Source organism: Schistocerca americana, chromosome 3, assembly GCF_021461395.2.
Source record: "Schistocerca americana isolate TAMUIC-IGC-003095 chromosome 3, iqSchAmer2.1, whole genome shotgun sequence".
Lineage (NCBI taxonomy): Eukaryota > Metazoa > Arthropoda > Insecta > Orthoptera > Acrididae > Schistocerca > Schistocerca americana.
This window is the reverse complement of record NC_060121.1, coordinates 831,805,129-831,949,307: the sequence shown is the minus strand read 5'-3', so window position 1 is coordinate 831,949,307 and position 144,179 is coordinate 831,805,129.

Below are 144,179 nucleotides of genomic sequence, written 5' to 3'. Positions count from 1 at the left end.
CATGGAGACGGTTGCGAATGGTCCTCGCCGATACCTCAGGAGCAACAGTGTCCCTAATTTGCTGGGAAGTGGCGGTGCGGTCCCCTACGGCACTGCGTAGGATCCTACGGTCTTGGCGTGCATCCGTGCGTCGCTGTGGTCCGGTCCCAGGTCGACGGGCACGTGCACCTTCCGCCGACCACTGGCGACAACATCGATGTACTGTGGAGACCTCACGCCCCACGTGTTGAGCAATTCGGCGGTACGTCCACCCGGCCTCCTGCATGCCCACTATACGCCCTCGCTCAAAGTCCGTCAACTGCACATACGGTTCACGTCCATGCTGTCGCGGCATGCTACCAGTGTTAAAGACTGCGATGGAGCTCCGTATGCCACAGCAAACTGGCTGACACTGACGGCGGGGGTGCACAAATGCTGCGCAGCTAGCGCCATTCGACGGCCATCACCGCGGTTCCTGGTGTGTCCGCTGTGCCGTGCGTGTGATCATTGCTTGTACAGCCCTCTCGCAGTGTCCGGAGCAAGTATGGTGGGTCTGACACACCGGTGTCAATGTGTTCTTTTTTCCATTTCCAGGAGTGTACATTGTTTGTTCTCTATCAAAATCTTTCTTTTGCTAACTATGCCTATCAGTAGTTAGTGCTTTCAGTTGTTAGAATCCTTTATTTAGCTGGTAGTATTGGCGCTCGCTGTATTGCAGTAGTTCGAGTAACGAAGATTTTTGTGAGGTAAGTGATTCATGAAAGGTATAGGTTATTGTTAGTCAGGGCCATTCTTTTGTAGGGATTATTGAAAGTCAGATTGCGTTGCGCTAAAAAAATATTGTGTGTCAGTTTAGTGATGATCAGAATAAGTCAAGAGAGAAATTGCTCTGTACGTTCAGTTTTGCTCAGCTGCTTGAAAACCAAATAACGTAAGAGGTTCCTCAGCACAGTAATTCATTAATTTTTCTAAGGGGATGTTTCAGTCTTTGCACTGTAATCACGGAATTGCACTTAACAAACTAGAGAACACAAAATGATTTCTGCTGCGGAGTAGCCATTCTAAACAAAGGACGGTTACCAAGCACCACAGGAGACAACTGACCTATTAATACAAACTAGACTCTATATTCATTTCGCCAATAGCCGAGCCGAGGCGCAGCGATCGTTAGTTTGGACAAATGATAAAATGTGTGTGAATTCCTAAGGGACCAAACTGCTTAGGTCATCGGTCCCTAGACTTACACACTACTTAAACCAACTTATGCTAAGAACAACACAAACATCCATGCCCGAGAGAGGACTCGAACCTCCGGCGGGAGTGGCCGCGCAGTCCGTGACATGACGCCTCAAACCGCATGGCTACTCCGCGTGGCCGTAGTTTGGACACAATAATACTTTGTAAAACGTATATTCCTTTTGAAACACCATGTATTTCCTTGAGATTAGAGACTTAAGATTTGTGTGATTAATCATGTAACTGAAATTTAGTGGATTCCTTTTAGTGCTCATGTGGATGGCTTCACACCTTTCGTGATTTATATGCAGTTGTTACTTTTTGCACCATATAAATATCTTGTCTCAATCATTTTGCAATTCCTTTTGATATCAGATTACATTACATGACGGTAAATGGCAGCATGCAAACAACCTGAGAGTGCTGCTCAGATTGTCTCCTAAATCGTTCACGTAGACCAGGAACAACAGAGGGCCTGTGACACTTGCTTGGCGAACGCCATATATAACTTCTGTTTTACTCAATGACTTCCCGTCGGTTATTACGAACTATGACGTTTCTGACAAAAATTAAGAGTTCAGTCCCTCAGCTGAGACGATACTCCATAGGCGCGCTGTTTAGTTAGAAGTCGTTTTTGGGGAACATGTCAAAAGCCTTCAGGAAATGTAGGAACACGGAATCAATTTGAGATCCCTTATCTATAGCACTTATGACTTCGTGCAAATAAAGAGCTAGTTGTGTTTTGCAAGAACCGTATTTTCTGAATGTATTTTGAGTATGTGTCAAGAGACCGTTACCTTGGAGGTAGTTCATACTGTTCGATAATGTAGTTTTTGTTCCAGAAATATACAAATCAACATTAATGAAATGGGTCTGTAATTCAGCGGACTACTCATATTTCCTTTCTTAGGTATTTGCATGAGTTCTGCAAGTTTCCAGTCTTTTGGTACGGATCTTTCGTCGAGCGTGCTGTTGTATACGGTTGCTAAGTGTGGGGCTACTGCATCAGCAAACTGGTATAGAGTCTGAACCGGAACACTTGCCTTCACTAAGTGATTTAAGTTCTTCACTACACCGAGGATATCTACTTCCAAGTTACTACCGTTGGTAGTAGTTTTCGAATCGAATTCCGGAATATTTACTTCGTCTTCTTTGGTGAAGGAATTTCTGACAGCCATTGGTATTGCGCTGTGAGAGTGCTGATTTTGTCTTTCCGCAGATGCACTTTACATATGACCAGAATTTCTTGGATTTCCTGTCAGATTTCGAAACAGAATTTCATTCTGGAAGCTATGAAAACCGTCTCGCATTGAAGTCCGCGCTAAGTTTCGACATTCAGTGAAATATTACCAATTTTCGAAATTTTGTGTTTTTTTTAAGTTTAACATATACGTAATCTCCCTATATACTGACGATCAGTCCTGAGATATCCAGCATGGTAATGACACTGTAGATGAGAAGCATCACGTGGAAATTTTCAGCTGTTTTTTTCGTGTGAAGTCAGTTCTGGGCTTACGCCTGTATACGTCGACACATCTAAGTTAGCTAGTTGTGGCAGAACAAATGTCGAACATTATCATCTCTTTATTGTTCCATTACATTTTTCTTGTTATTGCATCCCAAACATCATAACAGATAAAGATTTTCGTGGTGAATACCACAGCCACAAGTTTACTAAAAGACAGATCTGTTTTCTAATGGTTCAAATGGCTCTGAGCACTATGGGACTTAACATCTGAGGTCATCAGTCCCCTAGAAGTTAGAACTACTTAAACCTAACTAACCTCAGGACATGGCACACATCCATGCCCGAGGCAGGATTCGAACCTAGCAGTCGCGTGGTTCCGGACTGAAGCGCCTAGAGACGCTCGGCCACCGCGGCCGGCTCTGTTTTCTACGTTGGCTATAATATAATCAGTTATGTACGTTGACGCTGCCTCGCCCTCCTGGTGTTGATTTGACACTGTCCACATTACAATAAAGAAAGAAACACGTCATCCACATCCCCCTAATGCAATTTCAAAGTAGAGCGTAGAGGATCTTGTTACACATGGTGATTCCGTGATGATGTTACAAACTTTCAAGGATGATGGAGAAGGATAAATGTATCAATGTGAGGTGAGGGTCCCTAGTCAGGAAACGACCGAGTCGAACATTATAAGCGAAAATCGTTCTGATACCTGTTAACGGTGGAGCACATGCACTGGCAATGTTTTGGATGAGCCTGAAGGGTAAGCTACTTTCAGAGGTAGCAGTAGGGACCAAGACAGGGAGGAAAAAATGGCCAGTAAATAAGGCCTCTAAAGCGCAAACCTTAAGGCCTATGATCACTTGTTCAACTTCGATACCGTAAGACACATCTCTTCTACAGAACAAGTGGCCGTACCTCTTAAGGTATACATTTTAAATGTAATGTTTACACGACTTTCTTGTTTTGGTTCATAATACTACCTCTGGTAGTTGCCTGCGCTGCAGCACCGGTAAATGTATTCCACAGTCAGAGTTATCAGAACGATTTTCGCTTATAATTTTCGACACGGACGTTTCTCTGAAAATTATTTCGAGCAGTTAGTTCATGAGTCCACGCGAATAATAATCTGTTGTAAAACACACTTGACCTACTAGCAACAAATAATCCTGAGTTAATAATGAGCATCAAAAGTTATTCAGGGATTAGTGAACGCAGGGTTGCGGAAGAGAGACTGAGTATTGTAATCCCCAAATCCTCGAAAAATAAGCGAAAAATATACCTATTCAAAAAAAGCAGATAAAAATTCACTTGACGCCTTCCTGAGAGACAAACTCCACTCATTCCTAATTAATAATATAAGTGTAGACCAGATGTGGCTTAAATTCAAATAAATAGAATCGCCAGCTATTGAGAGATTTATACCAAATAAATTAACAAACGACGGAGCCGATCCCGCTTGGTACACAAAACGGGTTAGAACACTGCTGCAGAGACAACTAAACAAACATGCCAAATTTAAACAGACGAAAAATCATCAAGATTGGCGATATTTTACATTATCTTGAAATTTAGTGCGGACTTCAATGCGAGATGCTTATAACAGTTTCCGCAACAACACTTTGTCTCGAAATCTGGCAGAAAATCCAAAGAGATTCTGATTGTATGTGAAGTATGATAGCGGCAAGAATCAATCAATGCCTTCTCTGCGCGAGAGGAAAGGAGATACTATCGAAGACAGTGCTGCCGAAGCAGAGTTACTAAACACAGCCTTCCGAAATGCCTTCACAAAACAAGACGAAGTAAATATTCCAGAATTCGAATTGAGAACATCTGCCAACATGAGTAACGTATAAGTAAATATCCCCAGAGTAGTGAAGCACCTTAAATCACTTAATGAAGCAAGTCTTCTGGTCCACACTGTTCCTTTTGGAGTACGCTGATGCATTAGCTTCATACTTAACAATCATATACAACCGTTCTCTCGACGAATGATCCGTACCGAAAGTCTGGAAAGCTGCTCAAGTCACACCAATATTCAACAATGGTAGTAGTGTAAGTAGGCTGTCTATGTTTTCTTATTGGCAACGTTACGTAGCGGTCTGTGTGAGAATCACTGGCTGTGCTGTGTGCAGTCTGTGGCTGGTTTGCATTGTTGTCTGCCATTGTAGTGTTGGGCAGCGGCAGCTGGATGTGAACAGCGCGTAGCGTTGCGCAGTTGGAGGTGAGCCGCCAGCAGTGGTGGATGTGGGGAGAGAGATGGCGGAGTTTTGTAATTTGTTATGAACTGCTATATATATTATGACTATTAAGGTAAATACATTGTTTGTTCTCTATTAAAACCTTTCATTTGCTAACTATGCCTATCAGTAGTTAGTGCCTTCCGTAGTTTGAATCTTTTATTTAGCTGGCAGTAGTGGCGCTCGCTGTATTGCAGTAGTTCCAGTAACGAAGATTTCTGTGAGGTAAGTGATTTGTGAAAGGTATACGTTAATGTTAGTCAGGCTCATTCTTTTGTAGGGATTTCTGAAAGTCAGATTGCGTTGCGCTAAAAATATTGTGTGTCAGGTTAAGCACAGTCATGTATAATTTTTCAAAGGGGACGTTTCAGTAGGAGTAATCCACTAAATTACATGCCCATATAGTTAACGTCGATATGCAGCAGGATTTTGGAACATATATTGTGTTCGAACATTATGAATTACCTCGATGAAAACGGTCTATTGCCGGCAGCGGTGGTCTCGCGGTTCTAGGCGCGCAGTCCGGAACCGCGCGACTGCTACGGTCGCAGGTTCGAATCCTGCCTCGGGCATGGATGTGTGTGATGTCCTTAGGTTAGTTAGGTTCAAGTAGTTCTAAGTTCTAGGGGACTGATGACCACAGCTGTTAAGTCCCATAGTGCTCAGAGCCGTTTGAACCAAAACGGTCTATTGACACACAGTCAAAATAGGTTTAGAAAACATCGTTGCTGTGAAACACAACTAGCTTTTTATTCCCATGAAGTGTTGAGTGCTATTGGCAAAGGATTTCAGGACGATTCCGTATGTCTGGATTTAGGGAAGGCTTTTGACAGGGTACTACACAAGCGACTCGTAGTGGAAATACGTGCTTATGGAATATCGTCTCAGTTATGTAACTGGATTTGTGATTTTCTGCCAGAGAGGTCACAGTTCGTAGCAACTGACGGAAAGTCATCGAGTAAAATACAAAGGACTTCTGGCGTTCTCCAAGGAAGTGTTATAGGTCCCTTGCTGTTCCTTATCTATATAAACGATTTGGGAGACAATCTGAGCAGCCGTCTTCGGTTGTTTGCAGATTATGCTGTCGTTTATCGACAAATAAAGTCATCAGAAGATCAAAACAAATTGCAAAACGATTTAGAAAAGATATCTGAATGGTGCGAAAAGTGGCAGTTGACCCTAAATAACGAAAAGTGTGAGGTCATCCACATGAGTGCCAAAAGGAACTCGTTAAACTTCGGTTGCACGATAAATCAGTCTAATATAAAAGTCGTAACTTCAACTAAATACCTAGGTATTACAATTATGAACAACTTAAATTGGAAAGAGCACACAGAAAATGTTATGGGGAAGGCTAACCAAATACTGCGTTTTATTGGCAGGACACTTAGAAAATGTAACAGACCTACTAAGGAGACTGCCTACACTACGCTTGTCCGTCTTCTTTTAGAATACTGCTGCGCAGTGTGAGATCATTACCAGATAGGACTGACGGAGTACATCGAAAAAGTTCAAAGAAGGGCAGCACGTTTTGTATTATCGCGAAATATGGGAGAGAGTGTCACCGTAATTATACAGGATTTGGGCTGGAAATCATTAAAAGAAAGGCGTTTTTCGTTGCGATGGAATCTTCTCACGAATTTCTAATCATTAACTTTCTCCACCTTGTTGACACCGACCTACATAGGGAGGAACGATCACCACGATAAATAAGGGAAATCAGAGCTCGTACGGAGAGATATAGGTGTTCATTCTTTCCGCGCGCTGTACGAGATTGGAAAAATATAGAATTGCCAGGCACTTAAATGTGATTTGCAGAGTATCCATGTAGATGTAGATGTAGGGGATCCCTTGCCTCAGACTGCGACGTTTACCATTCTCCATCTTCTCTGAAAGTTTGTAACATGACACTGAATCACCATGTATAGCAAGCTCGTCAACGAAAGATACACTACCCGTTGAAAAGTATCAGGATGTCCCTATTCAATGCACAATTTACCACTAGATGTCGCAGAAGTGGACCCGCCAGTACAAATGGACGTGAGAGGTATTGCGTGTTGTGTTGTTAGTAGAGTAGCGGTAACAGCAGGATGGGTCTACCAGGAGAGATCAGTGACTTCTAAGTCGACTAGTCAGTGGATTTCATAAGAATATCAAGTCCGACAGGGAATTTCAGTCCTTCTAAAGGTGACCAGGTCGACTGTTGGTTGGCTGGTTGATTGATTTGGGGGAGAGGATCAACAGCGAGGTCATCTGTCCCATGGGATTAGGAAAGAAGGGGGAAGGAACTCTGTTATGCCCTTTCAGAGGAACCTTCGGGGCATTCGCCTGAAGAGATTTAGGAAAATGGTGGAAAACTTAGATCTCAGTGGCCGGGGGCGGGTTTGAACCGTCGTCCTCCCGAAACGGGTAATCTCGAGTGATGAATCAAGCTATACCGTGTGGCAAACAAATAGTTGGGTGTGGGTTTGGCGGATTCCTGGAGAACAATACCTGCCATCACGTGTAGTCAAGTACGGAGAACGTGGTATTACAGTACGGAGGTGTATTTCGAGGTTACGGTGTAGTCCCGTCAGCATGCTTAAGAAAACGACAAACGCAGGAGGACAACACATTTTACATCACTGCGTGCTGCGTGGAGGAAAGGAACAGTTCGCAGACAATGACTGTTCGTATCAGCATGACAATCCACCCTGTCATTAAGCAGCAACGTTTTGTGAACATAAAAATTTCTAAGATGGACTATCTCGTCCTGAATCCCGACATGAACCCAATGGAACACATTCTGGATGAGTTGTTACAACAATGACAACACTCCAGACCCCAGCGTCCAAGGTTACTTTCTCAGGTTTCCTGGTTTGTGTTCTTGAGGAAGAATGAGCTGCCATATTTCCACAGATATTGAGATATATCATTGAAAGTGTCCGTAGCATACTTCAAGCCGTCACAAAAGCGAAGAGTGGACACACCCGACAATAATGTACACTTATAGAGATACTTTTGACTAGATAGTTGTGTCATAAGTTGGCACCATGTCCCTGGCACGCACTGATAGTTTCAATCCGCTGTGTAGTGCTGACCGTGTTCGGTAGATCTTTAAAATGCTCTGTTTTGTAGAACGGACAGTGTCAAATTAACCAGTGCTCTGTTCGGTGTCTCATGAGTTTTGTATTGACTTCCGTGCGGCATTATAGTACTAGTGTTATTAAAATGGCAGGCGAGTCCAGAATGCTGTTGGCATATATTTCACTATCCGAGAGAGCGGCATTTATTTTGACCACTTGTAAGGGTCACGCAGATTGTAGTAGGTACTATCGATAGTTGAGCGCCCCGTGCGCCAAAGAATAGTCAGTGTTGAGACTCCGAGCAAGTAAGCTGTGCTGCTAAGCGAGCACGGCGGATTTCGGCAGGACGGCCGTCCGTGCGTTTACAGCTGTTTAACGGCTGTGTGTGTCATCCAAAGCCGACGGGCTGGCCTCCAGCAAACACGTAAATGGCGTTAATTGAATGATTTGTTTGATGTATTTAAGTGTTGATTTGCTCACCGTGATTACGCTACAACCGCGCCGGACACCCACGATTTGGATTGCAATGAGGTTTGTGGATTCAGTGTCACATGAAGAATATTGGCTTGTGACGACATTAATAGGCGACCTGTGTTGAATTAACCGTTATTATTTTGTCAGGCGATAGGAGTAACTGCCTCATTCGTGCTTGTTAGATAAAAGATATAGAACATTAACAACAGAGTATGTACCGATTATTGCTACCTGAGATCCTAATTAGCTTTGTTGGATTTGATACGAAACAACTCCCGTGCAAATATTAACCGACCAACCTTTATTAGTTGCACAGGGTCAAACTATTTTAAACTGTTAGGCTATAATCCGTTAGTCAGTAACGGTGGGTTTAATAGGAAGTGTTTCACACTACCAGTAATTTCTTGCCTGAGTGAAAATAAAACATGTGTCAAGCAAATGTTGTTTAGCCACCAGAGGGATGTTAAGCAGCGTGGTCGCCTTTCTTGTACCTACGTTCGTTATGATGATATGACAAGCAGTGTGGCCTTTTTTAAGTAACATAATAATTTTTTTTTTTATTTGATAAACCATTTCGTCCCCAAAGATCTGCTCAAAACCGTATCACAGGGTACCATTCACGTAAACAAGATGTTATTAAAAACATAACAGAAAACTCACCTCGAATCTCCTGTCCTAGAACGCAATGCTAATATCCGGACGACGTCGCTCGTCCACTTGCTGACGTTGACAACAAACAAATGGAAACAAAGAGAAATGCACAAAGATCATTCAGTTAACATGACTCCGGTTAGCTGCTCTATGTGCGAGTACAGGAGAGACGAAGTAAATTTTGTGTTACTTTGTTTTTAATATCGTCATTGTTACGTGAACGGTGCAATGTGATACTGTTTTGAACTGGTCTTGAGGAGAGTATTGTGATGACCAGTTGATACATAGCCTGCGCAATGGAGTATTATTTCCAAGGTGGCTGTGGACAAACAAATATATTTATGTAGCTCACGGTTATAGCTCTCAGTGATGCCGTTATTAACAAGGTCAATAACGAAGGTTGGACACAAAGTCGAAATATCAGAATCAAATGATCACTTCAAACGAAGATCAGTAATCTTTCTGAAGCTAAGTCCAGAGATGCAAGTAAAGTTACCAGGTCCAGTTAATGCAAGTTAGTTAGTTACTTGCAAGTTACGTGTAAGAGCGGGTTAGCTCTTTGAGACTAAGTCCAAGTAGTGTAAGTTACTTAATCACTTGGTGGCTATGTCCAACTGGAAGATGAACTGTTCACTTTATGACTAAGACCAATCAGACAGCTGAGAGCGATGGCTTCATACGGTCTAGTGCTTGGTTGATCGCTGACTGTTCCATTGGTGACAAAGTCTAGCGAAGCAGTTGTCGACGGTGAGAGTGAAAGTTTTGTGCTCAAGATGGAGTGGTTGCTGGGTAACTTCCTGGAGTACAGTGTACGGGGGGGTTGGCTCTGCAACTGGAAATGGCTGGCTAGCTATAGGGCAGCCTCTTCTGTACTCACAATTTGGAAGGTTACTCGTTCTGTTCCCAGGCGGACACGTGTCGGGCGTATAGGAATGGACCAGTTATAGCAGTGCCGTTAGTTGGGGAGTTGGCGCCGAAGGTTCGTGTGGAGTCTTCCGCAATACTGTATCTGCCCGCTCGTCAAATGTAGAGTGCCTAAGAAGCTGTTTTCTCGGATCGCTAGCAACAATTCAAGCAATTCGTATTAATGGAGTTAATTACAGTAAGTTAAATTGACATTACTTGACTTCGCGAATTCACAAAGGTATGTCGCAAGCAAATGGCGACATGCAAATAAACAATGTCGTTCGGTATATACAATTTCACGGCAAGCAAGACAATACGGTTCACAAGGTACTGTTATAGCATTTATATGACGGCTCGTCTTCCACTCCCCGCGGCTAGGCAGCGCGGCGCCTGTATTCTCTTCGTGTAGAGGCCGCACCTGTCTTGGTGTCGTCCTAGAGAGAGGTTTGTCAGCGTACTCTATTGGCTGACGTCGTCTCACAGCCCCTCTGCTCTTCTGTTCTTGATCTTCGTTTCGGCGGTTGTCACAGCCCACAATAAAAATATTTTTATTTACTGGCGGTTGACGCCTGCCGCTGTGGCAAACCATCGGCCACGGCAGTGTTGCGGTGTAGATGAAGACAAACGATACCGCATTCCAGCCTCTATTTTCTTGGAGGGAGATGGCAGAGCCAGCCTACTGTTAAGCGTGAAGCTGAGGCCCAAAGAGAGAGGCAAGAGGCAGTAGAACACTAAATAGAATATGTGAGGTGCTATTTAAAAGGAAAGTACTCGTGTTCATATGTTCATAACTAACGAAATGACTAAAACTAATCATCTGGTTAATGTCAAACTGGTAGGTAAACAGTTGCTTCATACATTTTTTTTTAAATTTTACTTCTGGCACAAAATTATTTGGGGTGGTCAAGATATCTAAGTCTAATACCCTGTACATGAACATGACAGACGACGGAAGTGCATTGTACGAGGGTTATTCGAAAGTAAGGAACGATCGGTCGCGAAATGGAAACCACAATGAAAATCCGATGAAGTTTTGCACAGGTGTGTTGGGCAGTGTCTCTAGTAGGCCCGTCGATTACGTTACGTCGTTATTTTTAGTTCTGAGCACACAGGCAGCACATAAAGGCACCTAGAATAATAGTGTCTCCCGCCAAGTAAGAGGGCCTCGTGAGACTTTTCGCCGGAAGCTATGCAGCGAACATTACATAACTGTCGTGCGGTTTCTTCTTCAAGCCAATTCTCAGCCGCATTCTGAAGTGGCAGTGAAAATGCTCCTGCATCTTTTTCAATTGGAAATGTTTGATTACCCCCAATACAGCCCGTAATTATCTCCCTCTGAGTTCATCTCTGCTCATATGAACCTCTGACTATGAAGACAACAATTTGTCACAGAAAACGAGCTGTAGGCCAGCGTAGAGAATTTCCGGAAAGCACTGGCGGCTGCCTTCTATAAAGAGGGTATTGTAAAGTTGGTACATTGCTACGACAGACGTCTAAGCCGGATCGGCGACTATCGAGATAAATAGCTGGAAGTTGTAGCTATCTGTTGCAAATAAAAGCGTTTTGATTTTCACTGTGGTTTCCATTTTGCGACCTATCGTTCCTTACTTTCCGAATAGCCCTCGTGTATACCCACAGAGGGTGATCTGACTTTGTGAAAGGCGGGGATGAAGTGACACACAATGTAAATCACACGGTATTTACAGACGAAGGCTTGCTGAAAAGTAACGCCTCCGAATTTTTTAATGTGAACACCATTAAAGATTTTTAACTAAAACAATGTTACTAACAATTCAAGTTTTTAGCCTTCATGTCTACTTATTTATTTCTCAACGTAGTCAACCTGGCGACAAACACATTTCTGACAACGACAGCAATTAGTTGACATCTTCACTGTAGAATGTTGTTTGACATTGTTAACGGAGTCACAACTTCACCTCTGCTTCTACCGCTTCATCACTGCCAAAATCAAGTGGTCTAAGCTGTTCTTCAGCTATTGGACGCAGATGAACATCGGATGGTGCCAAGCGGGTATTGTAGGGAGGATGATCTATGACAGTGAACCCAAGGTGTCGACTTGTTGCAGATGTCGCAGCGCTCATGTGTGGTCAGGCATTGTCATGCTGAATGAGAGGGTGTTCGATGTGTGGACGAACTCTTCGAATACGAAATTCGATCACAGCACGGTGTTTCTTATGCCCCGCATAGTTGCATTACGTAGCGCCATGTTACATGCTGTAATTCAGAGCCCTCTAGACGCAGAGGGCTGCAAATATGTAGGTATCAAGAATAAAGGTGCAGAAAGTCGATAAAGTTTGTTTTACCAAAAAAGGTTTAAGCGGTATAACACAAAAAGACCGGAGGCATTACTTTTCACCACACCCTCTTATAACTAATTCGGACTGGTCCACAAATTTGTAAGTATGTGAAATTATAAGCTGTGTAATATGAACTAGTCTCTGATTTCAGATATATTGTGAGAATAATTGACTGTTTTTTTTGAAAAATATGTAAAAATCTGCCAACCGGTTGCATAGATTTTCTATATATCTTGACCAGGTTTCGTCACCTCTATGGGTGACTTCATCAGTAGCTAAGGTAATTACCCCACACCGGTGTTATTTATGTTTTAATGTTTGACTTTTTGAAGAAAATTATGTCTTATATTTTAATGTATGACTTGAGCACCTCAGCTCTTAAATCACTGTACATCTCTGACGATATGTTCTTCATGTAATTACCTTACCTTCTGATGAAGTCACCCTTAGAGGTGGCGAAACCTGGTCAAGGTATATAGAAAGTCTATGCAACCGGTTGGCAGATTTTTACATATTTTTCAAATTTGTGCAAACGTCAGCCATGTTCAAAGTTGACTGATATTGTAATTTAGCCAAGGTGGGAAATACAGTTGTGTTGCAGGATTAATAAGTTTCCGTTCGAAAGCCATATATATTAGAATCGCTACGCTAATCAGTGGAAATCACCGTGAGTACTGAGGTAATCATCCCAAGAACACACCAGACTGAAAATACTGGGTTGGTAAAATGCTATGTCTTACTGCATGAAGAAATTCGTAACTGCCTGCTCCAGATCCTCTTCCCAAAGGAATCGTCGATCCTTGAAGGTCTTTTTAAGTGACTGAAAACGCGACAATCGCATGGGCAGCTATCAGGACTGCTGGATGGACTTGAATATACTTTGGTACATTTAAGCTAATATTGCTACAACTGAAACAAATTTTTCATGTGTTTTCATTATGTTACCGGCTAAAATCAGGATTTTTCAATTTTTTTTATCAAATAACTTCAGCGTCAGAACATTTGCGATATGGGGACATGCACTTCATGAAGCAGCAACACCCCTTGTAACACCATACCACAACGGTGATTTTCGACCGGCGTATTGCTCATATACAGGGTGAAAAGTATTTAAACCGACAAACTCTGGAAGTTTGTAGGGGACACGGAAAAAAATATTTTACCTAATGTAATTTTTTCCTATGAGGAGTATTTAAACCCGTAGAGGAAGATTTCTCTGGCGGAAATTAATTAAACCAACAAGCACTTTTCCACTTTTTTATGACCAAGAGACAACACATTCATACAACCCAATTTCAATTACAGTAGATTTTCAAAAATGCCTCCATTGACACGTAAACAAAGGTTACAACGTCGGATCATGTTCTATCTGACACGGGCAAAAACCCCAGGAGTATCCTGAATTGTTAGTGCTGCTGCTACTATCCGGGCAACCAGATCCTCTTCTGATCCACCAGGAGTTGCGGAAACAAGGTTGTGCATCTCTCCCCACACAAAGAAGTCCAAAGGGGACATATTTGGGGATTGAGTAGGCCATGGTACAGGACCACCTCTGCCAATCTCCGTTTCTGGGAACCGTCGGTCCACTAATCGACGCACACGACCACTGAAATGTGCCGGCGCCCCGTCATATTGGAACCACATGCATTGTCTTGTAGGTGGTCGGACGTCTTCTAGCAATCCTGGCAATGCTCTGGCGAGAAAATTGTAATAGTGCCTGCTATTTAATGGCCTACGTAGTAGATACGGCCCAATTAAACAGTCCCCAACAACACCGACCCGCACATTAACGAAGAACCGCACTTGGTGAGCGCTAGTAACTGTGGGATGTGGGTTATCCTCACTCCAAACATGTGAATTGTTCATGTTGAAGACTCCATCACACCCGAACGTTTCTTCATCGGTAAACAACACAGAGGACGGAAATGCAGGATGCATTTCACACTGTTCCAGGTACCATTGCCAAAACTGTGCTCTGAGTGGATAATCAACTGGTTCCAGGTTGTGGGCACGCTGCAAGTGGACGTAACAATTGCTCTCGAAGGACTGTTCTTACATTCGTCTGATTAGTCCCCATGTTACGTGCAATTGCACGAATGTTGATTGAAGGATCCCGCTCCACATGCTAAAAGGCAGCTTCCTCAAATTGCAGTTTTCTTACCGTGCGACGGCGTCCCTGTTCAGGTAATCTGCTAAATAACCCGGTCTCATGCAGACGTTGGTACACAGCAGCAAAGGTCGTATGATTCGGGATATGGCGATTAGGATATTGTTGTTGATAAAGCCGTTGTGCAGTTCAAAAAAAGATGGTTCAAATGGCTCTGAGCACTATGGGACTTAACATCTGTGGTCATCAGTCCTCTACAACTTAGAACTACTTAAACCTAACTAAACTAAGGACATCACACACATCCATTCCCGAGGCAGGATTCGAACCTGCGACCGTAGTGGTCACGCGGTTCCAAACTGAAGCGCCTAGAACCGCACGGCCACACCGGCCGGCCGTTGTGCATTTCTTCCTTTGTGGTGCGCTACGTAGTACGCACCAACCATATTAGTGTGCTCACTCCAGGTGTATCGCTCCGTTAGTAAACAGAGCCAATGCACTACTACACTACTGGACAGCAGTTGCCTACAACTGGAGAGTGAAATACGCCCTCTAACAACTGAAGATCGTAATACGGCCTCCACCGGTTTAAATAATCCTCATAGGAAAAAATGACATTAGGGAAAAATATTTGTTTTGATGTCCCCTACAATCTCCCAGAGTTCGTCGGTTTAAATGCTTTTTCACCCGGTACATTGTTTGTTCTCGGATGGATGTCTAGTAGTGTTTGTCCTTTGGCAGGCAAGAAAAGACATTGATCCTGATGGGAAGTATTTGATAATAAGTCTCCATATTTCACGACTCCACAGTTACAGCATGAACGTCGGAAAGACACGACTGCATCAATAATCGCTTGCCACGCAGTCGTAAATACCCACATTGGAGATGCGCTACGTACGCATACACTGTAGCAACGCCCTCAAAAGGAAACTTTTTTATCGCGGTTATGCAAAATGTAACTGGTATAAGTGAAGGTATGTGGTACCTTAATATGTACACACATCAATGTGTTAATTGTTTTTCCACTGCGTCGAACAGCATTCCCACAAACATGTCACAAATTTTACGACATGGTGTTTCCTGGGAGGTCATAACTGCTGTCCTAAGTGGACTATGGCTGTCAGTATAGACTAACTGTTTTCCGTACACTCGCCCACAATATAACACCTGACCTACTTCCCACGGGAATATAAGCATTGATGGGGAGATGTACTTCAAAATACTTTGGCACGTGTAAGCTAATGTAGCTTTTAATGATTGAGAGATAACTGAAACAAATTTTTCATGTGATTTCATAATGCTGCAAGTTATAATCAGGATTTTTCAAGTTTTTTATCAAATAATTTGATCAGGATGTTGCTGAATACTTTAATCACATAAGCAACATTTTCTCAAGCATTACTTTATTTATCACTTCCAAAATATGGTAGTTTGTTCTTAGCAATTAGATAAAACTTCTTTATACCAGTTTGTTAATGTCAGTCCCGCAACATTTATTTTTAAATTTATGTGTATAATACATATCAATTTTCCTTTCACATATTTAAATAACGTTGTCAGTAATCGAATTTGAAAAATTTTGTACCACAGGAAGCTGTGCTGTAGTATTTACAAAGCTTGTACCAAACTTCACTTCTTATCTCCAATAATTCAACAGAAATTCTTTCTTATACAAAGAAAAATGAAAATATGAGAAAATGCATAAAAAAGATTTTATTAGCGTTTATACAAGAAACACGTATCTTAATGCAGACTATAACCATACATTTGGTCGTTTTGGTCTTCAAGTAGCTGTTTTCTTCTAGTCTATTAATCTGGTGTGCCCTTTCGACGACATCCTTCACTGACACTTCAGTACTAGCAATACCAGCATCATCAGTTTTCTTCAGCAGGTTTTCAGTGAGGCAACATGCATCAAATCCTAGTCTCATAAGGATCCATATTCTTCCAGTGTCACCATCATTGAACATTAGACAAGCATCGTATGAGGAAATGGACGTTTTCGTTTCGGTTTTGTGTTCTAGCATTTGTACACTTCTTTAGCAAATCATAGTTAATCGCATCGTAAATGGGCTTACAGCCTCATATACTGTTCAGATGTCTTCTCTGACGGCAGGAATAATGAAACATAGCAAACAGGGACAGAGTCATGTAGAAAAGGGGCGTGATACTGCGGATTGGTTGAAACAAGGTGGCTTTTACACGATTTGTAGCATGAATAAACTCAACTTGGAGACAATATTTGTAACATGTAACAGAACTATCTTGTTGCAAAAAAAGTTTCATCGTTTTTAACCAAGTTTATATACATCCTCTCATAATGACTTGCACTATCCAGATGTTCTTGGAGATTCTCTCTCTCTCTCTCTCTCTCTCTCTCTCTCTCTCTCTCTCTCTCTCGCTCTATCTCTTTGTCTCTATTCGTTTAGTCGGTTTCGACTCTCAGTGGCCTCATGAACCAAAGGACACCAATTTTTTCTGTCCTACACTTTCTCCCATATGCTATCCAAGTCGGAACACACAACTTTTGTGATGCCATCGACCCTTCTGATCCTCTGACGTCCTCCTCTTCTAGCGCCTTCGACCTTCCCCAGCTTTAGTGTTTTTTCAGTGAAACATGTTGTCTTCTCATGATGCGTCCAAATTAGGTCAGACTTTGTTTTAGTATCAGACCTTCCAGAGAGCACTCTGGTTTTATTTGCTCCAATACTGACCTATTCGTTCTCTATACAAACCATGGTCATGGGACTCTAAGAAGTTTCTTCGAACACCACAATTCAAAGGTGTCTATTCTTTGTCGTTCCTCCTTTCTAATGGACCAGGCCTGACACGCATACATCACGACTGGAAAGACCATTAACCTTCAATACAATCTTTGTTGCTGAAGTTATACCTCTACTCCTTAAAACAATATCAAGGTTTGAGATTGCCTTTCTGACAAGCAGCAAGCGTCTCCTGGTTCCGGGGCTGCAGTCACCATCAGTAGAAGTCTGGTAACTGATGTAATTGAACGCTGGCACTACCCCCATTGTTTCTCTTCCTATACGCCATTAGATGATAGCTATAGTTCCCATAATTGTCGTATTCTTTATATTCAGCCTAAGACCAGATTTTCGCAAAAGAGTCCTTAACTCTTCTTCCCTATTTGCCAACAGTATAGTATCATCTGCATATCTAAGGCTGTTTATATTCATTACAGCTACTTTAATTTCAGTTTCTTCTTAATCTAGCCCGACATTCCTCATAACGTGGTCTGCGTAGAGATTGAATAACTAAGGTGATAATATGAAGTCTTGTCGTACCCCTTTCTGAATCTGGATCCATTTAGTCGTTCTGCACATAGTTCTCACCGTGGATTCTTGGTCAGAATATAAACTTCGTATGAGATAAATGAAGTGATTTGGTACTCCCTTATTTTTGAGTACTTCCCATAATTTATTGTGTAAGGTAACGGGCGAGTGTGGCGCCCTGAAAATATTCTAAGTTCGCAGTTGGCGTGGCCGTGCGGGGGCCTCTAGGAAGGCTGCGGCTGGTCAGCAGCTCCGTGGTGTCAGACATTGGCCGGAGCAAGAGGGAATGCCCCAGCGGGGGTACAGGCCGACCGCGTGGACGGGAATTCCATGTTGACGCTGTGACGAGGACTGTGTTTTGTGTCGATGAAGGACATTTGTATGCCAGGAGTGCTAAAGATGGCGGTCTTTGTGAAACCATAATGGCAGACATTTCACAGTTCATGTAGAAATTAATAATAGCCAGAGGTATCATTATACCTTTAAAAGAAACGTGTACATTACCATTATTTGCACTACAATTCTGATGGTGTAATCAGATTTTCAATATCTTTATTTGTTTAGAGTTCAGTATCTGACTGTAAATTATACAAGAAACGCCCAGCAACGAATTTCCAAAATCTAAATGGTTCATCCGATTTTGTCGATCGATGTGTCTTTAGAAAGCTATTAGTGTAAACCTAATTACATATTACTATTAATCGCGTCAGGCCATAAGTACTGCACAGTTACACGAAGAAACGGTAGGAGCATGCTTATAAATACATTTACTCTTATATGTCTTTGTTTATATCCGATGTAGACTATTCATGAAGAAACTGGTCAAATATTTACTGTGTTTTAGAAAGCACAGAGATATTAGGCTCCAAGCGTGCTTTTTTTCTATTCCTTCGATATATGTTTATTTGATTTGTTTATGTATTTAATAATGTGTGTTAGAGAGTGTTTATGATCCAGCCATAGGAATATTTATTTAATTTCAAGCTATTTAAATGTAAATCCAGTATTTCGTATGTGTTTCAATATGTTTGTGAGTGTGCATTGGCTTGAAGACATGGCGGGAGCGCTCTTGCCAATCACAGCGCTCGTTACTACAGCAGGCGACTACTGAAGAATGGAGAGAAGGTATGGAAGTGGGGGAGCAGCATCTGGCTGCACAGGACACGAGGAGTGCTGGACGGGAAGCAGCAAAGGTCGGTTGCAGGAACTACGTTGAAGAGCTAGGCAGTTCTGTGCGTGGTTGCGGGAGACAGAAATATTTCGTAGTGCCGACTTGTGAGACTTCCGTGGCTTCTGCAGTGAAGTCATAGTATGTGTTTAGAAGTGAATATTTCACGAGCTATGTTGTTGTTCTTAACTAATTACATGAAGTATGAGTCTGTTGTTTCCCTGTTATTCAACATATATTTCATTTAATTGCTGGACCATCGACACCAATAAGTTATTTGTAGTAATAAAAGGCATTCTTAAAGGTACTTCTCCAATCGTACTCATCATTTAAAGTCGTTAAAAATAGTACCAGCAGATTTGATTTAATTGCAATCTTTCATTTATAAATTACTATGTTACATTCAAAAATCGCAATTGCCGAGTGATAGGAACCTTCGACCATTCGACTCATGTGTACATTCACATTGTATACTGTAGACTCAGCAGTATTTGTCTCGTAATGCGGCAACTGCGTATCCCGGGCCCTAGAGAACGAAAGCAGCCAAAACTTTTTAATATTTCAACTCTGAGTCAGAGGGTACGTAGTTGAGGGCCACTCTTCACATTTTCTATGTGAAAGCCCGCATACTACACAGCCTAAAACACAGCAATTGTAATAGCTGTATTTATTAGTCTGCTGATGATGTAAATACTGGTGTAATGTTGTTCAGTGTACTGTCAACAGGTACCAACAGAAATATTTGTAGTTATACCCGTTATACCCCGGCTGGTCACTTTTGAAGAGCTGTGTCGCAACTGTGCTGCCGAACATAAAGGCACAAAATCAGAAGTGCAGGTGATAATTTGGAGGGAGGCTGCAGCGAAGAGGTGACAGGCGACGCATCACTTGGACGCACGGGCTAGCGCTGGCTCCCACCGCGCTACGCAAGCCGGCGCAGCTGCCGCGTCGCAAACTGTCTGGCTGAGTCGACTTGCTCAGCGGAAAACTGCCAGCACCGTGACTCGCTGCACCTGCTCCTCATCGCATATGCATTGCAATCTGGCATCGGGAAAGTGAGCCGACAGCTGCAGCGCGCTGAGGGTTCATGAGCCGTGCATAATCCTGCTTTTCGCCAAAGACCTGATGTTACAAGGTGCTAGACTTTCATTACACGCAGTCTCCCAAAAGAGTTACTTACTGCGTGCCTGCTTCAGTGTAGCTGTGGAAGTCGCGAAACTGGTACTACGATTAAAACTTCGCGCTAGCACGGTCTGAGAGAGACTTTGCCAACTTCGCTTCGAAGATTTACATTTCGATGAGACTAAAATAAAGGTTGCAATCATGTCTCATTCCGGCTTCTGATAATTTGGTCTAAGGCAAACGGTTTTCGTCCTGAAAATATTACAACAATTTTACGTCCAGTACATCCGTATTTTTACACTACACTGGGCAATAAAATTGAAGGATCCAAAGCATCGCGTATTAGAAACCTCCGTAATTACCTCCCATTCCGACAAATAAGTTTAAAATTTGGCTCAAAGATGCTTATAATCTTCCTCTGTATTGTCGAAAAACCATGACGTTCTGCGACGTCCGCTTCGGCCTCAACGATACTTCTAACAGCCAGGTGTCGACACATGCAGAAAGGAAGCCACAGCTCTGAAGCTCATGTGGGCTGTAATGTGGGTTAAAGATGTCATATTGGTTCCAAATTTCGCCGCAGTTCTGCCCAACGCTACCATGGATGTGTCACACGATGGGAAGGTCGTTACACCCCTTCTTGCCCACATTTCATCTCTTCTCTTGATGCTTCAGCGATGGAGGTCAGGATCGAGACTCCCAGCGTTGTAATAACGCAGGTTTGTTATGGGTGGCCAATGAATATATTTCAGACGCACCGGCGCTCAAAATCGACACGAAAAGCCTCAAGGGGGTCATAAAGGGCGTCAGTGAAACCACCACTTCTCTTAGACCGTGGTATCCCACACATTTTGTGACCGCAGTTTTTCCTCTGCTGTGCTGCTTGAAACCTGTAAGGACGGTTAAAAACCATTCGATGAAATCTGATCGTGATCCCAAGCAGCAAACTGTGATTATGATTTTTCAGCCCTGTTTTTCGCACCCTCCTGTGGCGTGGTCACTAGTGAGAGGGAGAGAGGGAGGAGGGAGGGAGGGGAATGGAAGTGCCACATTAAGATGTGTGTCAACAAAGTGGCAAAATGTCCCTCCAAAACTCTCCAGTTCGCCAACAACATCGTTGCCACACTACATACCTTAATTGAGCACATTGGGAATGTACCTGTCAGAAACTTCGACAGACATCCAGCCTCGCGACCGCTCTTGCGCCTGAAAGTTAGACAACCTATTCGTCACCACTTGGATAGTGTTCGCCTGCCTTCAGGCGCTAGAGCGGCTGCAATGCCGAATGTGTATCAAAGTATCAACTAAGGGACGTGGGTGGCACAGAGGGTGATTCCTCCGAACTGGAAGACGCTTTGCCGTTTCATTCACTCACATCACGCTCAACATAATGTTGCAACCTCTCGGGTTCACGCCACAGGATGGCGCGAAGATGGAAGGACGAGACAGTATAAAAGAATTTTCTGCTTCGGATCACTATCTGATTTCGTCAAATGGCTTCCAGTTGTCTCTATTGGTGTCACCCCGTGTACCAGAGAAAATATTGCAGTCGCGTTACGCTCCAAAGCCAGATCACGTTCAATGGGATTTCAGCCTCGCAATGTCCGTAGAGTAGGGCGAAACGCCCATGTGGTAGCAGCAATGTCGATCGTTGTCAAGAATGTCATACTATTGCTTATCGCACTTAAATCTGCCCTTTTCGACAGCGAAATGTGTGGGAAACTACGCTTTAAGGGAAGGGGTACTTTCATGACGCCCTTTATGTCACCTAGTGAGGCTTTTTCGTCTCGATCCTGACCGTTGCTGTGTCTGAAATGTTTTTCTCTGTAACCCATAAGAAAACATGATGATTCCAACGCTGCGTGTAGTGGTTCTGTCCTCCGTCGCAGAGGTGTCAAAAGAAGAGGTGAAATGTGGGTGAGATGGCGTGTGGTGACCTTACCATAGCGTAACACGTCCGTAGTGGAGTGGGCAGAACACTCCTGACATTTCGTGCCAATGTGACATGATTTCCCCATGACGTAGCGGTCTGAAGCGTCACTGAGACCGTGGGCGACGTAGCACGTCACCACGCTTCTGCCTCTTAAGAGAGGAAGGTTGTACATATCTTTGAACATATATGAAACGTATGTATAGGAATGGGAGATATTTACGTGGTTTCGAAAAAGCCATCTTTTAATTTTGATGAGCAGTGTATAAGGATAGCACCGAAACATAATTTTAGTGTAATATCACAAACTTCTCATCTGCGCTTTGCTGCGGTTGCCCCTACTACATACACACTTACATCTACACTCCGCAAGCCACCCCACGGCGTGTGGCGGACAGTAGCTAATTCGTGTAACACTGTTCTTTCCCCCCCCCCTCCCCCTCCTCCGCCTCGCCCCGCCGCCGCCGTCTTTCGTGTTCCAGCCACAAATGGTGCTACAGAAGAGCTACTGTCGATAATTTTACCTGCATTGCCTTTTATAAGAGAAACGTACCAAGACACAATGTATATGTTCATTATTGCAGGAAAGTACAATCTCGGAATTTGAACTCTAGGGGAGAGTGTTGTTTGGAAAACTTTCCAGTCTTTCATCTTTAGCCAGTCCTCTAATAGAATTTCAATACTTTTTCTTATTCCGTTTTTAAAATGATGACGTTTACTTTTCATGTTATTCAGACTTTTTTGGGATTTACAAAAATTACTCCCGCGAATTATGGCTTTCCAAATGTCAAAATCTTGATCATGAATCGAGGACCAAATATTCCACTGAATTCTGAAACCGTTGTAACAGAAAAAGTCGTGTATGTACCATATTTGGTCGCCCGTCCGTTACATTATTAATTTACTACACACGAACAATCAGAAAGTGAAATCAAATTATGCAGAAGTACTATTAAAAACCAGCTACGAGTTCAATAGGTTTTGAAAGAGAAGCTATAGGAAATTGACACCAATTTCTATTCCGAAGACAGTTAAAGTTGTTAAGATACTAACGAAACTCAGTTAATTAGAAAATATCACATGTTCCATGGCGAAAGATCTTGTGTATCAAGGAACAATTATGGACGAAGTACGGCTTAACATTCATATTTTCCACAACAATTTCTAAAAATATGTAGAGTTTAGTGTGATCGAAGACTTAACAATATATTCCAAATACCTTTAATATACACTGTCCAGTCACGTTAATGTGACCAATTTTCAAAGGTCTGACCAACCACCCTTCTCAGCGTGGACCGCTATGCGAGGTGCACGAAGCGACTGAAGTTCTGGAAGGTAACGAGAGACACGTGGACCGTTGCCGACTCCAGTGTTGTGCCCAGCTGCGCTAGGTTTCTCGGCTGAGTACACACGGTGAGAACAGCCCTATCGGAGTGGTCCCACAGATTCGCGAATTGGTATGACCCGGAGAGTCTGGTGACTAGAGGAGTACGGTAAATGCATCCCGCTGCTCGTCGAACCACACACGTAACACTGCGAGCTGTGTAACACGGTGCAGTATCCTACTGGTAGATGCCATCGTGCCAAGGAAAAAGAAACTACATGTAGGGACGGACATGGTCCCCAAGGATACGTCCATACCAGTGTTGATTCACTGTGCTTTCCAGCGTGACGAGGTCACCAAGCGAATGACACGAAAACAGTCCCCATACCATAACGCTCCCTCGATTGTTGCTGTCTGTTTGCTTCCAGACGTTTCACGCCTTACACGCCAACAGCCATTTTTCTGATAGAATTTAAAAATTGACTTATCAGGAAATGTAACCGGTAGCCACTCAGTGGACTCGGAGTTGCAGAACTGGGGTGCAAATTCCAGCCTTCGCCGCCGATGAACAGCAGTCATAATGGGTGCGCGAACCAGACGCCTGCTGCGGAGGCCCATACTCAGCAACGTTTGCTGAACAGTTGAGGAGACACTTTTGGTAGTCCCTTGGTTCATCTGGGTGCTCAGTTGCTCGACAGCTGCATGACCGCAGCCGTCGTTCAGCCCCGTCATCTACAGCCGGTTTTGTACCGCAGTTGCCTCAGTGCGGGTTAAGGATAGTGCCATTTTTCCTTGCACGGTATTCTTTAACTAGGGTGGCACTCCAACAGTTTGCAAACTAAGCCGTTTCGCTTCCACCCTTGGCACAAAAGCCAATGACCATGACCTTTTGGTCGTCAGATAAATCACTCTGTCTCGGCGTTAAGATCACGACTGCACTGCTTTCTGCGTCCCACCGACAAGTTTTATCTACACTCCCCCCCCCCCCCCTCCTCCTCCTCACTCCTGTTGCTGCAACAACCTGCCGTTATTATTGCACGCTGACGTTGAATATAGGCGTTGGTCCCATTAATGTGGCTGGACAGTGTTTTACACGGCACTTACTTGTGTAAAACTCGAAATATTTACTAATGCTAAACAAAGCACAACCTCATGTTTAGCAAGAACAAAACCTTTTGACAATGTTGAAAGCTGCTTACGGTGGTCTGTAGTACGCTTCCTTCATATGATCCTAAAATCCTGAAGTATCGTCCAAAACTCGTCCAAAACTAGATATACCGTCCTAAAGGTAGAACACACTCCCCCAAATCGCACCATGATAACTAACTCCTCTTTTGCACTATCTGCCACGGAGTTATTTGGGTATCACCGTGAGGCTTTCGTATATACTAACGAGCCTGTGGCGAAACGGACTTCTCTTCTCTGAATGCCCTCTAATTCTCTTATGAGTCCTATTTGGTACAGGTCCTAGGCCGACGAGCGATACTCGAGTACTGGTGGAAAGAGGATTTTGTTTGCTACCTGCCTTTACTTTCTTGTTATTCATTCAGATAATCTCAGTACGGCACAATTATTTCCTACAATTACTTCTACTTGGACATTATGCTTTGAACTGCTCCGTACGCGTACTGCTGAATATTGAATGGATGTGATGTCACTGGGTCATTTATATATATGTTGTGCACAGTATTGGTTCTACAACACGCATACACCCAAAGCTAATTTGCATATTAACATTTCTCTTTGTTAAGACTGGTGTGTTGGTTTCTATGATGTCGGAAGCCATCAGTCTTATCACGAAGCTGGTCTCGTACTTTCTTTATTAGAGGAAAACACGGTCTTGCTCAAAAATATCGAAAAGACCGCAATTACGTTCCGCCTGATTTGCATGCAACCCACCTAACTTAAATGTCTTGCAAGTCATCTGTTCTCTTTTCGGTACTGTAATTTGACCACTAGAGAAAACTACTCTGTGTGGCTATCAATCTAAATGCAAATTATTATCAAGATAATGCAGGTATTACTCAAAACGTTATTAGAGAAGTCATACGTTTGGTGCTTCTAAACTCAATAAACTGCGTTTCAGGCGCGAAGTTACCACTTGATATTTCATGACAAATATTGTTGTGCTGCACTGGGATCCGGAATCCCTTTCTAGCAAATATTTTCCCCGTTAATCCCTTTCTAGCAAATATTTTCCCCGTTAACTAACGACGAAAGAGCTTAAATATAGTTTCAGTAAAAAGGAGCAAAGTGTGCGCATGCATAGTCTTGAAATCTCGTGGCATGAAGTTTTGTATTGGACGGGGATTCGAACCAGCACCTACTCGCATAGAAGACGAAGAACAATAAAATTTTAGATATCGAAATCTTTCAGTAATAGCAAGATGACTGAAACTGAAATGACGAGACAAAAATATTTGACCTTGTCAACATTTGAAACCAGCACTTATTCTCGTGCTTTTCTAGTGCCAAATAGACGTTGATTATCGGTTTATTTCACCAGCAGCGAGATACGCACATGTCTGCACTGGAATTAATGTGACGAGAAGTTCTGTTCTGATTGGAAGTCGAACCCTTCACATATCATTGTTGTTATTTACACATGAAGAGACGTTAACTATCTAATTCTTTTCGACCAGTAACTGGGAACGGCATGTTTGAACCTGAAATAACATGATGAAAAGTTCTGTGTCTGAAAGGTTATCGAAACCAGTACGATTTGTTAGTGTTGACAACGCACGAAGAGGCATCAAACACCATAAGTATTTTTCACCTAACAATAATATGGGATTGTGGGTCCGTCTTGATGCAAGACAGTTTTGTTGTGTAGTTATTTATTTCCAAACTAGTTGCAGCGACAACATCGCCATCATCAGTGGTTTCTTTGATTCTAAAACATGTGAAGGCAGCAAACTAATAATCACTATAAAACATTGTTATATTTCGTTCGAAATGTTGTTTCCTGCGAATAGTTTCATAATACCTTATTTAGTATAGGTCACAGCATGGTTTTCAGGATTGTTGCCGTTGTTTCCGGCATATTTCCTTTGTTTTTTGTTGCCGTTTTCTTGCCTACATCATGTGAACTGCAATTGTATGAGAGGCTGTTAGTAACAGTTTCGCGCATATGGGGGAGTGGTTTGTGTGTGTGTGTGTGTGTGTGTGTGTGTGTGTGTGTGTGTGTGTGTGTGTTTGCTTTTTTTTGTTCTGTGGCCTTTGTCAGTTCCTCAGAGCGCTAAACAGAGTGTTGTTGCAAAAGGCTGTGCTTTCATTTACTACATTTTTTGCTTCCACTAGAGCCTTTTGTATGCAATTAATTTTCTCCTGTTGTTAGTTTTCCATATATAGTTCAAATGGCTTTGAGCGCTATGGGTCTCAACATGTGAGGTCATTAGTCCCCTAGAACTTAGAACTACTTAAACCTAACTAACTCAATGACATCACACACATCCATGCCTGAGGCATGATTCGAACCTGCGACCGTAGCAGTCGTGCGGTTCCGGACTGACGAGCCTAGAACCGCTCGGCCACAGAGGCCAGATCCCGTATAAACTGTTGCTGTCTTTCAGGATACGTAGATCACTTTCGATATTTGTGGGTTTGTGGTTTTTGTTCATTAGGTGTTGTGGGAAAATGGAATATCTGCTATCACTCTCTAGAGCTTTCGTGTGCTCTGTTTATCTTGTTCGGAAATTTCTGCTAGTTTGTCCTATGTATTGGGCCTGACAGGAGTTACACGTACGTTGCCTGGCGTGGTGCAACAACACGACGTGGCACGGAGTCAACAAGTCGTTGAAAGTCCCCTGCAGAAATCTACATCTACATTCATACTGCGAAAGCCACCCAACAGTGTGTGGCGGAGGGCACTTTACGTGCCACTGTCATTACCTCCCTTTCCTGTTCCAGTCGCGTATGGTTCACGGGAAGAACGACTGCCGGAAATCCTCCGTGCGCGCTCCAATCTCTCTAATTTTACATTCGTTATCTCCTCGGGAGGTTTAAGTAGGGGGAAGCAATATATTCGATACTTCATCCAGAAACGCACCCTTTCGAAACCTGGACAGCAAGCTACACCGCGATGCAGAGCGCCTCTCTTGCAGAGTCTTCCACATGAGTTTGCTAAACATCTCCGTAACGTTGTCACGCTTACCAAATACCCCTGTGACCAAACGCGCCGTTCTTCTTTGGATCTTCTGTATTTCCTCCGTCAACCCGACTGGTACGGATTCCACACTGATGAGCAATACTCAAGGATAGGTCGAACGAGTGTTTTGTAAGCGACCTCCGTTGTTGATGGACTACATTTTCTAAGGACTCTCCCAATGAATCTCAACCTGGCACCCGCCTTACCAACAATTAATTTTATTTGATCATTCCACTTCAAATCGTTCCGCACGCATACTCCCAGGTATTTTACAGAATTAACTGCTACCAGTGTTTGCTCCGCTATCACATAATCATACAATAAAGGATCCTTCTTTCTATGTATTCGCAATACATTACATTTGTGTATGTTAAGGGTCAGTTGCCACTCCCTGCACCAAGTGCCTATCCGCTGCAGATCTTCCTGCATTTCGCTGCAATTTTCTAACGCTGCAAGTTCTCTGTATACTACAGCATCATCCGCGAAAAGCCGCGTGGAACGTCCGACGCTATCTACTAGGTAATTTTTATATATTGTGTAAAGCAATGGCCCCTTAACACTCCCCTGTGGCACGCCAGAGGTTACATTAACGTCTGTAGACGTCTCTCCATTGATAACAACATGCCGTGTTCTGTTTGCTAAAATCTTTTCAATCCAGCCACACAGCTGATCTGATATTCCGTAGGCTCTTACTTTGTTTATCAGGCGACATTGCGGAACTGTATCGAACTCTATCCGGAAGTCAAGGAAAGTGGCATCTACCTGGGAGCCTGTATCTAATATTTTCTTGGTCTCATGAACAAACAAAGAAAGTTGGGTCTTACACGATCGCTGTTTCCGGGATCCATGTTGATTCCGACAGAGTAGATTCTTGGTTTCCAGAAACGACATGATATGCGAACAAAAAACATGTTCTAAAATTCTACAACAGATCGACTTCAGAGATATAGGTCTATAGTTTTGCGCATCTGCTCGACGACCCTTCTGCATTAATATCGTTTATAGTATTAATTGAAACAATTAGAAATGTGATTCGACCAGGTACACTTACCTGTGCTCTTTTCCAGTCGTTTGGAACCTTCCGTTCCTCTAGAGACTTGCGGTACAGGGCTGTTAGAAGGGGGGCAAGTTCTTTCGCGTACTCTGTGTAGAATCTAATTGATATCCCGTCAGGTCCAGTGAACTTTCCTCTGTTGAGTGATTCCTGTTGCTTTTCTATTCCATGGACCCTTATTTCGATGTCACCCATTTTTTCGTTTGTGTAAGAATTTAGAGAAGGAACTGCAGTGTGGTCTTCCTCTGTGAAACAGCTTTGGAAAAAGGTGTTTAGTATTTCAGCTTTACGCGTATCATCCTCTGTTTCAACGCCATCATCATCCCGGAGTGTCTGGATATGCTGTTTCGAGTCACTTACTGATTTAACATAAGACCAGAACTTCCTAGGATTTTCTGTCAAGTCGGTACATAGAATTTTACTTTCGAATTCACTGAACGCTTCACGCATAGCCCTCCTTACGCTAACTTTGACATCGTTTAGCTTCTGTTTGGCTGAGAGGTTTTGGCTGCGTTTAAACTTGCAGTGAAGCTCTCTTTGCTTTCGCAGTAGTTTCCTAACTTTCACGGTGGGTTTTTCCCGTCCCTCATAGTTTTACTCGGCACGTATCTGTCTAAAACGCATTTTACGATTACCTTGAACTTTTTCCATAAACACTCAACATTGTCAGTGTCGGAACAGAAATTTTCGTTTTTATCTGTTAGGTAGTCTGAAATCTGCCTTCTATTACTCTTGCTAAACAGATAAACCTTCCTCCCTTTCTTTATATTCCTATTTACTTCCATATTCTTGGATGCTGCAACGGCCATATGATCACTTATTCCCTGTTCTGCGCTTACAGATTCGAAAAGTAGGTCCAAGATGTTATCTCCACGAGTCGGTTCTCTGTTTAATTGCTCGAGGTAATTTTCGGATAGTGCACTCAGTATAATGTCACTCGATGCTCTGTCCCCACCACCCGTCCTAAACATCTGAGTGTCCCAGGCTATATCTGGTAGATTGAAATCTCCACCTAAGAGATGCTGAGAAAATTTATGTGAAATGTATTCCAGATTTTCCCTCAGTTGTTCTGCCACTAATGCTGCTGAGTCGGGAGGTCGATGAAAGGAGCCAATTATTAACCTAGCTCGGTTGTTGAGTGTAACCTCCACCCATAATAATTCATAGGAACTATCCACTTCTACTTCACTACAGGAAAAACTACTACTAACAGCGACAAACACACCACCACCGGTTGGATGCAATCTATCCTTTCTAAACACCGTCTGTGCCTTTGTACAAATTTCGGCAGAATTTATCTCTGGCTTCAGCCAGCTTTCCGTACCTATAACGATTTCACCTTCGGTGCTTTCTATCAGCGCTTGAAGTTCCGGTACTGCAGCTTCGACAGTTTACAATTACAATACCGATTGCTGCTTGGTCCCCGCACGTCCTACCTTTGCCCCGCCTTCTTTGAGGCTGTTGCCCTTTCTGTACTTGCCCAAGGCCATCTAACCTAAAAAACCGCCCAGTCCACGCCACAGAATCCCTGCTACCCGTGTAGCCGCCTGCTATGTGTAGTGGATTCCTGACCTATCCAGTGGAACCCGAAACCCCACCACCCTATGGCGCAAGTCGAGGAATCTGCAGCCCACACGGTCGCAGAACCGTCAGCCTCTGATTCAGACCCTCCACTCGGCTTTGTACCAAAGGTCCGCAGTCAGTCCTGTCGACGATGCTGCAGATAGTGAGCTCTGCTTTCATCCCGCTAGCGAGACTGGCAGTCTTCACCAAATCAGATAGCCGCCGGAAGCCAGAGAGGACACACATCATAGCGACACACATCATTGGTGCCGACATGAGCGACCACCTGCAGATGGGTGCGCCCTGTACCCTTCATGGCATCCGGAAGGACCCTTTCCACATCTGGAATGACTCCCACCGGTATGCACACGGAGTGCACATTGGTTTTCTTCCCCTCTCTTGCTGCCATATACCTAAGGGGCCCCATTACGCACCTGACGTTGGAGCTCCCAACTACCAGTAAGCCCACCCTCTGCCACCGCCCGGATCTTGCAGACTGAGGGGCAACCTCTGGAACAGGACAAGCAGCCGTGTCTGGCCGAAGATCAGTATCAGCCTGAGACAGAGCCTGAAACCGGTTCGTCAGACAAGCTAGAGAGGCCTTCCGTTCAGCCCTCCACAATGTCTTTCGCCCCGTGCCACACCTCGAGACTACCTTCCACTCTACCACAGGTGAGGGGTCAGCCTCAATGTGGGCAGCATCCCGGGCAGCCACAGCCATAGTCCGATTGGGGGATGCGTGGGACGAGCTGTCCGTCCCCGACAAACCCCCATCCGGACCCCCACAGTGATGCCCATTGGCAACAGCCTCAAGCTGTGTGACTGAAGCCAACACTGCCTGAAGCTGGGAGCGAAGGGATGCCAACTCAGCCTGCATCCGAACACAGCCGTGGCAGTCCCTACCTATGCTAAAAACTGTTGTGCAAAGAACGTCTAAACTAATCTACCGAGAGCACAAACAATTCGACACAAAACTTAAACGGTTATTAAAATACAAGATTCCCTAGTAAATACTGTAATGCTGCTACTTGTGCTCTGCTGACACACTGCTCGGTGGTAGAAGGAGACTACGCGATTTTACACTATTCAGGTACTAAAACGCGATGCTACAACTCTTAAATACTGTAATACGTCCGAAATTTATGAATTAAACAATTCAAGTACCCAAAAACATGCAAAGGAATTAAGAATTAAACTATGTAACAAATAAGTGAGCCATGCGGCATCTATAGCCATCCATAATTGCGAAGATGTTGCCGGTGCAGGGTTACGTACAGGAACTGAAGTCCCGCTTATCTCCCACAAATGCTGGATGAGACTCATTTCTAGCGTCTTGCATGGCCCAACCACTCGCTCGAACTGTCCAGAATGTGCATAAACTAATCGCGAACATTTGTGGTACGTTGACGTGGCAGATTTTCACTCATAAGAATTCCATAGTTGTTGGAGAACATGAAATCGCCTGAATGGCTGCAAATGGCCTTCAAGCACCAGTAGCCGAATGTAACCAGGATTCGGTCCAATCCATGCGAACACAGCCCACACTATTATAGAGACAACACGAGCTTGCAACGTGACTTGGGTCGATGGCGTCGTGGGGTCTGTGCGGCATTCGAACCTCACCGCCAGCTCTTACCAAATAAAATCCGGGTTCATCTGATTAGGCCGCAGTTTTACAGTCGTCTAGGGTCAGTCTATATGGTCACTAGCGAAGGAGAGGCGCTTCAGGCGACGTCGAGCTGTTAGCAAAGGCACCCGCGTCGATCGTCTGCTGCCATAGCTCAATAACGACGAATCTGTCCGCACTGCCCTACTGGATACGTTCGTCGTAGGTCTTTCACTCACTGCTACGGTTATTTCACGCAGCGTTGATTGTCTGTTAGCACTGACATCCCTCCTCGAACGCCGCTGCTCTCGGTCGTTAACTGAAGGCCGTGGCCACTGCGTTGTCAGTGGTGAAAGTTAATGCCAGAAAGTACGTGTTCTCTGGACAGTTTTGACACAGTTCATCTCGGAATATTGAATTCGCTAACGATTTTCGAATCGGAATGTCCCATGCGTCTTTCTCCGACTACCATTCCGCGTTGAAAGTCTGTAAATTGCCGTCGTACTGCAATGGCAATGTCACAAACCTTATCACATGAATCACCTGTGTTTGGTTCCGCTAATACACTATCCTTTTATACCTTTAGTACGCGATACTGCTACCAACTGTAGGTGTGCAAATCGCTATCCCACGATTTTTGTCACCTCAGTCTATTTCTGCTTTGCTCTGCATTGAGCAAACAGTAAAGATTATCAACGAGACACTTTGAAAGCAAATTAGGGTTCAGAGAAAATAAGTAATAATTTTTATGTTTGCCGATGACACTGTAACATCATCTTAACTGTAAACTACTGTGAACAGCAGTTGACGCCTTCCACCTTTTACTGTTTCACTAGAATGACATAATTTTGTTTTGATATGCGATATTTGTAGATTATAAAGCCGTTCATGTCTTGCTTTTTGCGCAAATAAATGATTACTTACAGTTATTCCTAATTTAGACTGGAATCTGCTGATCCTCTCATTTGGTCACATTAAATTAAAATTAGCGTCACTGACTGAGTCATTCTTAGCCGCAAGTAGAGAACTATTTAGCATAACACGTGGTTTTAACAATTACACTTTGATAATTTACGTATGAAGCTTCTGATGGCCTAGAGGCATCGCTAGCATTTAACAGTCAGGAACCAACGGGTGATGCTGGAAAATGAAAAGAAGTGAATCTCCTCTAGCGAATGAGTTTCGGAGTTTGACAGAAAAAAATTACGACAGCTACCGAAGAGTAAGATCATCCAAATAATTTCCCGGCTCGTTATTTGTGACGCTTGAGTTACTGGTAACTGCGTTACAGACCCAAATCAGTGTTACAGAAATGCGAAAAAGCTCACTGTGCTACACAACGTGGTAGCAGCCGGCGTAGCCACGTCTGCGGCCTTCGACATCCAAGTTCTAACCTGCGCAACACATCGTCTGAGCATAAGTATTCTTCTTGTCGCTTGTGTAATCGGGAATTGGCAACATTTTCGAATACTTTTTGCTGCTACGCTGAAGAACCAAAGAAACTGGTATACCTGTACGTGTACGGCCCCCGTGAGCACGATGAAGTGCCTCAACACGACGCGTCATGAACTAAACTGATGCCTGATGTAGTTCTGGGGGAAATTGACACCATGAATGCTGCAGGGCTGTCCATAAATCGATAAGAGTACGAAGGGGTGAAGATCTCTTCTGAACAGCACGTTCCAAGGCATCCTAAATATGCTCAATGATGTTCATGTCTGCGCTGTTTGGTGGCCAGTGGCAGTGTTTAAACTCAGAAGAGTGTTCCTGGACTCACTCTGTAGCAATTAAGGACGTATGGGGTGCCACATTCTCCTATTGGAATTGCTTAAGTCCGTCGGAATGCACAATGAACATGAATGGATGAAGGTGGTCAGACAGGGTGCTTACGTGCGTATCAGCTGTCAGAGTCGTATCTAGACGTATCGGGAGTCCCATCACCCCAACTGCACACGTCCCACACCATTAAAGAGCTTTACCAACTCGAACAGCCCCTGCTGACATGCAGTGTCCGTGGTTTCGTGAAGTTGTCTCCATACCCGCACGCGTCCATCCGCTCGATACAATTTGGAAGGAGACTCCTCCGACCAGGTAACATCTTTCCAGTCATTAACAGTCCATTGTCGGTGTTGACGGGTCCAGGTGAGGCGTAACGCTTTGTGTCATGCAGTCATCAAGGGTACACGACTGGGCCTTCGGCTCCGAAAGCCCATATTGATGATGTTTCGGTGAAAGGTTCGCTCGCTGAGAATTACTGATGACGCAGCATTGAAATCTGCAGCAATTTCCGGAAGGGTTGCACGTCTGTCACGTTGAACGATTATCTTCAGTCGTTGTAGGTCCCGTTCATGCAGGATGTTTTCCCGGCCGCAGCGATGTCAGAGATTTGATGTTCTACCGGATTCCTTATATTCAAGGTACACTCTTGAAATGGTCCTACGGGATAGATGCTGTGTCCCATCGCTCGTGCGCCGACTATAACACCACGTTCAGACGCACTTAATTCTTGATAACCTACCATTGTAGCAGCAGTTACCGACCTAACAACTGCGTCAGACACTTGTCTTATTTAGGCGTTGCCGACCGCATCGCCATAGTCTACCTGTTTAAACATCTCTGTATTTGAATACGCGTGCCTATACTACTTTCTTCGGCGCTTCAGTATAATTCCCCTGCTCGTTATTTATGATGTTTGAGTTACCATCAGTGGATCCCGAATCTATTCGTAGCTACGTTTCAGACCCAAATCAGTGTTACACACATGCGAAAAAATCTCACTAGGCTATAGTTTAGACATTTTGGCTACCTGTCATAGCGGTAGCAGCCGTCTTTGCTGCGTCTGTGGTCCTCGTGCATCCCATGTGTTGGCCTGCTCAGACATCGTCTGAGCATACGCATTCTTCCTGTCGCTTGTCTAATGGAGAATTGGCAACATTGTAGAATACGTTTGGCAGTTATGTAAACGTCGATTTTCTTTCTGGAGTGGTTCAGAATTTTTCTCCTAAATTGAATTGATACTTCATTGTCATTTCCGATAAACCAAGCTGAATGATACTCACCGAGGGTATAACACTGGGGTTCCATATTTATTATTGGATTCCAGGAAGATCGTTCTCCACAGAATTTATAAATATTCTGATATTTCACATTACTAATTATCTGCGTTATGGATTACTACGGCGGAGAGAGAATGCTGCGAGTACTGACGGCTGACTGGTAATTCAGCCACTCTCTGAAGCAGAAGCCTCTATATTGTAATCACGCTAGGGGCCAAAACAATTTGTATTGAAACATTACGTTTTATTGAAACCCCGATTTAGTACCCCCCCCCCCCCCCCACACACACACACACACATCTAAAGGTGCAGATTTTATGAATTGTGACATTGTACCTTGTTAAAACTTATATTTTTCTCCTTACACAGACATACTTCACAGTTTTCTGAATGGAATTTTCACTCCGCAGTGGATGTGCCCTGACATGAAACTTCCTGGCAGAGTAAAACTGTATGCCGTACTTACCTCGAACTCGGGACCTCAGCCTTTCGCGGACACTTGCCTGTGAAAGGCAAAGGTGCCGAGTTCGAGATCAGTTCAGCATACAGTTTTACCCTGCCAGGAAGTTTCACACAATTCGATTGATTATACGTTCATTGAGTAATTTATTAACTGGGTTTCTTTTTGTGTCTACTCTCACCGCCAGCCTTACATGCTTTCGTGATTATCCCGAAATGCCTCTTGTGTAGGATACAGAACTTCACTTACACACAGACCATTTCTGCGTCTAGAAGTGTGTGATGTCTCCTAATGTTAACGTTTTTGGCAGGCTTGTATTGAGGATGCTATTTGTTTTATTAATTTAAAAATTTGTCGTAAGGGTAACCTGAAAGCTGGTATGCATATGTCTTAGCACAGTGCATATTTTTATAGTGATTCTCATTCGTTTATGAATATAAGAGATAAAAGGAAGAGTGAAATTAATCATCAACAATATATTCACTCACTTTAACTGAAAATATCTTGATTGTTGCTCGATAAGAGTTGAGTAAGGTACACTTGGAGGCGCTAGATCAGAAGAACAAATGCGGTTGTGGTTGCTCTCCAGTCAAACTTCTGGATAAGTTCCACTGTGAAATCAGCAGAGAGTAGACGTGCGTCGTCATACAGTAGCAACGATTGTTCTCGTTTCCTTTGTGGCTTTTATTATGTTGACCCCGCAAGATGTGTCAGTTATTGGCGACGAATGCCAACTGACACACCCCTCGGAACCAGTTTTTATCACAAAACTGATTGTTTGTGTTACCAGTTAATGCATAATGGTTTAGCTCGCCGTCTGACTGTGCTGATTTAGGTCTCCATGAAAGGAGCGTGCCTGTGTTCGAATCCTGATCTGCTACAAAAATTTTCATACTGCCGTTAATTGCTGTAGCATTTGCACACCAAACTAAGGTGACAAATAATTATCATTTAACTCCTCTCTGCGCGTTATCAACCACGATGATTCGTGCTGTTTTCGATTCCCAGTCAGACACAGATCTATTCGAGAAATCATTTCAACTTCAACCATGCCATTTCCAGTTACTGGGGAAGAAGAAATCGGGAGTCAAAGCCTCTTCGTGTGCAGTCAACCACGATGATGTGTGCAGGGTTCGACTCCTGAATTCCATTTCAGGCATGTACATATCACGCTATTGATGAAACACCAATATTTAACATACACTAAAGAGCCAAAAAACTGGTAGACCTGCGTAAGATCGTGTAGAGTCCCCGCGAGCACGCATAAGTGTCGAAACACGACTTGGCATGGACTCGACTAATGTCTGACTCCATGAATTCTGCATGGCTGTCCATAAATTCGTAAGAGTACGAGAGAGTCGAGATCTCTTTTGAACAGCACGTTGCAAGGCATCCCAGATATACTCAATAATGTGCATGTCTGGGGAGTCTGGTCGTCTGCGGACGTGTTTCAACTCAGAAGAGTGTTCCTGGAGCCACTCTGCCGCAATTCTAGATGTGTAGGGTGTCGCATAGTCCTGCTGGAACTGCGCAAGTTGCTTTTTGAAATGTCATTTATTGCAATAAATGTGTGTTTAGAAGCATTAAACACTGTGGCATCTCTAATAAATTGTTTTCTGATATTTGAGTTATCGTGATGCTATTTTACATTTGGATTGGTAGCCATATAAGTTTTCTCTAGTGGTGTACTGTTGTCACCATTTTGTGTAGTCAAATGACTGCACCGAAAGGATAGCAGAGAACGTGCGGGAAAGTTACATTACGTGGGTTGCATACAAATCAGATAGAACACCTTTCATGTCATTCGGATGATTTTGATCATGACTGAGCAAAGCTGCATTGAACACTTCGTGATATCAAGGAACTCGATACCAACGTGCTTGCCAGTATTTATTACCCTGTTGATCTCGTGGACGAACAGAGCGATGTGAGTTTCACACGATCGCTCTTTGCGGAATCTGTGTTGATTTCTAGAGAGGAGACTTTAAGTATTCAGAAAGGTCATAATACGCGAGGTTGTCCCGTGTTCCAGAGTTCTGCAAGAGGCTGACGTCAGCGACGTATAACTATAGTTATGTGTGTCTGTTCGACGGCTCTTATTGAAAACGGGAAAGACCAGCGCATTTTCTACAACCGGTTAGAACGCTTCGTTCCTACAGCGTTGTGCGATTGCCTGCTGCTAGGTCCTGAGCATGTTCTCATTCATACACTACGTAGAATCGTATAGGAATGCCTTCCATTATTTGCGATTTTGAATGAGGTGGAACCGCTCTGTTGACGTCGTCAGTAAAACAGGTTTGTGGAAAGGAATTTACCATTTCTGCATTGTCTCTTGAATCTACCGTTTCGATGCCAATATGAACACTGATAGTCTGGACTGATGGCTTCCATTCGTTTACTGATGTAGCAAAGGACCCTAACCTCCTACAGTTTTCTTTGAGATGGATAGATATAGTTTTCTAGGGAATTAGTTGAGCGCTTGACGCATGGTTCTCTCGAAATTAATTTTCACTTCTCTATGCTTTCGGAGCAGCTTAACACGGCCTTCGAACCACGGCAAGATATTCCCAATCCCACAATATTTCTCTTCGGGTAACTGTTTACGACACTCAGTTTATTAGTAGTCTCCCAGTTTCCATTTGCCTTTCCAACTGCAGATGGTTTTCTTTCGCATTGTCAAAGAACTCTGTAGATATTGTTTTTCCAGTCAAAACCACTTAATTTCGTTGGTATGGGCTCAGCGATTATGCCCTCCCGCGTTTTATCAAAGCAAAAAATTCCCTACTGTAACTTCCCTACTGCTGCAATATATCGCTTATATGAAAACACCTAAAAATTTTTTATTTTATTTTTATTGCGGTGCCCCTAGCAACTTTACAGTAAACTATAAACCAATCATATGGATCGTTGTCATATGCTAGCAAATATATAAACAGTTAAAATTGTACCTTACGTGTAATAGTAACCGAGTTAACTTCTATGAGCGTTACGGAACCTGAAATCATCTAAATGACCATTTACAATGGGATATTTTGTTTTAATTTGAGTATTTAGTATACGAGTGGAAATCAAGGAATCAAATTTTCGTTAATGACAAGATGTATGTTAAAAATTCTGGTTTTGTGAATTTCTCAATGTTGATATCTGTTTACTGGCGGCAGGATACGTTTCTGGATTTTACCCATCCTCGATTGGAGTAATACATCGGTATCTTCATCATTACTACGTCTTTTTCGACTGAATTTTAAACACTGCAGCGGCTCGTGATTCTACAACTTGTAGTACATTTCCTGCATTTATATAGGTGTCACACAAACTTTTAGGTTTATAGCAGCAGCGCAGCATTCTGGATCTGATAAACGTAGCTTTCTTAACAGTTTTTGAGAATTTAATTTAAGATAAACTTAGGAAGAATTTTCATATAATAACTATTTCGACTTCTTGCAGACATGTAAAAGTAAGTGAATCTGTAAATTTACTTATTTTTCTCATTCGGGATTAAACAAGTTGAACAATTAAAGCGTTAAAGTTATTCAGATTATTTAACAGGTATAAGAAAATATGGAGATTGCCTAAAGATCAGCCTCTAACAGTCGTTTTAATAATTTATTGCAAGAAAGAGCTCCCTGTGTTAGTCCTGAAGTCGGTGGGAGATCAGAATTTGGTTGGGAATTATGACGACGGGATGATATAAACTACGGGTTTGCTTGTCACGTCAAGTCACAAAACTAGATCATCGCGACTGTTGTGGAATTGTAGGGGCTCTGCGTGGAATCACACTTCGGAGCTCTGTGTCTTTCAGCTGGTCTGCTTATGTAAACTCGGCCGCTGTGGATCGAAGGTTCCAGAACTCCGGAAAAGGGGCCACAGCACTGGATTCTGTTACTCTAAAGCCAAGTGCTGGTCTGTCCTGCGTCGCAGCTCGGCTTTCCATTGGCTTCTCCTGGTTTCCGTATCACGAACTTGCTACACTCACTACAGCCAAGTTAACTGAGTCTAATTTGGTAGCCTACGTAGAAGTACTTGTAGAGCATCTGAAAAGGATCTGCACTCCTTGAATGTTAATGACATGGTTTCTAAACTGTAAAATTGCCGATTGTAATTTATATAAGTTTCTCGCAGTTGCAGCTGAGAAAATTAAAGTAAAACTCGTTTTTTACAAATTGGCAAAAACAGCTCCGAAGGAACACGGACGGGTATGATATAAGCAGAATTGAAATTTGGCCCCTTACTAAGCAAAATTATGGCAGGATTACTAGTGCTTCACCAGGCGGCTGTCATTTTCAGTCCTGCACAGTGGGCTGTAGACCGCAGTAACATGGATGGAAAAGTGACTGATTTATTATGAACTCCTTAATTTTGCACCTGACCTTTTTTTTCTTTTGAAAAGCTATCGCGGGTCAAGCTTTAGTTTTTGTAAGCACATTTATAAATATTAACCTAGTTCATCCTTCAAAGGAACGTTTACCATTCTGCATAACACGTTAAATTCAGACAACTTCATGTGTTTTTTATTGCGAAGAGGAAATCGTACTGGCATGGCTGTTGACCTGTTAATGGTGTCCTGTAGGAAACGCTGAATGTTTTGATTCACCGGGACTCTTCTATTCAATTTTGCAATGATCGACAGTGGACAGCAGCGTTTATCGTTATTTTTAAATGAGACTATTCCGCTTTATGTTGTCAAAATACTATTTATTGCGATAAATATTATTTTGATTGCATAAAGCGGATGTTTTCGATTAAAAATTTCACAAAGGCTGTGGAGCCAGTCATTATTGAACTTATCATTACGTTGTTGACGCTGCAATTGACTCTGACGACGTCACTTCCATCCGGAACGAAATACTAGCACGTCTTTGATGCAGTTGTACGTGAAAGACTTAGTTGCTGAAGAATACAACAGATAGTGTATTCAATCCGTCGGAAACCCACGTTCTGGCCGCCCTCAGACATTCTAGTACAATGCGTGTAAAACACACAAAACACACACACACACACACACACACACACACACCAACACATACACACAAACCCCACCCCACTCACACACACACATATTTGTGTGTGTTTATTTCAGCGTAGCTCTGGAACACACGGAGAAAAGTCAAGCAAACTTAGTGCCCATATGACTTAGTACCTGGACACAATTACCGTCGCAATTAGAACCCCCTTAAACATTTAACATCAGGGCTGGGGTTGGAAAAGTGGCAATATGTAACGATAAATCTTAAATGCCTTAAGCAATTTCAGACAAATCTGTTATATGTTTGAAACTAATATCTTTTTACTTTTAGTAATCGAAGACTGTGTGTGTACCAAAATCTTTCACTAGCAACGTGAAACCAACCGCTTTTTAATTCCGATTACAATGTCTGATCCAGAATCGCCTTTCTTATCGTATTTTTAAACCCGATCATAATTGTGTAAATTACTTTTGATGCATATGATGCATTTAATATAAGCTGCATCTGACTCTCTGTAAATGAAAACAAAAGCAAAGCTTGGTTATCAAATATACACAGAATGACTCTCCCATGAAAGAGTTACATACAACATCTAACTGTTCCGTAACAAAACCGTGTCCTGGTAGAAAAACGCGTCTGTTGAATTTGTATGAAATTTAGTAAATAAAAACTGACCTTAACTACCTTTCAAAAAGTTCGTTCAGGGCCTGCAATTATTTCTTGACTGCTCTGCTCTGTCAACGTTGCAAGAATGATGAGCTGAAATAATTGACAGCGCTGCAGTTTGCCGTTTTACCTTATTTTTCAGGCTGTCGTTTGCAAATTAAACTTTCCCTCCTATTCTGAAAATATGGTTCACTGTCCATGCACTTGTGCAAGGCGTATCAGTGCCGGCTTTGCCATATCTACCTTTTCATCCAACAATGAGGATAAAGGTCACGAAAATTTATAAATGAACAGGAAAGCATTCTGCAGTCATATTCAACTCTACAGTTGTTGTTGTGGTCTTCAGACCTGAGACTGGTTTGATGCAGCTCTCCATGCTATTCTATCCTGTGCAAGCCTCTTCTTCTCCCAGTACCTACTGCAGCCTACATCCTTCTGAGTCTGATTAGTGTATTCATCTCTTGGTCTCCCTCTACGAGTTTTACCCTCCATGCTGCTCTCCAGTACTAAATTGGTGATCCCTTGATGCCTCAGAACATGTCCTACCAACCGATCCCTTCTTCTAGTCAAGTTGTGCCACCAACTCCTCTTCTCCCTAATTCTATTCAATACCTCCTCATTAGCTATGTGATCTACCAATCTAATCTAAAGCATTCTTCTGCAGCACCACATTTCGAAAGCTTCTATTCTCTTCTTGTCCAAACTATTTACCGTCCAAGTTTCACTTCCATACATGGCTACGCTCCATACAAATAGTTTCAGAAATGACTTCCTGACACTTAAATCTATACTCGATGATAACAAATTTCTCTTCTTCAGAAACGCTTTCCTTGCCATTGCCACTCTACATTTTATATCCTTCTCTACTTCGACCATCATCAGTTAATTTGATACCCAAATAGCAAAACTCCTTTACTACTTTAAGTGTCTCATTTCCTAATCTAATTCCCGCAGCATCACCCGACTTAATTCGACTACATTCCATTATCCTCGTTTTGCTTTTGTTGATGTTCATCTTCTACCCTTCTTTCAAGACACTGTCCATTCCGTTCAACTGCTCTTCCATGTCCTTTGCTGTCTCTGACAGAATTACAATGTCATCGGCGAACCTCAAAGTTTTTATTTCTTCTCCATGGATTTTAATACCTACTCCGAACTTTTCTTTCGTTTCCTTTACTGCTTGCTCAATATACAGATTGAATAGCATCGGGGACAGGCTACAGCCCTGTCTCACTCCCTTTCCAACCACTGCTTCCGTTTCATGTCCCTCGACTCTTATAACTGTCATCTGGTTTCTGCACAAATTGTAAATAGCCTTTCGCTCCCTGTGTTTTACCCCTGCCACCTTCAGAATTTGAAAGACAGTATTCCAGTCAACATTGCCAAAAGCTTTCTCTAAGTCTACAAATGTTAGAAACGTAGGTTTGCCTTTCCTTAATCTTTCTTCTAAGATACGTCTAGGGTCAGTATTGCCTCACGTGTTCCAACATTTCTACGGAATCCAAACTGATCTTCCCTGAGGTCGGCTTCTACCAGTTTTTCCATTCGTCTGTAAAGAATTCGCGTTAGTGTTTCGCAGCTGTGACTTATTAAACTGATAGTTCGGTAATTCTCACATCTGTCAACATCTGCTTTCTTTGGGGTTGGAATTATTATATTCTTCTGGAAGTCTGAGGGAATTTAGCCTGTCTCATACATCTTGCTCACCAGATGATAGAGTTTAGTCAGGACTGGCTCTCCCAAGGCTGTCAGTAGTTCTAATGGAATGTTGTCTACTCCTGGGGCCTTGTTTCGACTTAGGTCTTTCAGTGCTCTGCCAAACTCTTCACGCAGTATCATATCTCCCATTTCATCTTCATCTACCTCCTCTTCCATTTCCATAATATTGTCCTCAGGAACATCGCCCCTGTATAAACCCTCCATATACTCCTTCCACATTTCTGCTTTCGCTTCTTTGCTTAAAGCTGGGTTTCCATCTGAGCTCTTGATATTCATGCATGTGGTTCTCTTTCCTCCAAAGGTCTCTTTAATTTTCCTGTAGGCAGTATCTATCTTACCCCTCATGAGATAAGCCTCTACATCCTTGCATTTGTCCTCTAGCCATCCCTGCTTAGCCATTTTGCACTTCCTGTCCATCTCATTTTTGAGACGGTTGTATTCCTTTTTGCCTGCTTCACTTGCTGCATTTTTGTATTTTATCCTTTCATCAATTAAATTCAGTATCTCTTCTGTTATCCAAGGATTTCTACTAGCCCTTGTCTTTTTACCTACTTGATCCTCTGCTTCCTTCACTATTTCTTTCCTCAAAGCTACCCATTCTTCTTCTACTGTATTTCTTTCTCCCATTCCTGTCAATTGTTCCCTTATGCTCTCCCTGAAACTCTGTACAACCTCTGGTTCTTTCAGTTTATCCAGGTCCCATTACCTTAAAGTCTCACCTTTTTGCAGTTTATTCAGTTTTAATCTACCCTGCTAGTGACATTAAAAAAAATCTAAAATAACATGTTCGATAATCTTTTTATAGGATTGTCATTTACCATAAAATTTATTTTTACACCCAATGTTTTGATTGCGTAAATTTCAATCTTTGCTTTCCTCGTGAAATAACTAACATGACTGATGATTCATCCTGAATACCAACTCGTATATGTTGTTAGATACACTGAAATCTTTACACTACAGTACTTAGCGAACTAGCGCTTGCAGCAAAATAAACTCATTGCAGTTACCTTTCCCCAAAGGACAGTCTCTCCATACAATCATATTAAATGACACTCTGTCCTCAATTACGCATCGTGGAATACCTCAAATAACAATGTCTGTGCTGCACATCCGTCATTCAGGCTCCTCACACTGCCATGACACAACACAGCTTCTCTCTCTCTCTGGCTTCCGACTCCTTCGCTCGCCCGAGCTCTAGTCAACAATACTACAGTCTCTGGTAACCAAATGATACGTCACTTACATGTTTAGGCATGCAAAAGTGCTCCTAGTAGCAAACGTCCCGAAAAACTGTGATATCCCTTGATATTCACATTCAAAGATACGCCAAGTGGCAAACATACCAGACAAACAGTGATTTCTCATGATATTTCATTTATTACAACCATTTCTCCTAATCTAGATACCTTTCAGTACGCTTCACTACGTGAAAAAATGTATAGAAAGAGCAGTCCATCCCCAGCATGCTTACCGACCGGGATGAGTTGTGAATGGGACGAGATGTAAAACACAGTGTCACATACATCGTATCAACGTTTTTGGTGTGACTGGTCAGTGTCAAATACATTTGACAGCTATGTTCTGGATGTAAGTATGTGGTGTGGTATGCGAGGTATAGCTAAGGACGCTTGGAGCAACATCAACCATATATGATCCACATATCACTTACCATTTGAAACAAAAATACTATAGGTCGATGACACCTGCAGTAGTCTAGAGATGGCAGCTGGAGCTAGGAGAGTGAAGGGTATCACGTTTAAGTATATCTTTCAAACTTCTGAAAATATTTGAGCCAAACTTCGTACGTATGTTACGAACTATATGGAGAAAATACCACTGGGGTGAGACATCCAAGGAACCCCTTTGTTCTGAAGTCTGCTGAGCTTTGTGGACACGATTCTGTAAGAGATGATATGCCCTTGACTTATGCGATCCTTAACTTACCTTTACAGTACGTTATAGGAGGTGCTACAGCTGTGTACTTTTCACATTACCAAATCGATGCCAGGGATGAAATAGGCAACAATTCAATGTTTAAAGTCTTTTAGATGCAGCAAGATGCAAAGGAATTAATGATATGTAGCTGCTAGTGGACATTAATTTACTCGCGGTTCAATGTGTAAAGTTGAAACTTTGTGCCGGAATGGGATTAGAACGCATATCTCCTGAGAGAAGACCTGGGTTCGAATCCCGGGCGGGCACAAATTTTCAACTTTACCCACTGATGTACGAATAAATCAATGAACAGACACCACACAAACTGATAAGCCAAAACATTATGACCAATGCCCACTGCGACGTATGATGACGCAGGATGGCGTTGCGGGCGCGTGACGCGGTAACATAAGTGTGTAAGTGGAGCAGACATGAAACGGAGGATCACCCTAACGAAGATATGGAATGCAAATGGGGAAATCCATTGAGATAAGCGACTTTGACAAAAGGCAGATTATTGTTACTCAGAGCCCGTGAACGAGTATCTCTAAAAAGACGAAGCTGGTCGAATGTTCAAGTGTTACTGTCTTGTGCATCTACGGAAAGAGATAGATGGACATTGAAAGTACCGCTAGGAGCTAAATTATTGGTTGTCCCGGACTGTTCACAGAACGTCGGGTTCGGAGGCTTGTCTGCTCTGTAAAGTAGGATAAATGGTGATCCGTGGCATCTCCGTCGAAAGAGCACGAAGCCGGTGCACGCGCACACCGTTAATCGTACATTGTTGAATATGGAGCTCCGCAGCCGACCACCTCTACCTGTTCATGTATTGACCCAGCAACATCGTCAGTCACGATTGCTGTGGGCACAGAATCATCGGGTTTCGACCGTCGATCAATAGAAACTCGGCTCTTCGAGTGAACCACAGTTCTGCTCCACTAGGTCGATCGCCGTGTCTTCAAAAGCAGTCACCGAGGTGAACGGTAGTTCGAAACTTGCAGGACGCAGGCAGTTGGGAGCAGTATTTTGTTATGGGAGACGCTCTACTGCGCTTGCATGGGACCAGTGGTAGTAATCGAAGATATGCTGTCAGCTGTGAACTGCATGGATCCCTTCATGTTTGATGTTTTCCCCGACGGCCATGTCACCTTTCAGCAGTATAACTGTCCGTGTCTCGGAACCAGGAACGCGCCATGTTGGTTTAAGGAGCATTATACTGAACTGACGCTGATGTCTGGACCACCAAATTCGCCCTATGTATATCCTGTTGAACTCATCTGGGTATCGCTATCGGGCGCCATCACCGCGTAGGCAAATTAGCGGCGCGCTATTTGCGTGAATTACATGACCTGTGCGTACACATCTAATGTCACAGACCTCCACTAACCTACCAACAAACTCTCGGATCCCTGACACGCAGAAAGGATCTAAGTACGGACAAACTATTAAGCAGGTGGTCATAATTTTTTGGCTCATCAGTGTATATCCTTTAGATGCGTAGCCTCGCATATACTGGGTGATTCTATGATGACGTTACAAACTATCGGGGATCGTAAGAGGAGTAAATGTATCAATTAGAGATGAAAGCAATCAACGAAAATCGTTCTGATACCTGTAAGAGTGCAGTATTTGTACCGGTACTGTTATCACTATGATTCTGGTGTAGGCAACTTTCAAGGGTGGTAGTATTGCGCAAAACAGGAAAAATTTGTTCAATGAAACAGGTGTGTTTTGCAGTAGCGAAGATAAACAACTGCTCAAAGCTCTTAAGCTATGCACTTCTGACAGCGCATTTACGAGATATTATCTTCTTGTTTTGGCACAGTTTATTCTAACTCCTCCACAAACACGGAAACCAAAGACTTGCAGTAAACTTGTCAATGAAGATGTCTGTGTTTAGTGAGCAGGGTAGATTCACCCTTGAAAGCTATTGTAGGCACATAATAACACAACGGAATAAGGCAGAGGAGAGCTACATTTATAAGGTATTCGCTGAAAAAGAAATAACTTTACCAAGATGAAACGACACTGTTCGCCGACGAGGTAAGCTTCGTCTTTCCACCACGCGATAATCACTTATTAATTGTCCTAGCTACGTGACAAAATATTGACGAAAAGGAGCAGCCCGCATCTCGGTGTGCAATCAAACAACTTCCGAACAAGTAACGTTACTGTAAACAACAATAAAGGGGGGACCCAAATTCATTGTCCATTGGTGTGACTATTATCAATAGGAATAAATTCTATGAAGTCAGCAACAGAGCTAAAATGAGGACGGGTGACTTAATAATAGATTATAAGCAGATTGGATTTGAGAGTCAGACATAGCCAGAATGATGCAAAATTGAAATGTTATTACAAACCTCTGTATCAGACGTTACAATGAACTGCACATAATACCCGATGATGGCTTTCAGATTTGATGGCACAATGCTACTTCGTCTATTGACATCAGGTGAAAATCGATTTCATCCACGACACTGAACGGCAATCTCTTAGCTGACAGAAAATTTGCCAGTTGTATGTCACAGAAGATGCTCACTAATGGACTGTTTCACTACACGTCGCAATTATCAATACAGTAATGACTTGAAGAATTTTCTATTCTCAGCAGCTATATTAAAACCCTTGCAAGAAAATACTATATAATTTACTTGAAAAATTTCCATTACTTACAGTATTATAGCTAAATACAACGTTTAATGTATTAATAATTTATCAGTCTCAAAATCTAACAGACGAAGCACCATAATGTACCAGTCATTCCTCTCCCTCAACGATACTGGAAGTTGTTTCTGTACAATAATATACAGTTCCATACAACGTCATCGCATCCAGACGAAGTTTTTTCATCAGAAGCAGAAGCGAGGGCTGAGATGAGACATTCTCTAACTTTTACACTTTCTATGGGCAGAGAATGGCACGAGAGACATTTTAAGAATAACGATTTTGGTCATTGAAAGACTCCAGGGAAATATTTTGCACATGGGGGACGAACAGCTGACTGTTTCATCTTTAATCTTTGCATTTCCATAAAATTTCTGCAGTGAGTTCATCCGTCAAGATTATAACGGAGGAACACTCTGTTAACATCTCCCTCCAGGCAACAGGATTCGTCCAGATGTAATGGCCTGAGGTATTTGGTGAAGTTAACGTCACTCAGGTTGTTTGAGACTAGTTGGAGCATGTTGTTTAAAGCTGTCGCAAGATCCGTCCTTACACACTGGACGACCTTGGCAGGGGCACAGTAGAAGCGTGGGATGGTCTCGTGCAGCAAAGTCTCTACCACCTCGTGGACAGCATGTGAAGAGAGACAGCAGAATATGACAATGCGGAGACTGTAGCAACACGTGTGCTGAACGTACAGCATGCTGTAAAAGATCAAGCGTGTTACAATGCAGAGGCAGAGGCTGCAGCAATACATGTACTGAACGTACAGCGTGTCATGAAAGATCATAGCATGTTGCAATTCAGGGACTGCAGCAGTACGTGTACTGAACATACAAGATGCCAAGGAAGACAGTAGCATATTACCGTGAAGACGCTGGAGCAAAATGCTGTGACCCTCTTATTACACGGCAGCCTGCAAACCTGCAACAGGCTCGCTCCACGGAAGTGGCCATGCTTCAGGCATCATATACCACAAGAGGCACAAGCGCCTGCAAGGTGAACATCAGTCCGCGCTCGTCTTGCATCTATCTAAATGACACGCAGATTTATTATCTACGGTGTGTCTGGCTGCCGCCATGAGAGGCGCCAAGTACATGGTTACCAGGGCGCGCTTCCGTGAGCAGAGCGCTGCGGTTTTAGACCCTATTTTCCTGTGCCACATCACTTGAGCACCAGCTGCTCACGCCGTATGCGTAAGCCGCGACAATACTTAGGCCGTGGCTCAAGAACGGATCGGTAGAATCCTACTTTTCTCGTAGCAAGGTCTTTGAATCTGTCCTCCACCGATGCATCCACCGAAATACGCATGTAAACCATCTGCTTCCTATTACCCACGTGGCTTCTGTCCCTCCTTCTCTGCTGATGATCAACTCCTGAACCCCACTCATCTCCTATCCCAACAGTTGAACAACCGCAAATTCGTCACATTTGTCTCTCTTGACCTAGAGAAACCACACGACCACGTATGGCGTTTTGGTCTCCATTTCAAAGTCAACACTTTTATACTTCCAATCGCCTATCTCCATTTTATTGCATTCTTTCCTATCCAGTCGCCCATCTTATGTCACTGTCAACACCCACTCCATTGCAGGAGTGTCCCAAGATTCCATTTTCTCTACTCTCCTTCACACTGCTGATATACTCAAATGACTTCCTCCCACCCATCTCCTCCAATATGCTGATGATGCGGCTTTCCTCGCCCTCTATCCTACGCTCCATCTCAATCTGTTTACCTCCTGATGTAACCAGTGGCTCCTTAAGATTAACCACTCCAAAACCCAGGCAAGCCTTATAGGATGAATCACCCGCAACTTCCGTCTCCACGATGTCTACCTCACCAATTACTAACGTCCTATCCTGCTATGTAACATACTAAAATACCTTGGACTAACCTTGACCGGCAACTGACGTGAGAACCTTAGCTACTAACCATCCAGCAGAAAGCCCACGATAGACTAAAGCTGCTAAAACTACTGTCTGGCCGAACATGAAGACACTTATCCACTGCCCTTCACGCATACAAATCCCTGATCTGCCCCATCCTTTGCGATGCAGATGCTGGCTGGATATCCACCCCACCAAGTCCCTCCAGATTCCCGAACGTCGTACTTTCCGCCTCGCTTTCAACATCCGCTTACCTTCCCTCACAAGGGACCTTTACCTGCACATTAAATTCCTATCTTTCTTCTCACTCACACTGAACACTCTCTAATAACCTGCACCATCCGCAAACTCGACTAAACAACCTTATTGTGTCCTCTCTGCTTTCCAATCCTACGGGGTTGCCTCACCTCTGTCTAAATATCCCACCACACGCTCCATGACCTCTACCAGAGAACTTTCTCTCCTGGAGCACAAACTCCACTTCAACAAAAACCCATTCTACCAACTTTGAATCCTCCCCCTTGCTCCCCCCCCCTCCCACGCTCCCCAAGGGCTCCCTCCTCAACCTCACCTCATTCCACACCTCCTCTTTCTACCTTCCCCTGTCGCTCCCCACCCGCTTTTTCTTCAGATTTATGGATCCCAGTACCAGCTACCCCCTACTCCTCGTTCCCCACAGCAAGAAGTCTCATCGTCACGTCTCATGAGTCCTCAGTCCTCCGTACCACTGCTCTGCTATCTCCCAACATAGCCTCCTTTCTTTTAATCAACAATCTACTATCATAGGGCAGGACCCCATGCAATTTAATGAAAAGTTACGGTCCTCCATTTTTTATAGTTCGTAACTCTTCTGTCGTGTTCTGCAGTCTCCAACTGTTAGCAAATATCTCTTTATACTTTCGTTTCTTCCGCAGTTCATCATGTAGTATTGCGTGTCTTTATTCGAATTCCAAGAGCTGAAGGTTTACCACACTCATTATATAGTGCACAAATTGACCGGATAAGCAGATAACCATATTCTGTTATTGCACTGGAAGTCACTTTAAATCTGCCCGTTGTTCCTGTTCGGTAAGAACGTGTCGAATGGCCGCTCTTAATGTTAGTACGACGGCAAGTCACCCTCGAAACCACTACCACACTTCGTCGCCTGTGCTACATGTAAATACCGTACATTGATCAACCAGAACTTTATGACCACCTACCTAATAGCCGGTATGTCCATCTTTAGCATGGATTACAGCGGCGACGCGTCGTGGCGTGGAAGCAATGAGGTCTTGATAGATCGCTAGAGATAGTTGGCACCACATCTGCCCACACGAGTCACCTAATTCCCGTAAATTCCGGGGAGAGGGCTGATGAGCTCTGACGCCCTGTTCCGTCACATCCCAGATGTGTTCGATTGGGTTGAGATCTGGCGAATTGGGGTCCCAACGCATCAATTGGAACTGTGTTCCTAGAACCACTCCATCACACTCTTGGCCTTGTGACATGGCGTATTATCTTCTTAAAAAATACCACTGCCGTCGGGAAACATGATGAAGGGGTGTAAGTGGTCTGCAAACAGTGTACGATACACTTTGGCCGTCATGATTCCTTGAAAGAGCTTCCCTGGAACCATGGGTGCCCACGTGAATGCTTCCCAGAGCATAACAGAGCCACCGCCAGCTTGTCTCCGCCCTGTAATACAGGTGCCAAGGAGCTGTTCCCCTGGAAGACGGCAGATCCACGTCCTCCTATCAGCATGTTCAAGAAGGTATCGGGATTCATCAGAACATGCAGTATTCCGTCACTGTGCCAATGGCCAGTGATGATGGTCACGTATCCATTTCGGTCATACTTAACAATGTCGTGGTGTTAATATTGACATGGGCCGTCAGCTGCGTAGGCGCATACTTAGGAGCGTTCGGCGCACTGTGTATTCAACACATTTGTACTCTGCCCAACATTAAAGTCTGATGTTAATTCCGCAACAGCTCATCACCTGTCGCGTTTTATCAGTCTGCCAGTTTACGACGTCCGACGTCTGTAATGCTGGGCAACCGCCCAACCCCATGACGTCCGGACGTCATTTCAACTTGATTTCGCCGCTTGTTCAAGACGTTCACCACAGCACTCCTCGAACACTCGACAAGTCGTGCAGTTCCCGAAACGCTCAAGCCGAGCCTTCGCGCCATCACACACTTCTCTCGGTCAAACTCAGACAGATCGCGCGCCTTCCCCATTGTATACACGGAGAGCACACTCACTTTTACTACATAGCAGTCATTCCATACCACGTGACACTGCTACAGCCTGGACAGATTAATATCGGTAGTAGGTCGCAGGTCATAACGTTCTGGTTGGTCAGTGTATGTGTGTTGCTGCGTCTTCTTCGTTACAGTTTACACAGTTGTGTAAGTTGATTAAGTGAATATGATGTAAGGTACTACGTACTGGAATGGTTGCACTGACAGTCTTATACCACGTTGACCTGATATCTGTTGTTAGTTGATGGTTACTAATATTTGTAAGGTCTCATCCCAATTTAAAAGAGCGTACTTGTTCTGAAATCCGTTTATGAGATGTTAGACTGTAATGTAACCGTACAATCTGCTTGTACGGCACAGTTCGTCGTTCCAATTTACGTATGTGCTCTCAATTATTCCCGTTTCTAAGAAGCTAAATTTTGGATGTATTTTTCAAGGTTGACAGATGCTTTATGAGTTTCAGGAGTAAAAGTATTTGTAAGGATATCTGTCAGATTTGGAGAGTTTATTCTTTTTTTTGTGGCGGTGTTCGTAGCGACAAACAATTCGCTGTAGAAACGGCTTACGAAGTCACCGCCACACTTTTAATAGCGGGCCGACCGGTCCGCTGGAACAGTGAACAGAAAGATGAAAACCCAAACACTCTGATTAAATAAAAGTCGGTACTTATCTTTATTAACGAAGATACAGCTACACAGTAGTGAACTCCGTGTCTACAGAAATCTGTCTAGTTCGAGTCGGAGCGGCTAGGTCAGCGTCGGCTGACGACAAACAACAACTCTGCTGCGATGAACACACAACTGACTAGCAAGTACACAGGTCGGTGGCGAGTATACAACTGAGCAGCGAATACAGAACTGTCCTAGCGCTCGCGACTCCAGCGCTTAAGAACCCAGAAGCCAGCGGTGGCGCGCGCAGACTTGCGGCGATTTCCTGTCTCGCTGGCGCTGCTTATGCGGACGGCGTCCGGACTTTGATGCTGCCAACCTTTTGGCAGCGGGCCCGGGTGGCATTACTGGCTAGGATATAACACTTTTCATTTTAATAACGTTCTGTACCAGGAAGGACTTGTACTTCATCTCAGCATCGGTCGTGACGATTTCACCTTTCTCGCCAGGTAAGGTTAAAGTGTGGTATTTAACCCTGAATATGTTTTCTCGGCAGACCAGGTATCCTGGAGCTGACACGATACTCTTAAATATTGTTGGCGGGACTGGTAGGATGGATGCGACATATGAAACCTTGGATAAGGTGCAGCCAATTACCGGTTTTGCCTTTTGATGTATGTTAAGACCACGCACTGAATGCGCTTGGAGAATGGCTCTAACGTTGTGCAGCATTAAATACTAGTTTCAAGCGGTCGTTTTTGCTGGGTCTGATTCTAGATAGATTCCTACATTTCGAATCTTCGGCGCTATAGGGATCCACTGTTATTTGTGTAACCGCAGGCCATTGCCAAGGTTCATAATTCGATGTTTGTTATTGTTGATAATGAGTCCAGTGGCTCGGTAATAGCTGTCAAGGATGCTGTTGCCAGATGCTATCTAACCTTGTGCCGAAACAAATACACCCGGTCGTCGGCGAATGGCCGGTACAGAACATCAAACCTGGGATGGCACTTCCAATCTCCTCAACAATGGCTCCACCACGATTGCGTAACGAGACACTGACAGTGGATAATCCTGTCGAACATTTAATGTCAACGGGTCCTGTTATATGTCCGTTAATTTTTTTTTTAATTTTCCGCCGATTGATGATCTGTCTGTATTTATTTCTAATTCCAGATGCTTGCATTGTTTTCAATAGGAACCTATGGGAGACCCAGTAGAATGGTTTAGAAAAGTCAATAGAAATTATGGAAACATTTAATCTGCAGATGTCCGTTATTGCTATTATTTTAGGGTGTTTATGATACTGCGTCCGATTACTGAGCACGTCTGGTGGTCTGTTATCAAATTTTTCATTACTTGGCCAAGACTAGAATTTGGTAATTTGTATTTATCAAAGTTATTGGCCAAAAAGATTCTATTGTTGTAGGTGGATATTTCTTCAGTAACAAAACTATTAGTCCTACCTGGAAATTTGCAGGATTTTATCAGAAGTTTCAAGCATCGTTGAATACGCCAACAACCTCGTGTTTTAGGATGTCTCCATACGTAACCGCTGGTAACCCAACTAAACCTGGTGACTTTTCCCTCGGAATTCTGAACAGGGCTTCAAATACTTCGTCTTCTGTGAATTCGGCAGCTGTTTCCTGCGTCTCTTACGGCAGCACCGATATTCTGCAGAAAACGTGCTTCATATAATTAACAGAAGTGTTGCGTTATTCAGTATTTTATGATATCCCGTTGGGATATTGTCTCCTCTACCATCTGAAGTTTCTCAGCTGTTTTGTATTGAGCCCGTTCTGTTGTCCGGACTAGGTGGTAAAGGGAAGCAGCTTCCTCTTGTATGATGCTGCCATGTCTTCATCTCACTTCGACCTCCTCTGCAATTATTTGATTTGTGCTTTGATTTCTTTCGTATAGATGGTTGTTTCGTCTGTACGTTGGTAGAATTCTAGAAGGTACAAGAAAAGGAATTCTTCAATGCGCTTCTCCCATTAACGCTTTTTACAAACGTACCGTCTGAGCAGAAACCTCAAATCTGGTCTCTCATGCTCCACCCACCACTGAAATTTGTTGAGGTATTTCCTAATATTTCTTATGGGAGCCTTCCATGTTCGTAAATCCATCTCTTTTAACTCTATGCCGCACAATAACTTCGTAGGCCTATATAACTTCCAATAGCCCCTATCGCGAAAGGTCTGTTTTTGCCCAAATTAATTCTGCTTATGTCGGTAAGGTGATCAGGAAAGTATATCAGTTATTTACCAGCTATGTTTCACCAGATATGACGTTAACAGCTGTATAGCGTGAGACATGCACTAATGAGCCAAAACGTTATGACCACCTGCTTAATAGCTTGTTTGTCCGTCTATGGAACGAAATAATTCACTGATTTTGCGTATTAGACATCCGACAGTTTGTTGGTACGTAGGTGGAGGAATGAGCATTAGATATCAACGCACAGGTCATGTATTTTGCCTAAGTAACAGGCCGCTGATTTGCACGTGGTGATAGCGCCCGACACCGATCCAGATAGGTTCCGTTAGATTTACATAAGCGAATTTGGTCGCCGAGACATCAACGTGAATTCACTATAATGCTCCTCAAACAACGGTAGCACGTTTCTGACTCCGGGACACGGACAGTTATACTGCTGGAAGATGACATCCCTGTCGGGGAAGACATCAAGCATGAAGGAATGCAGACGGTTCACAGCTGTCAGTTTGTCTTCGACTACTACCACAGGTCCCATGTAAGCGCAGGAGAATGTCTCGCATAGTATAATACTGCTCTCACCAGCCTGCGTCCGTGACGTGCTACACGTTTCGAGTCGCCGTTCACCTAGATGATGGCGTTTGCGAAGGCAACTGTCGACCTAGTGTCGCTAAAATATGATTCACGCGAAGCGCCGAAACGTTTACATGGATCCACAGTCGTATGCCTATGGTCTCGTGCCCACTGTGTTCGCAACTGACGACGTCGTAGGGTCAACATGTGAAAACGTAGCGGTGGTCTGTGCGGAGCTTCATGTTCAACAATGTCTGATGAATGATGTGCTTCGAAACACTTTCGCTTACATCAGCATAGTGCTATTTCGGTAGGGATGCCCAAGATCACCATCTGTCTTACTTTACAGACGAGCCTGCAAACCTTTCTGTGAAGAGTCGTAGACTTCCTACCATTCAGAGCTTAGTGATAGTTTCACAGTCCTTCTACCTCTTTCCGTAGATGCCAGCGACAGTACACGTGAACATTCGATCAGCTTCGCTGTTTTCGAGATACTCGTATACAGGCACTGCGTAATTATAATCTGACCTACGCCAAAGTCCATTATCTCGATGGGTTTCCCATCTGCAGCCGATAAATCTGCTAGGGTGGTCCATCGTCCGTGTCTCCTCCGCTTACATGCTTTTGTTACCCTGTCACGTGCCTGCAACGCCACCAAGCGGCATCCAACGTCGCGGTCGGCAGTGGTCATAATAATTTGGCTTATCAGTGTAGATCCTATCAATTCTACTTCCCGAAGCACTGGTGACGTGGGTGTAGGCTATTGTGTAACCGCTTGTAGTCCCCCAGTGGGCGGCGTATTTAGCTTTGTGGTCGTATGCTTCAGCTCTACGCGCCCTTTACAATTTGGCGTTTGATCTCTCCGGTTAATAACAGAGTTTATATCTCTCCCAATAACAAAATTGTTCCGCTTCATCTGTAAAATAGTCGTAACTTCGTGTTTAAATAATTCTGCCCTTGGGTTTAATAGCTGCTTCTAGACGGGGCGTGTATGTTAATGGAATGTGTACCCTCTACGGCATTTGTTAACGCCCTTCTGTTTAATACCCTTCCCGTTTCCAAAGTTGGTATACTATATGCTATCGTTAAAATAGCTGTACCGGCATTTTTGGTTCTATTACACATTATATTGTAACCTGGAATTGAGTTCAGATTATCTGTAGCAACTTCCTGTAGTAATGATATGTCCATTTCAGCTTGGTAATCGGTTTTCGCACCGCTTTCACAAAGGTCGGTGTTTGACTCTGTTGAGATCACATGTTCCATTTCTTCCAGCGCTTCTTCAGTGCGACTCCCTGATATCTTCCATTTAGATTGTTTGTTCTGTGGTCAATATGTAGTCCTACACTATGAGTCTGAGATGTTTCCATTTGTAGCTATTTTATTCTATTCTGCCGGCCGCAGTGGCCGAGCGGTTCTAGACGCTACAGTCTGGAACCACGCGACCGATACGGTCGCAGGTTCGAATCCCGCCTCGGGCATGGATGTGTGTGATGTCCTTAGGTGAGGTAGGTTTAAGTAGTTCTAAGTTCTAGGGGACTGATGACCCCAGATGTTAAGTCCAATAGTGCTCAGAGCCAATTGAACCATATTCTATTATATTCTATTGCCCGTGACTGTTTCTGTGGAATGAATATTCCTCTTCACTACAGAATTGGCTACCAATTCTACATAAAATGCGACGTTTGGATTTTCCTCCATCTGTGAAATGGTGAGATTGGGTTTTGGACTTTGTCAATCCATGTTTACACTAGTGTCTGGAACGCCGAAAGGTTCGTGATTTTTTGTTTCAACACTGTTTATTTTTGTTGCACTGTTAACTTTGTGGCAAAACTGATTCTAAACAATTGCTGTAGGAGATGTTTCTTGTCGTCAATGTCAGATCGACTCCCTACAGTTGCTGGGTGTTCTTTCCACACAATGCTCCCATCACTGTGCAGTACGATACTAATGACTGCTTTATCGGGATCACGAACTGCCTCCTCATTGTTCCTTGCTAAAATGGTAGTGTTTACATACAAATCTCGTGTGTGCCCACAACCATATCGGTCTGACGTTTTTAACATTTATTTCTATATTAAATATTCGCCTCCGACAGGCCTGCTTAACATGGTCGGTTTGGTTGCATATGAAACTCGCTAGGAGCTGCCCCAGATACGTTACATAACCCTGCTAGCCCCCTTTGTTTATCACTGATGGAACTGACTTTTTGACCTCCATTTATACTGACCCCATACCATTAAGAATGGGAAATGGGTACCAGTCGGAAGATATCTCGTTTCCAATACAAGAAATGTCCATATGAGGTTGCACATTGTGTCTTATAGCTTTGTTCGGAACTTCCATTGGTATATTAAGCTCTCTTACATTAGTCAAGTTGCTTTTTACTGTACTGTAAACACCTTGGCCACAAGTACGGCAGTTAGTACCATTTCATAGTTTCCTGAACGCTCCAGAACAACACGTTCGTAAATTAAGTGAGAACTAATTTTGAAATAAACTGTAGACTGTGTACTTCATTTATAGTGAGTCTGAGACTGGTAGTTGCATACTGCTGCATTTCTAAGGCTTTAGGCCGCTCGTTGTCCTTTGAAAATTCAAGTTTGGCAGTATGCTTTCTGCAATTTATTTCCATTGAAGTTGTTCTTTCTTTTCCTCTACACTTTTGAAATAATGAGGATACACGTAAACCACACATCACATCAACGATCACGGAGCGAACACACCTGAGAACCGTGCAATATCAGCATGAAAACAGCAGTTACACGCTCGCATGCCCATCCACTACTATTATAGTGACTCTGCTTCTCCAGAGTTCGCTTTACGCCAAAGATATGGTGACTGTGTTATTAAATTCAGAACTTTCCAAGTGAACCTTGGCTTGAATGTTTATGGTACTCATTTTGGCAACTTAATCGTTATTTGTCTTCCTGTACCAACAAAATTTTCAGTTGGAAATAACTTAATCCGAGAAGAAGCTTTATTTATGTACTTTATTAATAAATTTACTCTACACTGCGTAAATAACGATCTTTTCTGTGTTGTCATCCTCCACAGCAAGCACAGAAATATTTGTTTCGTAAATAAAAACCTCGTCTTCTTTCTGCACTGTATTTTATTTCTCCCAGACGCTTTTTGCCTTTTTCACTTTAAGGTATCATCAGTGGGATCTAGAATGATACAGTTTTGTTGTGATATGTGTTATTTCTAGACTGTAAAACAGTTCGTATTTCGTTTATTTATGTAAATAAGCGATTACTTACAATTCTTCGCGTTTTAGTTGGCATCTACGTTTCCTCTCATCTGGTCACATGTTGGAGGTCCCACTACAGCTCTGTTTATAAAACATAAGCCCGTTCTCATGTTCCGAACTTTTTTCTTCCTACTTTTCATCTTGTTTGCCGTTATTGTTGTGATGCACAATCAATCTGCTGTCACCAATTATAGATAATTGATCGAAAACTGTGATTTCAAGACGTAACTACTGTGTGTTCACGATGTGTGTCATCTTGTTTGATTTGTTTGCGTACATGTGTACATGTTGCCAATCTAACGAAATATATGCTGAAAACAAACTTCTGTTCATTTTGTTATGCTTTTATCTTCTGTGTGTGTGTTCATTTGTGTGTGTGTGTGTGTGTGTGTGTGTGTGTGTGTGTGTGTGTATGTGTGTGTGTGGGTGTGTGAAAGAGAGGGAGAGAGACAGAGAGAGAGAGAGAAAGAGAGAGAGAGGGAGCGAGACAGTGGAAGAGAGAGAGAGGGAGTATATATGCAATGATTTTTTTTTCTTTATCTCTTGTAAATAGAGCTGTAGTACAAACTCCAGATGAGACGATACGCAGATGCCAACCAAAAACACGAAGAAGTGTAATTAATCACTTATTTACATAAATATGAGACTTGAACTCTTATAATCTACAAATAATACATATGAAAATAAAACTGTATCATTCTAGATCCGAGATGATGATGTCTTAAAGTGAAAGGGACGAAACGTGTATTGAAGAAATAAAATACAGTGCAGCAAGAAAAGGCAGTTTTTATTTACAAAGCAAATATTATTCTATATTCTTTACATGGGGAGTGCTCTCATTGTCCCCCACCAGCGCAAGATACATCACAATACATGTCCTGAACGTTACCTAGCAGCAGATTTTCATTTCGTAGGTGTACAAAGATATGCTCTTTCGAAAAGGAGCCTTTATTTTGATTACTATTTTATTGTAATTTTCCAGTAAAGTTACCATTTTGTTTTGTTAAACCATACTCTTTCATTACTTACTCCTGATGCATCTAGGACCACATTCGCTTGCTATTGCGCACAAAATTAATGTAGCTGTTTATATTCGACACAGTGCTATAAGGAAAGGATATACAACACGCAAAATCAAAGCAGTTTTAAGATCTCGCCAGACGAAACTAAAATTTATGCAGGCTGTAATTCCTGGACGAAGTCTGGACATCAAAATATTCTGTCGAACTGAGTATCGGTAAGAGAACAGTATATTTGACAAGTGATGGAATCAACTGAAAATGTACCCGCCTCAATATTAATGACAAACTGACTTCCCGCGTGAGACTTCGAAAGCGGCCTCTGGTGGCAGCTACACGGGAGACCCGTCGAAGCTGTCGCCTTAACGGGCAAAGTGTGTGGAAACGACAGCCAGCAACGTCTGCGTGTTAGCGTCACACCTGCGTAATGAAGAGGACTCAGGTTACTTCCCTTAACGATCGTCCGCTCTTCTTGCGAACTAAAGGGTGGCAGACCTAACAGAAACACCGCCATGAACGAACTACAGTCGTGTGTGGCTGAAACCTAAGAGTTTGCCGCGTTCCTAACTTCTGTGCGACAACTAGACTTCCTCTCATCTTCAGGTGATTAATGATGAATCATTACCTGCTGTTATCGTGTCGGACGAGGACTAATCCAGGGTGTTAAACGAGGTATGTATACATGATGTCCCAGGGCGAATGATCAATATTTAGGAATGTGACAGAATGATCATTCGAAGCAAAATTCGAAGCAATTTTTGTTCTTGTTTTCGTTCACGCTGCCTCCTCCCAAAAGCAGCTTGCAGTAGTAGTGATTTTTGTCACAGTGTCGAAGACGAGGAAGTGCTCAAACGTATAAATTTTATAGCCAATGTTTACTAGACGATTCTGCTTCGAATCATGGTTCCTGTCGTATCCCTGAATACTTACCACTCCTCCTGGGGCACCCTGTACAATTTCAGTTACCTAGAACTTAGAGAGCGAATATACATGAAACGGAATGTACGTTTGATGTACTGTTTAGACACAGTCGAAAAACTCTTACGGAGTCACAAAGGTAACTACTATGTAGCGTGATCGCTAGCTATACAAACACAATTTCCGAGATTCTTCACGGATATTTTCTCAATATTTTGGTATAAGGGACCCATGATATGTGATAGCTCGTTACAAAGAAATTGCATTTCGTTTGATTTCTTACCCCCATTAATCTAATCACCCAAAACATTATGAGCACTGCCCACCTCGAAAACGAAATCCACCTGGTGGTATTTGTGGTCACGTGACACTGTAAGCAAAGTACTCGTGAACAAGCGAAACAGAGATGTATTTCGAACAGTTCTAGCGACAATACGGAAGCAAAAGGAAAACCCGCTGACGTAAGCGACGATGAGAAATAGCAATTTTGTCGTGACCGGCTCCCGGAGACGATCATCTCGGAAATGACGAAGTTGATCGGCTGTTGACGTGCTACTGTCGTGAACACTTATGGGAGGTGCTTGAAGGGCGGTCAAACTACGAGTAGGAGACCAAGTGTTGGGGGTCCACACCTCATTACAGATTGTAGAGTTAGAAGACTTGGCCGCTCTCTATGGAAGATAGTCAGCGCACAGTGGCAGGTCTAACTATGGAGTGTAATGCACAGGTACGCACCAGTGTTTTCGAGCACACTGTTCAGGTCACATTGTTGAACACGTGACTCCACAGCAAGTGGCCCCTACGTGTTTTTCCATTTTGATCCAAGGACACCTTGAATCACAATTACAGTGGGCACAGGATTATCTAGTTTGAGCTATAGATCAATAGAATTCGGTCGCCACATAGGATGAATCACGTTTGTTGTTACACAAGGTCGATGGTCGTGTCCGGACACGTACAACAAAGTGAACGACTCCTCGAAACATGGATAGCGACACGAACGCTGGAAGGTGGGGTTTGCGTTATGCTACGGGGGGACATTCACTTGGGGTTGACTTGGACTTGCGGTAGTAATCGAAGTCACCATAATGGCTGTGTCTTACGTAACCATTATTTTGGACCGACTGCAACCCTTCATGCTTGATGCCTTCCCGAACTGGAGTAGCAGGACAACATTCTGTGACACAAGTCCAGAATCGTGCTGGTTTGGGTACAAAAAATTCGCCTGATCTGAACCCGACAGAACAAACCTGGGACGTCAGTGGACGCCAGATGCCAGTAATTTTAGGAAAATGCGTCACGGGCCCGTACATATTTGCTGCCATATTCCTCCGGAAACCAAATAATGACACGTCGAATAAATTCCACGCTGAATACCTGTTGCATTGCGTTCCAGAGGTGGACCAATACTCAATTAAGTAACTAGTTTCCATGTTTTGTCTTTGCTGTGTCACTGCATCTCCATTGCACTGAAGATATCTCCATAACATTGCGTGTTTCAGTGATAAGTGCCGGAGTCGATTTGCAGTACTAGCGCCTACTTTATGCTTCGCCCTCAAGCCAGGATTCGCTATTGGTAGGATCTGTCTCGGGTTTGTTTTTCCAACATTGCTGGTTGTAGATTATCAGTCGTGAGCACTCTGTTCTGAGCATGATAGTCGACGTTTGGACAATACCTTTAAGGGAAACGTTCTGCATTTACTACTATTGTACTACATACCAAAAGATCGGACAGAGCACACTGTGATAAATCTTTGCGTGTTTCGACTGAGTTAAACAGCTATGTGTTTTGTGATGTTCGAGTTGGCAGCTGCGTATTACTGGTCTTTTCTCTCTTCTGAAGATATTTTCACATAAATGAGAGGCAGCTGGGGTAAGAAACCGAGTAAATCGAAATTACATTATTACTCTGTAACGAACCACAGAAAATCACAGTCGATTAAACCAGAATATTCAACAAATACAATTTTTGAGTCCAGTGTTGCCGCTGGGTACACAATCGTCAGAGTGCCTCTCTCTGTTGCCACGACTAAGAAAGTTGTAAAATGTTGGCCGTGGCCATATTCCGTCGTTCTCCAGATGTAGACCCAGTGTCTGTGTGGATACTTGTCTCGTTACAAAAGCTCACTTCCTGTCTTAATGCAAGTGATCCGGATGGACACATCTATGCGGCCGAGCGAACAGTACATTATGTTAGACCTCTCGGTCGCTTTTCAATCTCATAACGTTGAGTAGCAGTTTCCCAAACCTACCGAATCCTAATTTGCAAGGAAGGTGATGGCTCCTGACCTACACCAGCAGCAACATCACAGAACCATAAAGCCTCAGTCTCAATACAATAGGCCACAGTAATTTGCTGTCCAATTCCGACCCGGACTGGTACAAATCATTGCCTTCTACCTGAGGCGTTACCCTACGTTCTCACAAGCAACCAACAGTCAAATGCGATTTTCCCAATGACAGGTAACACGTTGCATAATCTTCCGTATACACACATTGCAGATAATATTATTTCCACGTATGTCGTGTAGAGGCATTTACTATATTACATCACTTTCTGACATTAGTTCCATGCAGCTTTTACGATGCTGGCATATTAATGGCCAGCGGTGTAAAATCTGGTGGATTTTGTCACCGGGATTTGCTCTAAGAATAGGCAACAAATGTATTAGGAACAATGGAGTTAATTCGTTCCCTACAGAGCCCATTTGGGATCTTATGTTAGACTGATGCTACTAGAAGTCCTATGCGTCTGTAGTTCTAAATGGAATTTCATAGGAAACAGCTTAATGAGCTCTACAATACACTAAGATTGTGACCACAATTAATACACACTAGAGCTTGCTATACACGTATTAGGGAGACCAAAAGCACTTGACCAGAACTCAGACACAGTTCGGAATTTACTGTGGGTCCAGCTTCCCTTCACAGAACCTGACGTTATAACACGAACAGCTAGACAATTGAGGAAGGGAAGCTTCATTCAAAGGTCTGCGTTGACATATTAGGATTACAGGACACCATTTCGCGTAAGGAGGTATCACGCTAAAACGTGCGTCAACATGTACGACACACAAAGTACCCAGCAAAGCCTGGCAGTTCGAGCTAAGAAGGTGTCATGCTTCTGTGTACTTCGAGGTATTCGACTGAAGGAAAATGATCTATCGCACTCAATATGAAATAGTTAATAAGGACTGAAAATCTTCACGCAACTGATGCTCACTTAACAGTCAATGGCCGGTGATTGTCGAATCCATTGCTTACCTAGGGAGCAAAATTATGTCAGATGGAAGGTCAAGGGAGAATGTGTAAAACTGAATCCAATAAGCAAAAGTAGCTTTTAATAAGAAAAAAAAACCTTTTCACATCCAACAGTGCAGATAAACATTTAAGGAAAAATTTCATAAAGAGATTTTTTTCTAATGTGTTGGTGTACGGAAGGGAGGCATGGACACTCGGAGGAGCAGAAAAATTTAAATAACAGCCTTCAAGCTGGTATGCTACCGCTGAATGCTAAAGACTTCCTGAGTAGAGAAGATATGAAACGAAGAGGAGCTCCACGGACTGGAGGAAGAGAAGTCTTGTCTCAGAAGGGATACATGTATCGGCCATCTGCTGAGACATGATACTATCATTACAAGTATCATTGGACAGTAGAAGGAAAGTATATAGAAGGCAGACCAAGATTGGAATATATCGACCAGGTCACGGAGAATACCAGTTGCACCATTTATACCGCTGCCAATGGGAAGCCAAAAGACAGGAATGCTTGGCGAACTGCTGCTAACCAACATGATGGTTGAAGATCCAAGAAGAAGAAGTGGATGTAAGGCAAAGGAGGTACAACACTTTTGATGTGGGTTGCGGTTTCTACGGTGAAATTAGGACATTTTTAATCCATTTGACGGGAGAAGTAGTAACTTATTCTGAAGAAGTTGTTTCACTGTTTGTAAAGTATTAGCTTTACAGTATGTGTTCACAAAGACTGGTTGAAAATTTTTAGTTATCTTCTATTAAGGTCATGTCTTCTCTGTTTCAGGTGAAAACTCAGTTTCAGCGCTTTTAGTTTCTCTAAATCAGGATATGAAACGTTGTTGTTCCCTTTTAAGCGCTAAAGGCCGACGAAACTCCTGAAAGTGCAGCACTTTTTCCGTGAGCTACTCCTACCCACGGATGTATCAACTTATCATTTTCCTAGCTTGTGAGGTTTACGATTGTTTGGCAGTTTCATTGTCACGGCTCGTAAGTCAGTCGTTATCACGTCAGGTGATGACTTTTGGTCTTATTCGCAGAACGTTTAGTCACAGTCTTTCCGAGTTTCTAGGAAACATGCTTGTTTGTCCTCATAGATTATAAGACGACGTTACTTCAGTGCAGTGGATGATGGCGCTGAAGTCTTTCCGTATCAGAATTTGCCACCACGAGGAATGTGTTAAAAATCAGTATTAACACTTCGCCGAAAGTTTATATGGACTTTGGATTATTGTAAAGTTCCGATGTGAGAACTTAAAATGCAAAGGAAAGGACCTGGTCTTTTCTCTCGAGAAAACTGCTGTGCAGGATGTATTAACACTGCACTGCAACGAAATTCTCTCAGTGAACGCCACAGAATCGCCTGCTGCTGCAGTGAGATTGCGTGTTAACAGGGTTTCCACCTGTAGTAGCAGATCCATCACGCTTGTCACAGAGTGATTAATAGTACACGTTGCGGAACTGACAGTGGTTTCCCGTGATTCACCGCACAAGTGCACCATAAATTATTAAAGAGAAGGTCCTCTAGAGGCACATTGGGGAATGAGAGTACAACTTGTCTTGTCGTCACATGTGCTTGTTCAGTAAGAAATTGAAAACGTTCAGAAGAATTTTTTCTGATTCTTTTTCTTCTGGAACAGTGAATACTGAATCAAACTTGTCGTTCACAAGCAACCAGATAAAAAGTTACTTGACGAATATTTATTCGCAGTCAGTTAATGCAATTCGATAACTGCTGTGTTGTACGCCATTTCACATATGCAGAGCAAGGACTCAAAGTAAGGCTAAACGTACCTGAGACTGTTGCGTTAAATTTAAGTACATGGTACATGTTCCAGTTAATTTTGTGAATATAATGTGGATAAATGCTTCTTCTTTCAAAAATCAATATAAAATATAGTCGTGTGAAGGTTTCGTGTCACATGGATATAATTTTACGCCGAAAACCCTTACACATCAAACCCGTTAATTACTTTTCCCGTTGAGTTCCTATTACTCAGTGGAAATTTCGAATTATGCTAAACGATAATGAGGTGTTCATTAAACAAACAATCTCCCGTGACATTTTGTCCAATTATGTTTCGTCTTACAACGCTTAATAATAAAAGATATTGTGATATTCAACTCGCTAAATTTTAACCAGTATAATTTTCAATAATGGGTTAAATACGTGTACATGTAAGCGGATTTTTTGCTTCTCTAGTGTATTGTTTCATGCGGTGAAATGTTTTACCAGTTCACTGTACAACATTCTGCTATTCCTTTTTCTAACTCTTTTAACATGTGCTAGTTACAGAGTAGAATAATCTGTCCCACTGTTTCGTTTTCGGCGCAACTAAAGATTTGATGGTGCTCAAAAGCGAGATTACTTATATCGGGGTCACGTTCTGACGCCATATAATACCGGGAGAAGCAACTTTTTATGGCCCTTCGAAATATATATAGAAGCAGTAAACAAAGGTTCAAACGGTTCAAATGGCTCTGAGCACAATGGGACTCAACGTCTGAGGTCATCAGTCCCCTAGAACCTAGAACTACTTAAAACTAACTAACCTAAGGACATCACACACATCCATGCCCGAGGCACGATTCGAACCTGCAACCGTAGCGGTCGCGCGATTCGAGCCTGAAGCGCCTAGAACCGCTCGGCCACACCAGCCGGCAGTAAACAAAGGGAGAAATGTTGTTCGCTGAGCTATAACGAACAGCGGATTATGACTGGGACTTTTTTATGACTATACAGTTTTTTTCTTTTTTCTTTAGATATAGAGAGAACTTCGACGAATGTTGAAAGTGTGTAACTTTGTAGAATGCAGACTTTTCATGAATTAGCCACAAAATCTGGCACCAGTCTCTAATGCTGCATGATCCAGTTCGGTGACAGAGGGAGAGTGCTCTAAGTAAATTAAAGTATTTTCCCGTTTAATCTTGGCAGGCCGTTACAGCAAATGGTTTAAAGGTGTTTCAGAAAAAAAAAATAGTGACGGTTGCGAAATCATTTAGTGTCGACGACGCGTTTCGTACACTTGGAGCGTCGTCTGATTGTGCAAAAGTTGCTGTATACGTGACCCATTAGTCATAAAATCAGATATCATGTAAAATAGACACCAAGGTGACCGGATGTATAATCCATCCGTCATCAGACATCTAAACCACGAAGTGTACCTTTAGCAGACCAAACGGCTCCGCTGTGGCAGTACAAGACAGGGCCACACTTACATTACAACAACATTCAGAACTCTCATCATATCATCTAAAACAACTTCAGGCAAAATTTCACTGCACAAAATTAAACATGAAACGCTAAAACATTAAGTCTGTTGTTGTTGTTGTGGTCTTCAGTCTTGAGACTGGTTTGATGCAGCTCTCCATGCTACTCTATCCTGTGCAAGCTTCTTCATCTCCCAGTACTTACTGCAACATACATCCTTCTGAATCTGATTAGTGTATTCATCTCTTGGTCTCCCTCTACGATTTTTACCCTCCACGCTGCCCTCCAATGCTAAATTTGTGATCCCTTGATGCCTCAAAACATGTCCTACCAATCGATCCCATCTTCTAGTCAAGTTGTGCCACAAACTTCTCTCCTCCCCAATCCTATTCAATACCTCCACATTAGTCACGTGATCTACCCACCTTATCTTCAGCATTCTTCTGTAGCACCACATTTCGAAAGCTTCTATTCTCTTCTTGTCCAAACTGGTTATTGTCCATGTTTCACTTCCATACATGGCTACACTCCATACAAATACTTTCAGAAACGACTTCCTGACAATTAAATCTGTACTCGATGTTAACAAATTTCTCTTCTTCGGAAACGATTTCCATGCCATTGCCAGTCTACATTTTATATCCTCTCTACTTCGACCATCATCAGTTATTTTACCCCCTAAATAGCAAAACTCCTTTACTACTTTAAGTGTCTCATTTCCTAATCTAATGCCCTCAGCATCACCCGATTTAATCTGACTACATTCCATAATCCTCGTTTTGCTTTTGTTGATGTTCATCTTATATCCTCCTTTCAAGACACTGCCCATTCCGTTCAACTGCTCTTCCAAGTCCTTTGCTGGCTCTGACAGAATTACAATGTCATCGGCAAACCTCAAAGTTTTTACTTCTTCTCCATGAATTTTAATACCTACTCCGAATTTTTCTTTTGTTTCCTTTACTGAAAGGGATCTAATTACACTGCCATATTTCAGACATCCTTGCTAGGATATTGATTTGTACGTTTTCTAAAATGTTTATGAACATCCTCTGGGATAAGCTTCTCGCTGACAGACTGCCTATTAAACCTTATGTTCACAGAAGCCTTCATATATTTTACTTTGGTTTTTTGAAAGGAGGCGGCAGCCATCTTGGTAGCCTGACAAGGCAAATTCATGTAGAAATTTTCCCATTCTATCGTGGCAGGCTGTTACAGCAACCGGTTTAAAAATCTTTCATAACAAAAACAGTTTTGGTTGCGAAATTATTTAATATCAATGACCCATTTCATCCGTTTGGGTAAGCGTGGTCGTAGCTTGTACGGCCTCGGCAAAGCCGGCTGGCGTGCTAGAGGTCCACTTCATGGTTTAGATGTTTCATGACGGATGGATTATATATCCGCTCACCTTGGTGTCTACTTTACATTGTATCTGGATTTATGAATGATGGGTCACGTATACAGCTGCTTTTTGCCGCGTGGGATTAGCCGAGCGGTCAAATGCGCTGCAGTCATAGACTGTGCGGCTAGTCCAGGCGGAGGTTCGAGTCCTCTCTCGGACATGAGTGTGTGTGTTGGTCCTTAGGATACTTTAGGTTAAATAGTGTGTAAGCTTAGGGACTGATGAGCTTAGCAGTTAAGTTCCATAAGATTTCCCACACAATTGAACATTTTTTGGACAGCTGCTTTTACACAATGTGATGATTCCCAAGAAGGGTAAAATGCATCGCTGACATTAAATAATAACGAAATCGAGACTGTTATCGTTCTGAAATAAATTACGTCAACACCTTTGACATCAGATTGGAGTTATTCAGAAAATTACCTTTCGTATTATTTTAATTCACAATTTGAGATCACTGCCGGCTTGCGTGACCAATGAATGGACTTTGGACTCATGGAGGTGGACGCATTTTCTCGATACTAATTTGATTAATTCTACAATGTCCCAAGTTGGCGAATACTGACAGAGACTACTCATTAGACTCTTCATTCCATTTAGCAGATCGTGTAATTCTTCTTCACTTTCACTCAGGATATCAATGTCATCAGCGAATCGCATCATTGATATCCTTTCACCTTGAATTGTAATTCTACTCCTGAACCTTTCTTTTATTTTCATAATTGCTTCTTCGATGAAGAGATTGAACTGTAGGGGTGAAAGATTAAATCCTTGCCTTACACTCTTTTTAATCTGAGCACTTCTTACTTGGTCGTCCACTCTTATTATTCCTTCTTGGCTCTTGTGCATACTGTATATTACCCGTCTCTCCCTATTGCTTACCCCTAATTTTCTAAGAATTTCGTACATCTTGTACCATTTTACATTGTCGAACGCTATTTACAGGTCGACAAATCCCATGAACGTGTCTTGAACGAACTGTGACATACGCCCGAACAACCAGGGACTCACGTACTATGATATACATTGATACTATGAAATAACGCACTCGTAATGGCTAGGCATTAGCCGAAATCTAGATTTGCCTAATAAAACCGCAAACAAAAGGACGATTAATTGCTATGCTCTATCATTTGGAAGTCATATCACAGTCGTTGAGTGCACCCACATTCCTAATGGAAGGTAAGTTGATGTCTTAAGCCTTACTTGCAGTAACAACCGCAACATCAGAATTGCCTTTCTGGTGCCTTTACCTTTCCCAAGGCCAAACTGATCGTCGTCTAAAACATCCTCAATTTTCTTTTCCATTCTGCTGTAAATTATTCTTGTCAGCAACTGGGATGCATGAGCTCTTATGCTGATTGTGCGGCAATTCTCAAACTGTCAGCTCTTGCAGTCTTCGGAATTGTGTGAATGATATTTTTCAAAAAGTCAAGTGGTATGTCGCCAGACTCATACAATCTACGCACCAATGTGAATAGTCGTTTAGCAAAATTTCCCACCAGTGACTTTAGATATTCTGATGGAATGTTATCTGTCCCTTCTGCTTTATTTGTTCTTAAGTCACGTTAGACAAATCATAGAGGCCTCCAGTCTACTCCTTCCACCTATCCGCTCTCTCCTCTGCATTTAACAGTGGAATTCCGGTTGCACCCTTGCTTTTAACGTCACCGAAGGTTGTTTTGACTTTCGTACATGCTGAGTCTGTCCTTCCGACAGTCATTTCTCTTTTCGATTTCTATACAGTTTTCCTGCAGCCATTTCGTCTTAGATTCGCAGCACTTCTATTTGTTTCATCCCTCAGCGACTTCTATTTCTGTATTCCTGAATTACGATTAATATTTTAGTACTGCCTTCTTTCATCAATCGGTTGAAGTATTTCTTCTGTTACCCGTGTTTTCTTCGCAGTTACCTTCTTTGTGCTTATGTTTTTCTTTCCAACTTCTGGTGATTGTCCTCTTTAGGGATGTTCACTGACCTTTTAGGGATGTCTGTATCACCTACTGAGCTATTCCCTATTGTTGTATCTATAGCCTTAGAGTACTTCAAGCATATCTCGTCATTCCTTAGTACTTCCGTATCCCACTTTTTTGCATATTGATTCTTGTCTCCCCAATTCTATTGACTACCACCTCATTAATTCTGTAGCACCACATTTCCAAATCTTCTATTCTCTTCTAGCCTAAGCTGCTTATCGTCCAAGTTCAATTTCCATGCATTGCTACACTCCAGAGAAATACCTTAACACTTAAGTCTGTCTTCCATGCTAACAAAATTCTAATCTTCAAAAATGCTTTTCTTACCATTAGCATTCTACATTTTATATCCTCTCTACTTCGGCCATCATTGGTTGTAAAAATAGCACAACTCATCTGCTATCACCTGATTTAATTAGACTACATTCCATTATTCCTGTCTTACTTTCGTTGATTTTCCTCTTATATCCTCCTTTCAAGATACTGTGCATTCCGTGTAAGTGCTCTTCCAATACCTTTGCTGTCTCCAACAGGATTGCAATGTCATCGGCATACCTTAAAGTTTTTATTTCTTCTCCATGAACTTTAAGTCCTATACCAATTTTTCTTTGGTTCCTTTATTATTTGTTCAATCTCTTCTACATATCTGGAAAAACACGCCAAAACTTCCTATCCGACCGACGTTGTTCAGTCTGGAACCGCGCGACTGCTACGGTCGCAGGTTCGAATCCTGCCATGGGCATGGATGTGTGTGATGTTCTTAGGTTAGTTAGGTTTAAATAGTTCTAAGTTCTAAGGGACTGATGACCTCAGATGTTAAGTCCCATAGTGCTCAGAGACATTTGAACCATTTGAACCAACGTTGACCTGCGGCACCAATATGCTCCTAGCACCGACGTAACCACCATCATACACCTTGTAGATCGTCGATTTGGTGACGTAAATACAAGCCCAAAAATCGTACGGATGCTGCTGCACATCTGGATCTTCTTACACATGCATCATGCCAGTGGAGGGGGGTACTTCGTATCATTGTTAGTGAGAGAGTGAAAATCTGCCTATGTACGTTCTAATCTCTCTCATGTTAAGGATCACACAGGAGCAGAATTGCAGCACATGTTTCCTAATACAGTCTTGATTTCTCGCGATTAACTTCGTATTTCTTACAAATATTCCAAGCCATTTCACATTTCATGAGCATCTCCGTTACATTTCCGTGTTGTCGATACCAGCATGTTATGATCTCAGCATTAAGCCTCTGAATACAATTTTTGTCTGCTACCATGACAATCTCCAAGGACTACAAACGCTAGAGCACCCTATACCAACAAATGGCTACCTCAGGGCACTGTCCTAGTTTCAGGATGCCTATTTAACAGCTTCCAGGAAGGAAAACATCTGTTTAACTATGTTTCAGGCAGTTAATGCCCGAATTTAAAAATTTAAAATTTTGTCATAATGTTCTCATCATACATGTAAGCTACACTGATAAGCAAAAACATTATGACCATCGCCCACCGCGGCGTTGGATGTACCTGTTGGCGTTGCAGGCTCGTGACTCGGTAACGAAGGTATGTAAGTGGAGCAGACATGGACAGGGTATCACCCTAACGAAGGTATGGGCAGATCATTATTATTACGCAGAGACTGTGAACGGGAATCTCGAAAACGGCAAATCTGGTCGAATGTTCGCTTGCTGCTGTTGAGGGCATCTACGGGAAGACGTAGAACGACAGTGAAATTACCACCAGGTGCTAAATGGTTATACGTCCACGACTCTTCACAGAACGTCGGATTCGGAAGGCTTGTCTGCTCTATAAGGTATCCCAGATGGTGATCTGCGGCATCTCTGGCGAGAGAGCATAGTGCTGGTGCACAAACAAGTGTTTCGAAGTTCCTCGCTCATCGTTTATTATTGAACATGGAGCTCCGCAACAGACCTCCCCTAGGTGTTCACATGTTGATCCAAAGATATCGTAAATTGCGATTGCAGTTGGCACGGAACCATCGGGATCAATGTAAACATGTCAGCTCATCGGGCGAATCATACGTTTGCTACGCTAGGTCGATTGTCGTCTCCTTAAACGCCATCATGGAAGTGAACGGCGGCTCGAAACGTGCTCCGCGCCAAGGACGCAGGACGGTGGGAGCAGTATTATGCTAAGGGAGACATTCTCCTGCGCTTGTATGGGACCTGTGGTGGTAATCAAACGCGTGCTGACAGGTGCGAACCCCCTGTATCCATTCCTGCTTGATGTCTTCCCCGACGACGATATCATTTTTCAGCAATATAAATGTTCGTGTGTCGGAGCCAGAACCGTGCTACAGTGGTTTGAGGAGCATTATAATGAATTCAAGTTGAGTCTCGGCGACCAGATTCGCCTAATGTAAGTCTTACGGGACTCATATGTGTCGTATCGGGCGCCATCACCGCGTTCGCGAATCAGCGGCCCATTATTTAGGCCAGATGCATAACGTGTGTTTAGACATCTAAGCTACGTACCTCGTCAAACCGGATAACTAACTGTCGGATTCCTGATACGCAAAATCAGTAATGTATTTCGTTACAAAGACGGACAAACACGCTATTAAGCGGCTGGTCATAATGTTTTGGCTCATTAGTGTATAATTTTACGTTAAAGATTTCACAATAGTATCGACGTCATTGTATATCTCTCTTGAGGCAGTGTAACAAACGGCGTGCAAATTATACACACTATATTCATTCAATATTTGAGAATCAGAGCGCTTAGCGATTTCCAACAAACTTTGTGCATAATTTGAAATGTCTTCGAAACTTTTTCTTGCACACATCCTCCACCAAATGTGAAAGACAAAAAAGATAATCGCTTATTACATTTTCGCTCCTCATGCATTAAAACAGGGGCAACACGTATGGCGTCTTAATTTAGTACTTCTCTACTACAGATTATATTCGCAAAACTTTTTGCAGATAATATCCGCGTTTACCATTGAATATACCTGCAAACTAATGTCCATGTAAGACACTTAGTTCGCCGGCCGGGGTGGCCGAGCGGTTCTAGGCGCTACAGTCTGGAACCGCACGACCGCTACGAGCGCATGTTCGAATTCTGCCTCGGGCATGGATGTGTTTGATGTCCTTAGGTTAGTTAGGTTTGAGTAGTTCTAGGTTCTAGGGGACTGATGACCTCAGAAGTAGAGTCCCATAGTGCTCAGAGCCATTTAAGACACTTACTTCGGGGGATGCATACGAGTTTGATTCTTTAAAGAATTGGGGTGGGGATTTACTAGGACACTTAAATTGGTCACAGTAGTGCCTTTTATGTGATTTCCTTCATAGATGTACTGCACCTTCCCAGCAATGTTCGACAAATTTAAATGTCCCATTTCATGTCGCTTCTTGAAGTTACTATCTAGTGCCCTTACTATGTGGTGTTCCCAGGATGTCTACCACTAACATTATAAACTGATGTTACTAGACACTTCCTCTTTGTTACAGGTACTGTGAAGCACTTAAACTGATTTAAAAACAGTTGCCAGTCATTAGAATCAAACAGAATGCATTGGTGCACTAGTCAGGTAGCGACGTTGACATAATTTCGAGTGAAGAAAAGTTAACAACTTTTATGTATTTTTAACAATCAGTGTTTTCTTTCCCAACCTTGATTTAGGTTTCCAGCACGCCATAACAGCTAATAATAAAACAAAAATTTATTGTGATATCTATGAAATTAGGAAGAAGAAGGGGACTTGTCTTTCTCTTGCACCAAACAACTTTGTTTTACAAATATGCTGTCAAATGAATAAACAACTAACAAAAGGCACAATAAAAATTATCTCTTAACGTGTTACTGAATATTGTGAGGGATCTCAGACCATCCTATAATAAAATTTCATCTCTGAGGCTGGCACCTAGTACTTGACGAGCTTCATGACATATTTGTATAACTGGCAGAGGCACTTTTATTTTTCCTCGGGATATGTCAATGTAGTTGTGACTTTCTAAATGACGAAGTCATGATAGGTAAGCTGTGATAATGGGGCGCTGCAGCGAATTACATGTTCAGTAGAGTATTCAAAGAGTCTGCACTCTGAAGTTGTGAACTTCTCTCATTATCAGGACTTGTAATGTTTCATGTGCTACAAGAAGTTTAAAACTGATAAAACTGCAGTAATTATCTTGGAGATATTTGTGACAACATTCTTCCACTCACTTTGTAGGTATAACTGCTCATGAGAAGCTAATTCCAGGACAGTCTACTTCTTGCACCAAAAGACACCGTTTACAATGCAATGTCCCCTTAGAAAAATTTATACATGACTGTGCTTAAACTGACACAGAATATCTTTTGCGCAACGCAATCTGACTTTCAATAATCCCTACAAAAGAATGGCCCTGACTAACATTAACCTATACCTTTCACAAATCACTTACCTCACAAAAACCTTCGTTACTCCAACTACTGCAATACAGCGAGCACCACTACTGCCAGCTACATAAAACATTCAAACTATGGAAGGTACTAACTACTAATAGGCATAGTTAGCAAATGAAAGATTTTAATAGAGAACAAACAATGTATTTACGTTACTAGTGTTCAAAAGTCATAATATATATAGCAGTTCATGACATCCAGTCTTACAAATTTCAAAACTCCGCCATCTCTCTCCCCACATCCACCACTGCTGGCGGCTCACCTCCAACTGCGCAAGGCTATGCGCTGTTCACATCCAGCTGCCCAACACTACAATGGCAGACAACAATGCAAACTAGCCACAGACTGCACACAGCACAGCCAGTGATTTTCATACAGAGCGCTACGTGGCGTCACCAATATAAAAACCTAAACAGCCTACTTACATAGCCCCCATGCTCTCCACAAAAAATTTTACAAATTGTTTTGGGCACTGGCCAATTCAGATTTGAAAAAATTTTTCATAATTACAGTAAGAAAAATATCAAATGCAGACACTTATTAATACAATGTTGGTGAAAAGCTAAAATTTTCTCACAATCCATAAAGACAGTCCTGATCATTCATCACAGTAAAACTGCCGTTTCTTTTCTTAAAGTCTGAGCAGTAAAAGAAAATGCACATGGAAGTAGTGGATTTCCATGCAGTCTTGAAGAAGTAGTGTTGTCCTTCCAACGGAAAGACAGTGCTGTCTCTTGACATCCTGACAGGTAATGGGCCACAACAGAGCAAACCCACAGCAGAGTCATTCGACGTTTTGAAGAATATTGGTAGGTAGGTCGTCACAGAGCAGACCCACTGTAGTCCTGGTAGAGATTACAGTATTGGTGGGCCACCAGAGGTGCAGTCCCACTGCAGTCCTTGTAGAAATAATGGTACTGGCGAGTCAGCAAAGGTGTAGACCCACTGTAGTCCTTGTAGAAGTAATGGTATTTGTGAGTCAGCAAAGGTGTAGACCCACTGTAGTCCTTGTAGAAATAACGGAATTGGTGGGTCATCAAAGATGCAGACCCACTGTAGTCCTTGTAGAGATGGCCAGCAGCCATCTGTTGTGTCCGAGCAGGTGCACAATCACCATTGAAGGGTCTTGTACTATATAGCAAGTCCATAACCACCACTTGTGCACTCACAAAGTCTTTATCTAATTCTCCTTAGAACCAGCAATGCTGTTAACCAGTCCCTTGCTGAATTATTAACACACGTGCAAACACTAACAGTCCCTACTTCTCACATATTGTCCATATACTATGACCAACAGAAACGTGTGCAGTGAAATGTAACTTACAAGTTAATAATATGATGAACTGGTGTCAATTACAATTTTATAACATAAGAAAACAATTACAAAGGTACAAAATACATCATTAAAGCATAACAATACAGATAACATTTTTAGTAAAACAGGCTTTACAAAAGAATAGAAATAAACATATACATCAGTGTTACAGGAATTATGACATAAGTAAATACATAAAAGATCAGAATAGTTATTGAAACATCAACTTCACACATGAGCATTAAAACAGACCAGAATTAATAATGTCTGACATCTTTACAAAGTAAATAACATATTATTAATGCAAATTATATTTGAGGATAACAGTATTCCTCATCATACTTCATGTAGCTGAGTATTAGAAAAATTCTACAACATAAGTCTTATCAGATAAACATATAAAGACAGGAAGAACATAAATACACAAGGGTACACAAACACATAGTGGGATAACTCAAGGAAAGGACAGGGTTTGTTTTACTGCAGTATTTTGCAAACAAAACTTTCTTTACTTCTTGGAGATCTCCCTTCGTTCTTCATTATTTCCAAAAAGTCCTATCTATACCTGCTTTCTGTACTTTTCTCGTATAATGTCTCAGTGCATTTCTTCAAAGTCATCGCAACTCATTCTCTTATAGGCTACCCCCTCTTAAGCTAACTTAAATCTACTGAGCTCAGATGCATAAACTAAGGGGTGAGGCAATGCAGCAGCACAAAACAATTAACACAAACAGCAATGACAAAAAAATGGAAATTGGCAAAGCAAGCAGAATAAATTAGCAAAGCAAATGCAATATTTCAACTAATATAAGGCAATGTGCAGCAAACAAAAAAAATAAATCAGTAGTAAAACTAGATTAACAGAGTAATACAAAGTGAAATTTAATAACACTATGCCTGGCAAACAGCAGCAGCAAATGCAATAACTTATATCTAATCGTGAAAAAGCTCAAACAGAAAAAATATTACAGTAAAGATGGCCATGTCTAATACCTATGTCACATCTTAACACTAGAGTGATGCATCACTGTAACTTGCTCTAGCAGACAAGTTACCAAGTCACTGACACAAATTATGTATGCAATTCCTGTGAAGTGGAAATGTCTTTTTGTGCTCCCTCTTTTGTTTGGAGTACATCCATCATAAAGTTATTTTTTACTGCATCTGAAGGCATAAAATATTTATATTAGTACATCTATAAAATTTTATTTTAACCAATGCTGCAGTTCAGCTAGGAACAAGATATTAAACAGAATAGGCAAAGCAAGGTGTGAAACGTCATTCACTAGCCATATGGCATTTCATAATGCAGTAAACAATCTTTCAACTAGCAAGACAATAGACATGAAATGTTTCTCATCATTTCATTTCAGTAACTATCATAAATTAAGAACTCTACAGTGTAATCATGTTTCCAAGTTTGAGGGTGTCGTATTTACGATGCTTTCTACAAAGGAATGTCAATAGTGAGGATAATGGCCTCCCTCTTTTTTTTTTACCTGTGCCTCTGAAAAGGCACACACTATTGGCTTTTTCTCCAGGTGTCTGACACAGCTGGCCACCCAAGACGCATTACGTCAAGGTCACTTGGCTTTCTTACCGAAATATTTACGACACCAGTTTGCGCTACTATGACAGTCTCATATAAAAATTTCACGGTTCGAGAATTTGTGTTGCAAATCTGTAGAAACAAAATCCTATAAATATAACAGTGTCCAAAAAAGATTCGTCGGCATTGTGATACATTCATGCATTTAGACACATTTCATAACTCTTAAAGTATGATTCTTGGTTTCCAACATACTTTTTCACAAGTCAGGGTCCCTAACCACTGCTCATTATTCCTTACCTTATTACACATATACATATTTGTTGACACTTCTTCAATATTTCATCATAATAAATACGTAGCATAATCAAATTCCTCATATAGCTTCAGCTTATTGATCATAAACATACCGCAACAACGTAATACACATCGTCATCATAACATCATAAAACCTCAGCCAAATCTCAAAAAAGGCGTAGCTTTCTGCAATAATGTCAAAACCCAAAAAAAATTCTCTGCTCATTTCAATAGTGTCATCTACCTCAAACATACTTTAAAAATCATGCTCCCTTACCAAATACATCATTCAAAGCTCTCACAGTATCACAATGGTTCCAAAAGAATATGAACAGTTCACAAAGTACAGACAAAATACAATTTCATAAGTGTGAAGTTACCCAACTGTGTAATTGCGTAAACATGTGTCACTGATGTAGTAAAAAAAATGTTTATCACTCAGTTAAATGATCAGATAGCTGTGTAATTTGTGTGTTAGAGAAATATGGTACCGATGTCTAAAGTTGTATAAGCAAATACCATATTAGCTAGGGCTCCTTGTGCTTGCCAAACACATGGTACACAAAGTAAACGTGTACCCCCATGATGATTAATGAATAATACCCTCAGGTGTTACAGATTACAGCAATGGAATGAAATGTATCAAAGAAAACCTTTGTATCATTGTACTTCAAATATCTTCAAAAATAAATGTTTTAAGTACAAAATTAATCACTCAAATACGTGTACTTTAGCGCTAAACTGTGCGTCTTGTTGTAAGATAATCTCTGTGGAAGTGTCGTATTTATCATCCTCCGAAAGCTAAGTTCTGTAAAAGTCAATGTACTTACCTCATGATAAACAAAAGTGAAATGCTTTGCGCATAGATATCTTAGTTATTACGCTTATTGCCATGATGAAGAAAGTACTGTGCTGTAACGTATTGTTGTGCTACGGAAAAGGCAGTCTCATTGTAGCTATACCACAAAAGTTACTACTAAAACATGTTTTACTTTCCAGAATAATTCAGAAAAAATGTGCAGATATAAAACAGGTACACCGCAAAAGCAACATTGTAAATTATGTCACATATTAAAAGCGTCGTGATATAATCGTGCAGCTATCAAAGAAACCAAATGCTAAGTCATCTTTAATCTCAGCGAATGTACTTCAAATAAAGAGTATCTTTTCAGGTAAACCAAAATGTTGCATTAATATCTCATTAGCAGTATAAGTTCTAAGTAAGTAAGCCTGATAGTCGTTACGTAATCGTGCAACTTGTTGCAAGAATGTGCACACACAATAACACTGTGTCGTCTGTTCACTATAACAATGCATTCGTAATTTCTGTTGAAATAAGTGCTCTTGGTTCTTGACTGGATATTTAACTTCAAAACATTGTTGCATGTTAACAGTTTCTAAGTGTGACAACGTGTACTAGAAATGTGAAGTGAAAAGTTTTATGGAAAAGACAAACTTAAAATGGTTTTACATGTGAAATGTGGTGATATTTTTACTCTTCATAGTAGTCAGAGTTTCAACTTGAATGCAATTATCATGCGGTATACGTCGGTAAAGAATGCTGGAATTTTTCTCAAGGTTAGCGTCTTACGTTATTTTTCTCTGAGCCATCCGTCGCACGCGGCTGCCTGCGGTGCGAGTCATTGTCTGTTTCTTTGTTGGCGCGTGTCGTTATTGGGATTAGGAGACCTAACTTCTACAAATTCACCTTGCCGAGAGGGCTCAGCTCTGTTTAAATCCCGCCAGCTGTGATGCAATTCAAGTCTGTCGTTACGAAAATATCGTCTGTCGTCATGTCGGTAGATTCCGTAGTTTCTTCCTTGTCCGTCACGTGGTGGAGCATTTCTCCCTGAATCGTAACTGTGCGCCGAACTGCTGCGTCTGAAGTTATTCTGTCTCCCTTGATAATAATTGTTTTTGTTCCCATATTGTCTGTTTCTATGGTAATCTCTGTCATATTCATTACTACGGAAATGCGATCTTTCTCTGCACCTATTATTACTCTGCCAGTGGTTGTCATGTGGGTGGTGTCTGTTTTGGTCACGATTTGCGTTGTAAGAATAGACTTGTCATGTCCAGTTATTGTTTCTGTCGTCACAGAATTGTGACGGATGTGACCTGTAGTGATTGTTTTCCTGTTTTCGCATCCCGCTACTGTCTGTGTCAATTTCTAATTCTTGTAAGACTCCCTGAAAAGCTTCAATGTCGTCTTTGCAACGTCCTGCCAAAATAATATTTCATAAATATTCAGGCAGTTTCATTAAGCAAAAGCGGATGAGTTCTGAAGGGCTGTATGGGTTTGAAAGATATTGATTCTTATGCAACATGTCTTCAAAATATTTGACAAGACTGGAAAATTCAGATTTTTCAATGTGTTTCATCATCATGATGCTATGTTTTACTCGGTGTTGTGTAGCTTGAGACCAATATGCTGAGAGGAATACTTGGTAAAATTCTCCTTCACTGTGGCAATCGTGAATGACCGATCGCATTCTTACAGCTGGTTCATTCTCTAAATAGCCACACATAAATTCTGACCTGTGCTCCAATGACCAGTTGGGAGGAAAACAATGAGAGAATTGATGGAGCCATGCTTGTGGATGAATGTCGTTGCCAGAATTCTTAAATGTTTTGAATTTACGTGTAGTAATGAACAGCTTATAGTCAAAATCATCATGACGGCGAGTCGCATGTCGGTCATTGTTACGTCGTTTCAGCGGTTCCATCTCAAAATTCGGTGTGCCTTGCCAATTTCTTTCATAATTTCCGAAGTGTCCTGTGTTCTTATTTTGTGGTTGTTCCGTATTTCTATGTCCCTCTTCCCGTATTGGAGCGCGAGTGGCTTCTGAAATACGTAATTCTTGTATTACCTGTGTCAGCTGATCTTGTACTTCACGGATTTCTCTTTGGTGTTGCGTATTAATTTGATTCTGATTTTGTTTGAATTTCCTAATTTGTTCACACTCTTCTGTGTCATTAAAGACTACCGGTTTTGTGTCATTCAGATTATCATCTACCTTTGTGGATGAGTTAGTGAACTGATCCGAAAGTTCGGCTACTTTCTCCGATAGTGAACACATTTCCTCAATGTGTTATTCTGAACCAAGTTTCAGAGTGCCCATTTGTGTTGAAATCGAATCTACAGTGTCCTTTAAGTTTTCCTGAGTTTTTGCAAGTTGCGTAACCGAATCGGTAGATGCAACTTAGTCAATTTTAACCCACAAGGTCTCATGATTTTCATGAACAATGGTTTGCAGTTCTTTTGTGGCTGCTTCGTGATTCTGTAATGCCTTTTCATGCCGCAAAAAAATAGGTTGAAAATGCTCACAAATTTGTGTTTTTATGTCATTACAGACTTTTTGACATTTAGATTCAATGTTATGTAACTCAGTAGTTAAATCATCACGTGTTTGTTCAAGTGTGGTGTCTAACTTCCGAAGATTTTGTTCCATTGTGTCTAACATTTGAAGATTTTGTTCCATGGCGTCTAACTTTTGAAGATTTTGTTCCATTGTGTCTAACTTTTGAAGATTTTGTCCCATTTGATTCTGATTTTGTTCAAGCGTTGTGTCTAACTTTTGTAACCTTTGTCCCATTTGTTGCATTAACTGTAATAACAGTGCAGTGGTGTCTGAAACATGTTCCTCAGTGCTATTTGGCAGTGCATTTGAACCGGCAATATTCGCATTTTGAAAAGCAGAAGATGTGTCTTGATTTATTTGAGAAAACGGTGAGGACGCAAAACCTGAATCTACAGTATTTGCAAGATTGTGTCCTGTCATTTCGGAATCCTGAGGCGAGCTGTTGCCGACCGATCGATCGATAATGCTTCCCTGTTCACTAATTGTTTCACTGCCTACACCATCATTTGCAGCCTGCTCCATTTCCCTATGCACAATTACCAAATTACTACTTTGAACGTTAGTTAATTCATTACTCTGCGGCGCTAACACACTGCTTTCGTCTTCACTGTCATTTCTCAGTTTACTTTGAAGCCTAGTATTACGTTTTTCACACGCCATTATTATCACAATATTTCACACGACAACACAGAAAAACACAATTTGAAGAGCAAAAGTAAGAGAACACATTAACATAGCACTGAAAATAATATCTAGTTAATTGCATGCGCAGCAGCGAAATACTTGGTGCAAATCTACATGCATGCCACAACAACAATGAAAGACTGAAACTACAAAGGAGATTCTCTCTACAATTACGTGCTAGCAATAAACAAAATCTACACTAATTACACAAACTACAAGAAAAAATTAGAAGATTCCAGTGAGGTATCCTCGGCTAAGGGTCGACATATGAAACGTCCCCTTAGAAAAATTATACATGATTGTGCTTAAACTGACACAGAATATTTTTTGCGTAACGCAGTCTGACTTTCAATAATCCCTACAAAAGAATGGCCCTGACTAACATTAACCTATACCTTTCACAAATCACTTACCTCACAAAAACCTTCGTTACTCCAACTACTGCAGTACAGCGAGCACCACTACTGCCAGCTAAATAAAAGATTCAAACTACGGAAGGCACTAACTACTGATAGGCATAGTTAGCAAATGAAAGATTTTAATAGAGAACAAATAATGTATTTACCTTACTAGTGTTCAAAAGTCATAATATATATAGCAGTTCATGACATCCAGTCTTACAAATTCCAAAACTCCGCCATCTTTCTCCCCACATCCACCACTGCTGGCGGCTCACCTCCAACTGCGCAACGTTACGCGCTGTTCACATCCAGCTGCCCAACACTACAATGGCAGACAGCAATGCAAACTAGCCACAGACTGCACACAGCACAGCCAGTGATTTTCATAGAGAGCGCTACGTGGCGTTACCAATATAAAAACCTAAACAGCCTACTTACAACATGTCCATTCTTTATATTATACAGAATTAGTTCTAGGGATAAGTCTCATTCTTGCATCACACAGCCGACCAGTTTTAAAACTATGCAATGCCAGTAAAATCTCAGTTCCGGCCAAAAGTAAACGTATCTGCTTATGCACCTATACCTGCAACTTTGATTTAGTGTGAACATTTCCTCACCATGTGTGTCGTAAAGGCGTCTCACTAAATAACACCATCGTCAGCGAATAATCTCATAGTGTCACTGACACTATTTGACTAATCACTACAGAGAATTTTAGAGGTCACATTGCACATCCTTGGGTACGCATATGACGTTACTTACGTCTCTGCTGAACATTGACCATACTTCCGGAAGAACGCGAAAAATTTCTGTATTCATTGAACTTGTAACTGGAAGCTTTCCTTGCAGATGAAATTCTCTAACACAAACTATTGCTGTGCATTATCAGCCATCAATAAAGGATCAAGACAGTCTGATGAATTGTGTACATTTATTTAAATGGACGGTAGTACTTACCACCGGAACCAGCCCCGTTTGTTCGGCTCATTGCGTTGTCGTAAGTAGCTCTCTCCTACATAGGCAATGGGGCACTCTCCACCGGCGCTGCACGTTGCTACGTTAGCGTAAACAAGACCCTGCCTCGAGTAAACACGAACGGCGAGCGCTCTGTGCCTTGTGACAACAGCAAAACCTCTACTCTGAGCAGCACTGCCACAACAGAACAATATTTGCGTGCGTACGTGACGTGGTTACGTATGTCACATCTAAGGCAAACTCCGTCCATAGTGGTCTCAAAGTAATCCATGCATATTGTAAAATCAGATGTATGTATGTCTGTATGTATGTATGATCCACATATCCTCCTAAACTGCTGGACCGATTTCAGTCAAACTTGATACACGTAGAACATACTGCCTGAAGAGGATCACCGTGGGTGAAGAACCACCTATGACGACGCCCATATACCCAGGCTTTATTCATCCAGTATCTGAGAACGTGAACACTTAGCGACTTGCAACAAACTTAACATATAATTTCAAATTTTTACGAATCTCTAGCTTCCTGAAAGGAAAAAAAAGTTTGCAGTTTACTATATCTTCTGTATGTATACAGTAGAAATATCCCTTCAGGCATAACATTTTAGCTGCGTGGGACTAGCCGATCGGTCTAGGCGCTGCAGTCATGGACTGTGCGGCTGATCCCGGCGGAGGTTCGAGCCCTCCCTCGGGCATGTGTGTGTGTGTGTGTGTGTGTGTGTGTGTGTGTGTGTGTGTGTGTGTGTGTGTGAGTCCTTAGGATAATTAGGGTTAAGTAGTGTATAAGCTTCGGGACTGATGACCTTAGCAGTTAAGTCCCATAAGATTTAACACACATTTGAACACAACATTTTAATTTATTATTTCTTTACTGCTAAATGTATTCACGACACACTTTTCAGACAGTATTCACGCTTACTATTGAATATGCGCCAAAATGACGCCACTGCACGATACATAGTTCAGGAGAAGTGACGTTAGAAACGCTGAGCTGCGCGAAAGTGAAAGTGCTGGGTGAAATTCGCTAGAGATACAGGTGAAACATGTGTACAAATATGTGCGGAAAGTGGGAAATTAGTGTGACATGTGTGTATGCTGACAACATCTGTGATAAAAAAACTGGTCCTAATCCAATGGACGGCTTTCAAACAAATATGTACACATATTGGTCACTACATGGAAAAAAAATCTGTGGAAGTAAGAACCAAAATCCTCCTATTGGAGTGAGGGTGATAATGTGGAGAGGGAACAGGGAGAGGAAGAGATGGACACAGATATGGTGGAGGAGGTGGTGAACAGAGAGAATGAGAGGAACAGATGGACAGAAAGAGAGAGACAGAGGAGTGGAGGGAGGGGGGTGTGAGAGAGAGGGGAGGAGAAGGTGATGGACAGAGAGGCGTGCAGACGAGATGGAGAGGCAGAGCAGTAAGGAGGGTTGGACTGATAGAACTGGAACAAATATTTCCCAGGTGAAAGCCAGGCAGTGACCTAGTTAAAGGTAAAATTTGCCAATTCCCTCGTGTTGAAATATATATTGTCACGATGTCATGGGAGCATTTGTTATTTTGTGGCTATCAGTCACAAATTCGAAACTGGACAAAAAAATGACCAGGTCTGAGTGACATACTTTAATTCTCGAATCACTTCTCATCACGGACTGAAAATTCTTCTCGGTGGCGAAACATAGAGCATGTATGTGGTTTCTCGAAGATTTCGTTGTCTATACTAGACAAGTCAGATCTGCAGTCCTTAGTGAATGGAATGAATAACTTCCTTATCAACATTGGAACGTAAACAATGTGACAGAAGTTATTTACATGGAAAACTTTTAAAGATTTGTTCCCATGGCACTAGTACTAGTAAATTCGCAGAAGAATATTTAGGTTCTTTTGGTTTTCAAAGACGTGTGTTTCGTTTTTCGAAACAGATTTATTACTCTTCACAAAGAGGAATTGGTAGCTTTTATAAAGAACAGTTTGTAAGCTTTCCAAAGAATATTTTGTACCCATTTCCTGTGTTTCCAAAATTTGTAGTGTTCACGAAGAAGAGTTTGTAGTTTTTCCAACGAAGAGCTTGCAATTTTTCAGAAGATGAACTTTTGATTTTTTCAAATTTGAAGATTTTAACCTCTTCTGGATCTGATTGGTTCAAATGTCTCTAAGCACTATGGGACTTGACATCTGAGGTCATCAGTCCCCTAGAACTTAGAACTACTTAAACCTAACTAACATGAGGACATCACACACATCCATGGCCGAAGCAGGATTCGAACCTGCGACCGTAGCGGTCGCGCGGTTTCAGACTGAAGCGCCTAGAACCGCTCGGCCACACTGGCCGGCTCTGGATCTGAATTCAAATTGATTCGAAGAATAGCTAAAGTTTCAAAGAGGATTTTGAGCTTTCGGACAAGTTTTATTAGAAACACAGAAAATAGTGTCTTTTTTATTGACAGAAAATTTTCCTGTTTGCAAAGAGCGTCGAAAATGTTTTTAATATTATTAACAACCAATAAATATTTTATAAATGTATAGCGTACAGGTTGTTTGATAATATATATATATATATATATATATATATATATATATATATATATATATATATATATATATAGTTCATGACCAAGTTCCATCTCATTTCGCGGCATTCTCTATATATGTACAAGACTGCAAAATGTATAATTCTTCATAATAAAACTACATGTAGAAATCAGTGTACATAATACAACAAGAGGCCACTTATGTACAACAGGCACTTTTGGAAATGCACTAGTTTACTGTGATTCACATTATTGGTGGTACAGGGTATTGTAAATACCGTATTCATTAGGTACAAAAGGTAATTAATTTAATATATAAAGTTAAAATGACGAAGATAGACCTCATTTATATCATATCACTTTATTAAATTTATATTTTAGAACCTTTTCTGTTTTATGCTGTGGTTTGCAACTGCACTTCATGAATTTTTAATGTCCACACCAAACTGAAAGAATTATAAGTACTATGGGCCCTTGTTCCACAATGATGCTTGATCTCTGATTGTTTTTTGTATTATACAGACATATATGTTTTTCCATGATGTTTTTCCTATGATGAAATCCTGATACAGAACTGGTCGTGAAGAAAGTAAATGTTCAAGTAGCCTGTGTACCACAAATACTCTTATATTCCAAAATAATGGTTTTGTTTTTGAAAGAAAAGATACATATATAAATACAGAAAAAATAAAAGCATTCACAGACTGCCATTACTACCAGTTCAAGAAATTCGGATTAGTCTCTACAAAAGTCTTGAAGTTGCAAATTTTAATAACCACTCTCAAAATAGTAGTCTTGTAACAAAATACATAAATGTAAATATAGAAAACAGTTTGAAGGCCGCAGAATTACACAAACAAGAGCCCTTGCGAAAAAGTTTTAAGCTCAATGTCAACTGTATGGCAAATGAAGTTGATTTCACTATAGAAGATGAATATATTCTCACCACACATGAATGAAACAATATTCCTAATGTAAGTACATGGCTAAAAAGAACATTAAAAAAGAAAACGACAACATAGTGGCATGCATTCAAACAAGAGTTAATAAATTGAGAGGAAATTATGATGAATCAGAAGTTAAAAATCTAATGAGACAGTGCAAGCAGAATACATTAGTATTTGAGTATATGATATGGACAGTGCATCGAAAGAAGAAATAAGATGAAGTTAAAACTCCATAAGCAGAGGATCAAATAGGTAAAAAGATGTGGGCTAGTAGAAACCCTTGGGTAACAGAAGAAATATTGAATTTAATTGATGAAAGGAGAAAATATAAAAATGCAGTAAATGATGCAGGCAAAAAGGAATACAAACGTCTCAAAAATGATATTGACAGGAAGTGCAAAACGGCTAAGCAGGGATGGCTAGAGGACAAATGTAAGGATGTAGAGGCTTATCTCACTAGGGGTAAGATAGATACTGCCTACAGGAAAATTAAAGAGACCTTTGGAGATAAGAGAACCACTTGTACGAATATCAAGAGCTCGGATGGAAACCCAGTTCTAAGCATAGAAGGGTAAGCAGAAAGGTGGAAGGAGTATACAGAGGGTCTATACAAGGGCGATGTACTTGAGGACAATATTATGGAAATGGTAGAGGATGTAGATGAATATGAAATGGGAGATATGATACTGCGTGAAGAGTTTGACAGAGCACTGTAAGACCTGAGTCGAAACAAGGCCCCAGGAGTAGACAACATTCCATTAGAACTACTGACAACCCTGTGAGAGCCAGTCCTGACAAAACTCTACCATCTGGCGAGCAAGATGTATGAGACAGGCGAAATACCCTCAGGCTTCAAGAAGAATATAATAATCCCAATCCCTAAGAAAGCAGATGTCAAAATTACCGAACTGTCAGTTTAATAAGTCACAGCTGCAAAATACTAACGCGGATTATTTACAGACGAATGGAAAAACTGATAGAAGCCGACCTCGGGGAAGATCAGTTTGGATTCCGTAGAAATGTTGGAACACGTGAGGCAATACTGACCCTACGACGTATCTTAGATGAAAGATTAAGAAAAGGCAAACCTACGTTTCTAACATTTGTAGACTTCGAGAAAGCTTTTGACAATGTTGACTGGAATACTATCTTTCAAATTCTGAAGGTGGCAGGGATAAAATACAGAGAGCGAAAGGCTATTTACAATTTGTACAGAAAGCGGATGGCAGTTATAAGAGTCGAAGGGTATGAAAGGGAAGCAGTGATTGGGAAGGGAGTTAGACAGGGTTGTAGCCTATCCCCGATGTTATTCAATCTGTATATTGAGCAAGCAATAAAGGAAACAAAAGAAAAATTCGGAGTAGGTATTAAAATCCATGGAGAAGAAATAAAAACTTTGAGGTTCGCCGATGACATTGTAATTCTGTCAGAGACAGCAAAGGACTTGGAAGAGCAGTTGAACGGAATGGACAGTGTCTTGAAAGGAGGGTATAAGATGAACATCAACAAAAGCAAAACGAGGATAGTGGAATGTAGTCGAATTAAGTCGGGTGATGCTGAGGGATTTAGATTAGGAAATGAGACACTTAAAGTAGTAAAGGAGTTTTGCTATTTGGGGAGCAAAATAACTGATGATGGTCGAAGTAGAGAGGATATAAAATGTAGACTGGCAATGGCAAGGAAAGCGTTTCTGAAGAAGAGAAATTTGTTAACATCGAGTATTAATTTAAGTGTCAGGAAGTCATTTCTGAAAGTATTTGTATGGAGTGTAGCCATGTATGAAAGTGAAACGTGGACGATAAATAGCTTAGAGAAGAAAAGAATAGAAGCTTTCGAAATGTGGTGCTACAGAAGAATGCTGAAGATTAGATGGGTTGATCACATAACTAATGAGGAGGTACGGAATAGAATTGGGGCGAAGAGTAGCTTGTGGCACAACTTGACTAGGAGAAGGGATCGGTTGGTAGGTCATGTTCTGAGACATCGAGGGATCACCAATTTAGTATTAGTGGGCAGCGTGGAGGGTAAAATTCGTAGAGGGAGACCTAGAGATGAATACACTAAACAGATTCAGAAGGATGTAGGTTGCAGCAGGTACTGGGAGATGAAGAAGCTTGCACAGGATAGAGTAGCATGGAGAGCTGCATCAAACCAGTCTCAGGACTGAAGACCACAACAACAACAAACTGATTTCAAATACACACATTAAAAACAAACCGAAAAACATAAAGCATGCCTTTTCAGACTGTGAGAAACATGGAAAGCTAAGGTATCTGACATGGGACACCAACCAAAAATCCATAAGACAGACATGCCAGTCAGCCCAATAATAAATCTGAAAGCAGCTTTCACATACTTACGAGCCAAACAAATGCAAACATCGGTCACACAATACTATAAATTTGAAAATGAAAGACGATGAGAGTTACCACCTAAGTAACAGAAAGCATTAAGGATATAAAATACCATTTAGAGGTGCAGGGTTTTCCTTGAGGTAGGAAGCATGTATATCTCTATCCTTGAAGCTTCCTGGCAGATTAAAACAGTGTGCCGGACCGAGACTAGTACTCGGGACCTTTGTCTTTCACGGGCAAGTGCTCTACCATCTGAGCTACCCAAGCACGACTCACGCCCCGTCCTCACAGCTTTAATTCCGCCAGTACCTTGTCTCCTGTGAGGACGGGGCGTGAGTCGCGCTTGGGTATCTCATACGGTAGTGCACTTGCCCACAAAAAGCAAAGGTCCCGAGTTCGAGTCTCGGCCTGGCACACAGTTTTAATCTGCCAGGAAGTTTCATATCAGCGCACGCTCCGTTGCAGAGTGAAAATCTCATCTCTATCCTTGTTAATAATACCACTGAAATAAGCATTGAAAACCTGAAAACATTCAACTAGTTACCGTAGGAAGCTGTAGATGAATCAATGAATCCATTACAGTTAATAACAGAATAAATGCATTTCCATTTCAGTCAGATATCGTGCGTAAAAGAAGAATGTTTACCTGTGGTTTCACCAATTTCAAGAATAATAGCAAACATCTCCATAAAATATATAAAAAACTAATAGTTGAAGATGAAACAACAAAGAAAGGCCACAACATAGTCTACTGGTATAGGATCATGAAAGACATAACACGCATTGTAAGCGGTCCTCAGAACAAAATATAAATGTTACCTGAAGACGTTACTTCAATATGCATTAACAAGAAGTCTAAAAAAGAAGCAGAACAAAAAAACAAACTCAACTTTCTAGACACAATCATGAGAAAAGATAATCACATCCAGGTCAGTGAAATATACAGTTAACCCACAGCAACAAAGACAATAATAAATGCGACCTCAGACTACCCACAGAATCATAGCAAGCTGCAGTCACATATATGTCAAACAGACTCAATCAGATTCCCCTCAACACTTTTAATTACCAGTCAGAACCAGCCACTATAAAAGACACAACACTTAACAATGAATACAAAGAAACACTAGTAACCAAAATTAAGAGAAAAATAAACGAAAAAGGCAAACCAAGCTACAGCAATGGATAAGCGCAGACATACTTGGAATACAGATAAAATGCCAGTAAGGTTAATACAAGCAATAACCCACAAAGAAACGGCATACAACCAGCCACCAAAATAAACTAACATACAATAACGTAATACAATCACGCAACCATGCAACAGTAATGCATACAAAACATATAATCAGAACAGAAAAATATCCTAAAGTTAAAGCAAAGTTGTACACATAACAGTGGAGTGGTATATATCAGCACAATTGCAGGACCTTTGGGACACTGTATAACCCATTAAGGCATATAAATACAATACAAACCACTCAACAGTGGTAGACTACCTTAAACATGAATATCATAGACAGACAAAAGTACTAAAAGATATGAGTATTATAAAAATGAGAAAAGGCATGCAACTTCTCACCTCTCACCAAAACTGCCACATAGGCATAGAACTAGCACTCAGTAACCAGCTGAATAACAACCAGATAAATGTCCAACAACAGGAACTATACCAAATCATTGAACACATCACCTGAAGCAAAAGAAGAATGCTATACCCCATCGTCTCTCTCTGTCTCACTCACTGCCTGTTTCTCTCTCCCTCTCTTCTTTCTCTCTCTCTCTCTGTCTCTCTCTCTCTCTCTCTCTCTCTCTCTCTCTCTCTGTCTCTCTCTGTCTCTCTCTCTCTCTCTCTCTCTCTCTCACACACACACACACACACACACACACACACACACACACACACACAAACTTCCAATTTACCTATAGCTCCTCCTCATTTTCCCCATGACATTACCAACTCACCTTTCCTTCCTCTACTTTGCATTCATTGTTCACTACAATTATTATTTATGCCAATCACCCCCACCCACTTCACCCCTCTCTATTTATATTTTCAGCTCTCACACTGCTGCTTTATTTCACTTGCATATTACATAAACACATACTAACAAAATTAAAATGATATATTCACATGAGAAAGAGAGGTGTAGGGAACATTATTTTGATAAGGTGAAAACAAAAACTAGCGAATAAGTTTCAACACTGTACACAATGCAGACAGTCACAAGTTTAGTCAGGAGCACGTGAATAAACTCTATATTTTGTCATATTTTACTTTTTCACATCAAGGAGTGTGTAGTGCTGAAAACATTAATGTAAAATGTAACTATACCTGGAAAATTTATAAGCAGACAGAACATGCGGATATAAGCTAAATCAGACGAAAATTGCCGCAAGTGAAACTCGCATAAAACACCATTTGTAACGAACTGGTTTCAGCTCTAGAAAGCGAACACAAATTAAAAATACTCTCTCTGCGCTGAATTTTCAGTCTGATGCCTCCAAGAATACTTTTCACCTATCTTAAGTCCTACGAATTTAAGTTTATGTTCTTCAAGTACACTCCTGGAAATGGAAAAAAGAACGCATTGACACCGGTGTGTCAGACCCACCATACTTGCTCGGGACACTGCGAGAGGGCTGTACAAGCAATGATCACACGCACAGCACAGCGGGCGCCATCGAATGGCGCTAGCTGCGCAGCATTTGTGCACCGCCGCCGTCAGTGTCAGCGAGTTTGCCGTGGCATACGGAGCTCCATCGCAGTCTTTAACACTGGTGGCATGCCGCGACAGCGTGGACGTGAACCGTATGTGCAGTTGACGGACTTTGAGCGAGGGCATATAGTGGGCATGCGGGAGGCCGGGTGGACGTACCGCCGAATTGCTCAACACGTGGGGCGTGAGGTCTCCACAGTACATCGATGTTGTCGCCAGTGGTCGGCGGAAGGTGCACGTGCCCGTCGACCTGGTACCGGACCGCAGCGACGCACGGATGCACGCCAAGACCGTAGGATCCTACGCAGTGCCGTAGTGGACCGCACCGCCACTTCCCAGCAAATTATGGACACTGTTGCTCCTGGGGTATCGGCGAGGACCATTCGCAACCGTCTCCATGAAGCTGGGCTACGGTGCCGCACACCGTTAGGCCGTCTTCCGCTCACGCCCCAACATCGTGCAGCCCGCCTCCAGTGGTGTCGCGACAGGCGTGAATGGAGGGACGAATGGAGACGTGTCGTCTTCAGCGATGAGAGTCGCTTCTGCCTTGGTGCCAATGATGGTCGTATGCGTGTTTGGCGCCGTGCAGGTGAGCGCCACAATCAGGACTGCATACGACCGAGGCACACAGGGCCAACACCCGGCATCATGGTGTGGGGAGCGATCTCCTACACTGGCCGTACACCACTGGTGATCGTCGAAGGGACACTGAATAGTGCACGGTACATCCAAACCGTCATCGAACCCATCGTTCTACCATTCCCAGACCGGCAAGGTAACTTGCTGTTCCAACAGGACAATGCACGTCCGCATGTATCCCGTGCCACCAACGTGCTCTAGAAGGTGTAAGTCAACTACCCTGGCCAGCAAGATCTCCGGATCTGTCCCCCATTGAGCATGTTTGGGACTGGATGAAGCGTCGTCTCACGCGGTCTGCACGTCCAGCACGAACGCTAGTCCAACTGAGGCGCCAGGTGGAAATGGCATGGCAAGCCGTTCCACAGGACTACATCCAGCATCTCTACGATCGTCTCCATGGGAGAACAGCAGCCTGCATTGCTGCGAAAGGTGGATATACACTGTACTAGTGCCGACATTGTGCATGCTCTGTTGCCTGTGTCTACGTGCCTGTGGTTCTGTCAGTGTGATCATGTGATGTATCTGACCCCAGGAATGTGTCAATAAAGTTTCCCCTTCCTGGGACAATGAATTCACGGTGTTCTTATTTCAATTCCCAGGAGTGTATTATATGTTCATCAGGTGGTAACAAAATTTCTGTGTTTTTTATTTTATTTTTTTTACTTCTATGACTTACAAAATATATCCACTGTGTCTGTTTGAGGACAAGCCAAGAGTTGGGGCTACTCACATCTGATTTATATTCAGTTTCACACATTCCGCTCTTAATCTTGTGTCACTGAAAAGAAACTTTGAGAATCACTTGACTTGTATAGTGACACGTTATTAATATGTATCAAGAAAACCAGAGGACCTAGAACAAATGCCTGTTGTACCTTAAATTGACCATCTTTCCAGTCAGATATAAATCATTTATGAGTTAGTTGTCATGGAGAATGGCTGCTGCTTCGTATTTGCGAGATATGCAAGTAAGATTTTCTCTTAATTCTGTAATGTTAATTTATATACATGAGTACTAGGTGGTTATAATTAAACTGAAGGTGTTCAGAGTGCAGGCGTGTGAGCTGTACACATCACATGATGTTGAAAGATCATAGGTTTGGTCACTAATCAGTACGCTCGTGGAGTATGCTGTAGAAGTAACAGTTCTACATTCCACCACCATATGGAAATGTGGCGCTGTAAGGACTCCGAATATGAAATGATACCTGTTTTGACGTCAGTACGTTATTTTTCTCTTGGCGATGCATGTTGATTTCTTTTGTGAAGTGACTTTTGATGTAAAAGGTTATGAAGGTTGAAGTTGTCAGTATGAAGCACAATGGCTGTTAAGGAGACAAGTCCTGAACTGCTGGAAAAGTTGGGTTATCAAAACGGCAGCAGTGGTAGGGCTACCTTTCTGGAATAACGCCGATAGAAACAGCTGCGAAGAGACATAATGTCAATAAAAGGGCAAAGAATATGATGAAGAAATTTGAAGAAACAGGTGCATTTAGCGGTACAGCAGGGAGAGGGAGGCGGCCAATTGCCATGGCAGTTGTTGATGAAGTTGCTATATCCATAGCCGACCGTGCAGCATATAAACTATGTGATCATAAGTATACAGACTCCTGGCTGAAAATGACTTACATGCTCGTGGTGCACTCCATCGGTAATGCTGTAATTCACTAACGTGTTGTCCCACCCTTAGCCTTGATGACAGCTACCACTCTCGCAGGCATACCATCAATCAGATGCCGGAAGGTTTCTTGGGGAATGGCAGCCCATTCTTCACGGAATGCAGCACTGAGATGAGGTATCGATGTCGGTCGCTGAGGCCTGGCTCGAAGTCGGCGTTCCAAAAGAACCCAAAGGTGTTCTATAGGATTCAGGTCAGGTCTCTGCGCAGGCCAGACCATTACAGGGATGTTTTTTGGTGTAACCACTCAGCCACAGGCCGTGCATATTGAACAGGTGCTCGATCGTGTTGAAAGATGCAATCGCCATCCCCGAATTGCTGTTCAACAGTGGGAAGCAAGAGGGTGCTTCAAATATCAGTGTAGGCTTGTTCTGTGATAGTGCAACGCAAAACAACAAGGGGTGCAAGACCTCTCCATGAAAAACACAACCACACCATAACACCACCGCCTCCAAATTGTACTGTTGGCACTACACACGCAGACAGATGACGTTCACCGGGCATTCCCAATACCCACACCCTGCCATCGGATCGCCACATTGTGTACCGTGATTCGTCACTCCACAGAATGTTTTTCCACTGTTCAGTCGTCCAATCTTTTCGTTCCTTGTACAATGAGAGGCATCGTTTGGCATTTACCGGCGTGATGTGTGGCTTACGAGCAGTCGCTCGACATGAAATCTAAGTTTTCTCACTTCCCGCCTAACTGTCGTAGTAGTTGCAGTCGATCCAGATGCAGTTTGGAATTCCTGTGTGATGGTCTGGATAGATGTCTGCCTATTACACATTACGACCTTGTTCAACTGTCGGCGGTCTCTGTCAATCAACAGACGAGGTCAGTCAGCACGCTTTGTGCTGTACGTGTCCCTACACGTTTCCACTTCACTATTACGCCGGAAACAGTGAACCTAGGGATGTTTAGGAGTATGGAAATCTTGCGTACAGACTTATGACACAAGTGACACCCAATCACCTGACCATGTTCTAAGTCCGTGAGTTCCGCGGAGCGAGCCATTTTGCTCCATCACGATGTCTGATAACAACTGAGATCGCTGATATGAAGTACCTCGCAGTAGGTGGCAGCACAACGCACCTAATATGAAAAACGTATGTTTTTGGGGATGTTCGGATACTTTTGATCACATAGTGTACCTCAGATTCTGCAGCCAGTGTTGGAATCGTGTCATGGTAACTGTCTCTTGCCTCGTCAAAAGTTGAAAACATTTTTCAGCGCATTTTACACTGGTACCCCTAAAAGCTTGAGAATGCGGTCCAGATGAAGCCCCGACATAGGCTACAAGGCCGTTACTTGGCTCTTGGTTTTTTTGCACGCGCAGGAATGGATAACATGTGGCCAGGGGATATTCTTTGGACGGGCGAGGCACATTACACACTATGTGGTGTCATAAATGCACGGAACTGTAGCATATAGGGCTCTACTTCGCCACGTATTGTTTAGGAACACCCACTGCACTTAGATTGTGTGACTGTGCAATGTGGTTCCAAGAGCTCCTTCACTCTCTCGGGCTTTTTCTTTCCCCAGAGGAGATGACACCTAGCTGACATTTTAGGTGTACAGTGACATATGCCCGGTGTAAGGTCCTCCTTACGCAACACGTCATTCCATCTTTGCAAGACACGACTGTGTCCATACCACTATCTTCATACAAGTTGAGGGGACACCACATGTCACTTTTCAGGTGACAGACGTGCTTAGAGACTCTTTCGATAACGACCGCCTCATCTGTAGGCAATTTCAAGCTGTATACCTTCCAGATCCCGCAACTGAAATCCCTCTTACTGATGGTTGTGAGGATATTCGCAAGCTCGTGTCAATCAGGTACGTATCCAGACTCTTCCTGATCTGAGGACAGCATACGACGACATATCGCTTTGATTATAACGGATTTGCTGCGAGCAGCAGTAGACCATTCTGTGTTACGGATGCAACATGTTCTTGAGTCGGGATACCATGTTAAACACTTGCTGTAACTTGGAACAATATTCTCACAAACGGGCCAGAATCGACGTTATCATGTCTTTGTTCGTTCGTCCCCTGTTCCTGCACCCACACTATAATTTGACTGCTTGAAACGCCACATTTTCACGAGGTGTCAGAAAGTGGAATTATGATTGTTTCAGCGTACTCTGTGAGTGCCCTAACTAATGGACGTATCTGCGATGTGTCAGCACCCTGCGATGTATGACGCCCGCACTGTAGCACTTGGAACACAGTTTAATTATAGCCACTCTGTAAAACTGGGTCTGCACAACACATTGCAAATTTCCACTGTTCGCTATTTATCATACAGTACTGCAAATGTTTCACGAAAGAACAAATTTTTTTTCTCGTCGGTATATTACGTTCCTGCACTAAAACTGTGAGTCTGACAATAACGTACGTGTAATGAAGTTTATTGACAATCTTCTGTAAATAATCAACTCAAACACCGCCTACAATGCAGGCGGTATTCCAACAGAAGCTTATATGTCTCTCAGCGTGAGAGTTAATGATAAACAGGATATCCTTTGAAAGTTACAGATATTGTAACATTGGATTTTGTAGGTACTGTAACAAACAAACACTGCATTGTACACTACCTTTGTTGTTATGCCCCTCATAAAGTTTAATCAACCAAGCTGAAGTTATCTTCTCAAAACTATAGCATTCGTGTACATGTAGGTTAGCTGCCTGTTTTTGGTTTAAGATTGATGTTGCGATCTCAGGGAGCTCCGTAACGCGCCATATCGACATTCCGCTTTTACCCGCCGTTGAAAAGATGAGTGAACCTAAACTCCGTCGCTGACTAGCACTGACCACTAAAATGGCGATCTCGTATCGTGTCACAAGTTAGAGGAATTAACCGAAAGTTTCTTGATACCAAAGTACAATATCTTCGCAGTGTACGACTTCAAACCACTTTAGGTAGGCTTTATTTAAGGTGCAGTGAGTTATTATGTATTACACATACAGCAGTTATTTAGCAACAACATACACTCTCGCAGTTATTCATTTTAGTTGACGGGGCGACAGTTTATTACAAGTTTTCACTCTTAGAGTATGTGGTATGGCCTTACATACCACAAGGTTTGCTGTTATTACTGTGAGAAATACGATAGTCTTCATGAAACTCAATTTATTCTCTCTAAAACACAGTTTAAATGCTACATGCCTTTGTTTATGCAGAAGAAAACAGAGTTCATGGCTGCACTAGTTTTGAAGTCGTGTATTCGCTCTGTCCGCCCACATATTATCAATTACAATCTAAATTGACACTAATATTCTTCAAGATATCGTAACCGCTGTCTGTCATTAAATTCCTTTGTGATAAATTTTTTCTTCTGTTCTGTCGACTCTATTCCTTCTAGACGACTTCAGTTTAATCTTCTGTCTGCCACGTTCTTCGTATTCCGGTGCCGATCCGTCTTTTCACGTTCCGAATATTTTATAAACGGAAGACTCATACTAAAATTCCATCTCCAAGTCCAGTAACTATCGTACAAGCAGCCACTCTTCGTGACGCTGTTAAAAACTCCCGAAGCACATCAGTACTTAACTTTTCCGTGACAACCCTGCTCTGCACTTTACCAACCATCCATTCCCACAAATTACGCGTTGCTTCCACAAAATACGAGAACAATCCGTTCCTCCAGTACTTTACTTCCATGTCATACTCCCTCCATCCGACTTCGACTACCTTCGTGTTCATCTTTAATTAAACAGATGTACGTTTTCTACTAACTGGGTATACTACTCTCTTTACTACAGCACAAAATTTACATTGCCGTTTGTAGCACTGCGGTTTAATCTTCTGACTTATCCCGCTCGATTGGGATCTGATAGCAGCCCAAATAGATAATAATTAATGTGACCGTGTACCTAATGGGGCAGGCAATCGGATTGGACTGCTACGGAGTTGTTACATTCCATTTTGTCCTTCTCAAATGCTGTAATAATGATATGTCTGGTGCCAAGAAGAACAACAACACAGCTTCATTAATCAACAACCTATATGTATCACCAAAAACACAAAGTAAGGAGACAGCCACTGCCTTCGTCGTACAAAATTAATAACGGTTAATCTCAGCACAGGCCTCTTCGTTGTTCATTATCGTCACACGCAAATTTTAATCACTGTAAACCAATACTGCAATCCAACACTGCAATCCAACACTGCAAGCCAAATAATGCCGGCGCGGTAGACGCGAAAATACAAATATCGGCACTGAAATATCACTGAATCACACTAGTAATTGTACTTGTTCACTTTCCCGTATATTTCTAACACAAAAGGGGTTAAACCGCGGCGATGGCCACCCCCTTTATCGGTACGGCCTTGCATTACGGCCACCGGCCGCCCCACTGCCCGGCCCGCAGCCTGGGTCCCACTCTACTACTATCTCAACACTCGCTCTCGCTCTCGCCACCCGACGCACACTATCGATTGTTTGTCCTGTCGACCTGTGCTGTCGCAAAACTTATAGTAAGGGCCTACGGACCCCTTACACGTTGCATAAAATAGGAAAAAAAACATACATTTGCAAATAAGGAATAGATTCATTCAAAAAGTAAGTTCCAATCTAGGATTTGTACAAAAAAAGTCAGTTAAAAGATTACACTACAGTCATGTACAATGAATGGAAAAGATACCACTCGAATCGACCATACAAACGAGAAAATCTTCATCATAGAACACCCCTAACTAATTTATTAATACATGTTCTGGGACATCTTAACACCATTAGCTGTAGTGGAAATGTTTATTTTACAAACCGGTGTTCGGGTGTACAACGGAGCCATAATCAGTGGCATCTGTTATAAAGGAACAAACAACTGTATGTACATCAGTTTCTACAACATGACAACATACACAGAGGAACATACAACTGTGTCGGATGCCACTGACGATGGCTGATTCCCCCGAATACTGGTTGGGCAAAGAAACATTGCAGGTGTAGCTCATGGTGTTTAAAAGATGTTCTTTGATATTTATTTTAAAGTTTGGAGCACCAAGCATTAAAGGTTTTTATGAACATAATATTCAATATTTTCTTTACCAACAGTAAAATTAAATTCTGTGTCGAACCATTAGCTTTTAGACAGTTCCTTAAATAAAGAGTTAAAATTTACAATACATTATCTTTGTTTCCCAAAAGTGTCAGAGTATCCCGATAAAAAAGGTGAACCCGTGATCAAACTATAAAATTTTTGAGCTTGCTCAGGAATATTTTCTGAGCGTTTTAGTGTGACCTATCAATAATCAGCAAGGGTAGTTACAAAGTTATGATATACTTCGGAATTATTTGTTTTGTTACCTCAATAATCATTGTTTCTTTATAAACACCTCCAGAACAGCGAAAACGTCAGCAATATGCAATCACCCAAACATAGAGAGTGAATCACAGAGTAATGTGGCCACTCTCAAGTACATACGTACCGTACTGTGATGCTGTTGCTATCCATAAGAGAGCAGATCAGTAGTGTGCCATTTTGTGATTTTCCATTGCATTCAGCGAACGCATACCCCTTGGTGCATGTCGGCCAACTCTTTATTAGTAAATTTTGTCTATACCGTTATGTGCCACTGCTAACGCACAACTAGCATTGCGACACAACCGAGAAATACCGAACGCTACCCTTAGGGCGAAGAGTAGAGTGGGATTAGTACTGTCCAAAGCGATATTCGCACTGCTCTGCAGATATTTTCTCTGCCATACAGCCACAAAGGTAAGTGGTGTTAAGGAATCAAACGAAATGCAATTAATTCGTAACGAGACACCGGAGAACAGGGACTGCTTACAAATAAACTACTCAAAAAATATCGCTGGACAACCTCGAAAAAAGCACTGTTGTCGGCCGAACAAGGTACAGCTCTATAAACAAAATGAAACGAAAAATACTTTGAAAACCTTCTTTTTAAACGCAATCTCGTATTTTACGAAGAGAAAATCAAATCTGTATTGAACATTCTTTTCAAACGAGGCACAATAATGGAATTTTACGCACCCCTGCACATACAAAGTTTAAAGAAACGGCCATATCTGTTGTACCTACACAATCCTGGAATCGGCGGCAGGGCATTCTGTGCTCGTGTATTGGGTAGAGAACTACTGAGTGTCACTCTTGTAGAGAATGTTCTAATTCATTGTTTGCAACGATATAAAGCAAATTAATGAAGTGCTTGGACTTCTGAGACATATTAGTCTAAATAGTATTTGTAAACATCTCATGAATCTCTTTTACTATTCCTTTATGATGACGTGTGAAGTAACAATATTTTCTCCATTATCTTTCTGTTCACAGAGATGACCAGCAGCACAGTGTCGACGAAGCGTTCTTCACAGATGGCAGTATTGGAAACTTGATGTCTTTCCGCACGTGTGAAGAAGACAGCCCCTGCCGACACCCGGTTACGTCAAACACAAGACTCGACAGAAAAAGCATGAATTTATTTTGCCGAAGATGTCAAAATCAAACGAAGAACCTTATACGAATTTTGTCAAGAGTTACTTCGCTGTGAATACTATTCGGAATTCACGGTCAACTGCACCATAAGCTTTCATCACCGTACAGGCAAATTAACTACATTTGAGTGAAAATTGCTACGTTTGATGGTTCGGAAATTATTATGTATATATATTAATATACGTCCTGTAAACCTTTCTTTGCTTTCTCGTTTGAATGAAATGTAATATGTCGAAATTAAGCCAATTTGTTTACCAAATGTTCCTGTCAGGAATAACACTTATTCTGTAATTGATGTGTAACGAAAATATTGTATGTTGTTTTAAAATAAAAGAGTGTATTTGAATGTTAAAGCTAAATCAGGCTACTACACTACATTGAAAGGTTTCGTTTGCTCAAGACAAAGAATGCCCACAATGAGAAATAGCACTTCATCCGACGCTATGCTCCAAACGGCGCAAAATGTAAAACCAAATCAGACTCGAGAAGGGAGGAAAAATTTCTACTAGTACTGAAACATATATTTGTTCGATGTGTTGCTTCGCTTTGCTTTATCAGGGTATGGAAAAACCCAGATGATGCAGTACATTTGACAACAAATATTACTTCAGTTCTTTTATAATAAAGGCGGGCTTTAACTTAATATATATGTGGAAATTAGTAAAAATCTTAAGCACGTAGATATAAGTCATGCTAACAACACAACAGTAATCGAATGTACTATGAACAAATGGAACAGGCAATCACATGTTAAAATTCCGTGTAACTAGACCTTTATTTAGTGGCCGTAGCAACATCTGTAAACGCAACAGGAAGCACTGCACACACATCGACAGAGATCAGCCAACTACCATACAGTATAAACAAGCAACAAAGCAATGTTTTTCTATTTACAAACAAAACTTAAAGTTAGCACAGTGGTCATCAAAATTCGAGCAAAAGCAGTTAGCTTATAAACAGCTTAGCTACCTGTGTTATCTAAAATGTATTCATGAATAGAGCTATACACGACTTCCTAGTTTTCACAACAAAATCACTTCTTATTGGAGAAGGAAAGATTCTAAAGCTTACATTAATTGTTGTATAAACGGACTCGCAGTTCCATACATTCATTAATAGAAGATCCGAACGATTTACGCAATCAGCACGGAAGTTGGGAAACATTTACGTTTTACGTAATTATCTAGTTTCGAGTTAGGTCCAGATGCGTCATACTGAACATCTCTGCATACAAATGTCATACGGAACTCATTATTGAACTGCATCTCCAATGAACAATACAGCAGTCACACTGTCGACATTTGAGAGGGAAATACTTCGTGAGATTCAAACGACTTTTTTCTGAACACCATTTGATACCCTGGAAACATTGTTGAGCTAAACAATTAACTGCTGCCTCTGCCATAGCAACTCTGCTTACCACAACCAGCGGACATGTGTACTTGTTCCTCAGGAGATGAATTCCAGTGTAGTCTTCTGACTTAACTGATTTTGTCTGCCTGTTATCCACCTCCTGCGATCTCCACAAGGTAAATACTAAATTATTGTACTGGGGAAGAAGTGCCATCTGCATTCGAGGGATGACAGAACTTTGTTACTACGACAGCAGTTGCCAAAGCGGCAATTTCCGAGCAAACCTGCTTCAAGTTCACAACCTACTCTTCCTACATCGCAGTCAGATGGCTCCTTTTAGCCATATCCACATAGGATTATTCACTGTATATAGCAACATTGTCTCATAAATGATTTCTTTCAAGCATACGTATTACAGAATTTTTCCTGAATGCCTCCGGAAACACATTGCTAGAATACTTAGTTTACCTATTCCCTCTCATCGTTTATATAGTGCAGATACAATATTGCTATTCTGCCACTGATGTGTAAATTTCCTTGTTCTCTTGCCATTATAATTACTGTGTGGATACATAGGAACATTAATTACTGTTTGAGGCTAACAGACTGGCTCGGGATCTTTGAGGGTGTACTACACTTCGTCTTCTTCTGTGTGCAACGCAGAATGACTAGACCACAATTACCCTAATTACCACCAAAGTAGTGCTTCCATAGTAGCTCTCAAAGGGACTTCCGTTGCCAATTACTCCCGTCCGAACGGTTCGCTCACAAATACATTTGTGTGTTGGAACAAGATAATAGCTTCGCAAACAGTACTTGACATACCATGTTCCTCTACAAACTGTAAAGAGACGACTATGCGCTTACAACGTGATGTTGCGCTTTAATAAACTGTGTGTTGAGAGTACAATTTTAAAATTTACTTAAGAGGTATTATATGACGATCAGAGTCGTAAAATACCTGAGAAATCAAACTCCGAATAGGAATTATCGTTCTCCAACAATATTTTTAGCCAGTAAATCACTTTCGAAGTATGTGCGTCAAGTCCCACAGTTTCTAGTTTAGATAGTTACCCTGACTTGTGACTCAGCTAACAAATGTATAATTGTTTTGTACGCATAAATGTAAGCAGTGCTTGAGCAGTGAAACACTCTATTTAGTGGTGATGCTGGCGATTCCCTATGACAAGAAGAGAGATAGAGGGAGTGCAACGAATTGACAGCACTGACGGCACCGGAAACTTCTCTGAAATTAACGTCCTCATCATGTAACTGCCTTCCGCCTCCAGAATTTGGAGTTGTTACTGCCAGACGGAAAAGAATACTACAATGGAGCGTGTATAGTGAAACGTACTGTTGAAGGGTGTAGGTTTGGTTTATTCCTATGTCACATGGAAGTAAGAAAAGGGGCCTTTGCCATTCCAGCACATAAGGAACGTCTCTGTTACAACTCAATGATATTCTTTGGGGAGAGCCAGCCTAGAATAAGCCTTACTCCATTTTCATCGCATAGGCAAAGAGAAAATTATGCCCACTGCAAGTGCGAGGTTCGCACCGAGTGATAATTAAATAAGAAAATATAAGTATTACTTTCTTTGATTTACAAGGCAATGAAAAAACGCCTCGGAAAGCGCATGTAATCCGGTGGTGAATAAATGTATTGACACCCACTGAACATCTCTAGAATAAGCAGAGCAATGAGGATATCTATATAGGAGAGGGGATGTCTTTTAGGTAGACAATGAATACCATAGTGAATTGGGTATCTATTATGTGAAATCATTACCAATTAAACAAGAGGGAACTGCCTTGACACTAGACGAAAGCATCTGTGATCCCATACACACACATAAAAAAGCCGGGAAATAAATTAGAATGAGAATCAGGAAGAATGCCTCTTATGCAAATCACAGTTTACTCACATAGGTTGGGAGGTAGGAAAAGATGTAATAACGCAAGGGTGGGGAGGAGGGTAGAAAACTTCAATTAAATTAGTAAAATTAAGTTCGCAAATGCAGCGTTACAGTTACAGGTATTGGTTATGGTCGCAGGCTCGACTCCCCTTTGAAAAAAGACTTCGGTGATCGAAGGACACAGATCTGTTTCCACATGGTGTCCTGTCCTAAACAAAGGATGCACACGAATTTACTAAATATTTCGCTCTAAAGAAAGAAGAATTCCTCTCAGAATTTGAATCCAAAGATCATACGCGTTGAAGGCGATCGGAAGAATCATTAATGAGCAGGATCAAGAATCACTTAAAGAAACAGGTAGGTGACGTCATTCATAAAGGACGACAAGTCTGCTTTATTACTGAATTTCGTTATTATTAAGGCTTTCTCCAAATTAGTACTTCATTCACCTAATGATATTTTATAGGTAACGGAATAACAGAACATAAAACTACTCACTCATAGCTTATGGCGACCACATGGATAGAAACAGCATAAGAACAATAAGTGAACTCAAGATGTCCGTACTATATGACATTACTAATATTCAGATATAAAATATGTATCGCCCTTAATCATGAAGGTGGCGATTCCTCCAAGACTATCAACAGCATAACTTCCCATGTTCAAGAGAAACTTCCAGGTAGTTAGGCTGGGTGGCACAAGTTCAGGGGCAAGGAAGGGGGGGGGGGTAGGCGCCCATACGTCAGGGGATTGATAGTGCTGTATCCCATAAGGATTAGGTTATCAATGCTGGTACGAGCCAATCTAGCGATATCATCTTAAGGTCACTGGTAATGACTTCTGGTGGCAGGTAACATAGTTGTGCTATTTATATGTGATTCCCCCACTCCCCTCGCTCTGGAGGACCACCAGCAACTGATCAAGATCACCTAAGGGAACCCCCTTGTTATTTTCACTGTTAGAATAGAAAAATAATAAATTAATGTGGATTGTTGTGCTCATAATTAAAATATTATGTTATGCCTTCTGCACCACTTGTTAGCAGCAGACATCGTGGCTGCGCCAAAGACTGAGACGGCGTGGAGTTTTACAATTATTTATTGAACTTTCTTGACAATTTCTCCCTCGTTGTCGCTGCCCAGCCCAGCGGATCCCACCGCCTGGCTGCTGCTGTGTAGATTCTCCGACAATACGCGCAACGCGCGCCGCTGATCGCACTCGGGAGCCCAGGCCACCAGTGCTCCGCTGAAGCCGGGATGCCCTGTGGCTGAGATGAACTCGTCGCCGCTCGCCGCCCCGGTACGTGAGGTGAGCTGATGACGCCTGCTGCACCGGCGGCTGGGAGGCCATCAGTCGCGATGTCTGCAAGGTCCCGTCATGGACGGACCACGCGCCGTTGGGCCGGGTTGCCGTGAAGTCCGGGCGTCAGTATCCAGCGGCGCCTGTGACCAAGACCACAGTGCGGCCGGTCCTGCTGGAAGTTCTCGCTGTAGTTCGTCAGCCATGGTGCCGACCGAACTCGGGCTGACCTCCAGAGCTGAAGCTGACATCTGGTGGCGAACGGATAACTCCTGCAAGCTGGAACAGACTTCCGGAATCGTCACCTACGAAGATTGAACGTTCGGACACGGACCACGTCCGTCCTCAGATCCGAACTGCTTCCTAATGGCTTATGTCTGTTGCTACCTACGCTCCACTATTTATATCCAGCAGGAGGACGTTTTTTACCCTCCGTGGTAGCTTTTTGTTATTACTCCGACAGTATATTACAACGTAACTTAGCGTGCTGGCCTCACTTCCCCTTACTCAGCACTCTCCAGGCTTCGCTCGGCGCTCGGTCTGTGTGCGTTCTTGCGTCAGTCTGTTGGTAGACTGCTGCTGTCAGCTGGGCTATCTGTGCCTGCCTGCTTCGCAACGCCTCGGTCGCCGGCTTGCCTCTGTTTTGGCACTCTCCACTGTGTGAAGCAACACTTGCTACAAGTGGCCGCAACAATTGTAATATCAGTCGAAAGAATTGGTGTCTGATTATTTCTGCAGTTTGGAATTGCCGCTGCATACGTTCACATAAGGACGGCAGACAAAGCAAGTCTGGACTGCTGCGGACACAAAACTTGAAACATTAATAGTTCGTTATTTAGTTACAAATAAAAGTCCATACCCTATAATTCCATTTAGTAATTTGTACATTATATTTTTCTTTTGATCGCTTATGACTACCTTTTACAATATTTAAAAGAACAGACCTCAGCTTATGTTCGATCTCATCCGCTTCATACATTACAGAGAACAACAGAAGAAGGAAATAATTCCACAGACAATAAATGCCAATAAATTCTTTTAGCGCTATTATCTTTTGTTATATGATTATTTCTTGTATGACACTCATTATAAAATGATAATACATATTGTTGGTATTTCACAATATAATAACAAGTCATAATATAATAATAAGTCTTTTCTTCATCAGTTTTCACGATATCGCATACACTGGCGACACAAAATATTGGCGTTGACATTACACCATCCAATCTTCAGCATTCTTCTGCAGCACCACATTTCAAAATCTTCTGTTCTCTTCTTGTCTAATCCGTTTATCGTACACGTTTCACTTCCATTCAAGGCTACTCTTTATACAAATACTTTCAGAAAAGACTTCCTGACACTCGATGTTAACAAATTTCTCTTCTTCAGAAACGCCTTTCTTACGTAACCAGTCTGAATTTTATAGCCTCTCTAGTTCGACCATCATCACTTCTCTTGCCCAAATAGCGAAGCTCGTCTACTACTTTTACTGTTTCCTTATCTGGTTCCCTTGGCATCACCTGATTTAATCCAACTGCATTCCATTATCCTTTATTTTTTGCTTAAGCTTATGTTCATCTTAGACCCTCCTTTTAAGACACTGTCCTTTCTGTTCAATTGCTCTTCCAAGTCCTTTGCTGTCTCTGGCAGACTAACAATGTTATCAGCAAACCTCAAAGTTTTTATTTCTTCTCTGTCAACTTCAATTCCTCCTCCAAATATTACGTTGGTTTCCTTTGCTGCTTGTTCAATGTATAGATTGAATAACATCGACGATAGGCTACAACGCTATCTACTTACTTCTCAATTACTGCTTCCTTTTTAAGTCTGTCGACTCGTACAACTGCTGTCTGGTTTCTGTGAAAGTTTCAAATAGCCTTTAGCTCCCTGTATTTCACCATAACTACCTTCAGAATTTCGGAGTATTCCAGTCAACGTTGTGAAAAGCTTTACCTAAGTCTGCAGTTGCTATGAACGTAGGTTTACCTTTCCTTAACCTAGCTTCTAAGGTAAGTCATAGTATCAGTATTTTTCTTCGTGTTCCTACATTTCTCCGGACTCCAGAAGGATCTTCCACAACTTTGGCCTAAATCAATTTTGGCAGTCTTATGTAAAAAATTCGTGTTGGTATTTTGAAACACGATTTATTAAACTGACAGTTCAGTAATATTCACACTTGTTAACAACTGATTTATTTGGGATTCTAATTATTACATTCTCCTTTAAGTCTCATGTATATTTCGCCTATCTCATACATCTTGCTCACTAGATAGAAGAGTTTCATCATGAGTAGCTTTCCCAGGTCTCTCAGTATTTCTAAAGGAATATCGTTTAATCCTGGCTCCTTGTTCCGACTCTCGGTGCTCTGTCAAATTCTTCTCGCAGTATTACATCTCCGGTGAGCTTAATCAGTTGATATCATAAGCTATAATTCAGGGAAGTGGGGTGGTCTTCCTCTCACCTCTGATTAAGTTAACTATCTGACAAAAATCATTCCGAAATATTAGGTGCGCAGTGCTGCAGTCTTACCTCAAACATTTTCTCATCAAAATTGGTGACATTACTCAAAGCATTTATTCCTTCCAGCTTACATGATATTCAACGTTGCTGTCCTTTCTCATCTAACAGATATAATCGCAAATACGTGCAGTACCTGCCACACTTCAACTGAGAATGGATCAGATTGCGCAGAGGCAAAGACTGTACCACGACAAGATCAAAGATTGTTTAACAGTATCGAAACTTACTCTCTCTCTGACTTGAACGTCGATGCCACACAGAAACCAGAATGACATGACCACATTACAACTTATTACGTTGTAGCAAAATAGTTTGAGGCTTCTCTCCTTGCAAAAGCATCCTGAATGTTAAAGGAACACCATAAAGTGGTACGTAAACACTTGCTAAACCACCACTACATTACTAGGTTGTGTGACGTCATAATTTGTGTGCCAAAACGAGCTTGTTGCTAGAAATAGTGATGTCATCGTAAATTTATGACGGCATAGACAATTCTGAGGTTGACCAATTTCCAACACTGTCAAACATAGATACACTATATGTATGTAAGAAATAACCCACTGCTATAAAATACCCATCTGCAGAGGTGACCACTGCGGGTCATTAGAAGCAGATAGATGTAAGCAAAGGAGTAACTCTGTAAAGGAACAACTGTGTGGCATCTGCAAGGCTGAACAGACCATGAAACCCAACGCGTATGGCTATGGATACACTGCGCCAACGCAGCAATGGCCGAGAAATTTGTATTATTTTAGATGAACTCCTCTCTGGCGTAGTTGCTGAAAGAAAAGCCACTGTTACATTATCGAGATCTCTGGGAGGACCGACCCGCCCACTGCGATAAAGGAAAAGCAGTCGTAAACTGTGGACGAAAGCACGTAATGAGTTATGCAGATAGGCATCATCCCATCCGTCCCTTCTCTCTCTGGACCAATAAGAATCAAACTCCCCTACCACACTGCTTTGAAAACTAGCGTTTATGTGTAGGCGGCGTCAGTCTACGTGAGCCAGAGGCCTCAGGTAGAATAAATAGGCACGTAACCTACAACAATACAACATAAACTATTGCAATCTTACTGAGTGTGGGAAATCGCTGGAAGGCTCATAAATAGCTTCGAAAGAAATCAGAGTAGGAGCTCTACCAGTGTCCATCACAAGGTAAGGTTCGTCTCGAGTGTACTTCAAACGTGGGCAGCAGTGGCGTATCTGATGAAAGTGCTACATTCCCCCACATGTGGACCATACTGACCATAGTGGGAAAAATGTAGCGACCAATACAGCCGATCAGGTACAGTATAGAAATCTGCCAGTGTATCCAGGAGGAATAAAAAGACATGTAACACCAAATAAGCTCTTGTAGCATTAGTCTGCGATGTCACTGTAAGACTAGTGAACAGATTATGGAATAATCCGGAGTACATACACGTTCCCGTCACACAAGTGATACTGAGCAGTAGGCACAGTCCAGAAAAACAAACGAACTATGTCTAGATACGAAGTCATCGACTTACAGAGGTCGTGGCGCATTCTTGGAATACGATAAAATGCGACCTAAATTTTCGCGCGCTTCGAGACAAAGAGAGGAATAACAATTATACCGATTCTCCAAAGAGTCACTTGTAATTACTGTTAGCCTTCCACATACAGGAATCACCTTGGCGCACAACACACGCACGCTGTGACTTCAGGAAGAAACGGCCTGCGCATATCTGGTACCGGTAAAGTCACAGCCATTTCTTCTCGTTTCCCACGGCTGCCTCGAGTGGACGCTGCCTCCACCATCATAACTCTGCAAGTAGCTCAGCGAATACTGTCGTCGTCGCAACGGTGCTCCTCACGTAGAAGTACCACCACAGCCTCTACAAGGTGACAGTGGGTTGACAGTAAATGCCGAAAAGTGTTCTGTGCGAAAATTGATAAAAGGCGGAATTACTGACATCTGTATCACTACAGGTAAATGTCTAGGAATTCCTATCAGCGGCCCTAAATATTTGCACCTGTGGCCAGCAGAAAAAACACAAACCTTCCGATACAGTCGCCGCGCCTCGTCTAGAGGCCTCTGTGCCAGTAGTAGGGCTATTTAAAAGTATCGATATATCGTTATATCGATATTTGTACTAAGACATATACATATATTTCAGAGACGTTTTGCCCCATAGACATCGATATCAAAATCCTATTATCGAGTGTCAATATTTTATTTTATTTTATGTTATTTTTTTCACAATTTCTTTTAAAATTGTTCTAAAAGGTAATTTTATTATCATTGTGCCAAGAAGAAGTATTACTACTCTTCGATGTCTCATCGCGTCCAATCTTTCACTTTCATTGTGTCAAGCAAAAGAAATAGCACACCAGTGGCGTTAAAAACAATTTTTAACACAACTAATCTGCTGTATCTTCACATCGGCATTCTTAAAAAATAGTGGCTGAAACTGATGAATAAAAATTTAAATCACAAGATTGGTCTTTGCAGTGGGTGTAGACGTGTGAGGGGAAATGGGGATGTAATCTTCGCTCGGCGCTACCAAGACAAACTGCCAAGTTTGTCCACGATATTTTGACATCACAGCTTCTAGGTCACAGACGATGGTGGAAATGAAAAAAATATTGAAGTCGACATGCAGTGCTCCGGACAAACCCGATATGTGACGAAACCGAACGACGGACCCATCGGGCACCTTTTACTGTGCCACTTTACACAGTTACCATTGTTAGCAAAGTGGTTATTGCCAAGCGTGTACGTGCATTGTTTCCCTTCCAATTCTTGCTCTAAGTGGGAGAGGCAGGCTGCTAGCTTGTTGATGTACAAAATATGTAATGATAAATCAATACTTAAATATACAGCTCTGACACTGGCAGTATAATATAATGTGTAGACTTTTTTTAATGGGCAGGTATGTCGATATTTTTTCCGTCATTATGTCGATATATTATTTGAATTATTGATGTCCGACATTGATACGTTTTTAAATATCGATATATCGGACTCCCGATATTTTTAATAATATCAACAGTTGTAGTAAGAACGGCTGGGTGCAACACTGTGGCGTGATGCGATCGAGATAGCAGCGGCATTCTCAGTCCTAGGACTGTCAAGAAAAGTTTTATTGCATGTCATCATAAACATGTAGAATAATTCCAGTAATGACATACTAATAACGGTAGTAGAGTTCTCCCACACGTCAAGAATTTATTAAATCGATTGAACTATGGAAAAAAAATGCTCTGGGACATCAACGATGACAAATATGCTGTACCTTGTGTCAAGTTGATAACATGTTGGAATCATTTTGTTTACATATACAGAAATAAAATAGGACCGTGTATCACAAGACGGCTACACATTTTATGTTTTTTGTCCTCAGGACATTTAAAAACCTGTTTTCCACATTCCATGTGGTACAACCTTGTTGTTGTGGATGGACGTACCAGACAGTGCCACAGCTGTTGAATGCCAAACTTTTGTATTCATGCATGTTGCACGGTACGGTTGGCTGAATGTGCAACTCACAACATAGCCGTCCTCTTGCCATTCTTCTGTCATTTGTAACCGTACCCATTTACGCTATGACGCTTGCAGCACTGTCTAGTGGGAATATTTGCAGACTTTACGTCATTCCGAATGGTGATATTTTTCAGTTTTCAATCTGGAGCTTTAGTTACCATCACCATATCACCACATATTTCAAACGCGTATTGATGCGTCGCCCTATGTTTACCTCTATGGGCTGATCTAATCTACAATAATTTATCACTTTCATACCATATTTCGGTCATTGATTCGGATTTCCAGGCGCTTTGGTCAAGAATGTGCAACAAATAACCCCTCATGTCTCATAAGTGCAATTACTCTCAAAATGGGATGTGTGAAGGATTTCGTGATTCTCATGGTACAGTGGAAGTTTTATCCAATGGGAGATCAAAACTGATGAATTTTGAGGATGAGATGGAGATTAATGCATGCAACTGTTTCCCTAACCTTACAAACCGCCTTGAGTCTATTATAAGCTGATCACGTCATCATGATGACATTTCTGGTCATGACTCCTACAAATACTTAGAATACATATTGACATTAAAGATAAGAAAATAATTTGCTCCGTGATGTTTTCGATTTGTATGTTATGCGCTGTTCTAACACTAAAACTAATAACACAATATTTGGAAGTGCTCAATAGTTCAACATCACTATGCTAATGTCAATATACTGTCGTGAATTTTCCATGATTACCTTTCATACTCGATCTAATCTATAACTGCTACTTAACATTTACACACCGCTTTTCGGAAAACGTTTCGACGCTATTTTCGGTGTGTGTTTCGTAAATATACATCAGACTATGTAATTCACTCGTCAGCCTGAGACTCTTACAAGATTACGTTATTAAATATTGTACATAATTATCTTAAACGTTTGTGACCAAAAAAAATTACCCAGGGGACTGAAATCTATGACAGGAAGTTGTCATATGTGAGGACTACGAGGCTTACAAGCACATTTCAAACGAAATGTCATACTTACCGAATTGGAAGAAAGATTCAGTAATATCCTATCTGCAAAGTCCCCCTCTCGGCAGCGTCTTAAACCGAACGTGAATCTTACATTAGCTGATTTGTGTTATTTAATGTTGGTCCGACTTATAAGTGGCTGTGTGCTTTTCAGTTGTTCACGTGAATCTGACATGGCTCACTACTTTCTTTTTTAGAATGAATCCAATAGCAGTGGAGGGCACCTTGTGCCACGCGCATACAGAGTCAGGGAAGAAGGAGGAACAACTGCCTAGATGTCTCTGCTCGAGCCCTAATTTCCCTTATTTTCCTTGAAATTTACGTAGTAAACTACGAATGTTAACTCTACAAAATTTTCGCGAAAAGAACATCGTCTTCTCTTCTGGGATCATGAAGCATCTCCATAATACTAGCGTGTTGATCGAGCCCACCGGTAGTAAGTCTAGCATTATGTTATAACTTTTGGGAAAGTCTTCTAAGCTAGTAAGTAGTGTGTTTCAGCATTTCCGCAAGCAACGAAAGATTTACTGCCACAAAGTGACAACAGCGACCTTATAAATCTTATGTGCTGAACATAATTTTTCATTATTACTTTTTCCGTTTTTCTTCTTCCAGGGAAGCAGTGTCTAGACGTGTCTTGTGATACATCTATCATACTCTACTGAAGCTCACGTAAAAAACACGTATTTCTTGTCCCCCTTACGGTGTTCATGTAATCCACATGGCAAAAGTTGCTATATATTTGTCACTGAAAATGTCTCAGAGCGTTTTTCTTAGTACAATCGATTTAATAAATCCTGTTTGTGTTTTTAGAGTTTCGGTGCGCTCAGCTGCGATGTTATCAGCATTCTTACAAATATTAAGAGAAACAAATGTGGATAAAAGTATTAAAAATGTTATCACTCCATGAGGACTAAATCGACTAAACGACACTTACTCGCTCACTCGCTCCCACCTCAGTCGCTCTGACCCACACAATTACTCCATCTCGTACGCCAGAAGACAACAAAGAAATGGTGAAACGTGCTATACCCGAATTAAAACGTAAAGAAAACGACAGAGGAGCAACAGTAACAGCACAGGGAAATGTGATAGCTGACCACTTACAAAAACTATGGTGAGCCAGTCCGTAAAATACATTAAAATGCTAAAGCAGAAATTAAAAAAGACGTGCGAGAGAACAGCTAAAATAGCAGCACAGCGAAATGAGACTGGCTGACCTCTTGTAAAAAAAACATGAGTGAACTAGTCACTCTGTTAACACCTAAAGAATATCTTCCTAAAATCTTAGGAAACAAGACATATCAAAAAATTTTAAAAATGTAGCCACATTCGATAGAATGTCGCGTTATATAGAGGGTGGATCTGTAGACAAGCCTTCCGCTACCTCTGGTCCAAGAACAATACACAGTCAATTAAAATACTGTGCCCAGTGATCCGTCAGCCACAAGCAACAAACTTTTCAGGGTTCTCTCGCTGGAGCAAGACCTCATGCGTCATAAGGCTGTGGTTCATGCGAAGACAAGTGGCGATGATCTCATCCAGCCCGCGTGGATGGAGGGAGATACGCCATGGCTGAGTCGCGGACTTAACTGGACGCAGCTTATTGTATCACGCTTACAACCACTCTTCGTCCCATCGACATATGACTCTGCACTTAACAGTGAAGCGATAGCATGCAGGGGGTGGCACACTGAACTAACTGAGAATCATGACACATCCCCTTGGGTGCCTCATCTGCTCTTTCGTTCCAAGCACTTCCTATGCGCACTGGAATCGAACAGAGGACGCCTCCTTCCCCAACAATTGTTATTGGACAATGGCATCCTGGATGTCCTGAACTACAAGCATTGCAGTGTCTGAAGTACACCCAGGGAACACACGAGTATTGTAGATGGTATGGCGCCTCTCATCAGTTCCAGATACCTCAAGATCGCAGATAATTCGGAAACAAAGACAATGGAAACAACAGAGCAGGCAACGGAATCCACCAGTTTTAATCCATCCGTAAATACAGAACGTAGCTGTAGTGCTCACTTGAAATGTCAGAAAATTTCGTGTTTAAAACGCATACAGGAGTGCAGCCTCTCCTGCACTGCACCAAATCTGAAATTACTCTGGGCCTCTGCAGATACTGAGGTGTAAGGCTGTTAAAAACCTGAAACTGAGCCTGCAAATTCTCCGTACCAAGAGACTTCAGCATACATTTTTCACCGATTCCTAACGACAGTGTTCCATAGCTACGCAAGCAGGAGGATGCTGATGAATTCGGAAGAGCGAGGAACCTACGCACCGTATAACACTAACAAAGTCTAGTGTTAACCTTTAGGAGGATTTTGACATTTTGACAGTGTGTTTGTCTAATGGGTAAAAGGGTATCGGACAGTAATTTTGTAAGTGTTGCAATTAATAGAAAGCTGAACTAGGCTTCACGTTGGGGTTAATGAAAGTAGAAAAGTCCATACAAATGAAACATTAGACGGTCGCCAGCCTAATTAGGTATATTAATTTGAAACATTATGTTTAAAACACTGAATATGATTTGTTGAAGTTACTTTCATTGAGATTCCCCTTTGAATAGCACATTGGATACTCACGAATACAGGGAGATTTAAGCTCAAGGTAGCAGAAGTTACCATTAATGCACCAACCAGTAATCATACACAGCAAGATAGTGCCCCACTCTCATAATAACAGTTACAGTCACTATCATTACATGATTCAGTACCGAGATGTTACTGAAGGAAACACTGAACTAAAGTTGGGCATGAAAAGATTTCTGACTTAACTGAATTATAAACACCACAAATACAATTGAATAATACTACATAGATACTTTTTACACTCCCAAGTACAGAAATGTATCAGATTTATTTAGTAGTGACAATATTCCATTTATCTTTCTAATAAGAAAAGAATATAGTGGGGAACCACAAATTGATACTGTCTCAATAGGCACTTATATGATTATTTCAGAAGCAAAGTTCAATTCAACCAAAGTCAATGCTTAGCCCCACTTGGAGTAATTTATGTTTTCATTCTTTAAAGCAAATTACTCAACACTGAGACCGCTACCTCAAAAAATATAAGTTCATGATAGCAATCAAGGCTAAATTACGTTTCAAATAAGTTTAATTTGTGTTCCTTTTTCATCACCTATGAAGCAGGTATTTTAGACAGTAACACTTGCATACTCTGGCACTGAAGTTTTTGCACATTTAACGCACAGAGCAAAATCACTAGTTGTTAGAAACAGGATATTCGGTTTTCTGCACACTTGGGAGGGGATCTTGCATCGGTTCATGATTAGGATAAAGTTACGGTTCTCAACACTGTTTTATGGCACTTGGATTATTATTGAAAACACTCACACAAATTTACTAGTCCATGCTATAATATTATAATATATATCTGTGTGCCTGAAGTTGGTAGAGCAGTGGCGAAGTAGTGGTGGCGAGCGACGTGGTGGCTAACTGTACTCACGGCTCTTGATGTTGAATGCTCTTTGCAATTTCTTCTTGACGACGGATTTTTATCGTGTTAGAGCCGTTCCGTATTGGCAAGAGCACCTTGCAACAGCCAAATCCACATCCGAGGCAAAATTCCATGCAAAACAGCTTCCCGATGCCTCCCTTGGCACCCTCGACGTGTTCTGTGCAACGGCTAGCCACTGGCTGCATACTGTTCTCACCAAGGAGCCGCCCAGATCGACCGCCAAAACCATCTTTTACCTCGCGCCAAGCCACTTCCGTTGCGGAGGGACTTCCCTACAGCTTTTATATTTCACAATACAAGTTCCCTAAGCATGAACCAGCTTCCAATACACAAATTTTCTTTATGAACATACATATATTACAAAATTTCATTATTTTTATATATCATTTACTTTTTCCATATGTGTATTGCAAACTTTAACTTTATTATCACAAATTAATGATCTTAACTAACAAAGAACAAACACTTCATAATATTAGATATACATTTACATAGTATAACCCTATTTCTAATCGGTATTGGTGCTACAACCTGGCACAACATGAGGAGTTACTGGTGGAGAGTAAGTGGCGGTTCACCAGCCTCAGTAGAGAGACTGGATATGGGGCTGGTCCTGTTAGTGCCCGTGGTTATCCGTACCCCCTCATGGTGTACAGCATCAATGATGTTTAGATAAGAACACCTCAGTGACCAGTATGCCATGCATTCATAATCCATCTGTGACCCCACTGCACTCCCTCTTTCTCTTGTTTTTAATGACATGGTTTAATTGTATTTGATTACTGGCAAGAAGATGAAGTGGAATATCTTAATGGGGACACTGAGGCGCAAATCGGCGAATTCAGTATGCTTGCTCGTTGCTAAAACGGTGATGCATGAGTGTGAGAAAAATATCAGTAATTTAATGCCAGCATCTGCTTTGAATTGCAATATTCTCTTAAAGGTATCCAACTTCATTACAGTAGTTTAAAGTAAATACAGGTTCTTTCATTGGTCATGTGGTGTGTTTTCAAGGCTGCAACAATAGTGGGCAATCAACAGCATCACCATATCAGTAATTTCCAAATGAGATGAACGCTTGTTGTCAAAGGAGGATGTAAAAATATTTAAGGACCATGAACAATGATTATTTTAAATAAATACATTACGAATTTAACACAGATATAATTAGTCTAAAAATATAATGGAACTTGACATCGCCATTCAATGAATCATCACTCGATGTCCACCCTCACATTGTTGGTTTCACAGTTTTTCACAGTCCATTATTGTTACAGTTCATTTATATTCACAAACCTTGTCATTTCTCCGATCCAGAGTTTAAATCACTTACAGCATACTAAATATCAGTCCGACTTATCCACAGGCTTTGTAGGGTAGCCTACATGAGAGGGGCAAGAAATGCATCCAATACTTGACAGGCGAAAACCCTTTATCAAGCCCCCAACATGTAGGCTGCCCCACACAACACATATGAGGAAGTAGTATCATTCTGCATTGTCGATCTGTTTTGCTGAGACTACACATGCGTGTGGTCATGGCTGAAGGAAGGTTCAAATGGCTAGAGGAGGAGATGAATAGAGAGAGGTGAAAGGAGCAGATTGATAGGAGACAGGTAGGCAAGAGTCAGAGTAGGGGAGGGGAGATGTCAAAGGCAGAGGGGCTGGAGGACATGGACAGAGAAAGTGATGAGAGAAGATGGACAGAGAGACGGGGGAAGAGGAGATGTAGAGGGAGAGAGGGGAGGAGCAGTGAGAGAGAGAGAGAGAGAGAGAGAGAGAGAGCGAGAGAAGATGGAGGAGATAGAGGACACAGGGAAAGGGCCCTAGGAGATGTGTACAGTATATCTGTCAAATGTGTATACAAGCGAAGCTGCAGCGAAAAGACATCTGTCAGACTCCCTGCATATCTTTTTACTTTTCTAAACTGCTTATTAATTTTTTCCACTTGCTACATGTTTGCGAATATAACAACCCTCTCAGAAAGAAATGTGCCACACCATTCTTCAGATTTTTATGGTTGATAAATGATAACTTTGGTCTGCATTCATGACTCCACTCTTAATCCAGCAAACATGTAAATCCAATCCGACAATGAATGACTAAGAGGCAGATTGACAAAAGGAATGTGGCACGATGCTGGATGTGCCTCACCACTTCCGCTGTGACTGAGATATCAGCCTGCTGTGATTGAAAGTCAGTTCAGATTGGTTTCCACTCGTAATTTCAGTGTGAGCCTAAGCCTTATAATCAGCTCCCATTAATAGAGTCTAGATAGACAATTTGAAACGCCTCTTAACAGTTCGATGAACAAGGAAGTCAAGTATTTCGAAGTATGAGTTTTTTGTTGCTGTTCGGATGGCTGGGTTTCACATGCGAGTCGTGCGCATATTTCACGCCCTGTGGAAGAGATGGAGCTCACATATTGTTTGCAGCAGAGCCTGTGCCCTTGGTAGTTGCCTTAAAAGTCTTCCAGGAGTTCGTCAAAGTTTCATTTCACCCATTAATGGTGTGCCTCTTGCAGATGCCATTGTACCAATCCGGAAAAGACATCCTATAGAATGACGAGGATGACACCCATGAGAGACTTACCAGCTACATCTAAGATATGATAGTCCACTAATTGATGCTGAAGCTACACCCCCCCCCCCTTGCAGGCGTGCTGACGCCAAACGTTTTTACGAAACTTGTGATGAAAAGCATCTAGACTCTTTCGAAAAATAGTTGTAACAGTAGGGGCAAAACGAGAATTTGTTCATGTCTGATAGGTTACCGCCAAGGCTAGAGCTCTCATTGGTCGCTAATGCGTGGCGTGGATCTGTCTGAGACACATAAGACGAAATGAGAGGAGTTGTGTGAAAAACTCCTCTGATGGGTCAACAAATGAGCACTAGCCCTCATTGGATTTGACGGAATTATTTTTGGTGAGACACCAAATTTACGGAAACTGAAGCTACACAGACATTCGGTTTCAGCGAGTGGCGGAGAGAACACTTGGTTCCAGAGAGCGATGGAGAGGTCATTCGGTGTCGGAGATCAGTGGAGATCAGCAACTTTCTGGTTCTGAATTCAGTAGCCTGCGGTATTAGGATTTAACTGAGATCGCTATCATATGAAGTTTAGTAATATTGTAATCAAGTTAGGGCCGTTTCACAGCTGTAGTATTGATTCTTAATTTTATTGTTTCAGTTGTGTTGCGATTCGTAACTCAGTGTTCGTTACAGAAATTCTTGAATTACCATAACTTGGTCGTTCACTTGCCCCCCTGCACATGTTAACTCTGCTATATGTCTAACCTCTCCTCAATACCATGGGTAACGCAATTATTCCTGACATTTAAAGTCGATATACTCACGATCTCCGAAAGTAACGCCCATTTCATACTGTGTTTCCCTTTACCTTGCAGACACACAATATGTGTATTACGTGTAACTGAGACAGTTTGATGCTTCATATACTTCCTGTTATTTTGAGCGCAGAGGTTGGCCATATTTAGTTTTTCCCATATGAGCAGATCTTCTTAAAATAAATGTGTAGTAAAAGAATTCCTCTTGATATAATTTCGGTAGTTCATTAATTCCCTGTCAGTTGTATACATACGTTTGCCAAGGCCACCAGCAATACTTCTATGTGACGTACATTGTTCTTTATGACAATTATGTGGGGCAAATCTAATTTTTAGTAACAGATATTTTCCGATGGCCTTAAAGGCCATGGGATATATTCCTTTATTTTGTGTAAATCCTACGCAACCAACGCATTTTCCATAACAAGCATTACTGGGGAAGGGGTTACTTTATTCCCACCCCCGAAAAATCTAAAAAATGCATAATTCGGTATTTGTTGCTGACTTACATCAACAACAGACTAGTTGAAGGTATTCTGATGTGGAAGTGGGGTCCAGAACACATATCAGTGCACCTTCAGTAACAATGCCACTGACTGGGGATAGGGTGTGCTTCATGCCCACCATACAGAAATTAAGAAATATAAAATTCATTAACGGGTGTTGACTTTTACACACAAAAGACTATTTAGATAGATATTGATGTGTAAGTTAGGTTCTGAACATTCAAAGTGACATTCATTGGGAAAGTGAAATATGCTTCCAAGACTTAAATTTTTGGGATGAGTTTAAGCGATAATTTAATAACATTTACGGGATCGGTTAGAAAAATTCGTTAAAACGATTAGTATGTTTTCAGAATTTTAAAATATAAAGTAATTGACTAGATTACAATATTTTAAAATGGTGGACGTAAAGTACTCCCAAAAAAGCCCCTTGATATTCCAACAATTAATCATTGATGCTCAGGCAACCGGCGACACTTGTATTGAATCATTAATAGAAATAAACTATATACATAAACTGGGTGGACCATTTTAGTCCATAATGGAGAAAAACAATGGGTAGAGATGAGATACAGCAAAATGTGTTAGACAAAAGTTGTAACTGGCAAAGATGGTCACACATTACTGCCAATGGCCGTGGCCTTGAACGTGGTATTCATTCTTATTTGCTGCCTAAAGTGATATTTTAAATGAGAACACCAATATTTGGTTTAAGAGCTGCAAATTTTACGTATAAAATTATATACACTCCTGGAAATTGAAATAAGAACACCGTGAATTCATTGTCCCAGGAAGGGGAAACTTTATTGACACATTCCTGGGGTCAGATACATCACATGATCACACTGACAGACCCACAGGCACATAGACACAGGCAACAGAGCATGCACAATGTCGGCACTAGTACAGTGTATATCCACCTTTCGCAGCAATGCAGGCTGCTATTCTCCCATGGAGACGATCATAGAGATGCTGGATGTAGTCCTGTGGAACGGCTTGCCATGCCATTTCCACCTGGCGCCTCAGTTGGACCACCGTTCGTGCTGGACGTGCAGACCGCGTGAGACGACGCTTCATCCAGTCCCAAACATGCTCAATGGGGGACAGATCCGGAGATATTGCTGGCCAGGGTAGTTGACTTACACCTTCTAGAGCACGTTGGGTGGCATGGGATACATGCGGACGTGCATTGTCCTGTTGGAACAGCAAGTTCCCTTGCTGGTCTAGGAATGGTAGAACGATGGGTTCGACGACGGTTTGGATGTACCGTGCACTATTCAGTGTCCCCTCGACGATCACCAGTGGTGTACGGCCAGTGTAGGAGATCGCTCCCCACACCATGATGCCGGGTGTTGGCCCTGTGTGCCTCGGTCGTATGCAGTCCTGATTGTGACGCTCACCTGCACGGCGCCAAACACGCATACGACCTTCATTGGCACCAAGGCAGAAGCGACTCTCATTGCTGAAGACGACACGTCTCCATTCGTCCCTCCATTCACGCCTGTCGCGACACCACTGGAGGCGGGCTGCACGATGTTGGGGCGTGAGCGGAAGACGGCCTAATGGTGTGCGGGACCGTAGCCCAGCTTCATGGAGACGGTTGCGAATGGTCCTCGCCGATACCCCAGGAGCAACAGTGTCCCTAATTTGCTGGGAAGTGGCGGTGCGGTCCCCTACGGCACTGCGTAGGATCCTACGGTCTTGGCGTGCATCCGTGCGTCGCTGCGGTCCGGTCCCAGGTCGACGGGCACGTGCACCTTCCGCCGACCACTGGCGACAACATCGATGTACTGTGGAGACCTCACGCCCCACGTGTTGAGCAATTCGGCGGTACGTCCACCCGGCCTCCCGCATGCCCACTATATGCCCTCGCTCAAAGTCCGTCAACTGCACATACGGTTCACGTCCACGCTGTCGCGGCATGCTACCAGTGTTAAAGACTGCGATGGAGCTCCGTATGCCACGGCAAACTGGCTGACACTGACGGCGGCGGTGCACAAATGCTGCGCAGCTAGCGCCATTCGACGGCCAACACCGCGGTTCCTGGTGTGTCCGCTGTGCCGTGCGTGTGATCATTGCTTGTACAGCCCTCTCGCAGTGTCCGGAGCAAGTATGGTGGGTCTGACACACCGGTGTCAATGTGTTCTTTTTTCCATTTCCAGGAGTGTATTATTCAAGGTCATGGCAAGGATCAGCGAAGGTCTAATAAGCAAATGTGTTTTTAGTTTTCGTAGGTATTAATTCGAAACAGAGGAGGAATACCAAAATATATAATGTTAAATACAAATTGGAAGGGGTTGTAAGCGGTCATATGTCATTGCCAATAACCAAGATCTTAAAGGTAATTATCGACGGTAATTCGAAGTTTGAGTTTTGTCTTATGGAATCTTTATTTGTGACGTTGGATTTGGAAAGAATGTCGACAGATTTTTTCATTAAGTTTTAATTACCATGTTTATTGCCAAAAAGAAATACATTACGACTTATTATATATTTTGGCAATTGATCATTGATTTAGAAGCCATCGAGTGAGGCCCATCGTTTCTCATTCCTCGAGATGTCCTTTCTAATTTGTATCTGACATTGTATTTAGCTGTATCCCTCCTCTACTCCCAGTTAATTGCTACTACAACAAAAAACATATTTCCTTAATTGAGCTGCGGTATACCTTGCTATGATCGTGAATAACGTATCATTTAATACGTAAAACGTGCGTCCTTTTCAAATCCGAAATCAAATATTAGGGTTCCCGTTTACAAAAAAGTCACTTTAACCTCCAAATCACTTTGAAAATCACGTTCAAGATCACTGCCATTAGTAGCACTGCGTGACCCTTTTTGCTACCTACAGCTTTAATCGAAAACATTTTACAGAATCTGGTATCTATCCCGAGCTACTTCCCATTATGGATTAAAATAGTCTACCCTGTACACGTGTGTGTTTGTGTGTGTGTGTGTGTGTGTGCGTGCGTGTGTGTGTGTGTGTGTCTGTGTATGCAACTATTTTCGATCTCTCTGTTAAACGCATGATTTCAGTTTGTGTCTATATTTTATTACCTATAAATGGTCTACATCACTGACCAGGTGGCTCTGTGACTAATCAGGTAGGCATCAGACTATACACAGTCTGATGAGCCATAACATTAGTCTCAACTGTTTAATAACGTGTTGGTGCATCAATGGAACCTAGTACAGTAGCGATTCTACGTAGCATAGAATCATACAAATCCTTGGTAAGTGTCTGGAATTGACTGTAGATATAACACATCATGAGGTATCTTAGGATAGTTAATTTCGTAATGGAGGGAACGTGGGAGAAGGGGGGAGTTAAAATTGTAGGGAGATTTAAAATTAAGTACACTGTGCAAGTTGAAGGATATGTAGATTGCAACTGGTGTAAAAAAATGAAGCGAGTTGAACAGGATAGTAGCAGACAAGGCGAATGGAGGCCTTAGATTTCTTTGAAGGTTCCTGGAAACGAGAGTGCATCCATATACTCGTATGAAACCATATACAAGAAGCCGATGGTGCCAGTTACAGCCTACTGCCCCTGAGTTTGGGGTCCCTATAAAGTAAGCATGAGAAAACGTAAAGCGAATTCCGAAAGCCCCTCTCAGGGTTTTAACAGGTGGGCCAGGCAACAAGTGGAAGACTGTAACAGAGGTGAAGTAGTGTTGCCAGAATGACAGGCAGAGCTATTATCTATTCTAGTGAGGGCCTTAAAAGTGAGAAAAGTGTATGGAACGAGGAAAAATAAGAAGGAAATCGATATGTTTAGAATCATCTTCACACGGCCAACCGATATAATTAGGGCCATCTTCAAACGGCGACTGAATCAAAGACTGCACACGGAGTGTATTGTCACAGTGTTTAAAACACTGAACTTCTTATAAATTATAGCGGTGCTCAAAGTCTTGTCCAGGCATCCTCGTGTTTGCTTTCTGCTGTTTCCTAAACAGTTTCAGGTAAGTATCAAGAAAGATACCGATCAAATATATCCGCTAGGCAATAAAGCGTCTCCTTGCTTTATATGGATAGTCGAAATGGAGCCACTAATTTGGTTTCATCGTACAAACTCCACAGGTGTGATGATAATGTGACATATGACTTCAAGTAGAAAATGCTTCCCCAGGATATGGTCAGTCATTTGATATACGAAATTTGGAAGGAAAGAGAATGAGATTCCTGGAAAGTCACGATTAGTACGTTAGTGCTGTTTCAAAGGATTTCAAGTCTACATTGTCTATTAAATGGCAAGGACACGGACTTTTAGCCAATGTATATTTTCCCGTGAACTGATTTAATAATTTATAGAATAGAAACGGAAGCAGGAGCGGACGAAAACACAGTTATCATTACACCCGGAAGGCAAAACCATTTAAAGAGATTTAAATTTCAGAACTACAAACTATACTACAGTTCTTTTTGCCCAGTGAATGCAGTTGAAACCTTAGAACTGTTCGCTGATTCCATGGAATGAATATTCTGAATACTACTGCAGTAAATATAAGAGGGGAATTACGCAATCTGAGAGTAACATCTTTCTCGGATATTATAGAAAAGTTTACTAATATTTAAGTTCTCAGAAAACAGTACTGGTAATCTATGCGCTAATATTAAAAAAGTCTTCCCAACTTTAACAGCACCTCCGCAATGTGACACTACTCGGCAAAATATATTTTTCGATGCTTCCAAGTAATTGCATCGCAAACTTTGCTTTGCTAATTAGCTGAGTTGGCCGAGCAGACGGATTGAAAGTTTTATCTCACAACTTAAATTAGTTAAACGCGAATTCAGATGAGTTTATTAATTTCTCATCACTTCTTTAGCTGCTGTGATTTACTAGCCATAATAGTATTTCTCTCAGAAAATTTAAAAGCTTATCGAGATTTATCTGTCAGTGACTATATTCGCGTCACGTAGATGTCGTTATTATCACTGTCAGACAGCGTAATAAATACTTGATATCGTTAACCTCTGAGTTATAATTTCACTAAAATATAATTTCACTGACATATCAGTGGTAAAAACACGTATTGCATTCGAGCTGTTCTTAAAATAACCAGTCGTCCACTACAAAACTGGCACATCTTATTAGTGATTTTCATGCTTGTCGAGTGTGCTACATCACGAAACTTTACATGTAAATCTATATGGTATAGTACAGGTAATTTATGTACACTCTTAGACATAAAAACTGACCGCCCGCCGGCCGCCACAGAGACTAAGTCCAAATCGATCACTTGAAGTGGCCAATAAAACTGACCGCCCCTGACACCTCTAATTCCGGCCATCTGCACAACCTGGCAACACTGTAAGATGCGGAAGTGTTAGGAGGAAGTGTTGTTTACTTCCGAGTTGATACGGATGGAGTGAGCCCGTGGTCTTACGGTAATCATCGTGCGTTCTGAACTTAGATCCGCATGTTCGCGTCCAGCTGTTTTATTTTTCTCTTACCACATTTATGTCTAAAGTTATGAGTTTGATTGAACATCGAAGTCAATTCGCTTAACATTCTAGCCACCCGCAATAACAAGTATTCCAGAAACAATTCCGCAGGATAGCTCGTGGCTGCGTCGCGATCATAACAGCTTACGCTCGAGCGTTTCCTCGCGCTGCAGCGGCTACCGGCCACCGGCCAGATGCCACCCGCCGCCTGAAATCCGGCGCCGCCCAGGTGAAAGCGGCGCCACGCTGTCAGTGTGTGTATCAATGCCATTTTCGAATTTGAAGTTCTAGTTATCATCTTGCAGTTAAGCATTGGATTTTGCATACTTGAAAATCGTGAACTACAGTTAAGCATTGTAAAATTGAGTCGCAAGTGGAAAAAGGTGTAACATCTGCAACACAACATTTGATTTGGTATAACAGAGGGGTGAATGTAGAGGAGGCAGCTAGAAAGATTTGAACTGTGTTTGGAGCGAGTGCTTTTGGGAAAAATACGCCAGAAAAAGATATTCTTTTGTCAACAAAGGTCGTTCTGGCATGAATGATTTTCCACATTAAGGAAGTCTCGACTACTGATATATGTGACAGATTACCATTTTACCATCATGCGACATTAACATTCAACATGCTAGGTTCAAAAGTCTGGTGTAGGAGTACTGCATGCTCTAATTCGAAACAACAAAAATCAACGGAGTGACTATTATTAAACGTCATCAGGTCGCTCATTGAGCATTCCTTTGCAGTACTGTTGCTGGTGACGTGTTATGATGCCTTTATCGTTAACTTCCTAAGAAGAAATGAAAGGCTGAGCCCCACCAAAAGACGTAGACTTGAGTAAGGTGTAGTGTGAACGTAATAGTTTACATCTCATACCTCCAAAAGTGTGTTTTTGGCTACGAATTCTGCCCCATGGGGTGTGTGCAACACAGCTGGGATTTGTTGCCAACAACTGTGACACCTTTCGGTCGCAGTGTAAGAAAATCGAGCAACAAAACTACATCACCTATGATACTGCATGATAACTCACTCTGTTGATTTGAGAAACAAAACTGTCTGGGAGATTGATAGGAAAGTCGTCTCTCAGGCACTTGTATTGATAGGGAAGTCCTCTCTCAAGCCCTTGTCCCTCTGGTCATATATTCGTAAAATTTTACCTTTCCCGCTATTGATCGATCTACCGTCAAGGCAATTCTTTTCTAGACGAATATACTCTTAAAACTACGCTGGTTTAATGACATCGTTAGAACCAGTGGGTTTCTACAGGCGTAGAATTTGCAACCAACTTTAGCATTATCAGATTGTTGTAGATATCATGAAAGAAAATTCAGCTGCTGATTAATTTCTCTTTGATGATTAATGTTGCGATTAGTAAACTAATGGAAAATGCAATTAAAATATTCACTGTACTAATACAAATTAAATTCAGCCTACTACAGAAACATCACTACTACAATCTATCTTAATAAAGCATTATGTGCCTGTAAGACAATTGAGCCTATTTTAACATGAATTAGTAGAATATTACCGACTTTTGACTTCGAAAACATCTGTATTTACTTCATTTCCTGTATCATTCGCAAGTATTATCAAAAAAGTGGCATTTCATAGATAAAATTATGTATTCACAACAACAAAAACTATGTCGGCAGATAACAAAAGTGGCATTATGATATTGGCAGTACCTTAAGGTTTCCGCTCTGACACTAAGGGTTACTGAAAGTACCAAGACGAATTTTGCTAGAGCGTTATCTTACGATTCCCTTATTGAGTTTGTATCTGCCTGATTGTAGCTCAGTGACAAAAGAATTAAAAATCTGGCTTTCAGCGAGTCTCGAAAGGCGAACGAAAGCAGCTTGCACCTGGTAGCCAAGCACGTTACCTGAGAAATGGTATTTTCCTAAAGTGGGAAGACATCCTTTTGTGGTTGAATTGCTGGAAAATATCAGTCAGACGTGTGTCGTTGGTCTAAGCGTTTCGGTGTGTTGAATTTGTACCAATGATTTTTCTACAGGTTTTGTCTGTCCCAAATAGTGTGTTGAAGTCTCCTTTTAGTATTTTCACTTCATCTTGGTGAATTTTGCTCATAGTATTTTCGAGTGTGTTCCAGAAGTTTTAGACATTTTTGGTGTTTTTCTTATTTTCGATGTTGGTGTGGCCATGTGAATTGATGAGTGTTTATTTTTTACTGGGGCTCTGAATGAGCATAGTCATAAGTCGATTGTTGATGGGTATGATTTCTTTGACATAGTTGATGATAGATCTGTGTTCGAGAAATGGCTTGCCGAAGATTGGTACGCCTTTCGCTACCTTTTGTTGCATGTTGCTCTTGAACATGCAATGGTTTCCGTAATGCAAGGTTTCATTGTCAGTTAGTCGTGGTTCTTGAAGAGCAATGATGAGAATATATTGTCGGTCGATTTATTATGTGGGATTATTTAGTCTTCGTATTTGGATCAATGTATCGATGATTTGATATAAAAAGAAAGTTCTTACGTGTGTGAAATCTTATGGGACTTAACTGCGAAGGTCATCGGTCCTTAAGCTTACACACCACTTAACCTAAATTATCCTAAGGACAAACACACACACACACCCATGCCCGGGGGAGGGCTCGAACCTCCGCTGGGACCAGCCGAACAGTCCATGACTGTTGCGCTCAGACCGCTCGGCTAATTCCGCGCGGCGTGTAGTTTTCAAACGCATGCTTTCTGCTTGTAGAGACATTTACAAGAGATCTTCAATATTCTCTGCCGTGCTAACCTGGCCTCCCCAGAATCCGAAATACCAACTGCCGCCTATCGACAGTTTGCACAGTTCATGTTTGCTTGTGTTTCACTGGTTTGGCCTGGGTGATTCCAGGACCGGACAGGACCAGAGGGTGTTGAAGCCTTTGGAAGCAAATATTTTCAGCCGAGCTTATTGAGCTAACAGACGGTGACCAGAGTAGCGGTGGTTTTAACTCAGATGTGCGTGGAATTTGAGTTCAACGGATTGAGTAGACGTTGAGGATTGTGTTAGAATTTGGTTCACCCCAAGTATTTGATTTTCTCGGTACCACCCATATGGGGGACGGTTTCCTCTATCGGTCCCATGGGATTATTTTTATTATTATTATTGTTATTATGTAATCAGCAAATCCGATATGATGCACCTTCCCACCACTGAAATAGATGTGCATTGTTCGATTCAGTATTTCCATCACATAAATATGGGTTATAATTACGTTACATTGCTGCTAGTAGACATATTTCTCACTTTATCTTAGGAAGTTGCTACCTGTTACTCCATCATAGGAATTTATGTGCGCAGCATTGTTGCAATACAGACGTTCGATTTATCCGATTTCTGTAATTTCATTTCGATACCAGATCGTTCTAATCGGATTCAGCCAGTCAGGCTTAATGTGGATATCCGAATACGACTCTCATCATTTGATAGACTGGGTAAACCACATTCTTAATCGGACGGTTGAATCTAGATCACTTATTTATGACAGGGCCTGAATTCTTAAATACTGTGGAAAATAATAATACATTGTGCTTATTACTAATATGTTATTTAAATATAAATATATGAACGAACGAGATAACAGTTTATTTACAGGAGCAGAGCCCCATCCATCACAGCAGAGCAGTGCGAGATTGGTTTCAGGGCCAAGAGAGGATAAAGCTGCTGCCGTTTGTTCCACGATCGCCGAACATCAACCAGATAGAGAACATGTGGGCAGAGGTAACAAGGTCATTTCCATGTGGACCTACAAATGCAAGCGACCTTTGGACGAATATAGAAAACGTATGGTGGGAAGTAAACCAATACGTTATACTGTCGACGACTTAATTAAATTAATGCCCCTACGCCTTTGAGAAATCTTACGTAATGATGGTGGGTGGGTTGGTTACTAAAAGTATACTCGTCCACAAACCCATGTGGACAATTATCTGATAGTCGGCCAAGCTTTCCTTTGTCGCAGCTTTTTATATATAAGTGCATTTACTTTCAGTCTCCTCCTTACAATTCTTGCAATGCAAGGTAACTGAAAAATCTCATCCACTCGACGCCAACTGAAGAATTGACTGGTGCATGTGTTGTTCAACACACAGTAGTTGTCACCCTCCCTGGAATCAATGACTGTCTGAATCAATACTATTAACATTAGAGAGACAACCAACAATAAATATTGCTTCATATATGACTGTAAAGTATTTTAATGCGATGGGAAATTACAAATGAATTTTTACCCACCCCACGACCTGCATAATACCTTACGATAAGTAAGATGTATTAACTCCATCGTATCGTTAGCAGAGACATTGCGCTCTTGTTGTCGAGGCTCGCGACAAGTGCAGTGATTAGCAGTGCCCAATGCCGCCGCGATTTCTTTATCTTGGCTGAGCGTGGACACTGCAGCAGACGCTTCGCCATAAACAGAAAGAAATCACCTTGGCTCTGACTGCAGTGAGCGGATATCACTGCCTGCGTGTTCTTATAGTAACCAACGTGAGACTCTACTCACAGGTGCCATGGAGCAATTGCAACGGGTATCATGTCATTAGTCATCAGAATATTAACCAGTTATGAAATGTCCACTCTATTTGAATCCCAAGAAAATAGGAACCTTCTCACAATGGAATGTGAGGTGATATCAAAATTTATCCAACATACAAAAATTAACTGCAGGGTTTTCATGTACTCTGTAGTAGCACACAAGGAAATATTATGTCTTGGAAGCGTATATTTCCTCTTCTCATATTAACGCCCTTGTTTTAGTATGAAGTGAGAAAATAAACACGAAAACTAAAGTTCCTGAGAAGCATATCAGTCATTTCCACTTCTCATATCATAACTTTTGTTTTAGAATGAAGTAAAAAAATAAACAGTTCAAGGTTGTGAAGCATAAAATGACACCAGATTCTGATCGTAGGCGCTATCGGAAACGTAAAAAGCGGGGAACTGTCCATTCCTTTGTCCAACAGTCTGTCTCCTTTCATGCATTACTCCCGCTAGGAGATTCTTATTTAAGCACTTGTGGGCATCAAGTTCTTCAGCAGAACAAGCCTTATGTTATTGTGCTAATTACGGTATGGAAAAAATGCAACAGAGACGATTTCCCCTAAATCAGTGGGGATATTTGCAAATGTCTGTATTCAGCAATGACTGCCAGCTGCCACAACACTTCACAGAATCGATGCGGCAGGCAACAAAACTTTGCGTGCACTTCAGATTTTTATTCAGTAAGACTGCAGGAAATGGATGGAAACGTCTAATTAACGTCGCTTTCCAAGTCGTATTCATTCCAGAATGAGCTGTTATTCATCTACATCTACATTCATACTCCGCAAGCCACCCAACGGTGTGTGGCGGAGGGCACTTTACGTGCCACTGTCATTACCTCCCTTTCCTGTTCCAGTCGCGTATGGTTCGCGGGAAGAACGACTGTCTGAAAGCCTCCGTGCGCGCTCTAATCTCTCTAATTTTACATTCGTGATCTCCTAGAGAGGTATAAGTAGGGGGAAGCAATATATTCGATACCTCATCCAGAAACGCACCCTCTCGAAACCTGGCGAGCAATCTACACCGCGATGCAGAGCGCCTCTCTTGCAGAGTCTGCCACTTGAGTTTATTAAACATATCCGTAACGCTATCACGGTTACCAAATAACCCTGTGACGAAACGCGCCGCTCTTCTTTGGATCTTCTCTATCTCCTCCGTCAAACCGATCTGGTACGGATCCCACACTGATGAGCAATACTCAAGTATAGGTCGAACGAGTGTTTTGTAAGCCACCTCCTTTGTTGATGGACTACATTTTCTAAGCACTCTCCCAATGAATCTCAACCTGGTACCCGCCTTACCAACAATTAATTTTATATGATCATTCCACTTCAAATCGTTCCGCACGCATACTCCCAGATATTTAACAGAAGTAACTGCTACCAGTGTTTGTTCCGCTATCATATAATCATACAATAAAGGATCCTTCTTTCTATGTATTCGCAATACTTTACATTTGTCTATGTTAAGGGTCAGTTGCCACTCCCTGCAACAAGTGCCTATCCGCTGCAGATCTTCCTGCATTTCGCTACAATTTTCTAATGCTGCAACTTCTCTGTATACTACAGCATCATCCGCGAAAAGCCGCATGGAACTTCCGACACTATCTACTAGGTCATTTATATATATTGTGAAAAGCAATGGTCCCGTAACACTCCCCTGTGGCACGCCAGAGGTTACTTTAACGTCTGTAGACGTCTCTCCATTGATAACAACATGCTGTATTCTGTTTGCTAAAAACTCTTCAATCCAGACACACAGCTGGTCTGATATTCCGTAGGCTCTTACTTTGTTTATCAGGCGACAGTGCGGAACTGTATCGAACGCCTTCCGGAAGTCAAGAAAAATAGCATCTACCTGGGAGCCTGTATCTAGTATTTTCTGGGTCTCATGAACAAATAAAGTGAGTTGGGTCTCACACGATCGCTGTTTCCGGAATCCATGTTGATTCCTACATAGTAGATTCTGCGTTTCCAAAAACGACATGATACTCGAGCAAAAAACATGTTCTAAAATTCTACAACAGATCGACGTCAGAGATACAGGTCTATAGTTTTGCGCATCTGCTCGACGACCCTTCTTGAAGACTGGGAACCCTCCGTTCCTCTAGAGACTTGAGGTACGCGGCTGTTAGAAGGGGGGCAAGTTCTTCCGCGTACTCTGTGTAGAATCGAATTGGTATACCGTCAGGTCCAGTGGACTTTCCTCTATTGAGTGATTCCAGTTGCTTTTCTATTCCTTGGACACTTATTTCGATGTCAGCCATTTTTTCGTTTGTGCGAGGATTTAGAGAAGGAACTGCAGTGCGGTCTTCCTCTGTGAAACAGCTTTGGAGAAAGGTGTTTAGTATTTCAGCTTTACGCGTGTCATCCTCTGTTTCAATGCCATCATCATCCCGGAGTGTCTGGATATGCTGTTTCGAGCCGCTTACTGATTTAACGTAAGACCAGAACTTCCTAGGATTTTCTGTCAAGTCGGTACATAGAATTTTTCTTTCGAATTCACTGAATGCTTCACGCATAACCCTCCTTACGCTAATTTGACATCGTTTAGCTTCTGTTTGTCTGAGGGGTTTTGGCTGCGTTTAAACTTGGAGTGAAGCTCTCTTTGCTTTCGCAGTAGTTTCCTAACTTTGTTGTTGTACCACGGTGGGTTTTTCCCATCCCTCACAGTTTTACTCGGCACGTACCTGTCTAAAACGCATTTTACGATTGCCTTGAACTTTTTCCATAAACACTCAACATTGTCAGTGTCGGAACAGAAATTTTCGTTTTGATCTGTTAGGTAGTCTGAAATCTGCCTTCTATTACTCTTGCTAAACAGATAAACCTTCCTCCCTTTTTTTATATTCCTATTAACTTCCATATTCAGGGATGCTGCAACGGCCTTATGATCACTGATTCCCTGTTCTGCACTTAATGAGTCGAAATGTTCGGGTCTGTTTGTTATCAGTAGGTCCAAGATGTTATCTCCACGAGTCGGTTCTCTGTTTAATTGCTCGAGGTAATTTTCGGATAGTGCACTCAGTATAATGTTACTCGATGCTCTGTCCCTACCACGCGTCCTAAACATCTGAGTGTCCCAGTCTATATCTGGTAAATTGAAATCTCCACCTAAGACTATAACATGCTGAGAAAATTTATGTGAAATGTATTCCAAATTTTCTCTCAGTTGTTCTGCCACTAATGCTGCTGAGTCGGGAGGTCGGTAAAAGGAGCCAATTATTAACCTAGCTCGGTTGTTGAGTGTAACCTCCACCCATAATAATTCACAGGAACTATCCACTTCTACTTCACTACAGGATAAACTACTACTAACAGCGACGAACACTCCACCACCGGTTGCATGCAATCTATCCTTTCTAAACACTGTCTGTACCTTTGTAAAAATTTCGGCAGAATTTATCTCTGGCTTAAGCCACCTTTCTGTACCTATAACGATTTCAGCTTCGGTGCTTTCTATCAGCGCTTGAAGTTCTGGTACTTTACCAACGCAGCTTCGACAGTTGACAATTACAATACCGATTGCTGCTTGGTCCCCGCATGTCCTGACTTTGCCCCACACCCGTTGAGGCTGTTGCCCTTTCTGTACTTGCCTAAAGCTATCTAACCTAAAAAACCGCCCAGCCCACGCCACACAACCCCTGCTACCCGTGTAGCCGCTTGTTGCGTGTAGTGGACTCCTGACCTATCCAGCGGAACCCGAAACCCCACCACCCTATGGCGCAAGTCGAGGAATCTGCAGCCCACACGGTCGCAGAACCGTCTCAGCCTCTGATTCAGACCCTCCACTCGGCTCTGTACCAAAGGTCCACAGTCAGTCCTGTCGACGATGCTGCAGATGGTGAGCTCTGCTTTCATCCCGCTAGCGAGACTGGCAGTCTTCACCAAATCAGATAGCCGCCGGAAGCCAGAGAGGATTTCCTCCGATCAATAGCGACACACATCATTGGTGCCGACATGAGCGACCACCTGCAGATGGGTGCACCCTGTACCCTTCATGGCATCCGGAAGGACCATTTCCACATCTGGAATGATTCCCCCCGGTATGCACACGGAGTGCACATTGGTTTTCTTCCCCTCTCTTGCTGCCATTTCCCTAAGGGGCCCCATTACGCGCCTGACGTTGGAGCTCCGAACTACCAGTAAGCCCACCCTCTGCGACTGCCCGGATCTTGCAGACTGAGGGGCAACCTCTGGAACAGGACAACCAGCCATGTCAGGCCGAAGATCAGTATCAGCCTGAGACAGAGTCTGAAACCGGTTCGTCAGACAAACTGGAGAGGCCTTCCGTTCAGCCCTCCGGAATGTCTTTCGCCCCCTGCCACACCTTGAGACGACCTCCCACTCTACCACAGGTGAGGGATCAGCCTCAAGCTGCTTGGTCCCCGCATGTCCTGACTTTGCCCCACACCCGTTGAGGCTGTTGCCCTTTCTGTACTTGCCCAAAGCTATCTAACCTAAAAACCCGCCCAGCCCACGCCACACAACCCCTGCTACCCGTGTAGCCGCTTGTTGCGTGTAGTGGACTCCTGACCTATCCAGCGGAACCCGAAACCCCACCACCCTATGGCGCAAGTCGAGGAATCTGCAGCCCACACGGTCGCAGAACCGTCTCAGCCTCTGATTCAGACCCTCCACTCGGCTCTGTACCAAAGGTCCACAGTCAGTCCTGTCGACGATGCTGCAGATGGTGAGCTCTGCTTTCATCCCGCTAGCGAGACTGGCAGTCTTCACCAAATCAGATAGCCGCCGGAAGCCAGAGAGGATTTCCTCCGATCAATAGCGACACACATCATTGGTGCCGACATGAGCGACCACCTGCAGATGGGTGCACCCTGTACCCTTCATGGCATCCGGAAGGACCATTTCCACATCTGGAATGATTCCCCCCGGTATGCACACGGAGTGCACATTGGTTTTCTTCCCCTCTCTTGCTGCCATTTCCCTAAGGGGCCCCATTACGCGCCTGATGTTGGAGCTCCCAACTACCAGTAAGCCCACCCTCTGCGACTGCCCGGATCTTGCAGACTGAGGGGCAACCTCTGGAACAGGACAACCAGCCATGTCAGGCCGAAGATCAGTATCAGCCTGAGACAGAGTCTGAAACCGGTTCGTCAGACAAACTGGAGAGGCCTTCCGTTCAGCCCTCCGGAATGTCTTTCGCCCCCTGCCACACCTTGAGACGACCTCCCACTCTACCACAGGTGAGGGATCAGCCTCAATGTGGGCAGTATCCCGGGCAACCACAGTCGTAGTCCGATCGGGGGATGCGTGGGACGAGCTGGCCGTCCCCGACAAACCCCCATCCGGACCCCCACAGTGATGCCGATTGTCAACGGCCTCAAGCTGTGTGACCGAAGCCAACACTGCCTGAAGCTGGGAGTGAAGGGATGCCAACTCAGCCTGCATCCGAACACAGCAGTTGCAGTCCCTATCCATGCTAAAAACTGTTTTGCAAGGAACGTCTGAACTAATCTACAGAGAGCGCAAACAAATCGACAAAATTTAAACGGTTATTAAAACACAAGATTGCCTAGTAAATGCAGTAATGCTGCTACTTGCGCACTGCTGACACTGCTCGACGGCGGAAGGAGACTACGCGAATTTACACTATTCAGGTACTAAAACGCGATGTTACAACTCTCAAATACTATAATATGCCCGAAATTTATGAATTAAACAATGCAAGTACCAAAAACACGCAAAGAAATTAAGAATTAAACTATGTAACAAATGAGTGAACTAGGAGTATACGACTTGCTGCTGCAGCTGCTTATCCAACGGCGGCAGCGAGCACACTGACTGTGACCAACCGACACTGGCCGTTCAAAACAAAAACAGAAGACAAACGACTACGCGAATTTACACTATTCAGGTACTAAAACGCGATGCTACAACTCTCAAATACTATAATACGCCCGAAATTTATGAATTAAACAATGCAAGTACCAAAAACACGCAAAGAAATTAAGAATTAAACTATGTAACAAATGAGTGAGATAGGAGTATACGACTTGCTGCTGCAGCTACTTATCCAACGGCGGCACGGAGCACATTGACTGTGACCAACCGACATTGGCCGTTCAAAACAAAAACAGAAGACAAACGACTACGCGAATTTATTAAGGTAGTTGAGCGTTGTAGCAATTACACTTTTATAATTCCCATACGAGTATTCCGATAGCCAAAAGAACCCGTTAGTGGAAAACTATCGGGAACTGCATTAATATCAAACTGCAATAACTTGATACAATACGTGGACTATTCGCTTCACTAGGTGACCCATTACTGCTATTTAGGATTCTCTCCGTACTAGGAGTAATGCAAATGGAGCTTCAGAGGTGCATTCCACTATTCTTGACAAACATCAGCAACTTGTAATCACTGCGAATTACAACTGCGTGATGATACGGCTCAGGTTGTCGGTAGTTGTGGTGGTGTTATGCTGTCAAACTGCTTACTGTAACGTTAATGGTGGCACACATAATTTAGCGCTGACTACTTACATAAGTAAAGATAGTGTTGTGGCGCCGTCGCTTCTCTTTATTTGGCCTCAGCTTGAGTAATCCGATTTAACGAACATAGTACTCCATTCGTGGGCTGCTAATGATACAGTATGACTACATAGATCATCGTGCTCGTATTACATTAATTCTGCAATGAATTGCTTAACAAATATTACCCTCAGCTATGCAGCTGGAATAACTCGTTACACAGGCACTCTATGTTGCACTTGGTTAAGGGATCAGTTCGCTGCAATCCTGCTTCTACTGTTCGTAAATACTTGTATACTTCATAAATGGTTCAAATGGCTCTGAGCACTATGGGACTTAACTTCTGAGGTCATCAGTACACTAGAGCTTAGAACTACTTAAACCTAACTAACCTAATGACATCAGACACATCCATGCCCGAGACAGGATTCGAACCTGCGACCATAGCGGTCGCGCGGTTCCAGACTATAGCGCCTAGAATCGCTCGGCCACCCCGGCCGGCATACTTGTATACTGACCATTCGTTATTTGACTAAATATGAACTACAATCTTATTCGCATATATATGACATGGTTTAGCGCCGGCACAAAGAAATGACCAAGGGTTGGATGCCGTTGAAGTCCCGTTACACTGATGGCAAGACATATGTTCGCAAATCACCTCTATTGCCTCAAAAAACAATTGCTTCTTATACATCGAAGGACCGACCTCCACACTGTCACAGCGCGTTGAAATACAGCTAAGACGGCAGATGAATATTTGTGACCGAATGGGCTTCGAACCTGTACCTCCTGCTTAATTGACAGACATGCTGATCACTGCACTATTAATTTTTTAAAAAAGTTTCAGAAGACTTTCAGCACCAGGTAGGCGGAGGCAAAAAGGGCAGGGGTCGAAGATCCGAGGCTTGGCCTCAATGCCTCCCCCATACCTGTCACTGAGCAACTGCATTATTCCCATGTATTCCATGTTTGCACCCATATATACCTTTAAATTGTGGAACAAAACTGAAGTAGTAATTACGGTAAAATAAATTACAGATTCCCGCCTCCAATGGCGTGCGTTCCTTGTAGAACATAACTTATGACAGTGAAAAGGGTGACGGAAAAATGCATAACAAACATTCATTCAGAAATATATTCACAATTTAAGTTATTTTGCACTGGATGCATATAAGGTCTGTAAGGAAGCCATGTATTTTTCCACAAATGAAAAAAATTTCGGAGCCGGAGGGGTTTTGCCAAATTAGAACAGTTCTGGTTTTAGAACCAACGTAAAAGAATATTCCAGGAATAAAAAAAGTGAAAGAATAGTCTTCTGCTTCTAATCAAAAAAACTGTCCACCTCTTCGTAGCCCACATAAAGCAATAAATAATAAAATTTGAAACCATTCCTTATATTTGTTATTCTTCTTCAGAATAAAATGTTCTTCTGCAATATAAAACATGTACTCTTCTAAGTTCTGTTTGTTACGACGTAAAACACAAACTGTTCAAATGGCTCTGAGCACTATGGGACTTAACATCTGTGGTCATCAGCCCCTAGAACTTAGAGCTACTTAAACCTAACTAAGCTAAGGACATCACACACATCCATGCCCGAGGCAAGATTCGAACCTGCGACCGTAGCAGTCGCGCGGTTCCTGACTGAGCGCCTAGAACCGCTAGACCACCGCGGCCGGCCACAAACTGTCCCAGAAACCATGAATAACTGCTATTCTTTGCGGACGGGTAACATTTCCAGTCGGGTTGTAAAGCTTCAGTTATCGGTATATGACTTTCTGCGGTTCTGTTGATAGTGCTAATTTCTTCCTAGTCCAGTTCCAAATTCTGATTCTATTTACACATAAGATGTGCGCTACATTTTCTACAAGCCGACATTTGTCGCAGTATGGAGATGGTCTCAATTTGATTTCCCATAATCCTTCCGCTGAGGGTATGGTTTCGTTTACAACGTCTCACCATACGGCACTGACACTAGTTGGTAGAATTTTATTGTTGATATTTTTCCAGACGTTCCTCCAGTTTTTTGTAGGTTAATTTACCGGAATTGGTTTGTGAAGACGATATGTGGTAATATAATCATAGACGGTTCTAGTGTTGGTTTGTGCTGGTGGATGTCTTATACAGCTCCAATCGCCATAGTGCTTTCGGACGTAATCTAGGCTGGCATGCTACATTAACAGGAGCGTTCTTATCACCAGGATCTAACGAGAGGAACAGAAGTTTCGTGATGCCTGTCTTAGTGGCATGTATTAGTTTAAAAGCACGTCGTTAATTCCAAGTCCTCCGTTTTGCTTCTGCGAAGTCGGCGTGTGGAGAGATACTTTGAAGATATTTTGTTTCCACATATACCAAGAGGCTACAGCTAATATTTGATGTGCAGTGACCTGCAATATCGGTAAGACTGCTGCGACATGATATATTTTGCTAAGTATGTATGTATTAATAAAGTGAACTTTCTGCAGTCGGTCTAACAATCGCATGTCATGGTCCTTCAACAAGGTTCCGATGATATCAAGTTTCCGCTACCAATTGTTCGTGGCCATGCGCTTGGGATTCGCCCTTAACCTCAAGCCGAGTTGGAGCCTCTCTTCAGTTACATGTAACCAGTGCGCACCTGTTGCACTATTACAAGAACCGAGATGCAGGTTCATTTGGCATTAAGAATGCGTATGTTCCTCCAGCATGACGGGGTTCCTGCACATTCTAGTCGTCAGGTGACACATTATCCAAACCTAACATTTCCCGGAAGGTGGATAATTAGATATGGGCACTTTTCTTGGCCTTCAAGGTCCTCGGACCTTATCGCTTTGGATTTTTGCCTGCGGGGATGGTTAAAGGCGAAGTCTACAAATAAAAAGTAAACCCTAGAGCCGATTTGATCGTTCGGGTTATGAATAGAGCAGCCCTCATAAAAGAACGCAAAGACGACCTCAGTAAGACTACACGTGGTGTTATCAAGAAAAGTCAAATGTGCATTGAAGTTGGTTTGGGAATTTTTGAAAATCAACTTTGAATGTCCTCATTTGCCTTTGCTTTGAGTTTGTTAGCGTTATGTACTAACAGCTGTATCTCTGTACTCAATAAAAAGTGGACGCATTTATATGGAATTTTTTTCGTCTGTACTACCACCTGCTAAAACATGTACTATTCCTCCAGAAACACCCTGTATATGGATATATGTGTGGTGTCTGCTCTTTCGGACATGTCCGAAAGAAAATGCTTCATGACATTCTGTAACGTCCTTCGATCTAGTTGTACGGGCTGATAGAGATTTCAGAGCTGCTTGGCTGTCTGAATAAAAGTAGATGCTACGATTTTCGTAGGGTCTACTCTAATTTTCCTCCGTGCACATGCTGACAGAAAAAAACGTTTAATACTGTTGCCATCTTCCCTAAAGACATTCTAGGCAGTACACCAGACCTGGTACTTTCATCTGTTTTCGACCTGTCAGTAAACCACTATATTATGTCTCCTGCACGGTGTTGTGGTTCGTTTTTCCACTGCTCCATGCTTCCAACTGTTACATGGCAAAGTTCATTGAAACAGCTAGAAGTTATTGTGTATGTTAGTATACATTTCCCCAGCCATCGCCTTACTGATTTGGGATTCCGTATATTCTAACTATATGCAGTTATTTCCAATTTTTAGCCTTTATGTCCCTGCCGCTGCCTCCATTTTAAGCCACAGGTGTAAGGCGGGCATGTCTAGCATAATATCCATTCCAAGAGTGGATCTTCTGCTAATTCCATCCGTTTGTGAAAGCAGGGCAGTCTCTGCATTTTGCCAGACTCCCTAGCAGCCACCTTCTGTTCGACTTTGTTCATATTATAGGCCCATAAATTATCATTGGTCTTTTTGCAGGGATGTATATCCAGTATGTACTGGGTTTAGACCCCAGTTTACCCTACAGCAGCTTCTAGTGCTTAAAAGATTATTTTTCGCAGTGGAAAATATTCTTTATGTAAGGTGTTCATAATAGTTTTCCATCCAGGGCTACCTCTAGATACACTACAACCATCTCTAAAGTTTCATCGAGAAACATAATTTTTCAGTATGTGTGGTTCAAATGGTTCAAATTGTAAGTAGGCTGTTTAGGTTTTTTATTGGTAACGCCACCTCTGTATGAAAATCACTGGCTGTGCTGTGTGCAGTCTGTGGCCGCTTTGCATTGTTGTAATACTCGCCATTGTAGTGTTGGGCAGCTGGGCTGTTAACAGCGCGTAGCGTTGCGCAATTGGAGGTGAGCCGCCAGCAGTGGTGGATGTGGGGAGAGAGATGGCGGAGTTTTGTAATTTGTCATGAACTGCTATATATATTATGACAATCAAGGTAAATACATTGTTTGTTCTCTATTAATATCTTTCATTTGCTAACTATCCCTATCAGTAGTTAGTGCCTTCCGTAGTTTGAATCTTTTATTTAGCTGGTAGTAGTGGCGCTCGCTGTACTGCAGTAGTTCGAGTAATGAAGATTTTTGTGAGGTAAGTGATTTCTGAAAGGTATAGTTTAATGTTACTCAGGGCCATTCTTTTGCAGGGATTTTTGAAAGTCAGATTGCGTTGCGCTAAAAATATTGTATGTCAGTTTAAGCAGTCTTGTATAAATTGTTCAAAGGGGACGTTTCATATGTCGACCCTTAGCCTAGGATACCTCATTGGAATCTTCTGATTTTTATCTTGTAGTTTGTGTAATTAGTGTAGCTATTGTTTATTGCTAGTGCGTAATTGTAGAGAGAATCTCCTTTGTAGTTGCAGTCTTTCATTGTTGTACAGTAAAACACTTGTGGCATGCATGTAGATTTGCACCAAGTATTTCGCAGCTGTGAGGGCAATTAAGTAGACATTATTTCCATTGCTATGTTATTTTATTTTACTCTTCAAATTGTGCATTTCTGTGTTATCGTGTGAAATATTGTGACTTTATGGCGTGTGAAAAACGTAATACTAGGCTCCAAAGTAAACTGAGAAATGACAGTGAAGACGAAAGCAGTGTGTTAGCGCCGCAGAGTAATGAATTAACTAATGTTCAAAGTAGTGATTTGGTAATTGCGCATAGGGAAATGGAGCGGGTTGCAAATAATGGTGTACACAGTGAAACAGTTAGTGAATAGGGAAGCATTATCGATCGATCGGTCGGCAACAGCTCGCCTCAGGAATCCGAAATGACAGGAAACAATCTCGGAAATACTGTAGATTCAGGTTTTGGGTCCTCACCGTTTTTTCAAATAAGTCAAGACACATTTTCTGCTTGTCAAAATGTGAATGTTGCCGGTGCAACTTCACTGCCGAATAGCACTGAGGAACATGTTTCAGACACCAGTGCATTGTTATTACAATTAATGCAACAAATGGGACAACAGCTCAAAAAGTTAGACACAGTGGAACAAAATCTCAAAAAGTTAGACACAGTGAAACACAATCTTAAAAAGTTAGACACAATGGAACAAAATCTTCAAAAGTTAGACTCATTGGAACAAACTCTTGAACAAACACGTGAAGATTTAACTACTGAGTTACATAACATTGAATCCAAATGTCAAAAAGTCTGTAATGACGTAAAAACACAAATTTGTGAGCATTTTCAACCTATTTTTTTTTTTGCGGCATGAAAATGCATTACAGAATCAAGAAGCAGCCATAAAAGAACTGCAAACTATTGTTCATGAAAATCATGAGACCTTGCAAGCTAAATTTGACTCAGTTGCATCTACCGATTTGGTTACGCAACTTGCAAAAACTCAGGAAAACTTAAAGGACACAGTAGATACTCTGAAACGTGGTTCAGAAAAACACACTGAGGAAATAAGTACACTATCGAAGAAAGTAGCCGAACTTCTGGATCAATTCACTAGTTTATCTACGAAGGTAGATGATAATCTGAATGACACAAAACCGGCAGTCTTTAATGACACAGAAGAGAGTGAACAAATTAGGAAACTGAAACAAAATCTGAATCAAATTAATACGCAACACCAAAGAGAAATCCGGGAAGTACAAAATCAGCTGACACAGGTAATACAAGAATTACGTATTTCAGAGGACACTCGCGCTCCAACACGGGAAGAGGGACTTAGAAATACGGAAAAGCCGCAAAATAATAACACAGGGCATTTCGGAAGTTATGAAAGAAATTGGCAATATGCACCGAATTTAGAGATGGAACGGCCGACACGACCTAACAATGACCGATATGCGACTCGCCGACATGATGATTTTGACTATAAGCTGTTCATTACTACACGTAAATTCAAAACATTCAAGAATTCTGCCAACGACATTCATCCACAAGCGTGGCTCCATCAATTCTCTCATTGTTTTCCTCCTAACTGGTGATTAGAGCACAGATTAGAATTTATGTGTGGCTACTTAGAGAATGAACCAGCTGTAAGAATGCGATCGGTCATTCATGATTGCCACAGTGAAGGAGAGTTTTACCATGCCTTCCTCTCAGCATATTGGTCTCAAGCCACACAAGACCGAGTAAAACATGGCATCATAATGATGAAACATTTCGAACAATCTGAATTTTCCAGTCTTGTGAAATATTTTGAAGACATGTTGCACAAGAATCAATACCTGTCAAACCCATACAGCCCCTCAGAACTCATCCGCATTTGCTTAATCAAATTACCTGAACATTTACGGCATATTATTTTAGCAGGACGTTGCAAAGACGACATTGAAGCTTTTCAGGGACTGTTACAAGAACTGGAAATTGACACTGACAATCGCAGAACACGAAAACAGGAGTACAACAATTACAGGTCACATCTGTCACAATTCCGCAATGACAGAAATAATAAATGGACACGACAAGGCTATTCTTACAACGTAAATCGTGACCAAAACAGACACCACCCGTCTGGCAACCGTTGGCAGAGTAGTAATAGTTACAGAGAAAGATCGCACTTCCGTAGTAATGAATATGACAGAGATAACCACAGAAACAGACAATATGGGAACCAAAACAATTATTACCAGGGGAGACAGAATAACTTCAGACGCAACAGTTCAGCGCGGAGTTACGATTCAGGGAGAAATTCTCCACCACGTGACCGACAAGGAAGAAACTACGGAATCTACCGACATGACGACAAACGATATAATCATAACGACAGACGTCAATTTCATCAGAACTGGCGGGATTCTAACACGGCTGGGCCCTCTCGGCAAGGCGAATTTGTAGAAGTTAGGTCTCCCAATCCCAATAACGAAGCACGCCAACAAAGAGACAGACAATGACTCGCACAGCAGGCAGCCGCGTGCGCCAGGTGGCTCAGAGAAGAATAACATGGACGCTAACCTTGAGAAAAATTCCAGTATTCTTTACCGACGTATACCGCCTGACAATTGCATTCAAGTTCAAACTCTGAGTACTATGAAGAGTAAAGGATTGCACCACACTTCACATGTAAAACCGCTCATTGAGAGATAATCTGCTTTTTAACTTTGTCTTTGCCATAAAACACTTAGCTTCACATTTCTAGTATGCATTGTCAGACTTAGAATCTGTTAATATGCAACAATGTTTGAAGTTAAATATCCAGTCAAGAACCAAGAGAACTTATTTAAACAGAAATTACGAATGCATTGTTATTGTGAACAGACGACACAGTGTTATTGTGTGTGTACATTCTTGCTTGTTAGTTGCACGTTTACGTAACGACTATAAGGCTCACATACACTCCTGGAAATTGAAATAAGAACACCGTGAATTCATTGTCCTAGGAAGGGGAAACTTTATTGACACATTCCTGGGGTCAGATACATCACATGATCACACTGACAGAACCACAGGCACATAGACACAGGCAACAGAGCATGCACAATGTCGGCAGTAGTACAGTGTATATCCACCTTTCGCAGCAATGCAGGCTGCTATTCTCCCATGGAGACGATCGTAGAGATGCTGGATGTAGTCCTGTGGAACGGCTTGCCATGCCATTTCCACCTGGCGCCTCAGTTGGACCAGCGTTCGTGCTGGACGTGCAGACCGCGTGAGACGACGCTTCATCCAGTCCCAAACATGCTCAATGGGGGACAGATCCGGAGATCTTGCTGGCCAGGGTAGTTGACTTACACCTTCTAGAGCACGTTGGGTGGCACAGGATACATGCGGACGTGCATTGTCCTGTTGGAACAGCAAGTTCCCTTGCCGGTCTAGGAATGGTAGAACGATGGGTTTGATGACAGTTTGGATGTACCGTGCACTATTCAGTGTCCCCTCAACGATCACCAGTGGTGTACAGCCAGTGTAGGAGATCGCTCCCAACACCATGATGCCGGGTGTTGGCCCTGTGTGCCTCGGTCGTATGCAGTCCTGATTGTGGCGCTCACCTGCACGGCGCCAAACACGCATACGACCATCATTGGCACCAAGGCAGAAGCGACTCTCATCGCTGAAGACGACACGTCTCCATTCGTGCCTCCATTCACGCCTGTCGCGACACCACTGGAGGCGGGCTGCACGGTGTTGGGGCGTGAGCGGAAGACGGCCTAACGGTGTGCGGGACCATAGCCCAGCTTCATGGAGACGGTTGCGAATGGTCCTCGCCGATACCCCAGGAGCAACAGTGTCCCTAATTCGCTGGGAAGTGGCGGTGCGGTCCCCTACGGCACTGCGTAGGATCCTACGGTCTTGGCGTGCATCCGTGCGTCGCTGCGGTCCGGTCCCAGGTCTACGGGCACGTGCACCTTCCGCCGACCAC